The sequence below is a fragment of the Diabrotica undecimpunctata genome, chromosome 9 (assembly GCF_040954645.1).
Source record: "Diabrotica undecimpunctata isolate CICGRU chromosome 9, icDiaUnde3, whole genome shotgun sequence".
Classification (NCBI taxonomy): Eukaryota; Metazoa; Arthropoda; class Insecta; order Coleoptera; family Chrysomelidae; genus Diabrotica; species Diabrotica undecimpunctata.
The window spans coordinates 8,715,322-8,859,500 of NC_092811.1; the positions used below are offsets into that span (position 1 = coordinate 8,715,322).

General features: G+C 32.8%; 8 protein-coding genes across 8 annotated transcripts in view; 4 read left to right on the forward strand and 4 right to left on the reverse strand.

The window, feature by feature from the left end:
- Window positions 1–10,010: 10,010 nt before the first annotated feature.
- LOC140450019 (uncharacterized) lies at window positions 10,011–33,558 on the forward strand. Its single transcript, XM_072543442.1, has 2 exons — window positions 10,011–10,352; window positions 29,269–33,558. The coding sequence occupies exons 1-2, from the start codon at window positions 10,202–10,204 to the stop codon at window positions 32,178–32,180; spliced, it is 3,063 nt and encodes a 1,020-aa protein (XP_072399543.1). The 5' UTR covers window positions 10,011–10,201; the 3' UTR covers window positions 32,181–33,558.
- A 1,166-nt stretch (window positions 33,559–34,724) lies between these two features.
- LOC140449483 (endoplasmic reticulum-Golgi intermediate compartment protein 2) lies at window positions 34,725–46,970 on the forward strand. The gene is made up of 6 exons (XM_072542665.1): window positions 34,725–35,000; window positions 35,455–35,610; window positions 35,962–36,125; window positions 36,364–36,667; window positions 41,342–41,602; window positions 46,746–46,970. The coding sequence occupies exons 1-6, from the start codon at window positions 34,877–34,879 to the stop codon at window positions 46,877–46,879; spliced, it is 1,143 nt and encodes a 380-aa protein (XP_072398766.1). The 5' UTR covers window positions 34,725–34,876; the 3' UTR covers window positions 46,880–46,970.
- A 2,855-nt stretch (window positions 46,971–49,825) lies between these two features.
- Window positions 49,826–51,153, forward strand: LOC140450125 (thioredoxin domain-containing protein 9). The gene is made up of 2 exons (XM_072543563.1): window positions 49,826–50,373; window positions 50,560–51,153. The coding sequence occupies exons 1-2, from the start codon at window positions 49,950–49,952 to the stop codon at window positions 50,871–50,873; spliced, it is 738 nt and encodes a 245-aa protein (XP_072399664.1). The 5' UTR covers window positions 49,826–49,949; the 3' UTR covers window positions 50,874–51,153.
- A 3,338-nt stretch (window positions 51,154–54,491) lies between these two features.
- On the reverse strand, window positions 54,492–74,299 carry LOC140449484 (limbic system-associated membrane protein-like). Its single transcript, XM_072542666.1, has 7 exons — window positions 73,918–74,299; window positions 65,004–65,225; window positions 64,815–64,936; window positions 61,564–61,705; window positions 57,624–57,896; window positions 54,729–55,061; window positions 54,492–54,642 (listed from the first exon to the last, which is right to left on the reverse strand). Exons 1-7 carry the CDS (start codon window positions 74,102–74,104, stop codon window positions 54,494–54,496), a joined length of 1,428 nt encoding a protein of 475 aa, XP_072398767.1. The 5' UTR covers window positions 74,105–74,299; the 3' UTR covers window positions 54,492–54,493.
- A 19,664-nt stretch (window positions 74,300–93,963) lies between these two features.
- Window positions 93,964–94,555, reverse strand: LOC140450021 (uncharacterized). Its single transcript, XM_072543444.1, has 2 exons — window positions 94,342–94,555; window positions 93,964–94,289 (listed from the first exon to the last, which is right to left on the reverse strand). Exons 1-2 carry the CDS (start codon window positions 94,553–94,555, stop codon window positions 93,964–93,966), a joined length of 540 nt encoding a protein of 179 aa, XP_072399545.1.
- Window positions 94,556–106,413: 11,858 nt separating this feature from the next.
- Window positions 106,414–115,311, forward strand: LOC140450126 (uncharacterized). Its single transcript, XM_072543564.1, has 2 exons — window positions 106,414–106,502; window positions 114,954–115,311. Exons 1-2 carry the CDS (start codon window positions 106,476–106,478, stop codon window positions 115,269–115,271), a joined length of 345 nt encoding a protein of 114 aa, XP_072399665.1. The 5' UTR covers window positions 106,414–106,475; the 3' UTR covers window positions 115,272–115,311.
- A 6,096-nt stretch (window positions 115,312–121,407) lies between these two features.
- LOC140450128 (uncharacterized) lies at window positions 121,408–128,810 on the reverse strand. The gene is made up of 2 exons (XM_072543565.1): window positions 128,698–128,810; window positions 121,408–121,796 (listed from the first exon to the last, which is right to left on the reverse strand). Exons 1-2 carry the CDS (start codon window positions 128,722–128,724, stop codon window positions 121,461–121,463), a joined length of 363 nt encoding a protein of 120 aa, XP_072399666.1. The 5' UTR covers window positions 128,725–128,810; the 3' UTR covers window positions 121,408–121,460.
- A 6,370-nt stretch (window positions 128,811–135,180) lies between these two features.
- Window positions 135,181–144,179, reverse strand: part of LOC140450129 (ionotropic receptor 75a-like) — a 20,399-nt gene continuing 11,400 nt past the window's right edge. Inside the window, exons 6-8 of the mRNA XM_072543566.1 lie at window positions 139,942–140,111; window positions 137,338–137,651; window positions 135,181–135,412 (exon numbers count right to left, since the gene is read on the reverse strand). Of these exons, the coding sequence (XP_072399667.1) occupies window positions 135,190–135,412; window positions 137,338–137,651; window positions 139,942–140,111 (707 nt within the window). The 3' untranslated portion in view covers window positions 135,181–135,189. The remainder of the gene's footprint in view (window positions 135,413–137,337; window positions 137,652–139,941; window positions 140,112–144,179) is intronic.

A 144,179-nucleotide genomic window follows, 5' to 3' on the forward strand; every position in this document is an offset into this window, starting at 1 on the left:
TCGAATGCCTTTTCATAGTCGACAAATATTAAAGCTAGTGGTTTATTATATTCAGTGCATTTTTCTATAAGATTTTTTATTACCAGTAGGTGATCGTTTGTTCCATAGCCTTTTCTAAAACCCGCCTGTTCTATGGGCTGATAAAATTCCAATTTATTTTCTAGTCGTTTCGTAATTATTTTTGTAAATAGTTTATAAATATGTGAAAGTAGACTTATGGGCCTGTAATTCCTGAGGTCGGTAGCATCCCCTTTTTTATGAAGTATGATAATTTCTGCGTTATACCACTGGGTTGGTGTTATTGCTTCCTGCAAACATCTAGTGAATAGTTTGGCAAGGACCTGCCATAATCTTTTTCCAGCCACCTTCAAGGCATCTGCCACTATTTCATCGCCTCCGGGGGACTTATTGTTTTTCATTTCTTGCACTGACCTTCGAACTTCATTGGGTGTTACGTCCGGTAAAATTTCAGATCCCTGATTGATTATCTTTGGTAATGATCCACTCCGGTTACATTGCTGTTCTTTGTATAGTTGTCTATAAAAACTCTCTATCGTATTCATAATTTGAATTCTATCCTCAATGATTTGCCCCTGTTCATTTCTTAATTTGTGGACGTTTTTTCTTCCAATGGACATGCTCTGTCTGAGTACTTTCAAGCTTTTGTTTTCTTCTATTACTCTAGTTATTTCCATCGTATTGTATCGTCTCAGATCTTTTCTAACTTCCTTTTTAATTGTCTTATTCAAAATTCTTAGTTCATTTTGGTTATGATCCTGATTTTCCCTAAGTTTTCTTCTTTCCTCCTGGTATTACACATTATCTGATAAACATGTTGAAAAATGAATACTTACTTGCTACATGTAAGTGTATTTTTAACATACGTCTTAAATCGTGGGTCCAATTATGTAGCCAAACCCAATAAACTGCACTGCTCAATTTGATCAAATCTGGCAAATTCTTTAAGGCATTTGACTTTTAATTTATGGGTCAAGTCCTTGTCCATTGTTACGGCCAATCTTTTTCTGTCTATTACTAGCTATACGGATGCACAAACTGCCTGTTAGATAGGTTTCTTCACTTATTTCTTTGGTTGCCATATTGAGGATGTGACACACTTCCGATAAGATTTGGACCTCAGGCTCGAGAAGTTCTGGACAATTTTACATAGAATTCTGGCAGACTAAACTGAATGTGTGTATAGCAAAGAATATGTCTTATGAAGTCTAGGAAAATATTGGTAGTCTTCACTGTATTAGCCCTATTATGTATTACCCCCATTACAAATAAAATATATGTTAACATACAGTATAAAAATAAATCTCTGTAATTGCTTACAAACAAAGTGGAATTAAAATCTTAATTATAAATAGAACAAAATATTAATTATATATGAAACAAGATTAATTAAAATAAACAAAACAGTGACTCCAACTTGTCAAGCTCTTTTTATCCGATTTTTCAATGAAACCATAAAGACACCAAATAGGATATCTAAATTATTCCTATTTATAATTTTCAGTGTTCGCTCAATGGGTGAGTGCATACCATAATTTGTACGATGAAAAGGTAGATAAAACAGACCAACATATCTGAAACTTCTGGAGGGAAATATAAACTAATGGATAGGAGAAGTTCAGTACAACAAACTAAACCATTTATTAATTTAACCACAAATACTAAATCAGAGTTATCTCGTCGGATCTTTAGTAAATCCATGTTGAGTGTTTTTAAAATATCTATAGTATCGTGATTAAGAATGCATATGTTTAATTTAGAAGCCCAATATCAACATTTGTTCTGCGATCTCTCCAATGTAGTAGAATGAACTTCCACTTTAGATAAGACCGAAGCAAAATCAACAGATCTTAAAGCCGCAACAGATTGGTACTAACAGTAAACCTTGCTCACAATCATCACAGAAATATTTTAGTTTCCTAGTATCTGCTGCTAATTGAAGACATCTTACTTGTGTAGCTGTTACACTGGCGCAATTAATATGTAAAGCCCTCTTACATCCATCACATTTGATAGAAGTCTTATTTTCTGCCGTATATTTCTTTTGCATATTAAGCATTTGCCCGTATTTTAATATTCAACAGAATATCAACCATAGACCCTTTAATAAAGATATCATACTTCATGCTGCACTGGCAAATGGTAATTACTTATCTATCACTATCAACTTCTTCCAATTGCTTCAAGTTTTTGTTTGAAAAAGAAAAACCAAGATATAAACCTCTCATTGCAATTTACAAAAAAACAAGTTTTTTCAAAAAATAAAGATGATCTTTATATACCAACCTTGTACTAATTTTGCATATTTACTTTTACTATTATTGTTAATATTTACCTGTACAACAACAGTTTTTTGCGAGCAATTGCTAATGACAACCTTAGAGGTTGATTGATAAATATGTGCCTTCTCATTTTTAAATAAAAGAATATTTGTACCCCTTAGCACGGGTACTAATGATATGTTATCATGATTTTTTTACAAAAATGCTGAGTTGACTTTAGAATATATTTAGTAGTAATAAAAACTGAAATTTACTTAATTTACATGATATTTAATAGTAAAATTACATTAGATGGGCCTTGCGTGTTTCCTCAAGAATTTCCCTCCAATCGTCCCTATCCGTCGCCTTCCTCCGCCGAGCACGTATTCCTACATTTTTCATGGATGTAGTCTACATTTGTTCCTTATAGACTTATTTATTTTTATTCCTGTTGTTGAAGTTATGCATTTATTTAATTGCAGTAAAAAAAACAAATTTTTATAATAGTCTCATTTATATTTTAGGCTTTTCCCTAATCAACAATAAAATGGAAACTACAAACACACCACCTAAACATCCATATCACAAACAACTACAAATAAGTCAACCTGATGAAGAAACCATATTAAACAAAAGTGTGAAAGTTCACATTACAGAAAAACATTACAAGTGTGAAATTTGCTTTAAGACATTTACTATAGCAGGTAATTTAAAAAAGCATTTGCAATCACATACTGGTGAAAAACCTTACAGTTGTGAAATTTGCTTTAGGACATTTACTAGAGCAGATAATTTGAAAAAGCATTTGCGGATACATACTGGGGAGAAACCTTACAAATGTGAAATTTGCTTAAAGACATTTACTGCAGCAGATACTTTGAAAAATCATTTGTGGACACATACTGAGGAAAAACCTTACAAGTGTAAAATTTGCTTTAAGGCATTTACTACAGCAAATAATTTGAAAATGCATTTGCGGATACATACTGGGGAGAAACCTTACAAATGTGAAATTTGCTTTAAGACATTTACTGCAGCAGATACTTTGAAAAATCATTTGCGTACACATACTGGGGAAAAACCTTACAAGTGTAAAATTTGCTTTAAAACTTTTACTGTAGCAAACGGTTTAACAATACATTTGCGAACACATACTGGGGAAAAACCTTACAAGTGTGAAATTTGTTTTAAAACACATACTGCCGCAAATAGTTTGAAAATACATTTGCGAACACATACTGGGGAGAAACCATACAAGTGTGAAATTTGCTTGAAGACATTTACTACAGCAGATAATTTGAAAAAGCATTTGCGATCACATACTGGGGAAAAACCTTACAAGTGTGAAATTTGCTTGAAGACATTTACTACAGCAGGTGATTTGAAAAAGCATTTACGAACACATACTGGGGAAAAACCTTACAAGTGTGAAATTTGTTTTAAAACATTTACTGCCGCAAATAGTGTGAAAATACATTTGCGAACACATACAGGGGAAAAAGCTTACAAGTGTGAAATTTGCTTTAAAACATTTGCTACAGGAAATAATTTGAAAATGCATTTACGAATACATACTGGAGAAAATCCTTAAGCATGTAAAGTTCGTTTTAAGCAATATTCCCAGCGAGGTGATCTGAAAAAACATTTGAAAATAAATATTGAAAAAATAGTGTAAATATTGTTTTAAACAATTATCGAATGCATATTCGGTATGTCCATTGAAATAAAAACATATTTTCGGGATATGGTCAAACAGCCATTTTTGGGCTTTTTGACCATGACCTTTCTGTCGGTGTTACGTCTGTCACTTGTCACTAGAGAACAGACATTGTAAAAGATATGTAGAAGTCTAAATAATAAAGATTAAACTAGTTGTCTCAATAAAACATTACAATGCCTATCCACTGTTAAATATCGAGGAAATGGTGTCCAATGTATCACAATTTACTGTCTAGTGCAATAGATTTCCAAAGTGTATACCATCCGGTTCCAATACTTCCACATGAAAAAAAGTACATAGCTTTTGAAGCCGCTGGGAAACTGTACCAATTTTGTCGCATTCCGTTTGGTGTCACCAATGGTGTATCCAGTTTCCAAAGAACAATCGACTGGCTCATACGCACAAAAAAACCTTGAAGGGATTATGCCTACCTTGATGACATAACTGTTTGTGGTAAGGCGAAGGTAGAACATGACAAAAATCTTGAGAACTTTCTGAAGGCCACAGATAAATATGGCTTGACACTAAACAAAAGCAAGAGCAAATTCAATCAAACAGTAATAAATTTACTTGGTTATACTATAGGACCAAACCATGTCATAAAGCCCGATGGTAGCAGACTACAACCCTTATTAAAATTGCCTTCACCGAATGACACTGCATCTCTCAAAAGAGTATTATGTACAGGACTTATCGCCTCCTTCAGCAGTATCTTGAAGATCTGAAAGAAGTCGTCATTTACCACGGTATTTGGAAGATTATAGTGTGGAAGAATGATGTGATATTAACCTAGTTAGTATGGCTGTGGCTATAGACTTTGAATATTGTAGGCAACTTTATACCATGGTACAATGAACACATTGTACTACGACTTTATACTGTCAGTGTTTGACAGAAGTCACTGTTTCTACCATATTAATTTCTATTGTTTTTGTTAACATTATCTGTACAATTTATGTTGATTAAAACCTTATATCATAAATTTTGCTTTAACTTTTCAATAAGTTTCTCAACTTATTTCTTTGGTTGCCATATGTAATCGCTTGAGGATTTTACACACTTCCGATAAGATTTCGACCTCAGCTGCGGTTACCAGTAGTGTGGAAGGATATGCAATCATTTATGATTGGTCGCAGTACCAGAGAACAACCCAACACAGAGAAGCGACAGTCCTTTGAAGTTACGTGGCCAAGCCGCCAATGACAGCTAACAACCAGAAAATTAATAGTCAGTGGGCATATCACACAATATAAATTCTTAAGAGCGTAGGCGCAAAATTTCGGGCCAATGTTTTTTAAATGATATCTTCCGAATCCTGAAAAAACTAATAAGTATTTTTGAAAAATTTAAACGCAGAGTGAAAGACTACGTTATTACTGAGGGCCAAAAGTCCCTGAAAACTTCTATAATGTTTATTTTAATAAGTTACAGGGGTGAAAAAAAAAGAGAAAATTTAGTGTGATTTTTAATTTGAAATATCTCATTCAAAAAAACTTTTTGTTTATTCTAAGGGACTTTCGGCCCTCGGTAATAATGTAATCTTTCATTCTGTATTTAAATTTTTCAAAAATATTTGTTAGTTTTCTCAGGATTCGAAAAAAAATGATTGCATTTAAAAAGAATTGGCCCGAAATTTTGCGCCTACGCTCTTAAATCAAATTGAGCATTTATGTTGACTTTCAATAAATATGAAATATTGCACTAAATAGTTACCTGCAGGGCCGACTTTTGTTGACATTCTTAATGGTGTAATTATTTTTTATTTACAAAAGGTAATTTACTGATGCCACCCGGCTGTCGCGGAAGTTACGCTAAAACGTCTTTTGACGTGTCCCGTCCTTAAAGAGTTACACAATGAAATTTTTTTATTATTTAAATTATTTTATGTATTTCGATCCATATATTTGATCTTTTTTTATTTATATTTAACGAATTAAAAATTGGCAGACAACTTTTGTATATAGCAAAAAGTAGATGAGTACCTATTTAGTTTTTTCATAATTTAATGTAAGTTTGTTTATTTGCAACCATGTTTTTGCAATTTTGAAGTCTTGTTCTGTTGGAATTTTAAGATTTTCCCAATTATCGGTCTAATTATGTTTCCAACAATTTTTAGTTTGAGCATTTTAGTAATTTCTTTGTTTCGTTTAAGAGCGTAGACGCAAAATTTCGGGCCAATGCTTTTTAACATTTTTTTGGAATCCTGAGAAAACTAACAAATATTTTTGTAAAATTTAAACACAGAATGAAAGATTACATTATTACCGAGGGCCGAAAGTCCCTTAGAATAAACAAAAAGTTTTTTTGAATGAGATATCTGAAATTAAAAATCACACTAAATTTTCTCTTTTTATTCACCCCTGTAACTTATTAAAATAAACATTATAAAAGTTTTCGGGGACTTTTGGCCCTCAGTAATAATGTGGTCTTTCATTCTGCGTTTAAATTTTTCAAAAATACTTATTAGTTTTTTCAGGATTCGAAAAAAATGAATACATTTAAAAAACATTTGCCCCAAATTTTGCGCCTACGCTCTTAAATCAAATATTCTCGTGTATAAAACCCTCTATATATTTTTATTTCTTAAAAATACTATATTCGTATTGTTGTCTTCGAGCGCGCCGACATTTGGCCACCATCTGTTGATTTTTTGACCTGAGCCTTCGGAGACTTGCGTCTTTCAATAAAAGAAATAGCACTGACACCAAATTTAATGTTTTCATTTTGAACTAGGTATCCCTTGGCAGGCCAAAGTTTATTTTTTTATAGCTCGGACAGACACGTCGGCGTCGGCTTACTGTTCGAAAGTCAAACCAATACTATTATGTAATTAGTAATAACTAATAATAATTACAAAGCAATAGTAATTACCTGTTATTATTCTTAGGAAATCTAAATAAACTTATTCCTTTTCCTGTCACAGATGAACATCCGCGAATCGCACAAATATATCCAGACATTTTAAATATAAATTAAACTTTAAACTATAACTATAAACTTATATATTTAACTATAAACTATAACTATAACCTTTTAACTATAAATAAATTATATAAATGGTCAAATGCACTTGTTGTGTCGAGTATTTACCATAGACGCCTACGGACTATCGAAAACAACCAGAATTAAAGAATAAGCACGTGTTTTTGACAGTAATACAACCAGAATCGGGCATGCGTATACAAAAATGGTACACGCTTTTGGACCGCTATGTCGCTTCTATGTGTCTCTGTTATTCTAGGGCAGTACTAAAAATCTTTCGATCGTGTTAAATGTTGAGCTCCACCTAGTCGGAACTGATTGAATTACCTTTTTATTTGGTGAAGCAATTCTTAGTTCATGGTGCTTGTTAAGGTTGATTACGAAACTAAACTGATGCAACTAAATATTATTGGTGCATAACTTGTAAACATGATGGAAAACAATTTCAATGCGCTACCGTTCCTTTCCAAGACATTAGACGTTTCCATCAAAACTTCTACTCTCAAAAGATAAGGTTTACCAAGATAATTTTATTCTGAAGTTTTCCTCCTCAGTAGAAGTTAAAAGAAGAAGACCAACTTCTGGATGGTACAAAAGTCAACCTATGAGGACCAAATATTTTATAGGCTTGAAAGATAAATCCATGATCCCTGTATGCCTTAACACGTTCATAGGTTTCACGATTTCGGGTAAATGATATTTTGAAGCGTTTAAGAGAAACCGGTCAGCTTAGTAAAGAAAACAGAGGAGGTGTCAGAGTATCTACTAAAACTTTTCGTAAGAAAACGCATGTAATGAATTTTATAAATAGATTCAAATGTTCAGAGCTTCATTACTGTGCCAGTGTGCCAAACACAAGGGCAGAAAATATCTTTCCGCTGAGTTGAATATTAGAAAAATGTGGAAAATTTATATTAGTTCACTCACAGAAGATCCGAGTGATTTGAAAGTAACACACTGGTACTTTAGGTCAATTTTCAACGCGAAGTACAATCATGGCTTCGGATCCGCTAGGGCAGACGTTTGCTCTACTTATCTACAGTTGGATGAACGATAAAAACAAGCAGAGTAAGGTAACAAAAAACAAGAGTGCATGAGTGAAAATGTGTTTATAAGTTACGTGCTAAGGCTTTTTTTGAATCACTAAAAATGCACTGACCCGAAATTTTTATTTTCAGTTTTGATTCTCAAAAAAAACCTGCCCTTGTCCAAATTACCAGATAAAGCCACTTACTATAGCAGGCAAATTTACCTTTACAACTTCACTGTGGTCAAAGGGAATTATAAAAGGAAACTGACTCCAGATAATGTGGCATCCTACATTTGGACAGAAAACGAGTTTAAAAAAGGATCTAATGAAATTGCCCTATTAATACTGTGCGATTAGTGAGTGATGGATGTGGGGGCCAGAACAAAAATTCTTGTTTCTGGCTTTCTAAACATGCACCAAAAAATGTAAAAACGGTGTTCTCTCTTCCGAAATGTGTATGAGAAAAAAAGAGGTGATTTACAAACCATCAGAGTACATTCCGAACGTGATACATAGCCGAACATTCCAAAGTAGTAAAGGTTGGCCAATACTGTGACGTCTTTGAATGGAAGAAATAAAAGGATGTATTCATGAAAAAAACATCACAATTTCATTTTCAACTGGGGATCTGTAAAAGAATTATTCTGACAAGAACTAAATATGAAAATGTTCTTGTTAGAAATGAGTACACATACAAGTCAGACATGGGTGTGGCAAAGTCTTTAACCAAGCCAGGAACACTGCTTTTGAACATGAAACCAATTTAATGTTTATTTCTAACCCACAACCCACAAAAATCATAATATAAATCCCCTCATTTTTCTTGGTTCTAGTTTTTAATTTAACGTTAAAATATAAATAGAGCAAAGTTCAAAAATTTGCATTATAACTAACATTAGGTATCCATGAGATTTTGCTACAAAACTCACAGTTAACCACATTTTGGTACAAAACTCACATTGTCTGAATTTTAAATTAAATTTACAAAACAATCTTCATTGAATACACCCATAAAGTTTAGGCAAACAGTGTCTATGATAACGAAGTTGTTACACAAAAAAAATTGAAGCATTATACCAAAGAATATAGTTAAGCGTCTATATTCTTTGATGATACTATGACCATCAATAAATAATCTTTAATAAATAGTTTGGAGATATCCTTTTGGGTACGATTATTGTAATTATTAAACCTTTATTTAATATTATTATTTTGCTAATTGAATAATTTCATCACAGAATGCATACAAATCCCATTTAACTTTAACAAGAATTCAAATTCTACTCTCCAATGACGGCATCCGCGAACACGACCGATTTTATGCTACGGGAAGATCCTATCTTGTTAGTCATAGCCATAGTATATACCCCCCCAGTATACTTTATGTACTATGGTCATAGCAGAGAACCATGATACTATAGTGTCATGGCAGAGAACTACGAATACAACTAACCTTGCTACGAACACTCTTTTCTCTATACTTTTTCAGAAAGTACCGATGAAGTTAGCTACAAATGATCCATCAAATTTGTGTTTGCGGTATTGCCATGTCCTTATTATGTATATGTTTTATGCCTCAAATATGCTTTCAAACAGTACATTGTTTGTATTTTGAGAACGATTTCCGGAGTGGAAATTGAAACGTCAATAAACGTATTTTAGCCTTTAATTGTGGCTTATTCCCATTTAAATATTAATTACTTTAAATGCCACAAGAAAACTTAGTTTAGTAAAAAACGTATTTAGTTATTAGAAAAACGTTAATTTAAATTATAATAAATTAAATTTAAATTATTTAAAATTCTTTTAAAAACTTAAAAATAATGTTTAGTAACATTAGTTATAGTTATAGTAACATTAATTATTATTAAATCGCATGCTCTTTCGTGATTTATTTGTGATATGGCAACACTGCCAAATACAAAAATCTGTCTCTCCCTCTCATTTGTAGCTAACTTCATTGGCACTTTCTCTATACTTTTTTTGCCCAGTTCATAGATAAAGAATATATATTACTGAAGGGCCCAGGGTAAAATGTAAACTGGCCCAGTTTACATTTTACAAGTTTACAGTTTACACCATAGATAAATAATATAGTATTATATAGTGTTTACACATTACTTACAACTTACACTACACATACCTCATGTGATTTAAGACAACAAAAAGTTGGCACATGAATATAATATAATGGATATTAAGGAAGAAATTAAGAAAGAACTTGGGGAATCTGATAATGGATTCAGTAGTGCAGACATACGATATATGCAGAGTGAGTTATCCACAGAAGTAGATATAATAGATGTTGAAGATGTTAAAAAGGAAACACAAGATGATACAGGTGAGATACTAAAAACATGAGAAATATGAGGTCAAATATAGATAAAATAGTTGCAGTTTTGCAGAAGTTCTAATATTTCCTTGAACAACATTAAAGTAAACAAAATACATCTTTCATATCCATTTGTAGTAATATATCTGTAATATTAAACATCATTTAATTGGAAGACCAACTGGATGATTACTATGACAAGGGTAATAGGTAATACTATTGAGTATTGCTCTAATTAGTGTCACTAAAGAGTGTTGCGTACATGACTAGGAGGCAAAGAAATAATTATTAGTAGCTTTTACTCATCTCATATTGAAAAGCAAGTTTTATCATTGTTTTGGTTGCCTTAATATTGGGCTTAAGGTTGAAAAAAATTTTAGCAAAGCCATTGATACAGCTTTCAAGTTATTATAAGTGACAGGGCTTCAAAATGTCTTATTTGTAGTTGTACTCATGTTCATCATTCAAATAATCTCGTTCATATTTTCAATTGAAGGTATCATTGAAAGATAGTTATTAAGACCTACATAGTCTGCGTTTACAAAATTATGATAAAAGTCAGTATATTCTAATGACTTACCTTGACATTCACGTAAAACTAATATTGTAAGTAGAACTGATGTGTATGTGATGATAACTATTTTTAAAAATTGGATCTGAAGCTTTTGCTACTTGTAAATCACAATTATTTGTAAATACTAAGTCTAAAAACACATTTCTTTCATTTGGAATATTAATCATTTGGAAAAAATTATACCTTGGAGATATATCTTCGACTGATAAACAGTATTGTTGATATATTCATCCTACGGATTTTAGGGAAATGTATACCTCTCCAATTATAAAATTTTCTTTACCAAATGAACATAAAAAAAAGTTGAATAGATTTGTACAAAGGTTTCAGGACAGAGATAATGTTATCTTTAACAACAATCAAAATACCCATTCCTCTTGACTTACACTAATAACTAGTATCACAATCACATCTTAAAGTTCTATATGAAGGTATTTTAATTTCACAATCTAAAATATCCTCGTGTAACCAAGTTTCACCAAATGGATGGCGTTATGCAGAAAATTACCAACCCTCAATAGTGACAAACTGAGATAATCAAGTTTAAAGTTTTTATTTATTTATTTTATTCATTTGTTTATTTATTTAACCTCCTTTTAAACACAAAATGATTGTTATTACATTAAAAGTGTGCTAACTACTGCTAAAAACTAATAACTATATTAAAAACTAAACCTAGACAGAATAAAACAAGTAAAAAACAATATACATCTAAATTAAATTTTAAGACAACTTTTGCAGACTAGAAATTTGTTTCAAAAGCAACTTTTATTTGTTTCACACAAGAATTTAAAAAGCGTATATCACAGTTAATTATCACATTCTTCTAACAACATCTTATTTATGGATGAACAATCAGTCTTATTAGTTGAGAACAGTCGTTTGTTATTAATTCTTAGATGTATTTTTGGGATAATAAATTTAATATTATTTATAAAAAGGCAATCTTTATATTTAATGTGATTTACAACATAGTAAATAAAAAGGGCTGAATGAAAATTTCTTCTATTATCCAGTCGCTGAACTTTAAAACAAGTTAATCCATCGTAAAACAAGTTAGTCATTCGTAAAAATGACATCCAACTGAGTTTTATTATTTATGGTCACTGCTGCAAAACTTGTAAAAACACACAAATTTGACACAGTGAACTTCCTTGGTAAAAAAACATGTTGTTCTGGACAGAACCTGTCTCCAAAGTAATTCTAAATATTGTTATAAAGCACATTCTCGAATACCTTAGCAATTGAATTGAGTTACCAGCATTACCAGATTTAAGTATAGGTGTTATAACTGCATGCTTTAAGCTATCTGGAAATTTACTTTGTTTAAGGGACAAATTAAAAATTAGTGTGAGAGGTACAGAAAAAGTCTCTGCACAAACTTTAAAAATGTATGCGGGTATATTGTCATTACCTGCGGTTTTTTTTTGGTTTTAGTCTTTTAATGTTTTGGAGAACATTCTCAACTGTTATTTTTGAAAAGTAAAAACCCCCTGATTCAGTGTACTATTGAGACTATTTGATCTTGGAAATACAGAGCCAAAGTATTCTGCAAAAACATTGAGACAGCCACTTATGTTCACATCCCTATAAGAGACCTCTGTTGGAATTGTATTATTTACACCACAGGATTTTATACAGGACCAAAAACTACTATCAGTTTGTACATTATTCTCAATATTTTCATTGTGACACCTATATGCTTTCCTACTAAGCTGTTTCACCTCTCGTTTCAGTGATTTATATTTAGCCAAAACCAAAGCATTTGCAGATTTATTTACCTGCCTATGAAGCTAATTCTTTTGTTTAATCTTCGATATAAGTTCCGAAGTAAAGAAAGTAGGATACCTGTTTGTTGTTCTTAATACATTCCTCGACTGATTTTTGGGTACTGACTGATCAGTGCATGCATACAGCTTTTCATAAAACAACTGCACATCCACATACATCCACATCCAAGCACCCCTCCAGCTCTGTCCAGTCCATATGTTTAATGAGGCCATATAAAAGATGAAAATCACCCTTTGCATAGTCATAGAAAAATAAATTTTTAATACAATTCTCGATTGAATCTAAACAATTAAATGTGACCATAAAATCAAGACAAGGATGATAGTATGTCCTCATTAACAAATGAAAATACTAAATCCAACCTTCTTTGCATGTGATTAGACACTGAGTTGTGTTAAGTAAGATTATGAATATCAATAAAATCACATTTTGCACAGCCCCTATTACAATAAAAAGGCAAATTAAAATCACCTAACAACAAAAAATTTACATTAGTACCCAAAATATCATTAAAACTAGATAAAAACTTCACATAATCATCATCACATGTATTAAGAGGCAAATATAGTTCATCCCAAACCCTTCTTTCAGTGCGTCATAGTTGATCGAATTCTCTCTAACACATTAAGCTAGAAGTGACAGAAAAAAACGTGTGTCTATGATTATTATACATAGAACTCAGAAAATTATTTGTCGTAAAGCTAATTCTACTTACGGATGTATAATTGGTTGGAGTTTAGAATACGCTAAATAAATATCCAATCAATGATGCGCATAAATATAATTTGACGCAGATTGTCTCGATCGTGACAGTACTGTCACAATGTCAACTGATAACATGATAACTGTCATTCCAGGTTAGTATTATCAGACATTTTACAGTGAAAATTTAATTTTGTATTTATTTTCATAAAAATATTTTAAATATGCCTAGATATATCAAGAAAGAACAAAGACTAATATTAAAATTAATAAATTATTTTCAATCAGAAAAAGAGAGATTACTATCCTGCAACTGTCAAATTTAACTAGAATGTCATGCAATAATTCTCGACATTCTTAAAATCCTATATGACGTCAAAATTAGTGACGCACTGAAAGAAGGGTTTGGGACAGACTGTATGTAAGACATAAATAGAAAAATAAATTCTTGACTTTTTGTAGTAAGCACTCAATATGACAACTTACATTGATTTGAACTGATTCTATCCTAAATTTCTTCTTTACTGCCAGCAGGATACCACTACTCCTGGTTTTTTCATTACTCCTGTCTTTCCTATATACAGTATATCAGTGATCTACCAGTTCAGTATCCTTTATCCCTTCTGTCAGCCCAATTTCAGTTATTGCAATAAAATGATGACACTTTTGTGATTTGGGGCCACGGAGTAGAAAAACTTACCCTTTTCCTGTCTTATATAAACACACTACATCCAAATATTCAATTTACGATGGAAACAGAAAAAGATCAACAACTAGCTTTCCTAGATGTATTAGTAAATCGAAAGAAAGGTTACTTAGGACATAAAGTGTATAGAAAACCTACACACACGGACATATACCTAAACAGGAACTCAAATCATCATCCAGGCCAAAAACAAGGTACCATCAAAACTCTGGCGGAGAAGGCGAAGAGAATTTGTGAACCACAGCATCTGCAAAGTGAACTTCTTCATATTGCAAAAGCGCTCACATCTAATGGTTATACCAGAAGAGAAATACATAAAGCGATTAACAAAGTTTCTAGAAGAAAGAACGAAGAAACAGCATGTATAGGCAAAGCGTTCTTGCCCTATATATCGGGGGTAACAGACAGAATTGGGCGAATACTTAAAAAAGCCAATGTAAAGACAGACAAACACAAGGTTAAACGAACATAAAAGCCATTGTCGTTTAGGACATATCGACAAATCTGCCGTTGCCGAACACGCTTTGGGAAGCGGAGAACATCGGATACTTTTTGAAGAAACGCAGATGCTGGATAAAAAATCACAATACTACCCACAGTTATATTGGGAAGCAGTGGAAATATATAAGTATCCAAATAATTTTAATCGGATAGAAGAAGGACTAAAAATTAACAAAACATGGATACCAATATTAAAATCCACAAATACCCTTCCCGCAAAACACGCAAAAAGAAAAGCTACGAACGACGACACGCCCCTTCACGCTGAAACCAGTGGAGGGGAGGCGAGTAGAGTAATCTCAGAAGACAAAGGCCTAACAGCCTGAACAGCTTAACAAGTTAAACAAATTGTTTTTTAAAAACGAAAGATGTCTTTATATACCTTGTACCAATTATGCATATCTTGATATAACTTTATACATTAATTATTAATATTTACTTTTTTACAAACACAAAAACAACAGTTTTTTGGAGGTAACTGCTAATGACATCCTTTGAGTTTGATTAATAAATATCTGCCTTCTCATTTTTCACCGAAAGTATACTTGTACCCCTCTGCATGTGTACTAATGATAAGTTATCATGAATTTTTTTAGAAGAATGCTGAGATGACTTTAACAGAAATTTACTTAAGTTACATGATGTAGGAATATTTCTTACTATAAGTATTTAGCATAGTTTTATTCATTAGTTACGCCACTGCAAGGAACCACTTAAACAATATGCTTAAGTCGCTATAAGGGAGACGGGATTCAGAGGCGAAGGGGACAGAAGATAGGTAGACGAGAACACACATGCCTTCTGAACGCTGATCGACAAAAGATTCGATTCTTAATGCCCGAACTGAATAGACTTAAAATTATCGTGCACGCCGCAAAGACGAAAAGACGAAACCCATTAACGACGGGGGTGTTCGATATTTTAATTCGCAGGTCGCAGACAATTATCCGTATTTTTGTGTATTGTAAATGTAAATAACATCATTACAGTGTATTCTATATAATAAAGACGTCTAGCATAGATCGCGGACTTTTAATATAACATTAACTCTTTTCAAATAATAAAAGAACTTTAAATTAAGACCTACATGATATATTTATTATTAAAAACACATTGAATGTGGTAGACTCATTGTACGTATTACCATTTGGACAGTGACGTTAGTACAACCCTTCGTGGGTTCTAGCCTCCTCGAGAATTTCTCTCCAATCATCTCTATCTATCGCTTTCTTCTGCCAAGCACGTACTCCCATATTTCTCATGTCTTCTTTAATGTTGTCTATCAAAGGGTCTAAAATAATAAGTTGAGAAAGGTAAATTTGTTGATTTTAGATTTTTTACTGCTACATGTGTTTCTTATAATAGTCTTATTTATATTTTAGGGTTTTCTCTAATCACCAATAAAATGGAAACTAAAAACCCACCACCTAAACATCCATATCACAAACAACAACAAATAAGTCAACATGATGAAGAAAGCGTATTAAACAAAAGTGTAAAAGTTAAGCTTACAGAAAAACATTACAAGTGTGAAATTTGTCTTAGGCAGTTTTATCGGCAAAGCCATTTGATAACGCATAAGAAAGTACACACTAAAGAAAAACCTTACAAGTGTGAAGTTTGCTTTAAGACATTCACTATAGCAGGTGATTTGGAAAAGCATTTGCGAATACATACTGGGGAGAAACCGTATACGTGTGAAATTTGTCTTAGTAGTCAGCAAAGCTATTTGATAATTCATAAGAACGTACACACTGGAGAAAAACATTATAAGTGTGAAATTTGTTTTAAAACGTTTACTTTGGCAAATAGTTTGAAAATATATTTGCGAACACATACTGGGGAGAAACCTTACAAGTGTGAAATTTGCTTGAAGACATTTACTACAGCAGGTAATTTGAAAAAGCATTTGCTAACACATACAGGGGAAAAACCTTACAAGTGTGAAATATGTTTTAAAACGTTTACTGAGGCAAATAGTTTGAAAATACATTTGCGAACACATACTGGGGAGAAACCTTACAAGTGTGAAATTTGCTTTAAGACATTTACTATAGCAGATACTTTAAAAAAGCATTTGCGAACACATACTGGGGAAAAACCTTACAAGTGTGAAATTTGCTTTAAGAGATTTACTATAGCAGATACTTTGAAAAAGCATTTGTGTACACATACTGGGAAAAAACCGTACAAGTGTGAAATTTGCTTTAAAATGTTTACTACAGCAAATCATTTGAAAATTCATTTACGAACACATACTGGGGAAACACCTTACAAGTGTGAAATTTGCTTTAAGACATTTACTATAGCAGATACTTTAAAAAACCATTTGCGAACACATACTGGGGAAAAACCTTACAAGTGTGAAATTTGCTTGAAGACATTTACTACAGCAAGTAATTTGAAAAAGCATTTGCGAACACATACAGGGGAAAAACCTTACAAGTGTGAAATATGTTTTAAAACGTTTACTGAGGCAAATAGTTTGAAAATACATTTGCGAACACATACTGGGGAAAAACCGTACAAGTGTGAAATTTGCTTTAAAATGTTTACTACAGCAAATCAATTGAAAATGCATTTACGAACACATACTGGGGAAAAACCTTACAAGTGTGAAATTTGCTTGAAGACATTTACTACAGCAGGTGATTTGAAAATGCATTTACGAACACATACTGGGGAAAAACCTTACAAGTGTGAAATTTGTTTTAAAACATATACTGCCGCAAATAGTTTGAAAATACATTTGCGAACACATACTGGGGAAAAACCTTATAAGTGTGAAATTTGCTTTAAGGCATTTACTTCATCAAACAATTTGAAAGTTCATTTGCGAATACATACTGGGGAAAAACCTTATAAGTGTGAAATTTGCTTTAAGGCATTTACTTCATCAAAAAATTTGAAAGTTCATTTGCGAATACATACTGGGGAAAAACTTTACAAGTGTGAAATTTGCTTTAAGGCATTTACTGCAGCAGATAAGTTCAAATTGCATTTCAGAACACATACTGGGGAAAAGCCTTAAGCATGTAAAGTTCGTGTTAACCAATATTCCCAGCGAGGTGATCTGAAAAAACATTTAAAAATAAATATTGGAAAAACAGTGTAAATATTGTTTTAAACAATTAACGAATGCATATTCGGTGTGATCATTGAAAAAAATATTTTCGGGATATGGTCAAACAGCCATTTTTTATTTAAAAATGAAAAAGAAATTTTGATCTTGGAAAAATTAGTATGGTTAAGAAATTTTACTGTATTAAGAGGAATAAGAAGTGAAGTGCGGGAGTGTATATTTAAGATAGAATAGAACTTAGTTTAGTAAAAAACGTATTTAATTAATAGAAAAACATTAATTACTGTAAGGAACAATATTTTAAATGATTGTATGACAAATATTTAAATTCATTGAAATGCTGTATACAAAGAAATAAAGAAAGATTTTAAAAACTTTTGAATAGTACACATTATCTGATAAAAATGTTGAAAAATGAATACTTACTTGCTACATGTAATTGTATTTTTGAAGTTATACTTCTATACGCGCGCTCCACGTTGGAAATTTGTATGGGAGTGAATCTGTGAAATCATTATATATGTAAGATAATGAGTAAGAGAGGAACAGAAGATATATTTTCTCTCTCTTCCTCTCTCGAATATAAAAATGTTCCTATTGTATATATATTTAATATTATTATTTATGTGATATGTTTTGTATTATTTATTAAATGTTCAGAATTATATTAGTTTTTTGTATTTCAAAATAATAATCTCAATAAATCACTGTATGACCAAGAACTGTCAATTTTGAAATACATTTGTGTCATGTCCTCGGTAGTATAGTAGTCAGTATCCCCGCCTATCACGCGGAAGACCGGGGTTCGATTCCCAGTCGGGGAGAACTTTTTATTAATATTATTACATGATAAATTAAACATATTATGCCTAAGTAGAAAAGTTATGTTTATTATTGTCATTTTTTTAAATACTTATGAATATTGCATTTTAATTTGTATTGTATTATTATATTGAATTATGTTGCAGTGTATTTTATTGTATTTTTATATTAATAACAAAATAAACAATGAATTTTACTGCAGAGTATGTGTAAAAATTTTGTTTTGCATTCAACTCCTTTCATACATATATGAAAATAAAAATATACATTTTCATCAAAATATTGATTCAATCCTTCGTTTACTATACTCCTATTACAGGTCAAATGTTGTTTATTAATTGTTAGTAAGTTGTTATTAATTCTGTTTCTCTTTCTGCTGTCTTACCTATAGCATTACATATGTAATGATTGAGCAGATTGACTCCCAAATCAATTTGTAACGGCGAATGCGTGTATAGAAGTGTAACTTCTACTGGCAGTCCCACTGGAATGCCACACCTGTTTTTTTTTTAACATACGTCTTAAATCGTGGGTCCAATTATGTAGCCAAACCCAATAAACTGCAGTGCTCAATTTGATCAAATCTGGTAAATTATTTTAGCTCTTTGACTTTTAATTTATGGATCTAGTCCTTGTCTATAGTTACGTCCAGTCTTTTTGTTGTATTACTAGCTACGGGGATGCACAAACTGCCTGTTAGATAGGTTTCTTCACTTATTTCTTTGGTTGCCATATGTAATCTCTTGAGGATGTTACACACTTCCGATAAGATTTCGACCTGAGGCTCCAGAAATTTTGGACAATTTTGCATAGAATTTTGGCAGATTCAACTGAGTGTGTGTCTGTATAGCAAAGAATATGTCTTTTGGATTCCAGGAAAATATTGGTGGTCTTCACTATATTAGCCCCATTATCTATGTATTACCCCCATTACAAATATAATATATGTTAACATACAGTATAAAAATCTTCTTCTTCTTCCTACTTTATAAATAGGCAAAATGCCTGTTTTACTTCGGTTTTTAGCCTCAATTGACGTTGTCTGACCATCTTTTTCTCGGTCGTCCCAATAATCTTCTTCCATTTGGCGATTTGTCTCTTGCTATTCGTACTATTCTATTTTCTGTCATGCTTTCGATCTGTTGATTCCATTACACTTTTCTTCTTTTGGTCCACGCGTTTATTTCCTCTATACCACATCTCGCTCGTATTTCCTCACTTCTTACTCTGTCTCTTAGAGTTTGCTTTGTTATTTTTCGTAAGACTTTCTTTTCTGTTGTTTCCAGTAGTCTTTGTGTTTTCGCCGTATCTGCTCTTGTTTCCGCTGTGTACGTCATTATCGGTCTTATTGTTGATTTATATATCCTGGTTTTCGTTTCCATTGCGAGATATTTGTTTCTCCAGATTGTGTTGTTGAGACATCCTGCTGCTCTGTTTGCCATGTTCACTTGTTTTTGTACTTCTTCTTCCACTTTTCCGTAGCTTGACAGTTTTATTCCCAAGTATTCAGTTTCTATCACTTGTTCTATTATTTTGTTATTTACGACTAGTTTACATCTTCTCGGTTCCGCTGATATCACTATCGCTTTAGTTTTCTCTGTTGAGATCTCCATGTTGTATATGAGCGCCGTATCTTCGAATTCTTTAATTAATCTTTGTAGGTCATCTTCATTTTCGGCTGTTATTATGGCGTCGTCGGCGTAGCATATTATCCTTATTTCCTTTTCTGCCATTCTATATCCTCTTCTTTTTTAACTTTATTTATGATTTCATCCATTATGAGATTAAATATTAATGGGTTCAGCGAATCTCCTTGTCTAACGCCAGTTTCATAGTTAATAGGTTGTGATAGTTTTCCTTTACATCTTACCATAGCTATGTTATTATTATATATATTCTTAATGGTTTTTACTAAATCCAGTTATATTGCCTTTTCATATAATAAATGTATCGCGTCCCGAATTCTCACTCTATCAAACGCTTTCTTCAAATCTATCAGACACATATATACTGGTTTGTTGTATTCCAGCGACTTTTCTTTTATTTGTCTTATTACAAAAACTGCAACCGTGCATGATCTTCCTGTCCGAAATCCTTGCTGTTCCTCTTGCAGAGATATTCGTTCGTTTATTTTTGTCGCTATTATTCTTGTTGTCAATTTGAGTGTTGTATTTAATAGATTTATTGCTCGATAATTATTGGGGTCTTTCTTATCTCCTTTTTTTGAAGAACATCACCATGATCGCTCTCCTCCATTCTCTGGTATTCTGTTCGTGGTGATTATTTTATTAATAAGAAGTTGCAGTTGTTGTACAAGATGATCACCTCCATATTTTAAGAGTTCATTTGGTGTTTGATCTTCTCCTGGTGACTTTCTGGTTTTTAATTTGTTTATTCCTTCTTTCACATCGTTTTGGGAGATTTCGGTCTTTTCCTAAGTTATTATATTTGGCGTTTCTGGTAAAGGTTCTTCGTTTTGTTTTTTAAACATTTCTGTCAGGAAGGCCACCCATGTATCCTCTTGTATGTGTTCTATTTCAACTAGTTCTTTCATTTCGCTTCTTTGTTGTCTTATGAAGCGCCATAATTGTTTCTGTTGTCCATAGAAATCCATCTCTAGTCCTTTTGTGAATCTTTCCCAGTAGTCTGTTTTTATTTTTCTTGCCATTTGATGAGTTTCAGTTCTTATTCTTAAACAGTATAAAAATCAATCTCTGTAATTGCTTACAAACAAAATGGTATTAAAATCTTAATTATAAATAAAACAAAATATTAATTATATATGAATCAAGATGAATTAAAATAAACAAAAAAGTACCTATAACTTATCAAATATTTCTCAATTGTTCCTATTTATAATTTTCAGTGTTCGCTCAATGGGTGAGTGCATACTATAATTTGTACGGTGAAAAGGTATATAAAACAGATTAACATATCTGAGACTTCTGGAGGGAAATACAAACTAATAGATAGGAGAAGTTCAGTACAACAAACTAAACCATTTATTAATTTAACCACAAATACTAAATCAGAGTTATCTCGTCGGATCTTTAGTAAATCCATGTTGAGTGTTTTTAAAATATCTATAGTATCGTGATTTATAATGCATATGTTTAATTTATATGCCCAATATCTTAAACATTTGTTCTGCGATCTCTCCAATATAGTAGAATGAACTTCCACTTTAGATAAGACCAAAGCAAAATAAACCGATCTTAAAGCCCAAACAGATTGGTACTTTCAATAAACCTTGCTCACGATCAAACCTTCATGATCTTCATATACTTTGTACTAATTATGCATATCTTAATATAACTTTACAAATTAGTTATTAATATTTACTTGTAAAACAACAGTTTTTTGGAGGCAATTGCTAATGACATCCTTTGAGGTTGACTGATAAATAACTGTCTTCTCATTTTTCACAGAAAGTATACTTGTACCCGTCTGCACTTGTACTGATGATAAGTTATCATGAAGTTTTTTGTTAGTAGAATGCTGAGTTGACTTTAGTAGTAATAAAAACCGAAATTTACTTAAGTTACATGCTATATTTATTATTAAAATGACATTGGATGTGGTAGACTCCTTGTAGGTATTACCATTTGGACAGTGACGTTAGTACAACCCTTCGTGGGTCCTAGCCTCCACAAGAATTTCTCTCCAGTCGTCCCTATCCATCCCCTTCTTCTGCCAAGCACGTATTCCCATATTTCTCGTGTCTTCTTGGATGTTGTCTATCAAAGGGTCTAAAATAATAAATTGTGAAAGGTAAATTTGTTGGGTTTAGATTTTTTATTACTACATGTGTTTCTTATAGACTTATTTATCTTTATTCCTGTTGTTGAATTTATGCATTTATTTAATTGCTTAAAAAAACAAATTTTTATAATAGTCTTATTTATATTTTAGAGTTTTCCCTAATCAACAATAAAATGGAAACTACAAACACACCACCTAAACATCCTTACCACAAACAACAACAAATAAGTCAACATGATGAAGAAAGCGTATTAAACAAAAGTGTAAATGCCCAGTTTACAGAAAAACATTACAAGTGTGAAATTTGTCTTAGGCAGTTTTATCGGCAAAGCCATTTGATAACGCATAAGAAAGTACACACTAGAGAAAAACTTTACGAGTGTGAAGTTTGCTTTAAGACATTCACTATAGCAGGTAATTTGAAAAAGCATTTGCGAATACATACTGGGGAGAAACCTTACAAGTGTGAAATTTGCTTTAAGACATTTACTGTAGCAGATAGTTTAAAAATACATGTGCGAATACATACTGGGGAAAAACATTATAAGTGTGAAATTTGTTTTAAAGCATTTACTCTGGCAAATAGTTTGAAAATACATTTGCGAACACATACTGGGGAGAAACCTTACAAGTGTGAAATTTGTTTTAAAACATTTACTGCGGCAAATAGTTTGAAAATGCATTGGCGAACACATACTGGTGAAAAACCATATAAGTGTGAAATTTGTTTTAAAACGTTTACTGCGGCAAATAATTTGAAAATACATTTGCGAACACATACTGGGGAAAAACCTTACAAGTGTGAAACTTGCTTTAACACATTTACTACAGCAGATAATTTGAAAATGCATTTGCGTACACATACTGGGGAAAAACCGTACAAGTGTGAAATTTGCTTGAAGACATTTACTACAGCAAGTGATTTGAAAAAGCATTTACGAACACATACTGGGGAAAAACCGTACAAGTGTGAAATTTGTCTTAGGCAGTTTTATCGGCAAAGCCATTTGATAACGCATAAGAAAGTACACACTGGAGAAAAATATTATAAGTGTGAAATTTGCTTTAAAATATTTACTACAGCAAATTATTTAAAAAGGCATTTACGAACACATACTGGGGAAAAACCTTACAAGTGTGAAATTTGTTTTTAAACATTTACTGCCGCAAATAGTGTGAAAATACATTTGAGAACACATACTGGGGGAAAACCTTACAAGTGTGAAATTTGCTTTAAAACATTTACTACAGGAAATAGTTTGAAAATGCATTTGCGAATACATACTGGAGAAAATCCTTAAGCATGTAAAGTTCGTTTTAAGCAATATTTCCAGCGAGGTGATCTGAAAAAACATTTGAAAATATTGAAAAAATAGTGTAAATATTGTTTTAAACAATTCTGTGGCTGGAAGGCAAAAGGGGATAAGTCAATTTTTTGCAAAATAGTGTTATGTATACCATTCGACAGCATTTTTGATTCTGCACAATCTTGGTAAAGAGAGTTAAGTGAAAGTTTACTAATTAAAATATTATTATTGATCAAAAAGGGGCAACTTGGCTACAATTTAATCGTTACGACTGTTTTAAGGATATAACTCAAGATATCTTCTGGAGAGCAAAATAGTAATTACTAGTAAAATGGTATATGTGCACATATTTTCTAACATTATGAAATTAACTGAGAAGCAAAACGATTTAAGTCATGTTAACTTGAGAATTATTCGAAATGTGTGCTAGTAAAAGGCAATAAATCAAGATAACCCCTTTTGCCGGAATGTGATAGAAGAAATATATATGAAAGTATTGCTAGGATATACAAAGTTATCCCTTTTTGCAAGAATGCGGTGTCCACGCAAATCATATTCGTAACAGTTTCTTGTCAGTACTTGTCTAAATTGTGAAGAGAGCACACGCAAATTTTATCAAGGAACGTTCACTACGATGGCAACTCGAAATAACAATTATTATTCCTCCACGTGTGGTATAATTGTTGATTATTGATCACTACATTCCATACTTTTTTTTAGTAAAAGAAAATATACAGCAAGATTTTGACTCAGACGACAGCGTAAAAGACCCGGCCTATGATCACATTCAAAAAGACCACCGTAGTGATTCTGACACCGAACAGGAGAAAAATGGCTCAGATGAACCAAATTTTAAAAACAATGAAGAACATGGCCAACCAATGCACAAAATATTGAAACGAAAAGTAGGAAAAAGAAAAAATAGACAGGTTTTACGAAATACGGGTAAAGGATATGAAACAAACAAAGGAAACGCAATAAAGCTAGGTAGTCACGGTCACTGCGAGATTGTAGAAGAAAGCGTAAAAAAAATATTTGGTGAACATAGATTATCTCTGTTTCAAAATTACTGAGGAATGGGCAACTACGATAGAAGGGTAAGTTGTATTGCCTCATTAATTCAAATTTCTGACAAGAAGATTACTACTAACAGAAGTGATACTGATAAACCTTCAAAAAATATAGGGAAAAGTGTTTTACATATTTTATAGAAATCCAAGGAGGAAGAATCCAATGCTGCAAGGTATGTTTTTGTGCTATTTTTGACGAAAGTAATAAATTTAAAGAAACTGTTACAAAAAAGAAAATGTCATCCAACTGTGGTATTCCTATGGCTGATAGCAGAGGCAGGCATGAACCAAAAAACAAAATTTCCGAATCTAGAATGGAACTCGTCTATAGCCACATATCAAAATTTCCTGCCTATGAGTCTCACTACTCACGAAAACATACTAGTAAAAAGTATCTAGTAGCAGAATTAACAAAAGCTAAGATGTATCAAATGTATACCCAGGACATAACATCTGAACCGGTTTCTTATAAAGTTTACTCTCAAACAATCGATAAATTAGGCTTAAAGTTTAAAAAACCAAGCAACGATACCTGTAACAATTGTGATATTTTTCAGAATCATATTAATATCAGTAAGACAGCTGATGAAAGGAAAAAACATGAGAATTTAGTAGCAGATCATCATATAGAATCTGAAACTGCTTACGAGTCAAAGAGATTAGACAAATTAAAATGTATAAACAGTAAAAGTCAAAAAATATTTGTATTTGACTTACAACAGGTTTTTCCTACTCCTTACTTACAAACTAATACCGTGTTTTACGTGCCAACGAAATTGCTTCTTGTTTATTTAAGAGTTTTGCTAATTTACCTTCTGAAATGCTTTCTGCTAAAAGGAATGTTAATAAAGAGAAAGAAGAGAGACAATAAGACTGAAATTTGCTGGAGAAATATGAAATGGCTAAGATACACCAAGGAATTTGGCATTATTAATTTTAAAACATCGCTTCAGGAATATCAGCCATTTCAAGAAATAAATTTTAGAAGACAAAAAAAAAAGATACACTCATCGATATCAAGAACATTACTTTAGATAATTTGTATGATAAGCCAAGACAAATAAGTGAAAAAAAAGTAAGCGATCTTTCAGACCTTATTAAGTTAGTTGATGAGAGTGCAAAAGAATGTTATCGTGGACTTGCCCAAATCCCACGAAATTCACAAGATCTGGATAATACTGCTGACACAGATCCAGACATAGATAATTATTTTAGTGATGACGATTTTTAATAAAATATTCTAAAACAAATATTTGTGTAATTTATTATTTTAAAGAAACAGCTTCCGAAAAATATTTGTGTTCATCAAAATTTTTTTTTCTTCCTGCGAAAGCTATTCTGTTCGTATTATATAGAATATATGTTTTTATTTTCTGTTTAGGATGCGCCTTTAATTATCTTTCAAAGTATCATCTTGATCAATTGTTAATTTGTAAACGTATCATCAGATTGCTGTAGAAACCGCCATGTTTAATAAACTTTTTGAAAAAATTTACGTTTTATTTCTTGTTCTGTTAATGCTATATCCAGAACAAAATATTTTCTTTGCTTTATTGTGGTTGCCCTTTGTAAGTAGAAATAACTGCAGTTAACACTACACTGCACATATAATGTTAACCAAGTTACTACCGAGCATAAGGGTATAAATCTACATAACCCCCTTTACCAAGATGATTTTATGTGCATTTCAACTATAACTTGACTTATCTCCTTATGCTTTCTTGAAATAATTAAAAATAATAAATATCCTAAAATATTTTTTTTTAATTTATCAAAATATTGGACACATAGATATTAATTTAAGAAAAAGCACTTAAATATATCTAACAGAATGTAAGTCGGATCTAGAAATATACAAACGTTACTAATATTACGTCTATAAGGTAACAAAAAGACCATCTTCTTCTTCTTCAAGTGCCCTGTCCGTTGCGAACGTTGGCTATTAACATGGCAATTCTGATCTTATTTGCGGCGCTTCTGAATAGTTCGACCGATGTGAGCCCGAACCACTTCCTCAGATTTTGGAGCCACGAGTGTCTTCTCCTGCCTGGCCCTCGCTTACTGTCTATTTTTCCCTGGACAATCAATTGCAGTAGACGGTACTTATCGTGTCTCAATATGTGGCCTAGATATTCAAGCTTTCTTTGTTTAATTGTATTCACGATTTCTTTCTCCTTTCCGATTCTTTGGATTACCTCTATGTTGGTGACATGTTCGGTCCAGGATATACGAAGAATGCGTCGGTACACCCACATTTCGAATGCTTCTAGTTTTCTCGTGAGCGTCTCCGTCAGCGTCCAGGCCTCCACGTCCAAAAAGACCATATGAACTAAAAATGTCTGTACTGAAAAACTTCCAAATGAGAGTTATCCCCTTTTGCCTTCTAGCCACAGAATTATCGAATGCATATTCGGTATGTCCATTGAAATAAAAACATATTTTCGGGATGTGGTCAAACAGCCATTTTTTATTTAAAAATGAAAAAGAAATTTTGATCTTGGAAAAATTAGTATGGTTAAGAAATTGTACTGTATTAAGAGGAGTAGGAAGTGAAGTGCGGGAGTGTATATTTATGATAGAATAAAAGTTAGTTTAGTAAAAAACGTATTTAATTATTAGAAAAACATTAATTACTGTAAGGAACAATATTTTAAATGATTGTATGACAAATATTTAAATTCATTGAAATGCTGTATACAAAGAAATAAAGATTTTAAAAACTTTTGAGTATTACACATTATCTGATAAACATGTTGAAAAATGAATACTTACTTGCTACATGTAAGTGTATTTTTAACATACGTCTTAAATCGTGGGTCCAATAATGTAGCCAAACCCAATAAATTGCACTGCTCAATTTGATCAAATCTGGTAAATTATTTTAGCCCTTACGACTTTTAATTTATGGATCTAGACCTTGTCTATAGTTACGTCCAGTCTTTTTCTTGTATTACTAGCTACGGGGATGCACAAACTGCCTGTTAGATAGGTTTCTTCACTTATTTCTTTGGTTGCCATATTTAATAGCTTGAGGATATGACACACTTCCGATAAGATTTGGAGCTCAGGCTCGAGAAGTTCTGGACAATTTTGCATAGAATTCTAACAGACTAAACTGAGTGTGTGTGTGTGTGTATAGCAAGGAATATGGCTTTTGGGTCCTAGGAAAATATTGGTAGTCTTCACTATATTAGCCCCATTATCTATGTATTATCCCCATTACAAATAAAATATATGTTAACATACAGTATAAAAATCAATCTCTGTAATTGCTTATAAACAAAGTGGAATTAAGATCTTAATTATAAATATAACAAAACATTAATTATATTTGAAACAAGATGAATTAAAATAAGCAAAAAGTTCTTTTTATTCATTTTTAAATGAAGCCAAGGAGGCACCAAATATATCTAAATTATTCCTATTTGTAATTTTCAGTGTTCGCTCAATGAGTGAATGCATACCATAATTAATAAGGAGAGGTTCATTTATTAATTTAAACACAAATACCATGTAATATCAATTTACAGTTGAATGTTTTTAGAATATCTATAGTATCATGATTAATAATGCATATGTTTAATTTATATGCCCAATATCTTAAATATTTGTTCTGCGATCTCTCAAATGTAGTAGAATGAACTTCCACTTTAGATAAGACCAAAGCAAAATAAACCGATCTTAAAGCCCAAACAGATTGGTACTTTCAATAAACCTTGCTCATAATCCTCACAGAAATATTTTAGTTTCTTAGTATCTGCTGCTAATTGAAGACATCTTGCTTGTGTAACTGTTAATACGTGTCACTGGTAGATGGTAATTACTTATCTATCACTATCAACTTATCCCAATTGCTTTAAGTTTTTATTTAAAAAAGAAAAACTAAAGATATAAAACTCTCATTGCATTTATTGCAATTTACAAACAAACAAATTGTTTTTTCAAAAAAGAAAGATAATCTGCATATACTTTATCCTATTATAATTATGCATATCTTGATAGAACTTTATAAATTAATTATTAATATTTACTTGTAAAACAACAGTTTTTTTTGGGAGCAATTGCTAATGAAATATTTGGAGGTTGATTGATAAATTTTCTTCTCATTTTTCACCGAAAGTATACTTGTACCTCTCCGCATGTGTACTAATGATAAGTTATCATGAAATTTTTGTAGAAGAATGCTGAGTTGACTTTATAATATATTTAGTAGTAATAAAAACCGAAATTTACTTAATTTACATGATATATTTATTTAAAATGACATTGGATGTGGTAGACTCCTTGTAGGTATTACCATTTGGATAGTGACGTTAGTACAACCCTTCGTGGGTCCTAGCCTCCTCAAGAATTTCTCTCCAGTCGTTCCTATCCATCCCCTTCTTCTGCCAAGCACGTATTCCCATATTTCTCATGTATTCATGGATGTTGTCTATCAAAGGGTCTAAAATAATAAATTGTGAAAGGTAAATTTGTTTGATTTAGATTGTTTATTACTACATTTGTTTCTTATACACTTATTTATTTTTATTCCTGTTGTTAAATGTATGCATTTATTTAATTGTAGTAAAAAAACAAATTTTTATAATAGTTTTATTTATATTTTAGGTTTTTCCCCAATCAACAATAAAATGGAAACTACAAACACACCACCTAAACATCCTTACCACAAACAACAACAAATAAGTCAACATGATGAAGAAAGCGTATTAAACAAAAGTGTAAATTTTCAGATTACAGAAAAACATTACCAGTGTGAAATTTGTCTTAGGCAGTTTTATCGGCAAAGCCATTTGATAATGCATAAGAAAGTACACACTAGAGAAAAACCTTACGACTGTGAAGTTTGCTTTAAGACATTTACAACAGCAGGTAATTTGAAAATGCATTTGCGAATACATACTGGGGAGAAACCTTACAAGTGTGAAATTTGCTTTAAGACATTTACTGCAGCAGGTAATTTGAAAAAGCATTTGCGAACACATACTGGAGAAAAACCTTACAAGTGTGAAATTTGCTTTAAGACATTTACTACAGCAGATAATTTGAAAATGCATTTGCGAATACATTCTGGGGAGAAACCTTACAAGTGTGAAATTTGCTTTAAGAAATTTACTACAGCAGATAATTTGAAAATGCATTTGCGAATACATACTGGGGAGAAACCTTACAAGTGTGAAATTTGCTTTAAGACATTTACTACAGCAGATAATTTGAAAATGCATTTGCGAATGCATACTGGGGAGAAACCTTACAAGTGTGAAATTTGCTTTAAGACATTTACTACAGCAGATAATTTGAAAATGCATTTGCGAATACATTCTGGGGAGAAACCTTACAAGTGTGAAATTTGCTTTAAGAAATTTACTACAGCAGATAATTTGAAAATGCATTTGCGAATACATACTGGGGAGAAACCTTACAAGTGTGAAATTTGCTTTAAGACATTTACTGCAGCAGGTAATTTGAAAAAGCATTTGCGAATGCATACTGGGGAGAAACCTTACAAGTGTGAAATTTGCTTTAAGACATTTACTACAGCAGATAATTTGAAAATGCATTTGCGAATACATTCTGGGGAGAAACCTTACAAGTGTGAAATTTGCTTTAAGAAATTTACTACAGCAGATAATTTGAAAATGCATTTGCGAATACATACTGGGGAGAAACCTTACAAGTGTGAAATTTGCTTTAAGACATTTACTACAGCAGATAATTTGAAAATGCATTTGCGAATGCATACTGGGGAGAAACCTTACAAGTGTGAAATTTGCTTTAAGACATTTACTACAGCAGATAATTTGAAAATGCATTTGCGAATACATTCTGGGGAGAAACCTTACAAGTGTGAAATTTGCTTTAAGAAATTTACTACAGCAGATAATTTGAAAATGCATTTGCGAATACATACTGGGGAGAAACCTTACGACTGTGAAATTTGCTTTAAGACATTTACTGCAGCAGGTAATTTGAAAAAGCATTTGCGAACACATACTGGAGAAAAACCTTACAAGTGTGAAATTTGCTTTAAGACATTTACTACAGCAGATAATTTGAAAATGCATTTGCGAATACATTCTGGGGAGAAACCTTACAAGTGTGAAATTTGCTTTAAGAAATTTACTACAGCAGATAATTTGAAAATGCATTTGCGAATACATACTGGGGAGAAACCTTACAAGTGTGAAATTTGCTTTAAGACATTTACTACAGCAGATAATTTGAAAATGCATTTGCGAATGCATACTGGGGAGAAACCTTACAAGTGTGAAATTTGCTTTAAGACATTTACTACAGCAGATAATTTAAAAATGCATTTGCGAATACATACTGGGGAGAAACCTTATAAGTGTGAAATTTGCTTGAAGACATTTACTACAGCAGGTAATTTGAAAAGGCATTTGCGAACACATACTGGGGAAAAACTTTTCAAGTGTGAAATTTGCTTTAAGACATTTACTACAGCAGATACTTTGAAAAAGCATTTGCGAACACATACTGGGGAAAAACCGTACAAGTGTGAAATTTGTCTTGGACAGTTTAGTCAGCAACGCTATTTGATAACGCATAAGAAAATACACACTGGGGAAAAACATTATAAGTGTGAAATTTGCTTTAAAATGTTTACTATAGCACATAATTTGAAAATGCATTTACGAACACATACTGGTGAAAAACCTTACAAGTGTGAAATTTGTTTTAAAACATTTACGGCAGCAAATAGTTTAAAAATACATTTGCGAATACATACTGGGGAAAAACCCTACAAGTGTGAAATTTGCTTTAAGTCATTTACTGCAGCAGATAAGTTCAAATTACATTTGAGAATACATACTGGGAAAAAACCTTACAAGTGTGAAATTTGCTTTAAGACATTTACTACAGCAGATAATTTGAAAATACATTTGCGAATGCATACTGGGGAGAAACCTTACAAGTGTGAAATTTGCTTTAAGACATTTACTACAGCAGATAATTTAAAAATGCATTTGCGAATACATACTGGGGAGAAACCTTATAAGTGTGAAATTTGCTTGAAGACATTTACTACAGCAGGTAATTTGAAAAAGCATTTGCGAACACATACTGGGGAAAAACCTTTCAAGTGTGAAATTTGCTTTAAGACATTTACTACAGCAGATACTTTGAAAAAGCATTTGCGAACACATACTGGGGAAAAACCGTACAAGTGTGAAATTTGTCTTGGACAGTTTAGTCAGCAAAGCTCTTTGATAACGCATAAGAAAATACACACTGGGGAAAAACATAAGTGTGAAATTTGCTTTAAAATGTTTACTATAGCAAATAATTTGAAAATGCATTTACGAACACATACTGGAGAAAAACCCTACAAGTGTGAAATTTGCTTTAAGGCATTTACTGCATCAGATAAGTTTAAATTACATTTGAGAACACATACTGGGGAAAAACCTTACAAGTGTGAAATTTGCTTTAAAACATTCACTACAGGAAATAATTTAAAAATGCATTTGCTAATACATACTAGAGAAAATCCTTAAGCATGTAAAGTTCGTGTTAACCAATTTTCCCAGCGAGTTGATCTGAAAAAACATTTGAAAATAATATTGGAAAAATAGTGTAAATATTGTTTTAAACAATTAACGAATGCATATTGGTATGATCATTGAAATAAAAAAATATTTTCAAATATTTGGAAATGGTCAAACAGCCATTTTTTATTTAATCCTTTAAGTGATAACGATCAAAAGCGATTTTGATTTTAGTAGCTTCCATTGACTGTAGCGAGTGTCACTGGTTCTCATATTAACCAACAAAATAATATTGGCCCGCATAGCAGGCCGGTTTATGTTTGGCAGGTAAATAGTGCGACCAGTGGTACTACCGCCTACATACTTTTTCGTGTGAAGTGAGTAAATATACTTGTTAGCTGATTCTTGGTTGGATTTGAGTTGTTTACAATAAAGGTACGTAATAAATTAATTGATAAGTTATATTATACTTAATTCACAAGCATTTGAAGTAGTTTTTATATATATTTGTTTCTTGGTAATCATTTTATCATAATATTCATGCCTCTAAATTGTCATCATAACCTGTACATAATTTAGTAATAAATTTATATTTCTTTATGTTAACGAAAATTATGTAAGTAATAATATTTATTATTTATGGAGAGGATACTCATATCTTTTGATTATTGTTTAAATTTTGTGTTAAACGTTTGCGAAAACTTATACGTATTTATCCTAATGTCCATGTGCCTATATTGCGACGGTAACCTAAGATCGTTTAGTAATACATTCATTTTCCTTTATTCTAAAGCAAAACTAAATAATATAATTAATTATTTAGATTATTTGTGTAAACAATACTCCTAACTTTTAATTAAATATATTTTTTTAATATACACATTTGCAAAAACTTATTGACATCATAGTTTGGTGCAGGTAATCATGTCTTCGAACGACAAGAGGCCACTAAACCGGAATGATCTACAAGCTCTTGTAAACTAGGTAGCAATGGGACTGGAATCAGATGATGCAGAAAATTACTGTCTGTCTGAATTTGAAGGAGACTCAGATGCTGAGGATTTTCTTCCACTAATTAATAGTTTAGAAACTACATTTATGAATGCTTTTTAATATGAATTCAAAAATTGTGGCTTCTCATAACAAAAGATTATAATTTCGTCAAAGTATCTTTATATTTTAAAAACTCCTCTCCTATACTTTATACAAAAAAAATATGGCAACACTGTGATGCACAAACATATAAGCGAGATGCCAAGGTTATGTTTATTGCCCTAAAAACCAATTTAGCCCTGTTTTTTTAAAGTAAATCACATAACTTCCCATTTCACAATTTTCACATTGCCCTGTGGCCTGTGGTTGTCACTGACAGAAGGCCAACACACCGAACACATTGTATACTCAGTTCGCTATCTCCAGCACTCTCCAGTCCCAACTGTCTAGTGAATTTAGTAATTATTTTTGACGTGACAACGTCTTAAATTAGGTTGTGGCTCGGAGTCATTCATGAAAAAAATGTAACGCCCGCTCACGTCTGTTACAGTGAGTCACCGAACGAGAGAGAGGCCCGCCGGACCGGCGAATGCCTTGCGTCTCTCTCCCACTCAAACATGATCGGTCCGCTGGGCGCGCAGCACTAGAGAATTAGGCGCGTTGAATCGGTGCGTGCTTCCGTGCTTGTGTCTCTGTCTTTCTCGAGCGTTCTTGACGTTCAAGACACATTACAGCAGAAACACTTCCTTTCATTTCATATTTCTCCTATCATCGTCCTATCCCCAACAAAATCACTCAAATAGAAATTAGTTAAGTTTAAGTTTACATGTACAATGTTTTAGTAAACAAAATATATTTCTATAGTTAAAATTTGTGCAATTCTTATTTTCATTCAATTCCTTGTTCCTATTGTGCAATTTAATAATATTCATATCAATAAATATTCTACCAAGAAAAAGACGTTGTCACGTAAAATCTTCGCCCGTAAAACCGACTTTACAGGCAACCGATTTTTTTTTGCTAAGTTAGTTACTTTTTGACAGACTCGAAGTGACTGGAAATTACTATGCAACCAAGCACACAAAATAAACAAACTAAATAGTATATAAACTAGAACTTTACAAATTACCGACAATCCAGTAGTATACCATAGGAGCGGCTAAATGTAGCATACGAATCCAACGTTGCCAAGTTGGCTAGAAAAAGAATAGCGCGAATTTCAAAATTTAGGATTGAAGTTTCTGATATCAGTGGTAAACCAATAAACTTACTCGCATATTTAGCGAATAAGTTGCTTATAATTAAGATATTTTTAATCGTCTGATGCTAATTATTTGTTAATATAGGAGACAACATTCACACAGTTATATTTTTTAAGAAATAAATGTGAAGTTAAAACTGATTATTTTAATTAATTGTTGAAATTTTGAATGTTGTTTGTAAAGATTCTATGCTTGTAAATTCTAAAAAATAATAAGTGTATGCAATTAACTTCATATACATACCGAACACCACCATTTGGCAACGTCGGCATCACTTGGGACTTGTGGGCTTCTCGTTGTCGTTGATTTTCTGTGTAAACAGTGTAAACGTCAGAACAATAACCCTACTTTTGAGGGTTTGTTAAATTATAGAAATGACCGCTTTTGATAAACTAAAATAAATTATGAAATGATATTTTAAAGATCTCATAAAATTATCTCGTGTAAAAAATGGAATCAGAGAAGGTAACGCTCTTGCGTTATAGAGGTTCCAAACTGGACAAAGTGAAAAAGTTGGATATGTTTCCAAAAGTTGAAGAAACGTTTAAAGAAACGTCGTCTGTAGGTGGAACATGTAAGTATACTTGTAAAAACAATACTTTCTTTCATAATATCGTAAGGAACTTTAGAGAACCTTAAACTGTGTTTGTATATTTGTCTAATTTACAGTATAGGAAAAAACTTCAATTCTAATCAGAGGTACTTAAAGTATGCTTGGAAACTATTTTGTCCAAAAATGGTTGAATCTAATTACTATTTAAATGGGAATAAGCCACAATTAAAGGTTAAAGTATGTTTATTGACATTTCAATTTCCACTTCGGAAATCGTTCTCTAAATATAAACCTTACTAATGTTTGTATTTTGAGAACGATTTCCGAAGTGGAAATTGAAACGTCAATAAATGTACTTTAACCTTTAATTGTGGCTTATTCCCATTTAAATAGTAATTACTTTAACATGCCACAAGAAAATAGCTTCAGAACAATGGTTGAATCTATTATGTTAATCTTCTTTTTTGTTTTTTAGTCTCAATTATTAGTTTTTTACTAATAATATGGCTAGTATATTCTGAAATAAGTTATTACTTGGATAGCAAATTCATTTTCAAGTTTTCGCCAGATGTGGAATTAGATGAACAATTGAAAATTAACATTGATCTGACAGTTGCTATGCCATGTCACTGTAAGTATTGTAATTGTATGTAGTTAGATAAGATTCTTTAATTTTTTAAATGCTGTGGAATCTGTACCATATTTTGATATATTTTAATAATCAATATAATATTTTTTTTGTAACATCTGTAATGCTAATGATAGTGTCTGGAGGAGAAAGTGCAACTATGAAATATATGAAAACGTAATTGCATGGTATACTTTCCTGTAAAAAAAAAATTGGACAATTCATCTTGAATTATACTTGCATATTTGTTTGCATTTATTTATTATTAAAAAATGCATTTTGAAAATAGTCCAGTCTCTACTTATAACACATTGCTGTGAACACATTGAATTCATAAAACATTTCTGAATACAGTTATAGGTGCTGATATCCTAGATTCCACAAATCAGAATACTTTTAAATTTGGTACCCTAGAAGAAGAGGATACTTGGTTTGAATTGGCTCCAAATCAACAGATTCATTTCGATAATAAGAAGCATTTTAATTCATATTTAAGAGAAGAGTACCATGCTGTGAAGGTAATTACATATACTTATTTTTCATACAATATCTTGTCTTCTCAAACTAATATTACAAGTTTAACTGACTAGGTAGTTTACAACTACTTTTTCTAAAATTTTAGTCTCAACAATGATTTACAGATTAGAAAATCTTGATAGTTGAAAATATATTTTAGAATGTTACTGTAATAAGTCAACTGTTTTTACTGTTTGCTTTAGAAATATTACGTGTATTATGTGATAATTATTTTCATAGGATTTACTATGGAAGAGTCGGTTTTCAACTCACTTCGGCGACTTACCACCCAGAAGTCACATTCCAAACGTTCCTCACGACGCTTGCCGAATACATGGTGATCTGATATTAAATAAAGTAGCCGGTAATTTCCACATTACCGCCGGCAAGAGCCTACATCTTCCAAGAGGACACGTACATATCAATGCCTTTATGTCAGAAAGGGATTATAATTTCTCGCACAGGATAAATAAGTTCAGTTTTGGGGATCCCAGCCCTGGAATTGTACATCCTTTGGAGGGCGATGAATTAGTAGGAGACTATGGTAAGTTTATATACATACATATATATATATATATATATATATATATATATATATATATATATATATATATATATACATTCTCTTGGAAAGGGCTTTAGTGACTAGGTGAGTATTAATATATATGGATATTTTGGGTTTTGTAGTCAAATACTGGCCTTTAAGTAAAACTGTTTAAGGTTTGTTAAACTTTTGAGATTATTTAACTCTTTCTTAAAACATACTAAAAATATCACTCTGCACACAGCCAGATTTGGATGTGGATTAGTACAAATATAATCCAATATGCTGTTATCTCTGATTGGATCGGTAACCAGCATTCTCATATTAAAAATATTAAGTAAATTGGCAATAGTAATAACATGGCTGTGTGATGTATCCAGGTAATCAATATTAAAGTCACCTGCCAAGATAATAAAAGCACTTTGTGGAATTTTTTCAAGCAAGAATTCCAATCTTTGAAAGAATAACTGAATAATAGACTTAGGGGATCTGTACACAACAATGGGAAAACTATTAAGTTTCTTACTGAAAGTAATAGATAATTCAGATTCAATGCAGAGGTGGTTAAATTTATTGTAGTCAACAAAATTGAATTTAAACTGAAACGTTGCATTAATTAAAATAATGTGTCTACATAGATGGTTTCAGATCTGCAATATTTGGATATTATGGAGTATAGTACATCCACTAATAATTTTCCAACATAAACATGTCTCATTCTGGTATCAAAGAGACCGCCTTTCAAATCAAGGTTGTCAGACATATTTCCTAAAATTCCTAAGGTTATATTTAAAAAATATTCTCTATTCCCTATTCGTTATTATTCAATTGCTAGTCAACGAACGACACTCTTAAAAAATAATATAAACATATTCTCAAAAAATATATATATAAATTAATTAACTAGGTACTAATATTTCCATGGACTCTTCACTAATGAATTAAAGCAACCGTGAACTTTATATATATTACTTATATTCTAAGTAATTTTCGAATATTGGCAACATTGTAGTCTGGAGAGAATTTGAACGTTCGACGTTGCCCTGTTGGTGAATTTAGCGGTAATACTTTTATAGATATAATGATCGACTTTTAAGAAATCAGACAACTTAGAATCCAAGTTCTCAAAAACGGTTTCAAGAATTATATTATTTTTTCCCAAATTTCATTGATTTTATACCTTACCCGGAAACATGAAAAATTGCAGATATATTAATAATGGTATTAAGGTTATATTCACTAATTTTAAACTCATGCATTATGGCAACAGCGCGAAGCGCAAAGCCGTAAATTCTAATGAACACCTGTTGTCTGGCTATGTGACACCTTAAAATATTTCCTTTTGCAGAGGCGGAGGCTTATTATAAGGTATAGGTAATATAAGTTATAAGTAATATTATATTTTTCTAGGATGGCATTTTTTAAGATGCATCAACTTCTGTGTTATCAATAAATAATGACAATTATGTTAATGACAGCTCTGAATTAAAAAATAAAGATTTGCACGTATAATCCCAAAGAATAGTTTTAAATATGTATGAGTGTTTGAAAAAAGAAAATATTGGGATGGCTGATAATGCAATTGTTTCGAGAATTCATGTATTAAAAAAATCGGGTATAAGACGATATATACAATTATTAAATTAGGCACAGTTACAGATCATTCCTTAAAACGAAAGCGACCAAATAAAAAATTGGGTAGGATTGACACTGCTGCAAAAGACGTTATTCAGCGAACAGTTTACAATTGATAATGCAATTGTTTCGAGAATTCATGTATTAAAAAAATCGGGTATAAGACGATATATACAATTATTAAATTAGGCACAGTTACAGATCATTCCTTAAAACGAAAGCGACCAAATAAAAAATTGGGTAGGATTGACACTGCTGCAAAAGACGTTATTCAGCGAACAGTTTACAATTTTTACAAAGAAAATAGAGTGCCTACTTTAGAACTGATTCGTGAAAAATTAAGAGATTTCCCTGAATATAATTATATATTCCGCCGAATTCAGTGATTGTTATGGATAATGCGTCGGATCATTCCCGCATATTAAATAAAATACCTAATAATAACACGAAAAAGGACGAAATTTTAAAATTTATGCAACTTAAAAACATCACTGTTCCTAAAAAGATTCCAGTAAAGAAAGAATAAATTAGAATGATCAAAAGTCGGAATTTTAAAAACGAATACGTTATTGACACCATTTGCAGCAGGCACGGCCATACTCTTTTGCGATTACCCTCATACTATTGCATTTTTAATCCAATTGAAATGGTTTGGGGTACCGTAAAAAAACGATTGCGAAAATATAATCAGTCACCAACATTAAGCGCAATGGCCATTGAGAATATTCGAGAAATAATTAGTGGCATTAATAGCGATGTGTGGAAAAATTGCGAAGCTCATGTTGTAAAAATAGAAAACGAATATCCTGTTTTACCGGCAATAGCACCAATAGTTATCCAACCTGGGAACGATTCGACTTCAGAAGACTCTGACGATTCTTTTCAGTCCTTCTAATTAATTTCTTTACAGCTATCGCGATGCATCTTGAACACTAGTATTCATTATTATACAGTGTGTCGCATTTAAGATGAAGACACCTCTATATATCAGCTACTAAAATACATACAGATTTGACATTTTGCACAGTCATACATGTTGATAGTGCACATTTTTTTAAGATAGTCATCTGAAATTTAAATTTTAAACGCGGCTTACTGCGAATCCACAAACAGGGTAAATTTTCGATATTTTGCTTCGCGTTAGAGAAATCGGAAAAACTTATTTGGAAAAGTTGTTCCACTTATTGTAACCGCACATACCAAATTTCATGACAAAATTCGCAATTTTAGTTTTTCAGTATTATTTGTAATCTCGATCCTAAATCTACAATTGGCTGTCTAAAGATGCATCTCGGGACAGCCAACTGTCCGTTTTAGAATCCTGACTACAATTGAAGAGCTTATTTTCCAAAGTGTCTTACATCCATATAATGAAATCCATGAAATTACAGATTTTCATACAAATTTAACATACAAATTATACAATTTTACAATTTTCATATGCACTTTTAAATGGTAAATAAGAAGTTGTTTTGGTACATATAACTTTATTCTAGACTTGAAGAAATCTATAAAGTTTAAAAAAAGAAAATTTAAAAAATCGAAATTTTGGATTTAAGACACTTTGGAAATAAGCTCTTCAATTAATGAAAAAAGTAAAAGTGCGAATTTTGACATAAAACTTTGTTATGTGGGGTTATAATAATATTTGGAACATCTTTTCCAAATAACTTTTTCAGATATCTCTAACTCGAAGCAAAATATTGAAGATTCACCCTGTTTGTGCATTAACAGTAGGCCGTGTTTAAAAATTAAATTTCAGTTGACTATCTTAATTGCTGGATAGACAATCTTTTAAAATTTTCTGACAGAATGAGCCATTATTTACAGATAATTGTAAAAAAATATGGTTTATGTAAAAACTAAATAATAAGTCCAATATTCTTATAAATCACTAAAATTAACAAGCTTTAATTTGAAAGAATTAATTTGTTATTTATTCGATGTTGTGAGCCCGCTCCCATTTGAAAAAAAAAAACTGATTCTGTCCTTTGAAGAGTCCTATTCAAAAATGCCCCGTTTAAACAAATTGAAGGTTGAAGGGTGCCGGAAACAATTCAAATTCAAAAGATCACCTTTTTCTGCTACGGAAAATATTGCTCCGATTTCTCACCAAAATCAATGTTGATACTTTAGTTTAGATACTCTTGAATCTCAAAAATACTCATTTACATATTTTTTAAGCCTCGAAAATGCATATTAGGTATCGCATTTTTCGGATTTTAAATCGCCTATATCTCCAAAACTATTAACTTTTGAGAAAAATGACATAGATCTTATTTAGAGTCACCCAAAAACCTAAAAAATATTTTTTGGAGCACAAAAGGTGATATTTTGAATTTGTTTAAAAAATTGTTTAAACAATTTCTGCCCAAAAATTGAGAAATTTTCCTGAATATAATTATGTAAAAATTAATAAAAATTATATGATTTTTCTTGAAATATGCGTTTGATAACTGATCCCTTTTCTTAATTTCCACGCGAATGGTCGGCATTGACATCAAAGAATCTCAAAAGCCGACACTTGGCAAATTGACGATGGAAAAAGTATAATTGTTAATACAACGTGTTTCCAGAGGATCCAACCAGTGCTCAGTTAAAAGCACAAGATCTGGCCAATCATTTTCTTTTAGAGTACTGCAGACTAATGCAATCAACTTTTTTTCTTTTAGTGAACATTGTACTCTTGTATCGCATGTGCCGAAGAAGGGAAAAAACGTAATTAACGTAAACTTAAACGAATGTATCTCTGAGATACACCGCGACCTATACACTACACTTTATGACCGCGACCTCCGAAGGGTTAAAAATATTTTTTAATATAACTTGTTATTTTTAAACATATTATTTAGTTTATATAACTTGTTATTTTTAAACATATTATTTAGTTTATATAATAATTAAATTAACTATCAAATGATATTTCTTTTTATTTTCACAATTTTTTTCCTTCAGTGGCATTTTCTCAATAAGGTAGTCAGGTTAAAAATAATTCTCACTGATGTGTTTGAAAAACATAATTTCTGTATCTTTTTTTAGGCAGAACTCTTTTCAACTATTTCATAGAAGTTGTACCGACCAAAGTAAACACATTCCTTACATCAGTCAATACATACCAATATAGCGTTAAAGCAATAAGTAGACCTATAAACCACGATAAAGGCAGTCACGGCATCCCAGGACTGTTCTTCAAGTACGATGTATCTGCATTGAGGGTTGCCGTCAAACAGGAGAGAGACAGTCTAGGTACTTTTCTGGCCAGGTTGTGTTCCATCGTGGGAGGAGTTTTTGTTTGCTCAGGTATGTCTATTTCATCAAAAATTATATCAACGTATTACCAAAAGAGATTTTTTGGTAATTAAAACTTATTATGTACTTCCTTATGAATCTGAGGTACGTCATCTGAATTTGACGTTGACATTTCCGTACAGGATTGCTGAAACAGTAGATAGGGTAAACTACCCAATGATTGGCACTCTAAGGAGATCGTATTAATAAAATACGAATTTACAAGAAGTGCGAGTTCCAGATGAGTGACACTCAATTCGGATTTCGAAACGGATTAGGAACACGAGAGGCTCTTTTTGCTTTAAATGTGTTAACGCAACGATGCAGAGACATGAATGTATATGTATATGCATGTTTTATTGACTATCGAAAAGCATTTGACTGCGTTAACCATGATAAGATAATCGAAATTCTGATAACAGCTGGAGTTGACGAACAAGACTTGCGAATTATCTCAGAACTATACTGGCGGCAAACGGCAACAATTGAAATAGAGCACACAACATCCGAATATATACAAATCCGACGAGGAGTGAGACAGGGTTTGCGTCTTATCACCGCTACTGTTTAATTTGTATTCGGAGTCTATATTCAGAGAAGCATTAGACAGTAATCGAGGGGTCAGGCCAGAGAACAACCGAACACAGAGAAGCGACAGTCCTTTGAAGTTACGTGGCCAAGCCGCCAATGACAGCTAACAACCAGAAAATTATTAGTCAGTGGGCATATCACACAATATAAATTCTTAAGAGCGTAGGCGCAAAATTTCGGGCAAATGTTTTTTAAATGTATTCATTTTTTTCGAATCCTGAAAAAACTAATAAGTATTTTTGAAAAATTTAAACGCAGAATGAAAGACCACATTATTACTGACGTCCAAAAGTCCCCGAAAACTTCTATAATGTTTATTTTAATAAGTTACAGGGGTGAAAAAAAAGAGAAAATTTAGTGTGATTTTTAATTTCAAATATCTCATTCAAAAAAACTTTTTGTTTATTCTAAGGGACTTTCGGCCCTCGGTAATAATGTAATCTTTCACTCTGTGTTTAATTTTTTTAAAAATATTTGTTAGTTTTCTCAGGATTCGAAAAAAATGATTGTATTTAAAAAGCATTGGCCCGAAATTTTGCGCCTACGCTCTTAAGCGAAACAAAGAAATTACTAAAAATCTTAAAATTACAACAGAACAAGACTTCAAAATTGCAAAAACATGGTTGCAAATAAACAAACTTACATTAAATTATGGAAAAACTAAATAGGTAGTCATCTACTTTTTGCTATATACAAAAGTTGTCTGCCAATTTCTAATTCGTTAAATATAAATAACAAAGATCATTGAAGGTACTGCGTCATGCGCCAATGTTTTTCTTCTATTTCCTTTTACAATAACATTATCTTCAAAATGCAGTTCACAAATCCTATAATTATTATAAAGTGAATCCATTTTGAATAACAAATCTTCTCATCTGCAAGCTTCTATACTTTGGCACTACAAATTTTTAACAGAACATATTTTAAACAAAGAACTTTTTCTGTATTTATAAATAATACTTTATTACTTACAACTATAAGAGTATTAGTATATTCTAAGTATATTGTATGTAATGAAATATTTAACTTTTGTCAATATCTAATCTTAATAAATTTACAGTTTTCTCCTAAGTCACAAAAATGTCACTAAATATTGAGATATGCAACAAATAAAGTTTTAATATTTTTTATTTGTAATTCCCATTTAAAACTCCTAAATATTTTATGTACTTCGATCCATATATTTGATCTTTTTTATTTATATTTAACGAATTAAAAATTGGCAGACAACTTTTGTATATAGCAAAAAGTAGATGAGTACCTATTTAGTTTTTTCATAATTTAAGTTTGTTTATTTGCAACCATGTTTTTGCAATTTTGAAGTCTTGTTCTGTTGTAATTTTAAGATTTTCCTAATTATCGGTTTAATTATGATTCCAACAATTTTTAGTTTGAGCATTTTAGTAATTTCTTTGTTTCGTTTAAGAGCGTAGGCGCAAAATTTCGGGCCAATGCTTTTTAACATTTTTTTGGAATCCTGAGAAAACTAACAAATATTTTTGAAAAATTTAAACACAGAATGAAAGATTACATTATTACCGAGGGCCGAAAGTCCCTTAGAATAAACAAAAAGTTTTTTTGAATGAGATATTTGAAATTAAAAATCACACTAAATTTTCTCTTTTTTTTCACCCCTGTAACTTATTAAAATAAACATTATAGAAGTTTTCGGGGACTTTTGGCCGTCAGTAATAATGTGGTCTTTCATTCTGCGTTTAAATTTTTCAAAAATACTTATTAGTTTTTTCAGGATTCGAAAAAAATGAATACATTTAAAAAACATTTGCCCGAAATTTTGCGCCTACGCTCTTAAATCAAAAATATTCTCGTGTATAAAACCCTCTATATATTTTTATTTCCTAAAAATACTATATTCGTATTGTTGTCTTCGAGCGCGCTGACACCCGGCAACCATCTGTTGATTTTTTGACCTGAGCCTTCGGAGACTTGCGTCTTTCAATAAAAGAAATAGCACTGACACCAAATTTAATGTTTTCATTTTGAACTATCCCTTGGCAGACCAAAGTTTATTTTTTATAGCTCGGACAGACACGTCGGCGTCGGCTTACTGTTCGAAAGTCAAACCAATACTATTATGTAATAACTAATAATAATTAGAAAGCAATAGTAATTACCTGTTATTATTCTTAGGAAATCTAAATAAACTTATTCCTTTTCCTGTCACAGATGAACATCTGCGAATCGCACAAATATATCCAGACATTTTAAATATAAATTAAACTTTTAACTATAAACTATAAATATAAACTTATATATTTAACTATAACTATAAACTATAACTAAAACCTTTTAACTATAAATAATTATATAAATGGTCAAATGCAATTGTTGTGTCGAGTATTTACCATAGACGCCTAGGGACTATCGAAAACAACCAGAATTCAAGAATAAGCACGGGTTTTTGACAGTTACACAACCAGAATCGGGCATGCGTATACAAAAATGGTACACGCTTTTGGACCGTTGCGTCGCTTCTATGTGTGTTCGATTATTCTATGGTCAGGCAGGAGAAGACACTCGTGGCTCCAAAATCTGCGGAAGTGGTTCGGGCTCACATCGATCGAACTATTCAGAAGCGCCGCAAACAAGATCAGAATTGCCATGTTAATAGCCAACGTTCGCAACGGACAGGGCACTTGAAGAAGAAGAAGAATTAGACGAAGTCAAATGCGGAATTAAGATTACCGGAATCAGCATAGACAACATCAGATATGCTGATGATACTCTCTTAATAGCAAGCAACGCACATGAACTACAATATATAATAAATGCGGTAGTTCACCACAGCGAAATGTTCGGTTTGCATGTAAACGTTTCCAAAACTAAAACTTTAGTATTTTCAAAGACACCAATAAACGTACATGTGTATGCGGGTCAAATAATAGAACAGGTAAATTCCATAAAATATTTGGGAGTAAATATCAATAGTCAGTGTATTCCAAAAAAATAAATCCTATCAAGAATCGAACAAGCAAGGAAAACATTCATGAGCATGAAAACATTTTTTACAATATCAGACCTTAGTCTGCAGCTTAGAATCCGAATGATCAGATATGTATTACGTTTTTTCTGTCTTACTGTATGGCTGTGAAAGTTGGACACTGGACTCTGAAATAGAAAAAAAAATAGATGCCTTTGAGATGTATATATACAGACGAAAGTTGAGAATTCCATGGGTACAAAGAGTTACTAATGTTGAGGTACTTCGTCGCATGTGTAAACAAAAAGAATTACTAAGAATAATCAAAGAGAGGAAAATGCAATACTTGGGTCATGGGTTGAGAGGCGAAAGACACGAATTACTTCAAGTTATACTGGAAGGAAAAGTACAGGGCAAAAGATCAGTAGGAAGACGCCAGAACTCGTGGCTGAAAGACCTGAGGAGATGGTTCGACCGCTCATCCGCAGAAATCTTTCGCGCAGCAGCTTCCAAAACTACAATTGCCATTTGAATCGCCAACCTTTGAAAGGAGACGGCGCCATGAGAAGAAGTTATTATAGATTCAACTGTTCAGAGGTATATCATTGTTATTAAGTTTTTTTCACATTTTGTTGATAGAAATATACTAAATAGTTGCTTATTCACATACTATCTTACTAATAAAATACTCTTATTCTAAGGTTATTCCGTATTTATACCTAGAATAGTTACCCTAAGTATAAGGTAAATATAATACTAAAATAATTTGTTACAAATAAACTCGGTATAAGTTAGTTATAAGTATTCCCACTTTATTCCGAAATAATAGTTTGTCAATGTCGCAATCTTTTGTACAAACACATAGAACAACGACATATTGAATCATGTCAATTTTGATTTTTCTTTGAAACTGACAATAACAACTGACACCATATATATCTATTTGTTACTTATATGTTGAGTTTGAGTATTTTAAAATTGCAAAAAACCTTACACCATCTTTAGAAAACCGATATTTTATTCTAAATTCTCTATCAGTGTATTTTGAAAAGGGATTTGTTCTTTCTTTAAAAGTTTTTCTTTTTCGTGTATTTTCCATCATGTTAATTAAATTATCAACTTCCTCGACAGCCGCAACACCTCTTAAACACATTTTTTTATTATATAGCTACTCACAAAACAATACAAAAAATAATATATTCTTGTCACTGATGACATTGACATTCATAAAATAGGTTATACTGTTATACCAGACTTAAACTAGGGTGTGGGTCGGTATAATCATGGAATAAATACTTAAATCAAATATAACCTATATCTAAGTTATTCCGGGTTTATTGGTAGTGATTTTGCCTATACCTGATTTATTCTGAGTATAAGTTTTATACTTGGTTTATTATTTAAGCTGTTAATGTTAAGTTTTTTTGTTATACAAAACATTCTAAGTGGTTGGTTACACTGTAAAGAGGTAAAAATGTCAATTTTCGAGTTAAAAGTAACATGATCTTCGAGTCAGAATGCAAATTTATACTATTTACACCAAAAAATGCATCCTGTATAATCTGCGTTTACAGTGCTACCAACTTTCTACTATTTACTGTGTGTTTTTACTTTTTGTTTTAGGAATTATCAATGCGGTAGTACAGTTTGTATTGAATCAATTAAAAAAGAATTTCAAGAAAGAAGTAATCCAAATAGACAGCAATGTATCACTGGTAACTGAGGAGGCTCCCCTCCCAGGAGTGCGAACATTATAATTTTTTATACATCACGTCTTTTCCTTCATTGTTTTGTTTTGTATTTTATAAATGTACTGGTTTTAAAATAAATTATTTTTACACATAAAAATTTTTAATTCATTATCCCTTGGTTATTGTACCATTGTCTAGATGGCAATACTATGTAGTTTGGGCTTAAGAACTTTACTTCCTATGAAAACAATCACTATACAACCTGTTGTTAATAAAAATCTATAAGCAAGTAGAATCTTAGGTGGCAGTGGCGCACCCAGAATTTGTCTGAGGGGGGAGTGTTTGAAATTTTTTTATGCTACATCCATTTTGAGTCCGTAAAATTTGGGTTTTAGTTTAAAGTACTAAAGATAGCAGTGCCAAAGATTCAGGTATGTATTATCCTACCTACCAACTAAAACCACCCTCTCTTATTTGTGTGCAGTTGACTGTCGCACGTACCGTACTCCGAAAGTGGAGTGGCCGCTGTAAGGTGACGACATTTTTGGAACTCTCCCTTCTCTTATCTGGATCTTATCTATTGTTCTGAAGCTATTTTCTTGTTGCATTTTAATGGGAATAAGCCACAATTGAAGGTTGCTATAAGTTTATTGGCGTTTGACATTAATCCAACTTGTAAATGTAATACATTTTGGAGACGGCTATCGCCGTATTCCCGTTCTTTAATTCCTGTTGTAAAGCTTGCCACAATTTAAGTCTTGGAACTGCATCATACGCCTTTTCTAGGTCGATGAAGGCTAAATGTACTTCGGTACCAACCGCTATTTTTTTCTATGAATTGTTGGAGTATAAACAAGTTATCAGTGCAAGATAAAAGATTCAAACGTCAATAAACTTATTTTAACCTTCAATTGCGGCTTATTTCCATTAAAATAGTAAATAGATCTTATCTCTGTCGTTGGTCCGGTTGGTGTTTCTCTTCTTCTTCTTTTTTTTAATGACTGCTCGGATGTAATTATGAACACTTTTCCATCCCGCCGTACTTCCCGTCATCTTCACGATCATCTCTCTTAGAGTCACAGGGTTCATACCTATTTCTTTATACATTCTGTTTCTCTCCACTGTACATCTATTACACTCCAGCATTGTGTGAGTAACAATGTCGGAATATTCGCAGTATAGGCATTTATCTGCATCTGTCTTTCTGAACCTATGAAGATACGCCCTAAAACAGACAATCTACCCAGTCCTTTAGGCTCGGGATCAGCATCTTGGTCCACTGGGCAACATCTTCCTTTTTATTGTTCTGAAGCTATTTTCTTGTGGCATTTTAAATTAATTACTATTTAATAAGCCACAATTAAAGGTTACAGTACGTTTATTGGCGTTTCAATTTCCACTTCGGCAATCGTTCTCCTTTTAGATTTCCTAAAGTGGAAATTGAAACGTCAATAAACGTACTTTAACCTTTAATTGTGGCTTATTCCCATTTAAATAGTAATTAATTTAAAATGCCACAAGAAAATAGCTTCAGAACAATATTAAGAAACCGTTATGGGCCCAGCGTTATTCAAAATTTTCGGAGATTGGAAATTCTATGCAAGAAACTGGCACATTGTCAAAATTCAATTAAATTTTTACGAAGATGTAGAGACAACAACCTAATACCAAAGGGCTTGAAGTTACGTCCAGCATATTCAAGCAGAAGGTTGGAAAACATTTTACATAGAGCCAGTTTGTCCATGATCTACGAAAGGTTACAATATTATAGATCTAATTCATTTTTTGTTGAACAAGATATTGTAAGTATTGAAGATTTGCTTTTCAATGTGATATAAAATTCTGATTTTGATCAAATTAGTTTTAGGAGTACGATTTCAAAAGTGGAAATTGAAATGTCAATAAACGTATTTTAACCTTTAATTGTGGCTTATTCCCATTTAAATAGTAATTAATCTTCCTTTTTGTTCCACTGTTCTTGCCATCTTTTCATTGATCTTTCCCTTTCTTCTTTTTTTTATAGCTGTTGTAAAATGTTCTCTTTTCTCCTCCTAGAAGTGTCTCTTTTCTACTGCTAACACATGCAGAGGAACACAATCCGTGATACTCCACAAGACCGTCGCATATACAGTCCTTTAGGAGCATACTACTCGCAACAGACTCGTTCTGTCTACTCTTGTCTTAAGCCTAATATTAGGTATCTATATCTAAATATAATGAAAAATATTATTCATTATTGTGTATTTATACAATAATTATTGTGTTCTTCATATTTAAAGTGGTAGTTTAATTATTCAATTAGCGTTTTGGATTTTTTGTATTGTGTGTGAAAGACAAGTTTCATTTTCCTACTATTCTTTATATATTTTTTACTTTATATGCTTTGGGGGGGGGGGGGGGAGGTTTAACCACCAAAACTCCACCCTGGGTGCGCCACACTAGGTGGTAAAATGCAAAAAAACACATACTCTTTAAGCATTGTAGTTCATGATAGATTACAAAATATTTTGTTAAATACCATAGTACATAAAAAAATATACAGGGGGGTATATACTATGGTTAAATACATGATACTATGAATAACAAGATAGGATCTTCCCGTAGCACAAAATCGGTCGTGTTCGCGCATGCCGTCATTGGAGAGCAGAATTTGAATTCTTGTTAAAGTTAAATGGGATTTTTATGCATTCTGTGATGAAATTATTCGATTAGCAAAATAATAATATTAAAAAAAGGTTTAATAATTACAATAATCGTACACAAAAGGATATTTCCAAACTATTTATTAAAGATTATTTATTGACACATACAAAAAACTGACATTACGAACGTGCAGGTCTCCAATTACGTCACGACTTATGCGCAATATCTTATCTTCTTAATCATAGTATCATGGTTAAATACTATTTCTGATCATAAGTTGATATATGCAGTCAACTTAACAATAGCAAATGTTCTGTGGTTCTTGGCCTTGACAGTAAATGTAAATATTATAGGTGACAAATGACACTGACATTTTTTAACCTCTTTGTATCCATGCATCAATAAAGTAAATAATAACCAGATACATCTGCTCTAAATTTACCTTTTAAAATAAGTAAATTTAAAGTAAATCGGTATTAAATCACCAAACAAAATGGATGCCGTTGAAAATAATCTATTGAGAGTAACACAAGCTATCGAAAAGCAAGTTGATGCTGTAATCGACCAAATAGACAATTTGGATACCAATGACCTGGAACAGTTAAAATTAAATAGAATAAAAGAACTGAAGAAATTTGAAGAACAGAAAAAGATATGGTTAAGTCGTGATCATGGAAAATACGAAGAATTGGCAGAGGAGAAAATGTTTTTTGACATCATCAAGAAGTCGGAAAATGTTATCATACATTTTTATAGAGACTCAACCCTTAGATGCCAAATTGTAGATAAACATCTAAAGATTCTTGCTCCCAAACATATTGAAACCAGGTTTACTAAATTAAATGCGGAAAAATGTCCGTTTTTAGTAGAAAAACTAAAAGTAAAAACATTACCTACCATTGTCCTTATTCAAAATGGTAAGTATATCTGTTGTATTTTTATGTTTTATTAAATATTTTATTGTTTTATTGTCCAGTTTGTTGATATATTTTTTAATCCCTAAGTAGGAAGAGTTAATGGATTGTTGTATTTGAAAAATAATAATAATCTTTCCATATTATTGGATATTATGTGTGTTAATATTAATTAGAACTTCTTTACAGGGGTTATGGTAGATAAAATTGTAGGTTTCAGCCAGTTGGGCAATACAGACGAATTTACAACAGATGTACTTGAATGGAGAATAGCACAAAATGGTGTTATAAAGTATGAAGGAGATCTATCAATACCACCAGATCATACTGAAGACAAAAAGAAAATTTTCAAAACAATTAGGAGCAGTAATTATGACGACGACGATGATTTAGATATAGAAGAGTATGGCATATTGAGGGAATCTGCCAAATCTGAAACCAGACTCAAAAATGATATTCCAGAATTAACACCAGAAGAAGCAGCCGAGTTGGGTATAGATTAAAGTTGAATGAATATGTTAATGGATAAGATGCCTATAGTATATTTATAAAATATTTTATATTATTGAAAGTATACTTAGAGATCTGTGAGTATCACAAAAATAATGTTGATATTTTGTTATAATGTTTATTCCTTCATCTTTGCTAGATCTCCACTCTATTGATTCCACCCAGTGTTTGTTTAACTTTTAGTTTTGGATGCCTAATATTAACAAACACAAGTAACACTTGCTTTTTAATTTTTTTTTTGTACTGATTTAAATAAAGAAACTTTGAAACTTATTTTCATTTATTCCTTATAATAAATAATATTGTTAAAACCATAAAGGAAGTGTGGTAGTGTCCAAAGGTATAGGACAAAATTAATACAGTTGACACCTCTTGTAATAGAGTATTGTGTTATTTCCGAACAACAAAATCAGTAACACCATATTTTTACATTGGCAGAATTGCTGTATTTACGTTTCAGCCTCTAAGATCTTCAATGAACTACATATGGACCAATAACTGAATAATTATTGAGTGTGATGCTAGGACAATTGAGAAGCAGACTTTCATATTGCACTTTGTCCATTTTTAACATTTTTCAGGAAAACTGCTACTTAATTATTAATAAAGTTAAAATAAAAACACAAAATACAAATAAATGTACTTTTTTATTATCAATTTATACTATTTATAAGTTTCATTAAGTTTTATTAGTTTTCAAAAAAAAAAAATTATTGATGGACAAAATGCCATTTGGTTGTCTTTAACTGAGAAAATGTAGTTTGATTGTCCCTAAATGATTTAAATAAAAATATGAACTGAAAATGCATTTCTGCATACAAATGGTCTCCAGAAGACAGCAAAATTCTTCTCCATTTTCACATTGATCGCAGGTCTGGTCTTTTTCAATTTGTATTTTCATGATACTGCTCTTTCAAAATTTGATCTAACCAAGTTAACTCTGGATCTAATACCCATTCTTTGCCTGATAAATATGCCAAATACTAAATATTTTTTCAAGAAATATGTCAGAAAGAGAGGCAGCAAGATTGTTTAATTTAAAAAGACAAGCTTTGCAATCTGGCATGAAAAAAATATTAAGAACAATGATGGTTGAAGAGTTTTTACAAAAGTGTGACGATGATGGATAAGAGAGCGAAAATGCAATAGTAGGTTAGTTGATTGTTCTTAAATGTGTTTGTTTTGTGTTTTAAATATTTTTTTGATGTACTTGTTTGTCATAGATGAATAAATATATGTTTTTTGGGCAAGTATGCTTCAAGAAGTGTATTTTCTTCCTCACAAGAAGACATGCTAGTGGGTTACATAAAGCAACTTCCTAATATGAATTATGGCTTAACCTATGAACAAATAAGATCAATGGTTTTTGACTACGCGAAGATTTTACCAAATTGCAAATATCCAGGGAGCTGGAATATAAATAAAAAGACAGGAAGAGAATGGCTACTTTGCTTTATGAAAAGGCACTCTGATTTATCATTAAGAAAACCGGAAAGCACGAGTTTGGCAAGAAGTCTCGGATTTAATAAAACAAGAAGGAGCAATTTTTCCAAAATTACAAGACAGTGTTACAAAAATATAATTTTAGCTCTGATCGAATCTTTAACTTGGACGAAACAAGTGAAACAACATTCCTACCCCCTCCCAAAATTGTAGCATCAAAGGGTAAGAAGCAAATAAGTCTAGTATCGTCGGCTGAAAGAGGTGAACTTGTAACAGTTGTCGGGGTTATAAGCGCCATAGGAAACGCATTACCACCGATTTACATATTTCCCAGGGTAAGAAATATCGAAGACTATTTATATGAGGGCACCGTCTTTAAGTGTAGCATTTGGAACTAAGTTTGGGTGGATGACTAAAGACCTTTTTATTAAAACTCTGGGGTACATTGTCAACCACACAAAATGCGATAAGGAAAATAAAATATTATTGCTGCTGGACAACCATGAGTCGCACACTAGTCTAGGCGCAATACTTTATGCGCGAGATCATGGAATAGTATAGTTCCCATAAACTCCAACCACTTGATGTGGGAGTTTATGGGCCTTTTAAGAGTAAATGTTCTGTTTCCTTAAATGAGTGGATGATAAATAATCCGGGAAAAACTGTTGCTGTTAAAAATAACCCAAAATTTACAAAACAACTATTTTTGGAGGCATTTTCCCTTAAAAATATTACAAGCTCCTTTAAAAAACCAGGAATATGGCCCCTTAATTCACAAGCATTTAGTGACGCAGATTTTGATGCCACTAAGGTCTATAAAAATGAATCAAGACGTGAAAATATCTCAAATCAAGATGCAGATTTTGAAATAAATAATCAGCCATCTACTTCAAAAAGTGTCAGCGTAGTCCTTGATGACTCTGTACAAGATAATATTGAAAAGTCGGGGATTGAAGGCGACAAAACAGTTCCGAGCAAAATTCTAAGTCCTGAATATTTAAGACCTTTCCCAATAGTTGAAAAACGTCAAGATAAAAAAAGAAAAATTAAAGCAAACCAAGGAAAATCTAGAATTTATACAGAAACCCCTGAAAAACAGCGATTGAAAGAAATAGAAAAAAAAATAAATAAAAGAAAAAGTGAAATCAGAAAAAGAGGATAGTAATCTAAGAAAGAAGCAAAAATTCTTAACCAATAGGGATGAACAAGCAAAGAAAGCAAAAATCCAAAAAATAAAAAAAAAGTTTTTGATGACAGCTCTAGCAGTGAATCGGAAGTGACGACTCGGATGACAATAAAAGTCTTGCATCTTTTGAATCCGGCGAGGAACTCATAAAAGACACTTTCATATTAGTAAAATTTGAACTGAAAACAACAGTGGTTTATTATGTTGGAAATGTGGTTGAAAAAATATTTGATTCTGAATATTTTGTCAAATATTTGTGGTGCAAGGGAAATTCTAATAAATTTTATTTTCCTCCAATAGAGAATACAGAGACCTTCGAAAAATTAAGTATTCATGCCAGACTTACCAAATTCTCTAAATCTCGAAGAGATTCGACGGTGACATTTCACTACAACTTTGAAGGAATTACGGTTAAGTAAATATCTTTGTTAGTAATTAGTTAATAATGTCTTTTAGTTTATTACTTCTTTTTTGATGTGCTAATTTTCTTCTTACTTTTCCATATTTTGTACGTTCAGAACAATGTTTGATAACGTTTCTTTTAATAAACTGTTTAACTTGTAACAATGCCGTTTCTATATACCTTAAAACATTGCGGCCCAAAGTGCCCCTTGGTTTGCTGGCTGATTGTACCTCCACTGGGGGCACAATCAGCCAGAGTGTAATATATATTTTATTTATTTATTAACGAAAAACTAAAATATATTTAACAACATTGTTTTACTTTTTAAATAGACAAAAGTATAAATTTTACTTTTTTGTTTGCAAATTAAATATAATGAAACATTTTTTGTATTTTTTTACCTAAAAACAATTATGGGGCCGAATGTGCCCCACTCTCCCTACCTATTGTTATAGTTGGATATATATTATACTTATAATATATATGTTTAATATTAAATTTTCAACAGTTTTTACTAAGTAAAAATTATATTAATTTAGTTGTTGGCGATAAATGCAATTTACAGAAAAAACACAAAACAATCATACAAATAATTTTATTAGAATTATGAACAAAAGTATATACATCCACGTTAAACCAGATTGATGGTAGATGGAACTGCTGGATTGAAGCGTAAACATATTTTCTTGTATGCTTACTTGAACTGTTGTTATCATGTCTTCATTTAATTCTAAAACAAAATAAAATCAGTTAAAGTCTGTAAATATTTTAAATGCAAAACAATTGCAAACGCAATAAGAACAATTTTGTACTTACCAGCTCCTGCTGTGGCAAACCTCAATATTGGCGAAGGCTTAGACCATCCATACCTATTCCTCGATACCAGTAAAGCTTCATATACACTCCGTTCTTTAAGTCCTTTAATTGTGTACGATTTGGAATAAACTGGTCCTGAACTATGTTCTGTAGGTATGGTCAGTTTCGTCCAGTTTGGAAGGTGAGTGCCACTTCGCGGTTTATAAGGCCTGAACCACAGATTGTATTCAATGATCGGTGTGTAGCTGTCAACTTCCCAGATGAGGGTGTAAGAAGTTTTGGAATTGGCATTTTTTTCTTCGGTTCTTTTGAACACACCCGGGTTAGGGACACCTACAACAAAAAACAATGGACTTCAGCTCACATAGTGATTTCAAAAATAATATTTTTTAACTGTGTTTTTGAGCTCTAAAAATCGTAATTTTTCAGTTTTAAATTATTAATAACTCGAAAACTATCAACTTTGGAAAAAAAATGCTCAATACCTTTTTTGTTCATAATAAAAAAAAAATTGTTCGAGCCGAAAAAGTTGAGTTTTACATCTTTACACTTTGAGCATGGACGACTTCTTGTGCATTGTGCAAAGTGATTATGCAAAATATTTTTTTTAGACAAACCCAAGCTTTTCGACTTATCTACAGTGTGACCCATTTTAGATTGGAAACACCTCTATAAAATTTGAAGTTGTTAACCGATTTTAATAAAATTTTTTTTTAATGTCATGTAATAAAATGTCTATTGCGGGACAAAATATGAAATATTTAGTTAAATTTTCAGGACATTCTACGATACTTTTTCTTCGTCGAAAATGGAGAATTTGTATTAGCGATTTTTTTAGAAAATTTCTACGCCACTGGATTTAGAGTGACTTCAAATAGCTATGACAAAAATTTCATTAAAATATATTTATTAATAACGAAGTTATGACAACTTAAAATTTTAAAACTCACTAAGCTACGAGTCAAAAAAGAACACCCTGTATCAACAGATAACCATAAAACTAATTATTTTTCAAATAATTTTAACAATAAACCACTAATAGCTAAAAAATGTTTAAAGTAGCATAAAAATTTAATGCAAGTAACGCACTTACATTATTATTAACCTTATATGCTACAACTTAAATCTCAGTTGCCATGACAACGATATTACTGTTTGACATTATTTGTGTCATATAAATTTTAGTGCTAGCATAAATTTATGCATAATATCTGCAACAATATTTAATTCAAATTCTTTTAATAATATTTTGTGTCATGGCTGCAAGATTAAGTTTGAGAGAAAAAATTTAAATTATACGTCTTTTGGGAGATAGCGATAGAAGTACCAGGGAAGTTTGTACAATATTTAATGAGAGACATGTGGATCGTCCTAATATTAGCTGCGGTACGGTAAACAAAATAAATAGAATATTTAATGAATATGGTGCAGTATCAAAACTAATTTTAAAAAATAACCCGTTACAAAGAAGAAGAGGAAATGATCAAATCATTTTAGATCATTTCAGAAATAACCCTAATGCCAGTTTAAGGAATGCCAGTTTATATTTGAATGTGCCTCGAGAGAGCATTCGGCGATGTCTTAAGGTAAATAATATTAAACCTTTCAAACCAAAATTCTTACACACATTACAAGAAGGCGACGAAGCAAAACGTTTAGAATATTGTTTATGGGCTCAAGGGGAATATTTAAACAATATAAATTTTCTAAAAAACGTGTTCTTTACCGACGAAGCCACTTTCACTACAAATGGAGTAGTATCATCACAGAATTGTCGCTATTGGACAGCAGATAATCCCCAGTGGGTAATAAACTGTAAAAGCCAGTATTCTCAAAAAATCAATGTCTGGTGTGGTATACTGAACGAGCGAGTTATTGGTTCTTTCTTTTTTGAAGAAAACTTGAACTCGCAGAACTTTTTAGAATTTTTAAACACCGACTTGTGGGATGCTATTCATGAGCTCCCAATTAATGAACGATTAAATTTGTATATTCAGTTAGATGGGTGTTCTGTTCATTACGCCAGAACCGTGAAGCAATGGCTAAATAAAATTTTTCAGAACCGTTGGATAGGCCGGGGTAGTCCGTTGATAGATTGGCCACCCAGATCTCCAGATCTCACAACTTTAGACTTCTTTCTCTGGGGAGTTATCAAACAAAAAGTTTACCAAACTGCAAGAGACGTAAACGAACTTCGTGCAAGAATTCGACAGGCATGTGCAGAAATTACTCCCCAACAACTAAGAAATGTAATTAGAAATATTCATAAACGCTACGACAAATGTATCCAATTAGATGGTGGATTGGTAGAGGCAACTAGGATTTAAACTAAAATTATGTTTCCATGTTGCTGTTCATACAGAGTGTTTTTTTAACGTTAATACAGAGTGTTTTTTTCTTAGTGAGTTTTAAAATTTTAAGTTATCATAAGTTTGTTATTAATAAATATATTTTAATGAAATTTTTTTCATAGCTATTTGAAGCCACTCTAAATCCAGTAGCGTAGAAATTTTTTTAATAAAAAAATCGCTAATACAAATTCTCTATTTTCGACGAAGAAAAAGTATCGTAGAATGCCCTGAACATTTAACTAAATATTTCATATTTTGTCCCGCAATAGACATTTTATTACATGACATAAAAAAAAATTGGTTAAAATCAGTTAACAACTTCAAATTTTATAGAGGTGTTTCTAATCTAAATGGGTCACACTGTATATAGTACTTTGGCCAATAAGAGGATCGTGGCTAAGGAATTTACAGGTATTTGCACTACAAAGTTATACATTTCAACTTATCTTGGTTTATTACATGAATCCCATACTACTAAGCCGCTTAAGAACTCGCGGGTATAATGATTATAGCTGACTTTTGCTTTACAAAAAATGGAACATACCTGAAAGTTGTATAGCCAATTCTCCTTGACCAAGTTCATTAATCGCCCTGCAAGTGTAAATACCAAAGTCGCTCCTCTGCACATTTCTTATTAATAACGTATGTTTATCTCCGTCGATCATAGGAACTACTCTGTTGTCTAAGTGCACAGGAACTTCTCCCTTAAGCCAAGTGACCGTAGCTTGGGGATCGGACGAAACTTTGCAGTCGATCTGAACCCTGTGTCCAGGAGCTGTGTGTATCCAAGACCTCGACGTCAACATTTCAGGTGGATCTACAAATAATAGGTCTAGGAATTCTAGTACGATAAAACTAAATTTTAACTAGCTCGATAAACGATTTCGCTTAAACTGAATTAAAACTCGACTGAGTCATATTTTAAACAGTCTGACAATACACCTGAAATTGCACACCATGAAAGTAAATGCATCGCTAACTGCAGAAAGGCATCATGTCCAATATGTACGAATTTTGTGTATTTTATTAAAATTGTTTCCAGTAGCAAAACGCAGCGTTTACTACAAAAAAGAAACACGTCCGCATGTTAGTATTGGCATGGCAACGCTTTCATTATTCTATTTACTGCAGAAAGGAAACTAGTCCAGGACAAGTTCTCTTTCTGCGGTAAACAGTTGCGACGCTAGAACTGGGTAGCAAATATTTGAACTATCCTCACAGCTAAGTTTAGTCAGACAATATTGTGCTTTGTTTATTGAAATGAAATATCCGCCAAATTACATAACATGACAACCAAAACGCAACAGGATATTTACATCCAATCTGTTATGGAAATTAGTCAGATTGAAAGGGAAAGACCCAGGTCTAGTTCGTCAATCGCGAAACCCAAGGCTCTCAGTGTGATTTATTATGTAGTACACAATGGAAAACGTACAAAAATATGTAAAAATGGATTTATGAAAACCTATGGATACACTGCAAAGCAGTGTTACCGTTTGTCCCATCTATTGCAACTCAATGAAACACCAACTGACAACAGAGGAAAAAACGTTTAAGGAAATGCAATACCTGTGTCCGTACTGTCTAAATTAAGGGTCCATGTAGAATCATTCCCACCAAAGTACATCACTATACAGGAAAAGAAAGAAAGTATTTTTCAGCTAAGTTTAAGAATCATGTGCGACATGTTCATTAAAAAAGAACATAGTTTCCTTATTTAAACATTAGGAACTGAGAAAAGGCTCTCCTACAAGTTTTTTTGGACATATTTCAAGGAAAACTACCCTTCTATTGGCTTTGCCCAACCAGTTAAAGATGCATGTGTTACATGTGAGGAACTAAATTTAAAAATAAAAAGTCCTGTTTTTAATGAGAATGCAAAGCCAACAGCTGTCTCTGAGCTAACAGTACACAAGCGTAAATCTAAAAAGTTCTATGCATCACTGAAAGAAGTGACCACGCAGTGTGTCAGTAAGCCTGAAAATGTTGGCATCTGCATAGATTTTATGGCCAACATATCTCTACCTTGTATTCCTGTCCAAGATACCTATTACCTTAGACAGCTCACTGTAAACGTCTTTGGTGTGCATAATCTCGCCACACGGGAATGTATAATTTTTATTTATCATGAAGGTGAAGGGTGTAAAGGCTCAAACGAAGTTTGTACTATGTTAGATTGGTACATAAAAAACAAAATTGGCAGTGGTGTAAAAAATCTTTATCTGTTTGGGGACAACTGCGCAGGGCAAAATTAAAATAATAATGTGATTCGCATGATGATGTACTTGTGTGAGATAAAAAAGTTTAATGAAGTCAAACTAACGTTTCCTGTTAGGAGCCACTTTTTTATGCCAAATGACAGAGATTTTAGTATCATGAGATGAAAATTAAAGCAAGAAGCAAGAGCTTATAATGAAATCGTCAAAAATTGACGGCAAATTTTCTGTTATTAAAATGACTGCTGATGATTTTATTGACTTCAGTTCATGGTGGCCCCAGTTTTATAAAAAAAACCTGCCTAAGTGATGATTCGTATGTCAAAAATGTCCCAAGCAACGAAAATAGTGCTTTTGCCCTATCACAATACAGAGAAATGACTTTTTCATCAAAGAATCCTAACACGGTTCAATGTAAGATGAACATCGGCGTTTTCATAATGGATGAATTCAAACTACGGAATGCAGTACAGCCAATTCAGGCTCCTACTAGAAGAGCATATTCAACTGTACTTCCAATTAACAACAAGAAAATGGAAGACATGAAGAAAACATTGGTATACATCCCGAAAAAACAAGGATTTTTGGAATCCGATTTTGTCATGACCAATTACTCCGGCATTTACAGAAGAAAACTAAAAACTTGAACTGAAATTTCAAAGTTTTAATTTATGATTTAATTGTTTTATTTCATGTATAGGACATTGTTTTATTTTATTAAAATTAATTCTCCTAAAATATTCTGTTTATATATTGATTGTTTTCCTTAGAACTTCTTAAAGTCTCTTGTTTACGGCAGAAAGAGAATATGTTCTTAACACAAAAAATTCTCTACCCTCTCCCCTTAAAATATTTAAATCTTTTATAAGTATGTAGTAGTCCAGAATACCCAATCACATAAACCTTAAATGCAAAAAAATGAATACCAGTAGTGTGTTTGAGTTTACCAAGTTTTTTGTCTCTCCTGAAAAATTGGCAAAATTGGACTTGTTGCCTTTCTGCAGATAGCGATTCAAATATTGTTCATATTGTTCTGAAGCTATTTTCTTGTGGCATTTTAAATTAATTACTATTTAAATGGGAATAAGCCACAATTAAAGGTTAAAATACGTTTATTGACGTTTCAATTTCCACTTCGGATTTTAACCTTTAATTGTGGCTTATTCCCATTTAAATAGTAATTAAATATTGTTCATGTTGTTGTTTATTTTTATGTTACAGGTTTTTATTCGTTTTTAGAAGTAATAATCAACCGGTTGTTGAGATATGTTGTCATTTGGTGGTCCTTTTAAAAACAAATCACATGCTATGATTTTTCTGGCGGGTATTTTTAAGTTAAAATTGATATTATGTAACCGAATGGAACTATATTCCAATAAAGTCGTTCAGGTCAAAAAAATTTACAAGATCATTTTAACGCCATCATCGTCAGTTGGCGCTACAGCCCTGGCCTGCCATAAAACATTCCTTCATCTTTTCCTATCAAGTGTTTGTCTTTACCATCCCCTTACTCCAATCTCCCTTAAATTGACCTGCACATCGTTCAGATACCTGAGTCTGGGTCGCCTCCTTCTTCTTCCGACCGGCCTATTTAGCATGGTTATTTTAAAAGGAACTTTATTCCCAATAAAAATATTTAACTTGTATTGAGATGCCACATGAAAATAGCTTCAGAACAATGTGAAGAAAACCGTGTTAAAAACTAATAAAAATCCATATTCATTATTATCATCATCATTATTCTAGCTTTACAACCCTCCTAGCCTCCTCAAGAATTTCTCTCAAAACTTTGTTATGTTGGTGTTTATTATTAAACCCATTTTTGTAGCTGATTATTTTAATGCTAGGATTTTAATGCTAATGCAGGATTTGCACTGATTTATTATATATTGAACCAGGGGTTGTGATTTGTGACATACGTATTACCTTTTCCAGAGCCAGATCGAACAGTATACAGGAGAGAGGGTCTCCCTGGCGCAGCCCGTTATTTGTTTTAAAAGGTTCAGACAATTCCCCCTGAATTCGAACTTTACATTCAACTTTTTCAAGAGTTCATTTTGTTAAATTTACCAAATGATATGGTATTCCTAGCTCTTTCATTGCTTTAAACATCTTCTATTCACAGAGTCGTAGGCTGCTCTGTAGTCTATAAATATGTGATGAGTATCAATGCCACATTTCAGTGTTTTTTTCAAAATTTGTTTAAGGTTTACAATCTGATGAATTGTCGATTTGCCACTTTTGAAACCAAAATCTATATTCACTTACATATAATATTTAATTCTATGGATGCTTTGGCTGGTTCTCCAACTCCATTTGCCGCTGTACACTCATAAATACCAGCCATTTGTCTATCCGAAGCCGTAAATTTCAGTATTTCTCTATGATCTATTAATTTTAGTTCTTCACCCTAAAAATTAACAATAACAATTTGTTATAGGCAATTGACTATTTAAAAAACATAGCTAAAAGGGAACTAAGGAGTTTAAGGAAAATCAAAGTCAAATAAACTTAGGGGAGAGTGGCACAAAATGATTCTTGCAGGCAAAACGATCCTGCACATTATTTATAGGACTTCATATGCCATCTATATTTGTAGTGGCGTACTTATCGCTCAACGCACTTCTACAGTTAGGCAGTCAGTCATAGAAAAAACGGTTAGGTTAGGTTAGGTTAGGTTTTTTTTTTTTTTTTATATGGCTTCGGCAGTTTGCCATACAGCCAGTTACATGATCTTTTAATCTCATTAGGTACAGTAAGAAGTTTTTGAGTTTTGATATAACATACACAGGAGAACTAGGCCACGGTAAATAGGATTAAACGTATAAAGGAGAGAAAACAAAGGGAAAAAGTAAAAACAAATTTTTTTTTTAACTAAAGAAAAATATTACATTTGGTCAAAAAATCGATTATGCAATCGTAAATTAATCTATTTTGAGTCGCTAGGGCAGATAAAACGTTTTAGGTTAGGTTGGTGGAGTCAGTTGAATATAAGCATCTAGCATAAAAAAAAACATCGTATTTCCCGAATTTCGTGTAAACAGTGATTTTAAGTAAGTTTGATATAAGGTGAGTCCCTTGCAACTATTGTAGTGTTATTTTTAAACAAGTAGGAATGTTTAATTGTGATATAGTTGCTGCAAGTTCAATATTTTGCCGATAATTAGGGATATTTACGAAATACCAATCCTTGACCGCTACTTAATAAACATGGCTGCCAGAAAAGTGTGCTAGTTCGGGCATGACGATTCCACATGGTGTCGGATTAAATGATCCCTGGATCATTTTGTCCTCTCTATGTATGTAGTTTAAATGACGACATTTTTTCCAACTTTACAAATGTTCAGGTCTGGCTATGAGGTTGCTTCAAGAACTACAGTTAGAGATATGAGATGAATATTTGTTGTGTTAGACACGGCCGTATATTTTATTTATGCACTGTTATTTTTTTTTAAGTGTCAAAGTGTAATTACTGCTCATTTGGTTGGGTTGGTATTCTTTTAGTTCAGGCGAGATGGCACTTGAAATTCATGTGTTTAATTTTACGCTTTTGAATTATGATTTATCCACAATAAACAATTAACTAAATCTGAAATTAATTTGTCCACTTCATGAATGTACATTAATTTTGTTTTTAGATGCTGTTTGGAAAAACTCCAAAACCAGCGCTGCCATGGGGAAGGAGATTGAAACTTGATAATGAAATATCTGAAGAGAGCTAAAGAGAGACTTTTGAGAAACATTTTTATTTAATAAAAATAGGTATCTAAAAAATTATTTACTGCTGAAATAAAACTTCCATATCAAGTATTAATCTTTTTGATACTTACGATTTCAACTGTAAGTAAAACTCAAAAATTGACTTGTCTGCTTTTGATTGACAACCACACAATTGTAAGGGAAATAATTTTGATAACGTAAGTTGCATGAAGTTTAACGATTCTGTTTTTAGTGAGCCGCAGTCAATGTCAACGCTTTTGCCAATTTCTTTAGCAGTATCCACAATCCTTAGTGGAGTCAAATACTCACAGCCATATTCACTCTTTAACTATTCACTCTATACCAATAAAGGTTTTGGTCCAGATATTATATTTTAACTTATTTTTAAGGAATTATGCATTCCCTTTATGGATTATTTTTAAAAATCTCTGACAGAGAGTCACTTTCCATCACAATTTATTGATTGATTTCATCATTAAATCATTAGTTTCTAATTATCGTTCCATTTTATCGTTCCAATTTGGATAATATTTTGATTGAAAGAGTCAATATTGACACAGATCTAGGTGTGGTTTTTCAGAGGAATTTGTCCTTCAATTTGCATAGAGATCTTTTATGCAATAAACAGCTTGATTTCATTAAAAGGCATACCAGAGATTTTCGTAGGATTGCGGCGTAGAAGACGACGAGAAAATTGAGGTCATTGCAGTCAAGTGCAGACTTCTACATAAGCTAGAACATTTTGGAGTTCGAGGTACTTTACTTCGCTGGATCGATGATTTCCTGACATATCGACAGTACAAAGTTAGAGTTGGGGAATCGTTCTCACAAGAAAGATTAGTGGAAAGTGGAGTGCCTTAGGATTCTGTACTTGAACTCTACTTTTTAGGGGTTATACCAGTGATGTTCCCTATTATGTTTTAAGTAAAATATCGTTCTATGTTGATGACATAAAAATATATGCCAATCAAATCACAAACCGGCTAACCCTCCAATTGGACTTGGACTCTATTTTAACTTAGTGTTCCCAGTGGCTATTATCCTTAAAGTACTACCTCTCTAACACCTTACCGGGGGCTGCCAGGCATTTATTGCAACTGAATATAAGAAACGGCAAGACTCGGTAGGAAAGATCCTTCATCAAGAAATAGCCATCCAACTGGGACTTCTCCAAACAAACCATCTCTCACATTATCAATACGTTCCTGAAAGTATACTTGAGAATGATAACTACAAGCTATACTGGGACCGCAGTGTGCTCACAGACCAAACAGTGGCACATAATAGACCAGATCTCATACTAGATAATAAACTAAAAAAACAAACAACACTAATTGATGTGGCGATACCCAACAATAATCTTTGTGTTAAACAGAACGAAAAGATCGTGAAGTACAGGGATCTGGAAATTCAAATACGAAGACAGTGAAGAATGAAAAGTACCCAGACAATACCTATTATTCTTTCTACTACTGGAGTCATTCCGAAGAACCTGTTAGAAAACATAAAAAATCTAGGTCTGAATGAACATTTCTACAAGACCATGCAGAAAGCTGTACTGCTCTCAACGTCCAGATGTGTACGAAAATTTTTGAGAGATACTCCAGCATACCAAGTCACCTAAGGCTCGATAACACGGAAAAAGTCCCACCAGAGCTCAATCGTTTTGATACCGTAGGTATCTGGGATGAGTGAATTTTCCCCTTAGAGGGAGTGTGAGCCGTATGGCTAAATCTGGATAATAATAATGATCAATTTCCTTGACTAAAATCATAAAATTTTAAGGTTAAAATTCTTACCTTGCTGGACCACGTAATAATTGGATATGGAATACCTTCCCCTTTACAAGACATTCTGACTTCTTCTCCTAATCTCACTTGTAGAAATCCTGTTGGAGGAAAAGGTTCAACTGAAGGTGAATCTAAAAGTGAAACGAAAATATTTTTTTATCGTTTGTCGTTTAACAGAATATAAAAAAATTAACTTACGTAATACCTCAATGGCATGTTTTTGTCTTACTGGCCCCCACGGATCTGATCTTAGGATTTCACATGTGTACTCTCCAGTTTCTTCAGGTTGTACGTATAGAATTTCCAGGGAGCCATTTTCCCACAACATGTGCCGGTCAGGAGGAGTCAGTGATTCGTTGGCGCTGTCTGCTATGAGATCTTCATCTTTGTACCATCGCACGGATTTGGCATGTGCTTCATCTACAACCAAAAACGTTAAATACAAAACCAAGGGGTTAATTAATTTAAAATTTTTGATTGAATATGAAAAAAACTATTTTGAGGACTCTTACATAAAATAACAGCAGCTATAACAATAAAATACTGTTGTTGTTGCAATCTAATGGAAATGGTACCGGTTGGTACCAGCTATTTTGTCACATTTTAAGAAAACAGCAAAATATAATAATTCGTCCCAATCAGAATGATCATTTAATAAATATTATTAAATTATATTCATTATCATAAGCATTAAAATCATTCAAAACACAGCACTTCGGATTGCCACAGGTGCATTTAGAAGCACACCAGTTAAGAATCTCCAATGCCTTACAGGAGAACCACCTCTTACTCTACGAAGGAATTAGATAGTTAAAGTACAGGTAACACGTAAACGTTAACACTAACGTAAACGTAAAGAAATTACGTCTACGGCCACTATACGTTTTAACTGTGAAGGGACAGTGGAAGTGATGACGTAGATTTTATTGACATCTGTCAGTTTCACTTTCCAAACAAACCTTGTTTAGTGTGGATAATTTGTATTTTTCGTTATTTTTTCATTTATTTTACAGAATCTTTCCGCTTTTTGCAATATCTAAGTATTCTAATAGTTACTACAACAATTTTACAAGGTTGTGTAAATAATAAAGCATGTTGTTTTATAAAAATAACAATAAAATGCATGTATCAATAAAGTAAGGTTAGAATGTCTTTAATTTAAACTTTTAAACTATATTTCATAGAAATAGAACACTGTATTATGACGGTATTATCGTAAAAAACACTATACTTAAAAGAAAAAGCATCAGAGGAAGCAAAATGTTAACTTTATAGAAATTAAAAAGTCTTGAGATTGGGCATTTCAACTTTTGTTTGGAAAGTAATTGACAGTTGTGACGTCATACTTCCACTGTCCAGTGTAACACGTTAACGTCTAACGTGTGTTTCTAACCTTACTTTTACTCAGATTTGTTGTGGATTGTTTACAAAGAATGATTAGACAGTGTCCTTTTATATTTTTTTCCTGGTGTTTAGGTAGATTTTTTATGAAATATTTTGATTGATTTTACAGCAGAATGGAAGATATCCTTAATATTGAAATGTTTGGGGAATCTTATTTTGAGGATAATGACATGGACGATACTGTACTTCTACATGTATTTGGTAATAATTTATTGGGAAATTGGTTTTCGTTATTTTTTTATTTTTTTCACTATTCTTAGGTTACAATAATACAAACAAAAGATAAATCTTTGGTTAAAATCACAAAACAACAAAAAGTTTTTAATTTTCGGAGATTTGACAGACATTCGGTAATACTCGGAACAATTTGGATAACGTTAAGGGAATTCGTAAAGGCAAGCAAGGTTACGGAGACCCGTTAACGCAAACGTGTGTAATCCTCTACTGCTCACGACTAGCTGTCAAATTCTACGTTAACGTTAACGTTTTGCTCTGCACTTTAACTCCCTAGTATTTAAGGTAAACCGACCGCTAAACCGAAGGCCCAGTTAAGGAATATTTAACTTTAGACGTAAATCTTAAGGAAACGAAATAAGAGAGAAAATGGATTTAAAGTATCTTTGATAGCTTGAAGTTTTGTTCATCAAAATAATTAATAAAAAATAAAAATTGTTTTTTTAATCACCAAAAAAAAATTTAATATAAAAAAATGTGTTGAAAATTAGTGGTAATTCCGGTCTAATGGTGATCTAATTCCGGCCTGCATATCAAACAATGTAAATATTTATTTTAATATAATTTTAATAAAAACATAATTTTTATATAGAAGAGGCATAGAAAAACAAAATAAAATAAATAGATGTACATACGTAATACATTTTGAACCTAACAAAAAAACAACACAAAATGGGGCCGGGGGGGGGGGGGGGGTTAACCCCCAAAACCCCCCCTGAGTGCGCCACTGCCTTTTAGTATTGTACTGAGGCGGTTCAATTAAACAAACAATTTTCTCTGGATTATACCAAATAATATAATCTGTCTCTGGCCATCTCCAATGATATCCTATTTTTTCCATAGTTTTGATTTTGAATTTATCTTCTGTTATTTCTTCTACTACTGCTGGAAAATGTTTCTCCTCGTAAACTACAATAACGTAGTCACCTAATTCGTAGTCGCCCACCTCTAAATCCATAGAATTGTTAGCTTTCGGCTTTCTAGACTTTCATCTGTTTTTCTGCCAGAACCGACATTTTTGTTTAAATTTTCATTTTCTTTTTTATTTGCTCCATCCATCTCTTTTCTTTGTTTTTCTTCATTTTCAATGTTAATTTTTTTGGTTTCGAAAAATTAATTTACGGATTTATTATTAGATGTCGCTATTTGCGTCTATACGAAGCCATGTTAGAGTTGCTTCTCAAGACAGGAAAGATTTATTTTCACGTTCGAGCGTCTGTGAATAGCCGTTCTGAAGAGGCCTATTAGGCTGAAATACGTATAAGCGGATACACAGATGCACTATACGTGAAATCAAATCTTAACTGTCTTTTTACTTTTTATTCCGGTTGTGGTATTATCCCCAAAATATTACAATTCATAAAAAGATTAAGTTTAAAAGGAACGTGTAACACACTTCGCATTTGTTTATATAAAATATGTTTAATAATTCGAATCGAGGACATTCATAAAAAATAGCCTCGATTAGAATGTGTAAATCAGCAGAATTGTGAATCGCGAACGTATTGTTGTCGTAGGTTGATAAAACAAACTTGACCCACTAATGAATGACTGCTGATTAGATTAGATTATGTGAGGTCGTTAAGGCCATGCGGCCTCACCGCACTTCGACCTATAGAGATCTTTTGTGCATACCTTAATCTAGTTAAACTCTAAAATGCCAATACTTCTGATGAAGTTGATTAGCTTCCTAGGTGACTTGTTTCCTATGTCAGAGGACGCCAGACTGACCTCTCCTAGGAATTTTAGTCTTTTGCAGAACAGTGCTACGCAGTTGCATAGTATATGTTCTGCCGTTTCTTTTTCATTGTGACAGAAACGACAGTTCTCACTATCTGATTTGCCCATCTTCTTGAGATGATATCTCAGAGGGCAGTGACCAGTGAGAAGGCCAGTGACCATTTTGATATCTTTTTTACTCGTTTCGAGAAGGCGGTTTGTTGCAGTAGGCGACACTTTTATGAGCCTTTTTGCTTGCCTTTGTCCTGCTGTGTTAGACCAATATGATCTTAGTTGATTGAGTTCCCAGGTACGGAGTTCCTCTCTGATGTGGCTTTTCGATAGTCCACAGAAGGGTTCCTGACTGCTGATATAGCAAGGACTATTATAAAAGAGACAATGATTATTATCTCGAGGATAGTGTACAGTTGTGTTCCAAATAAATGGTCATCAAATTTAATAACCCCATTATTTACTATACTCTATACTACTCTACTACTATACTATACTATACTCTTTATGAGTACTAGAACCAATTCGCTAAGGATTTTTGCTTAGTTGAGGAGATATGTTCTGGAATGCAATTGTAGATTTCCCATGTCTCTAATAACATCTTTATCAATGTCTGTTTTGCCTTGCAATTCTTAGAAGGCACAGATTAAAGCAGAAATCCGAATTTGGTTTCAAAAAATTAGTTTACGGGTTTATTTTTTATTTCTTGCCATCAGATTCTGCATTTTTCTTCGTGATGTTAGGTACCTTTTTTTCTTTTTCTTCAAGCTTTTGTTTTTTCCTTACTTTCTTTAAATTTTTTTTCAACTTCTGTTCTTTTCTTGTATTCCATGAAATCATCAGGAATCGTTACTACAGGTGTTAATTTTTTTGTGGCCTTTCTTTTGGACGTGCTTTTGTTTTTTCCTTTCTTTCTTTTACTTTTTTTCAACTTCTGATCTTCTCTTGTACTCCATGAAATCATCAGTAATCGTTACTATAGGTGTTCATTTTTTTGTAGCCTTTCTTTTGGACGTTTGAGGGACGTTTGATTTTCTGGGGAAATAAAATGCATTTTTAAATGACGTTGAAAATTTTGGGGGAGTGGCAAAATAGGATTCAGCAGAATTTGTGGGAGATTAATTTTCAAAATTTTAGAAATCATGAACTATTTTGCGCCACGTAACTTTGACAGGTCGGAATATAGCAACATCAAGCGGCTGCATGATATGTAGGGAATTTGGAACCAGTGCTACTAAAACAATTCCATTTTCACAACAAAACTTGCTCAATGCATGAGATATATGTCTAACATGTTCATCCAAAAATAACACGACAGGTCGCTTAATGTTTTTCGTTCAACCAATAATTAAAATAGTTTGAAACATATTCATAAAACGTTTCTGTATCCATCCATCCACTTTGATTGTATTTGATACCTCAACCTATTGGCATAGTTGGAACTAAATATTTTGGTAGACTTGTATAAGAAAATATAACCATTGGTGGTGGGATATCTCCACTAGCGGATATTATTGATAATACTGTCAACATTCTTTTTCATCGTTACCTGTTCTGTTATATACAGTTTTAGACACTCTTTTAACTAACACTTGTTTGTTCTGTGGAGTCATGAAAAAGGCTGTCTCGTCACATTTGAATATTCGGCTTGGATCTTCCAACACATCTGTTATGCCATTTTAACTAAAATAATCACATACTTTCTTAAACAAATTTCGTATCCATTCCTCTGTAACGAAGAAACTGCTAGCTGTCAGATTTTGCGATACACGAGGTCTAACTTTCGGATGCCGGGTTAGGAAATGTTGGTACCATCTATTTCCAGAAATTCCATTCTTAAATGGATTGGCGCTCTTAAGATTTTTAATGAACACTGTTACAGTGTTAATAAGCTGATGAAGCGTGTCACGGACTTACCCACGAAGCCAAAAAATATTCATTTTACGATTAGTTTTTCCTTATCAATAGTTAAAACTGGTGGTTTTTCAATATTTTCATGTACATACTTTTGAATTTACATCTTTAAATGTATTTTTGATTAAATTTTGTACTTTTTTGATTGAATTAGATTAGCTACTAAAATTCTACTTTGTTTTGGACCAAAAACTAACAAAGTCTTTGTCAAGAAACAAATTTTGTCAAGAAAGAACTGGTTGACTTACAAGAATCTGGTCCCGAAATCAAATTTATGTTTTCATCTCATATTGGAATACAAGGTAATGCTTTTATTTTGCCCCTTTCCCAAAAATTTTTAACGTCATTTAAAAATACATTTTGTTTGTCCAGAAAATATCTCAAACGTCCAAAAGAAAGGCTACAAAAAAGTTAACATCTGTAGTAACGATTACTGATGATTTCATGGAGTACAAGAGAAGAGCAGAAACGAAAAAAAAAATGAAAAGAAAGAAACCTTAGCAGCAACCTTAAATGGTTCCTTCGTATCGATTTGTTAAGTAAGAAACTATCCTTAGTCTGCTATGCAATAAGATCTGTTTCGAAGGAAATCAATTAAGCATCTTCCAAAATAATATATTTTTCTTTGCTCGAGTCTTATCTTCGATATGGTCTTCCTTTTTGGGGTTCTAGTACATCTGCCCAATCTGATGTTGTTCTTAAATACAAAAAGAAATATATATTATATTCGGCAAAAAAATTATAAAACCATCTCTCTTTGCAACTCAACTTCTTTCCTTAAATTCCGTAAAATGACAAAAACCTATCTATCTGAAAGACCATATTATTCAGCGGAAGAGTTTCTTAACGAATAACTAAGAAATTACAGTACTTTTATGTACAAGTAACTAAAGTATTTTTATATATACAGTGTGTAAAAGCCAAATGGAATAAATTCATTATTTAGGTTACTGTACATATTTATAAAAAATCCTGAAACACGTCAAATTTAAATTATAACTTGACATTCTTTAACGTGAAAATGCAACCCCTACCTTCAACCCCCTTAGAATGACAGGTACAACCCCCAATTTTTAAAATAGGAAGTATAGGCTTGTGATATATCGTTTGAAAGGTCTTTTCATTCTCCATTCAAAAATGTTGTCGCTTTCAAGTTTATTAAGATTAATTAAGATAAAATAAATTAAAATCATGTGGTCACCGAAACTCGCTAAAATATACTCAAAACTTATTTCCCGTTTAGGTCTTGATAATGAGAAAGTGAACAAAAACCATAGCAATGTGGTTTTTCGATGGTAACCATTAAAAAACTTTCGTGGCAACGTTATTTTAACACGCATTAGTAAATTGTTTTATTTAAGTTGTCAGTATTTTAATTTAAGTAAAAAGTTCGTTCAATTCAATTCTAAAAAATGGTTAGATTAACGGAAATGCATAAAATAACAGTTTTACAAATGATTGGTTACGGAGATAACACCCGAACACAACAGGAAGTAACTCGCCTATTTCATGAGAAATTTCCTAATTTACCGCCTATATCCCAAGGAACAATAATAAAATAGAGAAGCAGTTTCGCGAGTTTGGTCATGTAAGGCAGATAAAAAAAGCAGCTGTCAATGCACTGAGTGATGAACTCAAATTAGATGTGTTGCTTGAGTTTCAGGAAAATCCACATACATCGAGTAGACAGGCATCCACTACATTCAATGCTAGCCATACATCGATAGTAAACATATTAAAAGAAAATAAATTGCATCCCTATAAGATGATATCTACTCAGGAGCTCATGGAAGACGATTTTGATAGGAGAACTTTTTTTTGTGAGCAAATGATGGACATGTTGGATAACAATTTTATCCAATTAGAAGATGTTATGTTTTCTGATAAGTGTACTTTTTCACTTAACGGTCATGCTAATCGGAAAAATTACCGCTACTGGGCCACGGAAAATCCTCACTGGATAAGAGAAGAACACACTCAATACCCTCAAAAGGTTAATGTTTGGGCAGGGATTGTAGGAAACAATATCATTGGTCCCTTTTTCATTGAGGGCAACTTGAATAGCAACAATTATTTGGCACTACTTCAAAATGATGTCATTCCAACGTTGGCAAATTTATATCCTGATCCAGGAAACCCTCAAGTTCCAGCGAATACGATATGGTTTCAGCAGGATGGAGCACCACCACATTACATACTTAATGTCCGGCAGTACCTCGATACAATATTTCCCAATCGGTGGATAGGGAGGCGAGGATCGATTGAATGACCAGCGCGATCACCTGATCTTACATTATTAGATTTCTTTTTATGGGGATATGTGAAGAGCCATGTGTACCAAACTAAACCTTCTGATTTAAATGACTTAAAAGAACGAATAACGCTTGCGATTAGGTCGATTATGCCTGTTATGTTAAATAATGTTAGAAGACAGTTTTATTTGAGATTAGGATGTTGCCAAGACGTTCGCGGTGAACATTTTGAACATCTACTTTATTAACATTCATAGTTCTTTTTCGTGTTCTATATTTTATTACGTTTTGCATTACATTTTAGTTTTTGATTGTATTGTAGCGAATTTCGGTAACCACATGATTTTAATTTATTTTATCTTAATTTATCTTAAAAATCTTGAAAGCGACAACATTTTTGAATGGAGAATGAAAAGATTTTTCAAACGATATATCACAAGCCTATACTTCCTATTTTAAAATTTAGGTGTTGTATCTGTCATTCTAAGGGGGTTGAAGGTAGGGGTTGCATTTTCACGTTAAAGAATGTCAAGTTATAATTTAAATTTGACGTGTTTAGGGATTTTTTATAAATATGTACAGTAACCTAAATAATGAATTTATTCCATTTGGCTTTTACACACTGTATTTGGGTATCACATGCAGCAACTTTAACTTATTAGTTAATAAGGTTTTCTTAGGCAATTTGCAATTTATTTTATTTTAATTTTGCAATGGATTGTGTATTTGATTATCTTTTATTTTGTGATATTAACGATTTATGTAATTTTAGTAAATTTTAAATTGTTATTGTTTTTTTTTCTGACTTTTTGTAAGCTTTGGTCATACAATTGTACAATTTTCAGTAACAATAAAGCATATTTCTATTCTATTCTACCTCTATTTGTCAGAACTCTTTTAAGCCGTAATTACTACAGTTAGCCAAAAGGAATTAGCCAAAAATATTTATAGTAGACGAGATTATACATAGTCTTATACAAAATGTGTTAAGATTGCCACCTTACCATTGTGAATTCAATCCCATTGAACACATTAGGGAAATATGCAGAACTTAGTACGATAACTACATTGGACGTAACGGTTACAGTGACGCAGCAGTTTTGGAAACATGGCAAGAAGCATTGAATACTGCTACTCCTGCAAGTTGGAAAAAAGTGTGCGGAATTGTGAAAAGTTAATACAAGAATGTTGGATGCGTGAAAATCACATCGAAACAATTAACTCAGTCATTATTTACAATCTAAATGAAGGTACCGACGACAGTGATTATGAGTATGGATCAAAATTGTGATTACACTGTAAGGTAATACGTTTTCATTTTCTTATTAAGAAAAATTTTAATTGTTATTGTTATTATTTTATCAATAAATATTTACAACTCAAATTTAGACACAATAGAATTGGTACTTCTCTTCCATTTTTGCACTTAATAAGTTTTTCAGTTAAAACCGTATTTTTGCTTGTCTTCGACAGTGCTTCAAATATTGCAAAAATTTTCTATTAACAAAGCAAAGCTTTTATCCCTAATCCAAAATAGTCTAAAATTCGTGTAATGTACTATATTATGATAGACTTACCATTAGATAAAGTATTTAAATGACAAGGTAACAAAACGGTGTTGTTCTCTTTCGCTTTAACAGTCGTAGGGTGGCTGCTGAAGTCCGTAAGATCCTCACAAATACAAGTAATCACCACCTGCCAGAACACGACTAATCCAACGCACGTTTTTATATTAAAATTAACCACGAATTCATTTAAAACCATTTTTAAATTTTCATACTCTTAAAACACATCACAAGTTAAGACTTTAAAAAGAACAGTTCCAGAAAAGAAATACAATAAACTATTTTCTTTTTAACCGTCGTGAATAGCCGTGAGAGTTAGTGAGAAGACCGGTGGTCAATTACTGGGGGCACTGAGGGCCATGTATTCAGTTTAAAATAGTTGTCTTGTCAATTAGGCTTTTCTCAATGGATTAACTCAATGTTGTAGACCGTTGAATCTTTGTTAATGCTGGTAATTACTTGATTGAATTATACGCTGTGCGCTTTATGAGGGATTTGGAAGGTGTTTCTGTTATTATTTTTATCAGGTTATGTGCTGAGTTTAAGGGATAATTGTTTGAGTTGTTTAACTTTTGGCTCATATAATTGTTCCTCAATATTTGTTCTAAAATATTTGGATTAGGGTAATGCACCCAGTTATCGGGACCAGGAAATGTCCCGAGAAAAATGTTTAAGAGTTCCACAAGAAAAGAATCACAATTTCGGAAGCGTTTATTCTGGGCTGTGTGATGTCCTACCTTTCTTATCACACAACTGTTTTTAATAATAACCTTAGTATATTTAAACGAAATTGATTTGAATTAAAAAATAGAGAAAGTACTAGTCATTGGCACCTACCTGCAGTAATTGTCACACGTCTTGCTGCAGTCAATGGCATCATTTTCATAATAATGGAATGAAACAATAAAAACTCAAATCATTTTAAATCAATATTTACATTTATTAAATAAAAAAAAACTGTAACTTAAGTTGAAATGTTTTGAAATAAAAACCTTAACTGAATTTTTTTTATTAAATTTGCAAATTTACAACCTGCTATTACAAGCTATTATTCTCTGTTCACAAATTGTTGAGAGCACGAAATATGCCTCAAACTCATAAAACGGTCGTAAATCATAGGCGTTCCTAAGGAGTTTATTCATTAAATAATAATATAATGTTTTAATACTGTTATATATAATATTGATAATATTTTAATACTAATATATTTAGCAAAAAAACAATTAAAACTTTCACGACTAATGTTGGTTATTATATTATATTAATAAAAATAAGAATTTAACCTTTAATAATTTTGTAAATAAGAATACCTTATCTCTTTGGATATTTCAATACTAATCTTCGCGTTTAATCACTTTACTAGAAAACCTGGAATTCATATCCGAATGTACTATTCGTTGCAAGATAATTAAGATGGAATTCCCCAGATTTTTAATAATATAATTATATTCGAAACTTAACTTGAAAGGGTGAAGTTATTACGAACGAAAACAATTTTTTTGTTTAGTACGTTTTTGATCGCATGTAATTTACGGCTCGTCGGTGTTTCCGCGTCTACGGCAGTAATTAGCGTCTCGAATATTTCTTTTGCGAATTATATGCAGTGCGTGCGTGATTTTTTATTCCATATACCTACGAACATATACGTACTTTTTGCTCGTGCTTGTTTTGTTGGATTGTTTGTGATGGCTTTATCATCAAGTTTTACACCGGTACTGTTGCGTACAGTCAGTAAGTCTGTCTATTCACCAAGAGAGAAGACTATTGTCCCTAATGTTCACGATGCTCTGGTTTCTCAGAATCCCACAAACACTGTTCGCAACATAGTCGAAAGTTGTGCCAACATGACTGGCGTAGGAGAGTCAACTTTATATAGGTTCCTATCAGAAAGAAAAAAACACGGTATAGCTAACCCAAACACAAACGAAAACTTAAAGAGAGGGAAAAAGCCTATTGAAATTGATGAATTTGCCAAAAATGGTATTCGAAGGAAAATTCATGGATTTTTTTTCAAAAAAGAAATACCAAACCTAAACAAAATTTTACAAGAAGTTAGAGACGACCCGGATTTGCCTCATATCGGACGAACTAAATTGTGGCAAGTTTTAAAAGAATTAAATTTCCGGTGGGAGAAATCAGACCGAAAATCACTTTTGATTGACCGGGAGGAGAATATGATGGAGAAGAAATTATCTAAGATTCATACGAAAATTCCGGGCTGAAGAAAGGCCCATCTTCTACCAGGATGAAACGTGGGTAAACTCAGGTCATACTCTAAAAAAAATTTGGTCTGATAAAAATATATTAAGCTCCAGGCAAGACTTTATGGAAGGTTGGTTTACTGGTATCTCCCCACCTTCTGGTAAAGGCAGTAGATTAATAATTTCTCACATTGGCAGTGAAAAAGGATTTGTTAAGCATGGTTTGTTGGAATTTCATTCCAAAAGACTATCACGAGGAGATGACGGCTGATGTTTTCGAAGAGTATTTTGACCAAATGATTGAACACATACCACCAAATTCAATTATAGTATTAGATAATGCACCTTATCATTCACGACTAGTAGAAAGGCTTCTAACGAATGCGTGGAAGAAACAGGATATTCTTGACTGGCTGCGGCATAAGTATTTGCCTTACGAAGATGGAATGGTAAAAGCAGAACTTTTAAAAATTGCCCGGCAACACAAATCTAAGTTCAAGAAATACGTAGTTGAAAAAATTGCGGAAAGGCGAAACATCACAGTCTTTAGACTTCCACCCTACCACTGCGAAATAAATTAAATTGAACTCATTTGGGCACAAATGAAAAGTTATGTGGCTAGAAAAAATACGTCATATAAAATACAAGCTGTACGTGAATTGCTATACGAGTCTTTATAACATATTACAAAACAAAACTGGAAAGATGCAGTAAGACATGTAATAGAAGAAGAACAAAAAATGTGGGATCTTGATAACATAATTGATGCGACCGTAGAGATTATTAACCTAATTATTAACCCTCAAGACGACTCGGATTCCGAAGTTGATCCTATTTATTTTGAATTTGAATAGTTTTCTAATCGTAATTATATAAGGTAAGTAATAGTAGTTGTAATCGTAAGGTATTAAAGGGGAAAGGCGCAAAATGTCGCCTGTCAAAATCTTCAATGTGTTTTAAATGTATCCATTTTTTTTTCAAATCCTGAGAAAACTAAAAAGCATTTTTGAAAAATTTAAAGGTAGAATGAAATATTTTTTAGAATAAATAAAAAGTTTCTTTTGCATGCAATATTTTCAATTAAAAATTATACTATATTTTCTCTTTTATTTTCACCCCTGTTACATAACATATTAAAATAAACATTGTAGAAGTTTTCAGGGATTTTCTGCCCTGAGTGATAATGTAATCTTTCATTCTGCGTTTAAATTTTTCAAAAATATTTATTAGTTTTCTCCGGATTCGAAAATAATGGATACATTTAAAACACATTGGAAATTTTGCCAGGCGACATTTGGCGCCTTTTTCCTTAATTAAATAAATGTATCTTTTAACTTTTTATTTTTGAATAAAATAAATAAGTTTTATTAAAAAATACAATTTACATAAGTACAATTTAAAAAATATATTTATTTAGTTCAAATAAATGTTTCAATCATATACTCTACGACACTGGTCGGTTATATCTAACCATTCAAAATACCCCCGTAATAGGATTATAAGGTATTGTATTCCTTCAGATATAAGGTGGGTTAGTCGAAAACGTCTTAAACCGTCAGTTTTAGGTTGGTTTTTACTATTATATCGTATTACCTATCCTCTCTGTATTTCAGTTTTCTAATTAGGGTTAAACTTGTAGTGAGCTATCAACAAATTGTGAACCGTGTTATAGTAAATGTGAATATTGCAAATACATGAGAGGAAAAATTATCCACTGATAACACTCCCAATACAAACACTAACAAATTAAATTAATGTAGAATTATAATTTGAAACTAAAATTGAAATGAAAATTAAAATTAAAATCGAAATTGGTGAATAAAGTCTGTTGGCCACTGTCTATTCAATCTTCGTCTGACTTGTGGTTGGAGGTGTAGTTGTCTTGCTTCCTCGTTGGGGTGGGCTGGCAGATGTTCTAAATAATCGCTTTCGCTTTCCTCTTCTTTCGGGGTACATTAATTATTATTGGTGCTATTGCGCCAATGTTTATGCCCTTTGAGATATTAAAAGTAAACTCTACATCAGCAGAATCAACATTTTCATGATCCTGTTATTTTTTCTGTAAGCTGTTCACTATTATTGTTTGGCTGAGTTTAGGACTGCTTTGTTGTAGTGCCATATTTAGCAGCCTTTGACCTCTCGATGTTGTGAAAAAATACAAACCAAATTTAGTACAATTGAGTTTTGGGAACCTCAACTGTACCTCCGAAATAAACTGTAGACATATGACTTTACGTAGGCTCCTTCGTATCTACAAATTTATTTATCCACAATATTTCACTTAATTGAAATTATTTTACAAAATTTTGTGCAGTACGCTTACCTAGAATTAATGCAAAATTCTTAACTTCAGTTACCTAACGAGCTGACATAACCTATAAAATTTTAGCAAATGTCGTATCTCCATGCTTTTAATAAATCATTATTATAAACTCACTACTTTTGCATGGTACAGGTTGGGCTAAAAATTTAATTGTTTTGTACTTATTTTTCCATATTTAAAGTTCAAAAGAGCACTTAAATAACATCAAAATACAACAACAATAAAAGGACGATCAGCCTAGATGCTTTTCATAGAATAACAACATGACAACTGGGAATTAGAAGTTGTGCCAACATGAAAACGACAGACTGGAGTTAAGAGCTACGTTAATTCTTTAATATAAGACAGAATAATTTTTTCTGGAGTTCGGAGATTTGTCAGTCTGTAGAGAATTTATTTCTTTTGTATATATATCAATTGGTTTTAAAACGTCTTGCGACGTTATCCGATACCTAATTTCCATGACACTCTATCATTCCATTGGCCCTCTCTAAGATCTCTTGCGCTCATCGCCTTCGTTACTCCCTCTCTCCAAGATTTCTTGGGTCTTCCTCTCTTTCTGCGGTTTGGTGGTATCCATTGCATAATTATTTTTGGGAGTCTTGAGTTATCCATCCTCTGGACGTGTCCGTACCATATCAGCTGTTTTCTTTCTATGTCTGTTGTTAGAGAGCCGTCAACCCGCATTCGCTGTCTTATCTCATCATTACGTATTCTTTCTGAATGCGTGACACTCCTACTGATCTTCTAAAAGCGTCCATTTCTACTACCTCCAGTTTTCTTCTGTTGTTTTCGGTTATTCGCCAAGTTTCCGTTCCGTACAATAGACTGCTTTTAATAAGAGATTCGTAGATATTCTGTTTTCTTCTTTTTCCTATTTCATGACTTCACAGCTGGACACATTGCTAGGATGTCAGATCACGAATACACGAAGAGATTAACATTTTCACAACCAGAGGGCACAAGAAGCAGAGGACGACCACGAATGAGATGGATTGATGATGTGGAAGAAGACCTACGGATTCTAGGGGTTAGAAGATGGAGGGAAGTTGCCAGGAATCGACAGGAGTGGCGACTTCTTTGTGAGCAGGCCAAGATCCACAACGGATTGTCGAGCCACTTATGATGATGATGACTTTCCCCGTTGTGTCAAAAACGATTCCTAGGTATGTGTAATGGTCGCAGGGCATGATGATTTCGTTATTTTCTAATGTGATGTTCGATAGTTCGGTACCTATTGGTAGGTATTTTGTTTTTTCTGTATTAATTTCTAGTCCCCACTTTCTATATTCTTCTTGTAATTTCCTTGCCATGTACTCCAGATCATCTTTATCGTTTGCTATAACAACCTGGTCATCAGTAAACTGCAATGTATACAAGCAAATCTCTCCAAGGTCTACGAGCATGCATCTGCATTCGTTTCCACTCTTTCAATGCTTTTGCAATATATATTTTAAACAAGGTCGGTGATACACAACATCCCTGACGTTGACCTTTATTAACCAGGAAGCTTTGCGATAGTCTGTTTCCATTTTTTATTTGTGATGTTGACCAGAAAGCTTTGCGATAGTCTGTTTCCATTTTTATTTGTGATGTTGACCCTTCATACAAATTTCTTAAGGCTGTTATTAAGGTGACACTAATATTCGTCTGTCATAACACGTTCCAGAGTTTGTTTACAGGAACTGTATCGTACGCCTTCTGCAAGTCAATAAACATGAGGTGGATTTCTTGATTTATGCTTAATTTTTTTTCTATTAGTTGTTTGAGGCAGAAGATATTATCAGTACAGCTTCTTCCTGTTCGAAAACCGGATTGTTCTTCTTCCTCTTGGTCTTTGTATTCCTTCTCAATGCGGTCTCTAATTATTCGTCCATACAAAAGGCTGAATGTACTAGTGACTGATATCCCTCTATAGTTTTCACATTTAAGCTTATCTCCTTTCTTATGGATCGACGAAATATAAGCAATTTTCCACTCGTCGGGTACGGGAGAACCATTTATAAATTGATTTATGCACCAAGTGACGGTTTCAAACAATTTTTGTGATCCACATTTTATTAGTTCGGCTGAGATATCCCCTGGTCCTGGATACCTACCGTTTTTCAGCTTTTCTAATTTCTGTCACTTGTATTGTTATGTCTTCTCCTTCAATATTAACCTCTGTTGGTGATTGAGTTAAGTATTCGTCCCTATTTTCTGTCAGTAGTTCTCCATAGTACTTTTCCCATTTTTGTGTGGATATTAATTGCATGTTTGTGCTCTTCCTTTCGTTAGTTCTTATTTTACTGAGAAACTTCCTTGTTTCTGTACATTTTCTACCTCCCAGGTAGGTATTAATTTCCTGGCACTTCTTATCCCACATTTCTCTTTTTGCTTTTACTGTTGTTCTTCTTGTTATTCTTTTGAGTTCCAGGTATTCATCTTTATCTTTTTGTTGTTTACTGCATATATATATATATATATATATATATATATATATACATATTAATTGGTGTAATAGCCATCTCATTTCTTTCAGTGCCCTATATTGTCCTATAGTATTAAACGCTACCCATATACATATTATGGTTGTTTTTTCGTACACTCTGTAGCTAGAAAAGCCCTCTATGTATGTTTTAATATTGGATACAATGTATCTATTTATTTAATAACTTTTTATATCCGTTTTCAAAATGCTATATATACCCCATACCAGTAATTAAATAATTTTGTCGGCATACAGCTTTACTCTATTTTTAATTGCTAACAATAAAAATCCTTAATTAGCACAATAAATTGCCACAAAAGTCAATAATTTCCTGTGTGAGTCAGTACTCCGCCAATTATATTAATTCTAGTTTTAAATTGGCTGCAGAAGTGGAATGAAGGGAGTGTGGGTGTTGCAGCAGATTGTAGAATCTTTTGTGAGGGTCAATTAAGATTTATTTCTATAATTTTTTAATTGAGAAGACTAAATTAACACATATTTATATTTAAACTATTGGTTTTACCAAAAATCATATTCTAATTATGGTTTAGTACTTTTAATAAATATGAAAATGATACGAATCAATTACAGTCAAGGAAATAAAGTGGTGTACAAGAATAATCGAAAACAAAAGCTTAAAAGTTCTAAGACGAAGGCTACACAACGGCAAGAAAGAACTTATTTCAATGGCTAGTCTTGTCCTCCGGAGGCGTGTCAGCCGGGAGCTGACAGCCGTGCCGGACGTATCAAGGAATTTGGATATTGGTCAAAATACTTGGGAATTCCAAGTTTGGCCAAATCCAAATTTCTAATTGACTCGATGCAGGGAAATTCCACTTTTGCTACGTAAAACAAAGGATTTGTTTTACATAAAAGCAGGTGGATTTTCTCTCATCGGTCAGTCGAGCTTGCCTCTTCTACTGTAGACCTAGTCGGTGCTATTATTGTTCCTACTAAGTTGTTGTTTTATTTTCTGATTTCCTATATACCATTTTTTTATTTTAGCATTATTGTATATTCAGACCTTTTCAGGTTAGAATATTACATTGATCAATATTTGTTCATGTACTGATTGTTTGATATTTTATTTGATTATTTTGATTGTTTATTTTTCTTGTATTTTGTGTCTAAGTTGTTCTTCCGTAAGTTAAGAACTCTTAGAAATATTTCTCTGAATATTTGACTTGTTATTTTAATTGTGCGTCTAAGCCGTTCTTTTCCGGTAAGTCAAAAGAACACTTAGAAATATTTTCATTATCATTGTTGCATTATTATTTCCGATATTTTATCTAAGATATTTTCTTTCTTAAGTTAAGAAAATACTTAATATATTTTTGTTTCTTTCATTTTCTATTTTATGCTAAGTTGTTTCTTCCGTAAGTCAAGAAACACTTAGCAATATTTCCACATCTTTTCTGTATTTGATTTTTCGTATTTGTAAGTCGTTCTTCCGTAAGTCAAGAAACACTTAGCAATATTTTCACATCTTTTCTATATTTGATTTTTCTTATTTTCTATTATAAGTCGTTTCTTCCGTAAGTCAAGAAACACTTATAAATATTTGTGCATTTATTTTACTATATTTGATTCTCTTGTTTATTATCTGTTATAAGTTGTTTTTTCCGTAAGTCAAGAAACACTTAGACATATTTCTATAATCTGTTTCATTTTTGCATTTCTCGTTTTATATTTTGAGTATTTTATTTTTCCACTCTAAGTCGTTTCTTGAGTAAGTCAAGAAACACTTAGAAATATTTCCATATTTTACTCTGACATTTACATATTTTATTTATCTATATTTCTGTCCTAAGTTGTTTCTTCCGTAAGTCAAGAAACACTTAGAAACATTTTTCTTTGCATTATATTTTTATACCATTTAATTTACTTGTTTACTAAGTTATTCCTTCCGTAAGTCAAGGAATACTTAGATCATTTTTACCTATCTGTTTTCCATTTTTTCTCTGTTACTTTGTAACTGTTCCTTGGAACAGTTGCCTATAACAGATATTTGTCACTGGAACTGTTATTTATAACAGCGGTGGTATTTAACCTTACTACCAGCTACAAACCAAAGATGGTGAACACCCGATCCAATTCCGGGGATAGGAAGAAGCCCGAAGAGCCGGCGATGGGTCCTACAGGCCCAAATGCCCCCTCTCGGCAACAGTCTCTCTCCTTTATTTGGTCTTAGAACCAGCAATATTATGATCCTTGACCTATTTAATCCGCATATAGGCAGAGTTGAGGAAACTTTCTTCGCTTCTTTATCTTCTTCAGTTCTTTACAATATCGTTATTAGTTTTATCACCAGATAGCGACAAGTCGCTAATAAAAGAGATATTGAATGCTGCAAAGGACAGATACAGAATAAGTTTTAAGTATGAAACACCTCAACTACATCAGAAATGGCTTGCAATATTTTTATAGAATTTGGTGTTAAGGGTTCTCTGATGGCTGATATTATGGTGGTATTAACATTGTTGTCAGATTTTCTGTTTTTCTGGAAATCCAATGAACTGTCTCATTTTTAACAAAAATTTATAAAGATCTTTTCTATTTTTTGTCTTTTGAAGTCCCTAACCAATAGTGATTATTTTTCATGTAATGTTGTCTAAACCTAAATGCCATAATTTCGAAGTTATTGCTATATTTACATTATCTTCACCGAAGTTAAAATAAAACATTTAGATGGTTATGACTGTTAAAATAACAACTTTGACGTTTCAATAATAGATACACCATAATATCGGCCGCATTACAAGACCCTTACGCACCAATGGCTTAATAATGAATTAAGGTCTTATAGATCTAATTTTTCTCTTATTAAACACATTGCAGATGCCACTAAGGATCCCGATTTGTTCAAAATATATAAAAAACAAAAATTTGAATAAAATCGCCAATTACAAAATGCTAAAAAGTCAGCTTGCTGCGATTTTATTACTAAGTACAATAATAAACCTAGAACCTAGCTGGAAAATAGTAAATTTCGAAAAAAACAACACAAGATCCAGTTCGGTACAACCTGATCTACCTCCAGACGAAATAAAATCAATTTCTTCCTACAATTGCAGAGAATATAATTACATATCTTCCCACTATTAATGTCAATATCCTCTTAAATTATAGAAATTATCCTTCTCCGAGCAAGTCCTTTCTTTTCGTCCCGTTGAGGAAAAAGAGGTCTCTCAAATAATAAAGTCTCTGAGTAATTCTCATTGTAGGGACGTTCACGAAATTAATAGCAAAATTTTAAAAGAAACTTGCCAAATAGTTTTAACACCTTTCATTCATCTTATTAATTTTATCAACTGGAGTATTTCCAGAAGCATTAAAATACTCAAAAGTAATAGCTATCTACAAAAAGGTAATTCATCAAAAACTGACAATTACAGACCCATAACCATTGTTTCTACTTTTGGGAAAGTGATTGAAAAGGTTATCAAACAACAATTTTATTCCTATTTTAAGTCAAATTACTTTAGCAACTCACAATACGGATTCAGAAGTGCTCGTTCTACTACGAACGCGGTATTTAATATTGTGAGTGAGGTGATTGAGAGGATTGGACGCAAAAATAGCATAGCAATTTCTCTTTGCGACTTATCAAAGGCTTTTGACTGCGCTTCTAACGACATTTTGCTCCACAAATTAAATTACTATAGAATCAGAGGTATCACTCTTAAGCTTATAACTTTTTATCTATGTGGCAGACGCCAGGCGGTAGTGTCTAAAGGTCATCTCTCCGATTTTTTATCCGTAAAACATGGAGTCACACAAGGTTCGGTCTTAGGACCTCTTTTGTTTATATGTCAACGATTTGTCTAAATTCATATCGTTGTACAAATCCATACAATTCGCAGATGATACGACATAAGTCATATTAGGAAAAAATGATGATTTAAAAATGTCACATGAGGAAGTTTCTACTATATCTAGAACATGGTTTGCTGCAAACAAACTAAAACTTCAAACCTCTTGATTCTATCGCTCTTCTAATTCCTTCATTCCATAAGCGTCGAGGTCTACTCCTTTTTCTTATTCCAGGGGGCATCCATCTGTGAAGTTTTTGGGGCCAACGTTCGTCAGGTATTCTCAATCCCAAACCATTTTAAACCTCTTCTTTCTATTCTGTCAATGACCGTTTCTGTAGCATTCATGTTATTTCTTATAGATTCGTTGGTCTTTCTTTCCAGCCTTGATGTTCTAGTACTTCTCAAATAATCCATTTCAACTGCCAACAAAAAGAAATATGGAGAATAATCAGAGGACAAAAAAAAAAACCAACTAATAAAAACGAAACATGTTCAGAAGGAAACATGGGTAAACTACTTTCGATCCCTATTTGCTAAAAGTGAAGATAATGAACCACCAACATCAGAGGTGTTGTTGTAAAGCAAGCATTAAGGAAATTAAAAAAATAGAAAATCACCAGAAGAAGACAGAATACCGAACGAACTTCTAAAGTACGGAGGACCAGATCTGACCAAACAATTATTAAAACTAATCCAAAAAATAATAGAATAAAACAGATTTCCTCAAGAATGGAGATCATCCTAATACCTCTCTTCAAAAAGAGAGACAAATCAGACCCGGAAAATTACAGAGGAATTAATTTATTAAACACAACACTAAAATTAACAACAAAAGTGATGACAAATAAATTGAATGAAATTATAACACTAGCAGAAGAACAACAAGGTTTTAGGTCGGGAAGATCATGCACCGACGTTATATTTATAATGAGGCAAGTGCAAGAGAAGGCATTAGAATACAACAAACCGGCATATATGTTTCGTGAACCTTAAGAAGGCATTTGACCGGGTCAAATTAAAAGACGTTATCCACTTACTATGCGCAAGAGAGATACCTCTAGGAATAATCAAAACGATCGAAAATATCCAACAAAACAACACAATAAAAGTAAAAGTAGAAGCGGAACTAACCGATCCTATTAAAGGTGGCAATGGAATAAGACAAGGAGGTTCCCTGAGTCGTCTATTGTTCATCCTGATTATGGACGGAAAAAAGGTAAGAACTAAAAAATGATATAAAATGGAAGAAAAACAATTTAAAATAATCTGCTATGCAGACGACGCAATACTACTCTTTCAAAGTGAAGATGATTTACAACGTATGCTGCACCAATTTAATATAACCGCCAGACAATTTAACATGTTAATTTCCTCAAAAAAGACAAAATGCATGATTACAACAGCAAATTTACTAATATGTAAATTGAAACTGGAAGGTCAGGTAATCGAACAAGTGATGGCGTTTAAATATTTAGGCATCACATCATCTAGCTACGGAAATCTCGAAACCGAAGTGGAAGATCAAGTGAATAGAGCAAACGGAGCCGCAGACTGCATGAATGAAACAATATGGAGAAATAAAAATATCGGGAAAAAAACCAAAGGCAGAATTTACAAAACAGTCATCAGACCAATAATGGCATACGCGGCAGAAACAAGACCTTACACAAAGAGGACAAAAAGGATGTTAGAAACAACAAAGATGAAAACACTTAGAAAAATTGATGGTAAGACACTATGGGACAGAGCTAGAAGTACAGATGTACGACGTAGATGCAAGGTGGAGAACATCAAGAATTAGATAAGAAATAGAAGAATAGAATGAAACGATCATATAAGCCGAATTACAACAAATAGACGGCCAGAGACCAGAGAAGACCACGAAAACGATGGAACGACAACTTACTGGAGGCACATTGAACATCAGACAGTCATGTCTGTATAAAAAGAAGAAGAAGCTGAAAAAGACAATATTTTACCAAAAAGTATTCAAGAGCTTAGCTGTAATAGTTTCGATAAAGTTATAAAAAAATATCTTCTGAAACATTGTTTTTACTGCTCAGAAGAATATATGACTCATTGCAGAACACCCACTGAACTGCTTACCGTAACTTTGCCATAAATGTTTTTCTGTTTAATATGTGTTCTTGTTTGTATATATTTAAGTTACGTTTTATATTCCTTTTTAATTTATTATGTACTTTTTTGACTTGCTACAAACAATATTTGTATTTGTTATGTAGTTAAATAAATAACTCTCTCTGTCTTTTTCTCGCTCTCTCTCTCTCTCTCTCTTTCTCTGTGTCTCTCTAACCAAAATCTATAAAAATCGTGCAAGCAACTTTCGAGATAATTGAGACGTTCCATACATAAAACTCACTCTGTATACTGATTCTGTTATAAAAAATACGTTGCTGTAAACAACAAAAAATCGTCTCATTTTCTTAATTAAAAACATAACTGTTAGTTTTCATAATACAAGATTAAAGTAATTAAGTTTAATAAGGTAATCTCCCAAAGAACGGACAATTGATTCTCATAATGCATTGTATATTTTAAGCGATAAAATTGATAATTGAAAAATAAAAAAAAGTGTGATTAAAATTGCATATGTCTTTTTTAATAACTTTTTCTTTTATACTACTATAGTAATTAAATATATACAATAAAATTTTATTTCTTATAATAAAAACCACTAATAATTTATTATAAATTAAAAATAATATTGTTATTTGTAGTATTTATATATGAATACGACAATAATGAAGATTTGCTAAACAAAAAATAAGAATATTATAGCCCTTTTCCATCATATTGATAGCACATTATGTATGCAAATCCTCAACAGGTCAAAAAACCATATGCGTCATCCTATACTTGTTTTGAAATAAATAAAAAAAATTATTATTTTAAGATGCCGTCAACAATTCATTATCTTTTAAAAAATCTTCTGTAAAATAAGTGTCCACTAATCTCACTATACCTTTTTTGTGCATAAAAAACGTCGGTATATATGCCACACGATTTTTGTTAATTATACACGGGTGATTAACGAGAGAATTCAATGTTTCACGAAATAAATTAATGTAAAAAGTAATTTAAAGATGATTATTGTTTTCTATACAAGTTATCGCGACACAAAAAGAATACCTTCTTTGAACGATTACCTGGAATTTGTGATAAGGCTTCACTAATGATAGTTTAAGTAGTTTTTATGCCACATTACAGCTTATGCCAATAATATAAATTAGAAATTGTTTGCATCTTCCATTTAGTTTGTAGATGTACATTGTTCATGTCTTACCTACCTACATTTTTGGTGTCAATATTTTGTTATTTGCATTTAAAAATGACGTCGATAACAGGTTTTATCCCGGTTAAGTGTAGTTTTAAAGGTGCCTTCAGTCTAAGAGAGAAAAATATAATATTAAATGTACACGATGCACTTGTACATCAACGCCCTTTAAGTAATGTTCGTGAAATCGTTAACATGTGTTCAAATATGACAGGGGTTGAAGAAGCAACAATTTATAGATTCCTAAAAGAAAGAAAAGGAGGAACTGTTTCATCTCCCAAAAAGAGTGGAGGGAGTAAACCCTTGGAAATTGAAAAAATACATAAAAACATGATAAGACGCAGCGTCCACTCATTTTTTTTTTAACAAAGAATTTCCAACATTGGACAAAATCCAAACATTAATTAGAGAAAACGAAGAGTTACTAATCATAAGCAACAAGAAATTATGGGGACTATTGAGAGAGATGGGATTTCGTTGGCAAAAGAATAGAAGAAAATCCGTTTTAGTTGAAAAAGATTACATTGTATGTTGGAGACGAGATTAGCTAAGAACTATTAAAAAGTACCGAGAAGAAGAGAAAACAATTTTTTATTTGGACGAGACTTGGCTAAATGAAGGTCATACTGTACCATATCTATGGGTTAATACAAATGTGAAAAATTCCCGTCAGGCATTCATCGAAGGTGTATCTACTGGAATAAACAATATTCCCGTTGGAAAAGTACGCAGACTCATAATAATCCATATTGGAAACGAATACGGTTTTGTCAATGGTGGATTATTAAGTTTTGCCTCAAAATCAACCAAAGATTACCACGAGGAAATGACTGCTGACGTTTTTCAAGAATATTTTGAGCAAATGTTGGATTTAATTCCAAAAAATTCTGTCATAGTCATGGATAATGCTAGTTACCATTCAAGACTAGCAGAAAAATTGCCAACAACGGCATGGAAAAAAGGAGAGATAATCGAATGGTTGGATAAACACGCAATTGAGTACAAGGAGAATTCGACAAAAAAGGAATTGTTACCTATTGTAAGGCAACATAAAGCAGCTTATAAAAAATATATAATTGATGAAATGGCATTAAACCGTGATGTAATTATTTTACGTTTACCCCCATACCACTGTGATCTGAATCCGATAGAAAATATATGGTCTCAAGTAAAGGGTGAAGTCGGACGCAACAACAAAACTTTTAAATTAGAACACTTACAACAATTATTAGAACATTCCTTATCAAAAGTAACTTCAGAAAATTGGAAAAATGCTGTTAGTCATGCTCACAAGGAAGAAACTAAAATATGGAATTTGGATAATATGACTGATGCAATGCTGGAACCGGTAATAATTAACATTGGAGTTGAAGATTCCTTAGATTCTGAAGAAAGCAGTGAATCTGAAATGGAATTTGATTAAAATAATATTCATTTTTTTACAAATCGGCCCCTGTTACGGCCACAAATTATTTTATATATAATCAATAAAATAAACATCTTACATTTCTTGTAAATTCATTAATACCTGTTAATCTCCATCACTCCGACACTGGCAACTTTATTTAGGGATTAGTAACCCTCAAAACTATTGTATTCTATTCTGCTTCAACCTTTATACCTGGTGGTCATACTCAATTTAAAATTGTTTTCCTATATACTTCTGTAAACTTGTTGACAAATATCTATTTTTCATTGAGTCACCCGTATCAACAGTTTAGGGATTTGCATACATAATGTGCTATCAATATGATGGAAATGGACTATACTAAAAACATACTATGAATAGCTACATTGTATAAATAATAATACGATTCAAAGGACTTGAAATTGATAAACAATTAAATAACAGAATTGAAAGGGATGTAAGGTAGAGGCACCAGTACCTGACACTCTAAGGCCAGAAAGATACATTTTCTGATAAACGTTAATTTTACTCAGATTTTTTGTTCTCTTAAACAAAATGTATGGTTAAGTTTATTTTTAATTGTACATGTGAAAGGAGATTTCATTTAAATAAAATTTATTTTTAAATACATGTTTTGTTCCCAATACCTGGCATTGCAAATTTTGCAGAATCCAAAAAAAATACCCAATACCTGACATATTATTATCAAAAAAGGTATTTAAATATATGGTATAATCATATCATATTGCACCCTCTTTATTTGGCCATTTCCACGAATTAAAGTTTCCCATTACACCAACAAATGCCTTATTTTCTTCTACTTTTTTTATTTTTCCCGGGTAGTGTTGATCTTCGTAAACAACAATAACATGGTCACCTTCTTTTAAATGAGATTTGTTGAATGTTGGAACAATAACTGGAATGTCATCACCACTATCAGATTCCAAATTTAATTTCTGATCAGATAGAGATGTTTCAGAATCTGAATTTTCCTTGAAATTCCGCTTTGTTTTTTTTTTCTTTCAGAATCTTCTTTTCATCAGAATCTGAATTTTCCTTGTAATTCCGCTTTGTTTTTTTTTCTTGCAGAATCTTCTTTTCGCCTCGTTCTCGTTTTCGCCCTTGCTTTTCCTGTTTTTTAAATTCTTTTTCCATTTTTTTCTTTTAATGGTATTGTTTCCACTGAGTGGAAGTTGCAAGAAAAGGCAACTTTTCACCGACTCTTTTTTTCGTTAACATTAAAATCGAGTTCAACAACTGCAACGTTGCCACCTGGTGGATTATTATCCATATCAAAATGTGGTTGTGGACCTTTATCTGTATTGCATTTATCCATGCTGTTCTCCTTATTATCTGAACGGACTTCTTCTGATGTTGAGATTTCAGGATCATTTAATTTGGGAACGATCAATGTGTTGAGTTGTTTTCCATTTTTGATCTTCAGCCAAACTTGAAAAAGACTTAAATGTTGTATATTTCCGTTCCACGTATCCAAGTCTGCTGCATTAAATTCTTGTAACAAGCCAGGGTCAATGTAGGTCTCTAACATTCGTTGAAATGATTTTTCTTGTGGAGTTTTTTCTACGGGGAATGGATTATTCTGAATTTCTGTATTATTTGACATGAAATATTTTTGGTAGTTGATTGCATCGGCGATGAATGGGCACAAACCGGCAGCACGAAAACTATTCAGTATAATTTTCGGAGTAATGGAATTCTCTATGGCTTTTGCTAGAATTGGTAAAAAGTTCTCCTTCATTTTTGAATCATTGTTTTGTATTCTCCAATTGTTTACTTCATTTCTCCAGCAATTTTTTAGGGATCTAAAAACTGCTACATCCATCAGCTGCGTAATATGGGTCGAATTAGAATGCAATGCAATAAGAATAATTTTTCTTTCAGTATAGAAATCACTAAGAGGCAAAGTCAAGTGTCAAAAAACGTTTGTTATATCATCATAGTTTCCGCGGTCATCGATCCACTTTCACTTTTACCAATTGCAAAACATTTTGGCATAGAAGCAGATATACCCGGTGGAATCCTTTCATGAGCAAACATCACCATGCCTGGGGCAATGTTTCCTGGTGCGTTTGCTGTCATAAAAACAGTAAGGCACTCTTTCCCGTCATTTGGTAGATGGCTGTAGACAGTGGAATCTCCCTTGCGTGTAAGAAATCGGCTTCCTTTAGGATTCATATAAAAAGCCCTAAAAGTAATATTTATTCTCCTCAAGGTACGATTTAATATACCTAAATCAGCGGCATAAATTTCCTTCATTGACAGATGATCTCCCGGTGATTAGGTTTTGCGCAACTCTAAGTACAACTGGATGTCTTTGTAGAAAGCAAGAATACCACTTTTTGCCAGGTCTTCCATTTTTGAAATTATTGTCACGTATGTTTGACCAACAGATTTTCTTCAACAGGGGTTAAATTTGCAGGTCTCTTTCTGCATTCTCAAGGGTATTTACCACTTTTTTTATATATTAATGTAGTTCTTGGGATCCCATATTTTTTGCTTGTTGTGGCAACATGTCAATATCTGCCAGGGCTTGACGTAATGTCTCATTAGCATATTCCTTCGGCATTGTCAACTGAAATACAAAGAAAATCTAAATTATTAAACAAATATTATTTGGACCCAGTAGCTGACATATGTTAGTAACCAATATCAAACATGGGCGTCAGCTATTGGTACAACATAAAATTATAAAATTTTGGTTGCATTTACAGAGTTATTTACGTGATTCCTAGTTAAATATTCATTGAAAGTATAAAAACATCTGAACGTGGATAACCAAAACTTATATTAAAATCTGTGCAGAATATACTCCGGTATGTTTTATAAGATACTGTCACGTCTTTGTTGTCCTCTAGAAACATCCTGTACATTTTTTTACGTTTAATTCTTCTGGTAGATACAGTTTGGTTGAGTCGTGAAGACTATACTGGCTGGTCCGTCCCTTGAATGAATTGATGTGTTCGCGTACTTTACTTTTAATTTCGTCGTCAAGTCTGTGGTGGTTTCCATGTTTTCCCCTTTTATCACTTGGGGCGATCACTGGTTTTTTTAGACTACTGACTAAATATTCAATTTTCTTCTTAGCTATGCCATGAATCGACATAAAAATTTTCTTACGTACGGTAGCCTCTGTCGCCCGAGACTCATAGCGAGCACCCTATACTTGTAGACAGCTTCATAATGGCGTGCATCTTCATTCTTCGACGGTCTTTAAACTGGCAAAACTGAGATCAAACCACTCAAAAAGCTAGGTATTTTGTACATCACGAGATTCAAGAATATTGAAGTTTTGCAGTATAGTGTGTCGAGCTTGTTCTGGTATTTGCTGGAAACACTTCCTTTTACAGTCACATGATAGTCCCGGTTCATGACTCGCGAGTTTTATTTTTTTGACAACGTCTGCCATCCGTCCGTGTGAGTTTCTTTTCTTAGTTTTTGGCTCTACACACACTTCCATACTATCAATACTAGTTTCATTACTCATTTTAATTCTTACGAACACTATTTTAGCTAAACAACACAGATATCAAAAACGTATAATCTCTCTTCAAAGTTCGCGTAAGAGTAAAGTACCTATGACGCAACAATGAACAGTTGTTACTGAACTCTCTTGGTATAAAAGTAAGAATGCTGCGATGCTACGTCTTCTCTGTTCTTTTTTATGGTGTTGAGGACCTTGAACGAAGATATGTGCAGAAAATTGGAAGCATTTGAGATGTAGCTATATCGGAGAATACTTAAAATCCCGTGGACTGACCGATTCACCAATGAGGAGGTCCTCAGAAGAATGAAGAAGAACCGAGAGGTACTGACCATCATCAAATCTCGAAAGTTACAGTACTTTGGACACAATATGCGAAATGAATACAGATATGCCCTTCTACAAGCCATCCTGCTAGGAAAAATATTGGGAAAACGGGGTCCAGGAAGAAGAACATCCTGGTTGAAGAACCTCAGAACCTGGTTGAACACAATATATATGCAGCTTTTCCGCGCTGTGGGAGATAAGGTGAAGATTGCCATGATGATCGCCAACATTCGTCACGGATAGGCAGATCAAGAAGAAGAGAACTCATTTTTACACCACCATAGAGGTAGAGTGATAATGGTGCGTTTTTTTATGTGGTTTTCCCGGTAGGCCTAATCCACAAACACTTAAACTTAGTGCAAAATATTATTCTGAGGAACTAGATGTACTATCATCGTCAGGGTTTATTATAATTTTATCTACTCTGGCTTCTACTAAATTATCGAACTCCCACATTTTTAGTTCTACGTTTTGGGTAACATGCTGTACACAATTTTTCCATTTTTGCGGAGTCATGGTGGATAGGGTTTGACCAAATAAATTTGTCATGTAGGCAAACTTAAAAGTTGTATTTTTAGTTGCTACATAATTTTTTATATCTGCCCATATCAGTTCTATGGGATTCAACTCACAGTGATATGGTGGCAATCTTAAAACAATTTTATTTTGACGTTTCGCCATTTCGTCGATGATGTATTTATCATACTGTTCTTTATGTTAATTAACAAGTGCTAAAAGTTGCACTTTGAGAAGTGAGTTGTCAAAGGGGATGCTTTGTAGATGTAGCCCTTCTTGGATATCCGCTTTTCTAGATGTGGTGGGAATCTTTTCAGATTTTCTGGAATCATAAGACGCATTGTTCATTACAATCACAGAATTTGCTTCCAATTTGGGTAACGTTTTTTCAAACCAACTCTCAAAACCTTTTCCATCCATTTCCTCATGGTAATCTCCACTTTTCTTTGATTCAAAACTCCATAGAGCGTCAGGAACAAATCTGTCTTCATTGCCTATGTGACAAATAATCAGCCACTTTCCTTTACCTAAAAATTCAAATATTATTTATCCATTTCAATGTTCAACAAAAAATATTACGTGATGGATGTTTCAGACCTGTCGAAGGTTCATCCAAAAATGCTTGTCTTGATGAGGTGACTGACTTATCAATCCATGTTTTTGATTTAGTATGTCCGGCGTTAATCCAAGTCTCATCTAAATAATATATTTTACGATTGTCATCCCTATGATCTTTTATCTGCCTTAAAAATTCTCTTCTCCAGATTACAAGGTCATCTCTGTCCGTAAGCATACTGTTCCTGCCACGTTTTTCAAATTTGAATTGAAGTTTTTTAAAATATTGTAAAAAGTAGTACGTTCGAAATCAAGTAAATTTAGGTCATCGTTGTAGAACTCTATCTTTCGTGGGAATTTCATTTCTAATAAAGTATATTTCAACTAATGTGTGTGTAGTTTTATATTCTCTAATAACTTTAAACACAGAACTATCCGATACTCCAGCTTTATCAGCTACTCTTTTCTCAACAGCGGACAATATTAACGCCGAATTTTCTTGTAACTCGTGCTAATACACGTTTACAATTATTTCTTTAACGTCTACGTCTCTTTTCGATCTCTTTTTGGGGGGAGTTAAAGGTATGTTTACGAGTTCACCTGCCGAATCCGTAACCGACATATTAATTTGTTTTAGTGACTGTATATACAAACCTGCAAAGTATTATTTACAGGCTAATATTCTAATAAAATAATAGATAATAGATAGATAATAGATAATTGAACAGATATATTAAAAAGGTCAATACTCACAATCTAATATTTATTTTCAAGGTGTTACAGAAGCGACCGATTTCGAGGCTTACAATATTTGCCTTATCCTCAGGCATAACAAAGAGTTTGAAGATGGAAAATCACATATTATGCACTATGATGTTCTTTTTTTTTTGTTGTTTTTGTCACAGGTTCTTACAAGGTAAAGATCTAAAGGTCTTTACCTTGTAAGACCTTTCATTTACATACATAATTGTTTTTTAACAAAACAAACTCTTTGCTGGGCCTGAGGATGAGGCAAATATTGTAAGTCTCGAAACCGATCGCTTCTATAACACTTTGAAAGTAAATATTAGATTGTGAATATTGACCTTTTTAATATATCTGTTCAATTATGGACTCACACTTGCAACCTTTTTATCATCATAATAGATAATTATTATTATAGAGTCAAAATAATATTAAATTTACTTACTTAAGTTGATAGAAAACAGCAAACGCCTTAAAAATTTTCAAGTTTATTTAAATAACACTATAATTATAAACCAACACTATAATTATACCAACACACACATACATAGAGCTATTAAAAGTAAAAATTATATTTATATAATTACATCCAACAGACATAAATGTGGTTCGTAAGGATTACTGAATCCATATCTGTTAAAACTGCAAATTATGCGTCTTTGTTTAGAGATTGTCGTTACTTAAAGTCGGTTCGCTATATTTTCGCGGGTTTCGGATTAAAAATTTTATTGTAAGTACCCAGTTTTAATTACCTGCTCTTTGGGGAAATATCAACTGGTCAAATGAAATGAAAAATAATCCATAACTTTTTTTAATTAAATAATAATGGAAAATCTTTTATATAATTGACAGTATAATAAGGAGAATTACTTCATTAATGGAGTCTAATGTGGCTAATATAAATCTAAATAATAATTTTATATTACACTTCACACAGAAAATATGGTCTATGTATATTTGTTCCATAGAGAGAATTTCTAATGAAAAATAAAAAAATTTAACTTGCCAACAAAAATGAAAATCAGTCATTATCATCAAAAATATCATAATCGTCATCATCATCACTGTCATCACCATTAATTGTTATTATAATTGGACTTATTTCGTTTATTTTATTTTCACGAGTCCACCAATCTTCTATTAGTTTCTCGCACTTGAATATACAGTTGCACCACACTTCTGGAGTTACAATTGAAAGTGCCTTTCGCCAAGTTTCCCGAACTGCGTCGTCGCTATAACCGTTAGGCCCAATATGGTTGTCATAATATTGTTTTGCTATTCCCCATATATATACGATGGGATTAAACTGGCAATGATACGGTGGCAGACGTAAAACTTGATGACCGTAACTTTCAATAATCTGATCCACAACAAAGGTTTTTGGTTTTGCGTGGATATTTGCCAAGCGTAATAATTCTGATTTTAAAATATGTTGTGTAAATGGTATATGTTCTTTTGTCAACCATTCTTTAATTTTATTAACAGTCCAAGAATTCGTTGGACTTTTGTTTAATAAACTTTGATCAGATAAAAGGCATATATCGAGCACAGTTTAATTAAATCTTGCCCAAGTACTTTCGATCCCTAGATCATCTTCAGGGGCATCTGAAATAAGCCAAGAAACGTTTTTTAAAACCAAAGAAATTGATTAACTTCGATAAAAACTCGAAGTTTATGGTTGAAAAAAGGTTTTTATGTGATTAATATTATTAGATTTACTTCGTCAATTGTGGCCTATCCGGCAAGAACAAGATGTCATAAACATATAAATGTACATTACACTACAATACAAATGGACAAACAAACACTTTAAAATAATTTAAGGAAGCCTACATTACTTGAAGAAGCCGGAGACAGAATGGCTCCTGATCTAACGGAAATGTTGGGGTGACATGTGACAAATGACAACTTGGATGAGCAGTCACAATCATAGATATGTGATCTGCACCTTTTACAATTCTATGAAACTAAGTATTGACCAAAAGTCCAACTGACACTACTATAGGAGGTCACTGATGAAATATAAAATTATATAGAATATTTATTAAGTAGATTGAATAATCCAGATCTCACATTCAAACATGTCTGTAATAATTAAGGTGTTAGTTTGGGAGCAACTGAAATAGACGAAAAGTAAGAATGCAAGAAGCGGACTAAACAATATGTTAGACAGTGGGTGGTTGACTACAATAAAATGGTCTACCAACCACTATCTGTAATGTAGAAAGGAAGAGATCTGACTATGTAATTAAAATACTAATAATTGAAAATCAAAATGGAAAGCAAAGTATATAAATGGGGTGTAATCCAAGTAGTTCAGTTGAACCCACAGTCAATGGTATAACTATAAAATTACTATGGATGTGCTCAGTGCAGGAAGTCTAAACAGTCGAGCTGGGTCCCCCACGAGGTGAAGCTGTAATAAAGTTTTTAAAAATAGGTTTAAATTTAGTACAATTTAAATTAATTTGAGTATTAAGACAGTGAGAGTTTTCATTTGTTTCCCTTGTAATTTCCAAATCTTCCAATAAATCCAACTCCATATAGTTTTTCTTTCTACTAATGTCATGTAAGATAGATGAACCAGTGTTGATGTTAAAATTGTGTATGTATGTGTGTGTTAAAATTGTGAATGGTAAGGTGCATTGTCTAAAATAATTACGCTGGGCTCACTTAAACCTAGGAGAAGTTTTTCATGTAACCATTTTACAAAAATTTCTGTGTTCATATTATCGTGATAGTCAGTTGATTTTGATTTAGATGAAAATATTAAATCAGCACCTTCTATAAAACTCGATTTCCCTCCTGCATGTAAAATTATGTGTAGCTTCCCTTCTCCATCAGTATGTTTGATAGACTTTACGTTATCATCTTGCCATATTCTCTTGGTTGCACCCCTAGAGAATATCCATGTTTCGTCTAAATATATAAAATTTGCCCTTTCTTCTTTTAATTTAGAATATTTTCTTAGAAAGTTAATTCTTTTATGCACAACAGAACTTCTTTCATAAAGGGCTTTTCTGTTATCCTCCTTTTGAAATTTGAAACCCAAATTATGTATCACTTGCCATAGACTTGTTCTGCCAATTTCGTCAAATTTTCTATTTTTTAATTCCGAGAGAATTGTATTTAAGGTCACATGTTCCTTGTTGGCTCGCATTCGATAAATGGTATCACGAATTTCAAATTTTTTTCCATCTGGAATATCTTTCGTTTTCAATAATTGGCGAGTTTTTCGGTGATCTTCTTTCGGCCGTTCATTATTGCGATTTTGTAATACTCCTCTTAGTTTGGTTTCACTAATTCCTAGAGCATCACATACGCGTTGTTGAACAGACATTACCGATTTTAAAGGACCGCCATTTTCTTTTTCATCCGTAAAATACTTATGTACACTACAAATTAGACTATCTACATCTAACACACGTCTAGGCATTTTTAAATATTTCCACCAAACATACAATGTCAACACTGGCAAAGAATCAATTCAACTGCAATATTGTAACAAATTTATACCTACCCTAATGTTATTTTAATGTATTTTAAAATATGACCATTAATGCAGTTTTTACCTAATTTTCTGGGAAGTCGTTTACTGCAACTGGTTATCAATGAGTCATTAGCATAATTTTGTTAATCCTAAACCCGCGTAAATATAGCGAACCGACTATATGAGTTTCTACTTGTTACTTTTGATAAGCATTTGTATATAATCAGTAACAGTATAAGTGATTTTGTAACAAGTAGATACCTCTTCAGCATCTCTAGAAATTGCGAAAGAATTGATCACGCATTTCTAGTATTTATATTCTACTTTTCTGTTAGGTGAACGAATCTTAGTTACTAGTTTGTATCGCAGTCAGTACCTTTTGTTCCTGTACGGGATTATAATTTTATGAAATATAAGCGGAATGAGCCCCGTTTATTAACTTTTAAAAGCACTGGATGATTCGCTATAAAATTTGAAACAACTTAGCATAATAAGGTGTAAAACTCAATAATATCGATCAGCCCCTTTTATTTTTGTACCCTTCAATTGCATCGTCAAATAATACATTTGATAATTTGTAATTTATTCTCAAGGTAAAAACTAATACTCCGCAAGAAAATTACTACTAGTTACTACGAACTGTACACAGTAAATCTAACAATAAATCCTAATAGCCATAGTGTCTGTTTACTTTTCTTTTAAACAATTTATTATTATTAAATAATAATCCAGAGAGTAAAGGTCTTCAAGTCACGCTCTCTTGCTCTTCCCTCTTAGTTACCCATAAAAGAACTAATTTAGGTATTGTGTGTCAATTGAGACATAATTGAAGGAAATTACCACGTATGCACCGACTTCTGGTGGGTACTTTGTGTGATATATTGATCCCCTTTGTGCTTTAGCATCACAGCGACCGGCGCGTACAGTAAATCAAGAGAAACTTATCTTAAATTGTCAATTTTGAAGACTACTTATAAACACATAATATCAAATAACAAAAACATACACATACTGAGAGAAGACGTTTTTTTTCGAACTTTATTAGACCAGAGAAAATTAGATTAGCAAATATAAAGCATTTTTCGTGACACTCTTTGATACAGGTATCTAATAACTGCTTTCGATAAATCTGTTAATAACAATATCTAAGAAACAAAAAAATGCAAAAGATTAAACGGTATTTTTACTTATAAACAATCTAAAATCGCTCTTTGATTTTAAATACTTAAGGTGAGGACCGGTAAATTATATGGAAAAGTGACACAATTTTACTGAAAAAGCACCAAAAATCCTTTGAAATGAGTGTTTGTTAATTTGTTGCCTAATTACTCCAAAAAAAGCTTCCAAAGTCGATTTTTTAACAATAATTAATAACTTCTAAAAATGTACAAAACACACTTCTAATTTCTTGAGAATTTATACTAAAGTCCTTTTACCCTATGACGGCCGATATGCAATTAAGATATGATCAGTGGGCCTCAAACAGTGGGGCATTAATATTTAATTCCGATTGCTTGAAAAGTAAAAATATTTGATTTTCTGTATTTGCTGAGGTCCTTTACACGAACAGAAGTGTAATTAACCGTATGTGGTTAAGGTGTCAAGAAACTGGTGATGTTGCTGAACGACACAAACGCCGTACAAGGATCTTCTTCTTCTTTGTAGCGTTCTGTCATTCATGTTTGGACATAGGCCTCTCCCAACTCCTTCCATCGGTCTTTATCCTGAGCATCATATTTAGAATTTGTTCCGGCTATTCTTTTAATGTCATCAACCCATCTCATCTGTGGTCTTCCTCTTGGTCGTTTACTTTCGTAAGGTCTCCAATGTTGTATTGTAGTATTCCAACGCTGGTCCTTTTTTTTTCTAGCAGTGTGGCCCGCGAAGCTCCATTTAAGTTTGGCAATTTTTGTTGCTATGTCCTCGACTTTTGTTTTGGATCTTACCCAGGCGTTCCTCTTTATCTGACAGTTGTATACCGAACATTGCTCTTTCTGTTGTGGCTAGTTTATTCATGTTTGCCTTGGTTAGGGTCCAGGTTTGACATCCATATGTCATGATAGGAAGGATGCATTGGTTGAACACTTTTGTAATGTATCAGCCACATACCCAAGGGAAACAACCCCACCCCCCAAATGCAATCGTTAATCAGTTAGCCCTGTATGTAACAAGTCAACATAGAAAGAAAATAAAAGAAACAAAATAAGGGGTAGTTAGCCTAGAAAAGAATAATTAGAATTAATTAAAAAAAATCATTATATACTCCAAATTAAATAAAGAATAAATTCGACACAGTTTAACGTATACATTTCAAATTTAACAAAGAATAACAATTCGACCTAGTTTCGACACAAGCCCGAATGTTTAAAAATTACGAAATGTGAAGACCTTCGTTGGAAAATAATACAAAATACGAAGCGACACACCAGCGATAAGAATTGAGCTGAGTTAGGAGGTTGCACATGGCATGATCCATTTTAACACGTGGAGCAGACGGCGCAATCAGCAGAAACTCTAGGGGAAAACGATAAGAAGCAACGCTCCACTTCGGACTGTGACGAAGGAATTGAGGGTACGCGTTGGCGGTACATAAAAACAAGAAAGTCGGTGGGGAGCCAGTCAGTGCGGGGCGACCTAAGGTGTGTTAATCGGTCAGCCGTCCCGGTGTGTTCAGCTCAATTAGCGGGATATCGTGTCCGATGGAAAGTAGAGAGATAGCAGCGAATTTTCGTCTCTCTTACTAGTACCGCCATAACGTACAGTGCTTCCCGTGTTCATTCAGACTGTTCCTGAGTTCCAGTTCGGACTACAAGGCGTATTCTTTAGCTTTGGCCTAAGGTAACGAAAGGTAACGAAAACCTAAGAACCTAAGGTAAGGTTTTATACGCTAAGGTAACGAAACAATAAATACTAACCATTGGAGAAACCAAATAATAGTAGGTTGTCCGCCTTTTAACTCCCTTGGTAAAATCTCTTCTCGTCTCCCTTCGCAAAATTTGATAAACAATACTAGCTATCTTGTATATCTTGTTGTATTAGTTGTAGATTTACGATTTGTTAAATACATAGTAAGTTGAAAAGTGGCTTGTTTTTTTTTGACCGTTCAGGTAGAGACTAGAAGAGAACACATTTTCGCTTTGTACATCTCCCCGGCTTCTAACGCAAGCCAATAACCTAGACCTACGTCTGAGTGTCCTTCAGCCCCTATCCTATTTTTCCTACCCTCTTGTAAATCTGCGAGGGCGGAATTACGACCAATTTGAATTAGTGGACCAGTACGCCTCAAATCCGCTCGCAGAGCTAAGTCTCCCTTAACTATATAGGACTAGGATATTACAGGGTTCTTCCAGGCCATAGTTCAGTCCTTTAAACACAGGGGATATCACAGTGGTGACAGCGTATTACGTTAATATTCCAGGCAGTATTACAGTAGGTAGATTTACCTACCCTCCAGTATTACAGTGGTGACAGAGCTAAGCATCCCTTAGCTCTGCTCCTTCTTATTACACTTTGCTCCTCAAGCATTGGGGTATTTTGTGGTTCTTAAGTATCCAACTAAGTTTTCCAAATCCTGCCCATGCTAGTCTTGCTCTTCTAGTAATTTCCGCACTTTGGTTCTCTTTGTCAAGTCTCAGGATTTGGCCTAGGTAGATATATTCCTGGATTTGTTCTATCTCACTGCCATTTATAGTTATACGTCTTGTCATTATTTTTGTTTTTTTCATATTCATTTTTAGGCCGACGTATTGGGAGCTGGCTGCTAGTTCCCCCATCATAATTTGCAGTTCCTCGAATGTGCTCGCTATAATCACTATGCCGTCAGCGAATCTGAGGTGGTTTAGGTTAGGTTAGGTTAGGTTAGGATAGCCAGCCAGATTGAAGACAATTTTATTAGGTTGCAGGCTTTGCGAAAATACATCACAATTACAAATGAGGCCGCAAAAGATCCATCAGGTATTTGTAAGTGGCCAAACTATTAGAAATAGACTGCATAAAGTAGGGTTAAATGCTCGAAGACCTGTGAGCGTGTCTGTGTTATCCAGAGAAAATCGCTCTCATCGACTTTAGTGGACACAAGAACACGCAAATTGGGTTAGACGTGAGTGGACCTATACTTTGTTCACAGATGAGCCCCAATTGGATTTGTACCAGATACAAGACGGCTAAGAATTTGGAGATGATCTGGCAATGCTAAATGATTGGCCACCGTGCAGGAGGCTCATAGACAGTAAGACGGCAGTATAATGGTATGGGGTGACATCACTCTTGGTGGAAGAACCAATTTCGTTTGTCTGAAAAGGTTTCTAAATGTAACAGACTACGCAATATTATTCTTGAACCTACTGTTGTACCCTTTGCACAACAAGCTGGTCCCCAATTTCAATAAATGCATGACAATGCGCGAGCGCATACTGCCAGGGTCGTGCAAACATTTTTCAAATATAATGAAATTGAGGTTTTACCATGTCCTGCACAATCGCCAGATTTACACCCAATTGAGCGACATATTGAGCAGACCCATTTTACAACAAAATATTTTGTTCAATAGAAGACAGCAACTGTTTGATGGCCTTTCAATGAAGTGGAACAGAATACCGTAGCAAGACATTGACCATCTGATCATGGGTTTGCCTTACAGATATACGACAGTAATCAACAACCGTGGAGGTCATACACTATACTAACTTAACCTAAAGACTACTTTTTGTGAGTTGAGGGGCAACAAATTAGTTTTTTATTTTTTTTTGTTACCATTTTTTGACTTATGGAGTTCACTTTTAATTTTCGATATCCTATTGCGATATCCTTCTGCAATACCGCAGTTTTTGTCCCCTAGATGATTTTGATGTATGTAAATACGTTATTAATTAAACAAATAAAGTAAATAAAGTAAAAGCTTACAGTGTATTTAATTACTATCCTAACATGTAATCCTAAAAGTTACTCAAACCTTTTACCGTGATTTATATTCCTCAAACAAGAATTCAGATAACACTGCAAAGGAAGATCTTAAGAGAAAGATAACGAATGTCAACTCAGAAATACTCCCTAACATAGAATCCTTCGAAATAAAACAAGCAGTAGCACAATTAAAGAACAATAAGGCTCCGGGCCCAGATGGAATACTTGTAGAAATGTTGAAGGATATATATATACAAGGATTTCCACAGTTTTCACTGTATTCCTTCACTCAACCGTTTTCTCCAATTTTTCCTGTTTAGCCAGTCCCCTTCCTGTAGGTTTCTTCTACTCATTGCTTCGTCCACTTCATATCTGAAAGATCTTCGGGGTCTGCCTCTCTTTCTTCTTACTATCGGGCTCCACTCTATTATTCTATTTATCCACCGATTTTGGTCTGCTCTTCTGACATGTCCGTACCATGTTAATCTCTTCTGTTCGATGTAGTCTATTATGTCGGAGTTCATTCCCATTCTCCTCTTAATCTCCATGTTATTTATTCTGTCTCTTCTTGTTTCTTGTTTCTTATTCTGTCTCTCCTGAAGGAGGAAAGTGAAATTATTCTCGAAGAATTGAAAATTGTTTTCAACGAATGTCTTCACAGAGGATAAGTCCCACATGATTGGAATGAAAGTTTGACAATACTTCTCTTCAAAAAAGGAGGCAGGGGAGATCTGAAGAACTATCCTGGGCCAATCTCCCTGCTGTCTCAAATGTACAAACTGTTTATTAGAGTAATAACTAACAGGTTAACGTCGAAGCTCGATAGCATTCAACCGGTAGAGCAGGCAGGATTCCGAAAGGGTTACATTACAGCTGATCACATTCTTACAGTCAGAACGCTAATAGAAAAAACCAATAAATATCACTTGAACTTATACATTGGCTTCGTTGATTATGAAAATGCATTCGACTCCATAGAACTTTGGGCAATAGAGAAAGCTATGAACAACTGTAGTATATACTCCCGATACAGAACGCTGATACATAATATTTACAAGAAAGCTGCAATGAAAATACAAATAGATGCGAAAACCAAAGTTATACCAATCAACAGATGAGTTCGCCGGGAGATGTTATCCCACCAAAGTTATTCACACTTGGGCTGAGAGACGTGTTCAAAAACAGTAACTGGGCAGATAAAGGAATAAATGTTAATGGAAAAAACCTGAGTCATTTGAGATACGCTGATGACACTGTAATATTCGCTACAAGTTTCGAAGAACTACAGACCATGATGACGCAACTATTTCAAGCTTCGTAAAAAGAAGGTCTTAAGATGAACTTGGAAAAAACAAAAATAATTACAAATACACCGAACATTAGAGAAATAACGTTGAACGACATAAACTTAGAAATAGTAAGCGAATACATCTACTTGGATATCAATTTGTGTATCTGGGCTCATTAATAACCAACAATGGAGGCTGTACTAAAGAAATAAAGCGACGGTCAGCAATCGCAAAAAGCGCTATGGCAAAATTAACAAAAATTTGGAAAAGCCATGAAATAACTACCGATACAAAAATGAGACTAGTAAGAAGTCTAGTTTTTCCAGTTTTTACTTATGCATCGGAATGCTGGACCCTTACTGAGAAAGACAAAAAGAACATAGATGTATTTGAGATGTACTGCTGGAGACGAATGCTGAGAATACCATGGGTGGCCCGAAGAACAAATGAATCCATACTGGACCAGCTAAACATAAAGAAAAGACTAAGAACACAAATATCAGATCAAATAATAAGCTATTTTGGACATGTGCTTCGAAGAAATGGTCTTGAAAAACTTACCATACAGGGAAAAGTAGAAGGCAAAAGAAATAGAGGTAGATCTTCCACACGATACACGGACCATATTGTTGCTACCATTGGCATTCCATTGTCAGAATGTGCTAGAATGGCAGAAGATAGAAAAACGTGGAGGAACATTGGGAAATTTAGCCAATAGCTTCATGATATCACGATACCTGCATCAGGTTAACGCCTAAGAAGAAGAAGAAGATACATCTACTTGGAACAGATAATGAAAGTTAACAAAGAAAATCAAACTGCCGAAATTACCAGAAGAATAAGATTAGCGTGGACAGGATTTGGAAAACTGAGTTGGATCTTGAAATAGAACAATATTTGAAAACCAGAATTTACGATCAGTGCATACTCCCTATACTCACGTATGGTTCACAGACGTGAACACTCGCCAAGTCTAATATGGATAAAATAGTAAAGGCACAAAGAGCGATGGAAAGATTATTGCTCGGGGTGAGATTTATGACACAAAAACAAACAAATAGATTAGAAGCAAAATCAAAGTAAAAGACGCAGAAGAACATACTGCCAAATTAAAATGGAGCTTCGCAGGACACAATGCCCGACTGAAGGATAAAAGATGGAACAACGAAATACAACAATGGAGACCATGGATAGGAAAGAGAAGGAGAGGAAGATCACAAATGAGATGGGCTGATGACATTAAGAAGATCGGAGGACACAACTGGAAGCAAGTGGCGCAAAATAGAAGACACTGGATTGATTTGGGGGAGGCCTATGTCCAAAGTTGGATTACTTAAAGCTGAAGAAGAAGAAGTATGTAATTACAGATACTTGCTAAAAGTGCTGAACCGAAAAATTTACTTTAATTAAGTTAAATACGTACCGTTGAGGCAACACTAAGAGGGATGCACAAGGATCGTTAACTCTTTACATCAATTAAAACACGATAAACTCTGGGTCATCCCAGAAGTTAAAATAGTAGAAAAAATAAAGGGGAAGGGGTCAGAAAAAAGATATATTCGACGTAGGCGCAACGTTAATTAAATATCTTCTTATCATAAATTGATTATTAATATCTTCTTATCATAAATTGGTAATTAAATTGTCTATTATCTGTTTATTTAATAATATATTCACTAAAAATATAACAATAAAATTATTTGGTGAAGACATTGTCTCAAAGACGATTCAAAATGAATTTACGATTTGTTGCCTTATTGGTAAGTAGATTATTTTTTATGACCACATTTTTAATAAAATTGACGACTGAAGACATCATTTTTTGAAAGGAATATTTCACATCAAACAGCTTTTAATACAAATGAAGATAAAGTTTTAATCCAGAACTTTTTTATTAAGAAGCTTATAAATTTCAAATTGACACAAATTTCTTCTTCTTCTTACATTACTTATATATATATATGTATATATATATATATATATATATATATATATATATATATATATATATATATATATATATATATATATATATATATATATATATAAATACGTTCGAATTATCGGGTAAAGTGGTCTGTAATGAAAATCTTTCTTTTTCTGAGATACTCAATATTACGCTATTTATTTAATAGCTTCCTCAGGAGTAAACTAAAACAATTTGAACAATACAAAAAATGGCGTACAAATACGTTTTAAAATTAAATTAGTTAATTAAATTATATTAAATCCAACCAATTATTTTTAAACAATGACAAATGGTTCCAGCGTTGACTTTACAAAAGAAGTGTCTGATTTTCTCTCTCTTGGTCCAAAATTTAGTGTTGAGTGTACACCCCCAGATTTTAAGTTAGATATTTTTTTAGCTGATGTAGAAAATATCATCGATGAGGTAACAGTTGAATCTAAAGATATTCTTAGGGCACAAGTAACAAATGTAGTAACTAATTACTTACAGAATTCAAAATCTAAACCCCCCACAACAATGAACAAAATGTTTAAGTATGTAAAACAATATTTAAAGTTACATTCAGACATATACATTTTACAATCTGACAAAGGTGGATGTACGGTAGTTATGAACAAACAGGAGTATATCGACAAAACCTTAACGTTGTTAAACGACAAATCGACATATAAGGGTTTGGACAAAGATCCTACGTCAGTGATACAAAAAAAACTATAATGACCTAATAAAAACCTTAAAAAACCAAGATCAAATTACTGAACAAGTTGCAAAAAAGTTGATAATTTATGACTCATGTTTCCCTAAACTTTAATGTTTGCCTAAAATTTATAAATTTGACATTCCTCTCAGGCCTATTGTAAGTTCTGTAAAATCTACTACCTACAACATTTCTAAATTCCTTGCTGATACATTAACTGATGCCTTTGAATACCACAATAGTGACATTCCCCTAACAGCATTGTCAATGCTGTTAGGGGAATGCAGTTACCAAATGATTATGTTTTAATTTCTTTAGATGTGGTGTCGCTATTTACAAACATTCCACTAAATATGGTCACGGACATTATAGAATCAAATTGGAACCTTATAAAAGACTACACGACATTATCAAAAGACAATTTTCTACAAATTCTTAGCTTCATTTTTAACAACACTTACTTTAGTTTCAATGGTAAATTTTATTCTCAAATTTTTGGAACACCGATGGGTTCCCCAATTAGTCCAATCCTTGCAACTATTGTAACTGATCATCTCTTAGATAATGTGATTACGCTATTACCTTTTGAATTACCGTTTATATATAAATATGTCGATGACATCATATGTGCAGTTCCATCTTATCACATCAATACCACACTAAACATTTTTAATTTATTTAATAAACATCTTCAGTTTACAATTGAAACTGAGACAGATTTTAGTATACCATTTTTAGACACAAGAGTAATAAGAACAAATGACAATATTTTGACATTGGATTTGTACCAAAAGCCGACAGCATCAGGCAGGTATATAAATTACTATTCAAACCATACCACCCGTCAAAAATATAATACCGTACTAGGTATGAAAAACAGGATAATGTCCATTGTTGATGACAACTTTTTACAAAAAAATCTGGACATAATATACAAAATTTTTCGTAACAACGGATATCTTAAACAAATTTAAAAAAAACTGATTTACAGCACTAATTTCTATGACGGTCCCGTCCATGATTTTAACAACAAATCAATCAAGTATAAAAAACTCCCCTTTATTAATGGTCTAACTCATTCTGTCATATCCATATTCCAAAATGTTCCTAATATTAGTATAGCTAAATATAATACCATGAACAGCAAACAACTATTTTCAAAAATCAAAGACCCAGTACCAACCTTATATAAAAGTAATGTCGTTTATGAAATACTGTGTTTAGGATGTCAAAATAGCTACATTGGTCAAACTTGGTTCAATGGCTAAAACAACGCATCACACAACATAAAAGTGATTGCCGCTTGGAAAAAATACTTGCGCAGTGGTTGAGCACTATGAAAACACTGGTCATATGCTAGACTATAACAAAGCTCACATTTTGGCACAGACTGATAACTACAAAAGTAGATTATTTCTTGAGATGTATTACATTAACAAAAATAAAAATACTTTAAATTATAAAACGGACACTGGACAGTTAAGTAACATATATTTTAACATATTAAACAAAATTTATAAATATTAAAAATAGCCAACATTCATCTTAATAACAACTAACCTTAATAATTCATCAAAGAAATATCATTCTTCTAACGTTTTTTTTGTTATTTTTATTTTTACATTTGAAATAATTTTAATTTTTTACCGTATAGCTGTAACGAACGTGCTTAAGACAATTTAATCTTGACATTCAATATTTCGAATACTTCAATGTCAATTTTTATTTGCGAAATCTTTTAATTTCTGTGAGTGTTTTAAAATGTATTTGTACGCCATTTTTTGTAATGTGTAAATTGTTTTAGTTTACTCCTGAGGAAGCTATTAAATAAATAGCGAAATATTGAGTATCTCAGAAAAAAGAAAGATTTTCATTACAGACCACTTTACCCGATAATCCGAACTTATTTATAAATTATTTTTTGGTCGAAATAATCACTTCTAATATATAGGGGAGAGTCCTACAGTACCGTCACCTTAAGGTTTATCAACAAAAAAATCAAAATGCTAAAAGGTACATGTTTAATACTTCCTGTCATGTATAAAAGGACTATTATGCTGTCAATGAAAGTAATAAACAATCATAATGTTTCAAAATAATCACTTTATTAATGAAAATTAAAGATAAGGAAAACTCAAACTTTATAAAATTGGCCTCCAGTACCGGCCAGTAAATATATTTCCAATTAAACAATACAGAAATCACAAATATATTGTTTGGATAGCTCTGATATGTTCGCACAAGCCTCATGAACCCAAATATTACAGTTTCCACACTGTATCCAATCCTCTTCATGAGATTCAGTGCACAAAGGACAAACTGTCTCTTCTTCAACCGGTCTGCTAGGAGGAGGTAGGTTTTCATCTTTATTTTTCCTACTTTTCTTACTAACATATCTTCCTGACAACAAGCTTTTACCTTTTTGAACATATTTTTCTGAGACCTTATTTTTTTTGTTAACGTCATTTTCCACAAGTAAATTCTTCCCTCGTTTAAGTGATTCGACGCTTGTTTTGCCTGCTTTTTGCTCTTCCAGCATTTTTTTGTATGAAGAACCAGTTATAATTTCGCTTTTTTCAGCTTTACGACTCCGGGCAGTTGCTCTTCTTTTAGAAGCATCAGGAACCGGTGAGAGTTCTGTAAGTGCAGCTTTAAAATTGTCTGTGGATAGGTCAATTGTAGCTTCTTCTTGAGATTCTAATTGCCGCAAAAAAGCAATTTGTGATTTTCCATTAGCAAGAGTAGTTTGGTTGTCGGAATGCACAGAATTTGTAATATGGGCTACGAGATCAGGAGCAGGAGTAGTAGATGTTGGTTCTAGCAGTTGGGAAGATGAAGGCAACGGTTCTGATGTTGAAGGTGTTGCTTCTAGCAGTTGGGAAGATGAAGGCAATGATTCTGACGTTGATTGTTGTTCTGTAATGTTGGTTATGTTAGAACAAATAAAGTCCAAATCATTAAAGACATTTTTATCAAAGGGGTGTATGTCTGTGCAACGAAAGCCACTAACTGCGATTTCCATTCGAGAAACTCGATTAAAAGCTGAAGCAACTAAGCCAGCAATCTCGTATTCACTGATTCTAATACCGGGATTTAATCTCATCCACAAGTCACATGCATTATTATAAGCAGATTTAAATGGCTTCATGAACGTACGATCTAGTGGCTGTAGCTTATGGGTCGTATGTGGTGGGGTGCTAAGCATATGGATGTTATTTTTCCGGGCAAATTCAATAACATCTAAGTCCTTATGACTCGCATGTCCATCTAAAATCAGGAGAACTGGATTCTCGGCTGTAGGATTAGAATACTGCACAAAATGATGCATCCATTTTAAAAATAATTCGGCATTCATCCAGCCGTTTGGCTGAGCTTCGCCTACGCTCTCATTTGGGGCGTTAACCATTAGTCTTTCATTCATTCGGACTCGTGGAAATATAAAATATGGTGGAACAAATTGACCTCCAGCGCTCATTGCAAAAAGCACCGTCACGTTCTTTCCACGTTCTGCTGAAGTCAGTTTTCCTTGTTTTTGGTTTTTAGTAGCTAAAACTTTGGCATGTTTTTGGACAATGCTGACACCAGTCTCGTCGCAATTCCATATTTTATAAGGAGTGAATTTAAACCTCTGTATCAAAGTCTCTAAACCATCAAAGAAACGCTCAACCTGAGGTCTGTTAAATCCTACTGCTCTCATTAAGCTCGTTGATTCAGCACTCCGCAATGATAAATCACTATGTCTTTTCATAAAAGAATAATAATAGTTTTTCCCTGCCATTTCTTTTTCTTTATTAAACTGGTGAGACTGCTCTCATTAAGCTCGTTGATTCAGCACTCCGCAATGATAAATCACTATGTCTTTTCATAAAAGAATAATAATAGTTTTTCCCTGCCATTTCTTTTTCTTTATTAAACTGGTGAGGTAACTTCAACTTCTCTGCCAGTTGAAAAGCAAGACGTAAAAATTCTTGCCTGTTTAAAGGCATTAGTCTATTGGCCAAGTCTTTAACATGTGTCGCCAATGTTTCTTCATGTTCAGGTGAAAAAGTATTGTGAAAACGACCCATAACTGGCTCAATGGATATCTCTTTATTATTTTTAATAGCACTTACTCTGTCATTCAATGTAGTTCGTGGTATCTGATAGCGTTCGGCAGCTTGGCGTGCACTCATCTCATTATTCAGTACCTTTTCCACGGCTTTTCGCATGTTCGCAGGATCCCAGCTGCCCTTTTTTGCCTCACATGAACATTATTTTTATCACTTGGCATTTTTGCGTACCTGTGAAATCTTTTAAAAACGAACTTTATTATTGGCCGGTACTGCAGGACAATGCAGTGGCCGGTACTGGCGGAAACGAAAAAAAAAAAAAATAAGTTTGTTTACAGGTAAAAACAAACGCACAAATATTGATTTAAAGTATACTTTTTTATAGTTATATAAGTACACTATACATACCAGGAGTTATTTGTTTTAAACTGGATCTTTAAATGTTGAAAATCACCAACAGAATTTTAAATATGCAGTGTACGTCTATGATGCCCAACACAAATCTTTGCACTGACAAGAATCCTGTCGCGACAAGTTGACACCGCGCTGGGCTTGTACTTATAGGAGTGTCTAGCACTAATACCGATAATCATCACCGTACCATCTATTATAGGTTTGTAGAACTTTCAACTGGCCGGTACTGTATGCCGGCCGGTACTGTGGGACTCTCCCCTATATATATATAAATATAGCATCTTGATTCTCTCTCCTATTGACACCTACAATGTACTTTCTTAAAAAAAATTAAACTGTTTGTCCTTTGTTTAGTGTTGTGTAAATCTATTATTTAATGTTTATAATATTCATAGAAGTGCTGGATAGCCTACAATTTTGACGAAATGCCCCTGAAGGTGTTCTGAGAGTGAAAGTACCTGGGCAAGATTTAATAAAAAACGGTGCTCGATATCTGCCTTTTATTTGATTAAAGTTCATTTATTCGAGCATTCAACCATATATCACTTTATCCATGTTTTACCCATTTTTTTCACGCCTTCCGATCTCCTTTCATTTCCTTCAGCTTTTGAAATGTTTTTTGACTAAGAACTCCATGCGTTCCCTTTTAGTTAAAAATAGTTAATTATATCGACTTGATGTCTTCAATTTTCAGATTAAAAAAAATTAAAATCTGAATCAAAAGTTTTTATACCTAGTTTAAGTGGCTTTTTGCATGTGTGCAAGTAAGGCATATTACTATGTTTTTTAGTAAACCTATAGATTTGACTCTTAAAGTGGAAGTACTTATTTATAATAAAACAGAAAATATCTGATGTTAGCCAATCCTGTTAGATAATTTTTTTATTAATTTAATATACTGTTGTGTTACATGCACCTAATTGCTTTCCTGTGCATTTAAGAATACTCTTTTCACCCGAATCTTCCACGCACCGTTTGTACCGATGTTCTAGTCTCGGTAACTTTCTGAGATTTTGTGTTATCGCTCGAAATTCGGCCTCCGTCTCCCGTTTATTATTTCTATAGTAGAAGCCACAGTTAGAATGCAGTGCAGGTAAGATACGCAATGTATTTCTTACGGGAGAACGATCAACCACGTTGCCTGTTTGACCCGAACGGCGTATCAGGACCGGATTTAAGAATCATAGCACTAAAATATACGCGCACACAACAAATGCCTACGGTTGTATAAAAGATTATCTTTATTGTTTCAACTAAAGACTTATTTATACATCATCGATGTATGGTATAAACGTGTGGTGTGAGTGTTCCCAAAATTTATGACATCGGCGAAGAGGCCCAGCAAGGCGACCTGAAACTGGTACAGTCCAATTCACATGATAATACTTACGATAAGGGAGTGATATCTCGAATAAGGAAAATTGTACATGATTTTTTGTTTGGAAAACATAACACCAACCTTCGATAGCATAATGAACAGAGTAAAGGATGATGAGGACCTATCAGCTTTTTCAAAAACCAGATTTCGTAGGCTACTAAATGACATGAGTTTTAAATATGGTAAAAGAGCTCAAGATTCGATAATGATGGAAAAAAAAGATATCATATCTTGAAGAAACAAGTACCTCAGACCAATAAAAACATTGAGGAAGAAGGATAATGTAAACCTTGTTTATACTAATGAGTCTTGAACTAGCGTCGGTGCTTCAGTCAAAATGAAGTGAAGGGGCACAAAGGTGATAAAAGGGCTCTCTATTGAACTAAAAGCTTCAAAACAAAGAGCTCCTCGGTTTGTTCTTCTTCATGCTGAAAGCAAAACTAGCTTTGTGGCATGGACCGAATTAACTTTCTTGGACAAGAAGGGAACCGCCGACTAACACGACGAAATGGACGGGGATCTATATTAAGAATGGTTTGAGAAGACATTAATTCCAAACTTGCCGAAAGACAAAGAAAACGTTGCCGTTTTGAATAACGCGTCATAACACTCCCGCAAATTTGATTTCCCGAAAAAATTTTGAACCAAAAGGCAAATCAAGGATTGGCTAATCGAAAAGAACATTTTCTTCAAAGAAAATTACCTAAAAAATGGATTACTGGATACTGTGGCCACATTTAGAGACGAGTACGATAAGTACAAAATTGACAGAATTGCGGAAAAATATGCCGTTAAGATTTTGAGACTGTCGCCTTACTATTGCGAGCTCAGTGCGATTTACGAGGTATTAGAGGTTTTATATATACAGGCTTTTTTTATAGAATCAATTTGTTTTTTCTCTTATTTAACTCAGCTAAATTATTGAGTAAAGATTTTTAAAACAAAGCGCGTACGGTCCTGATTTCTCAATCGATCGCCAAACTACCACACACCTACCACTGTGCCGACATGAGCGGCATCGCTGCACACCGTAAGACCAACGCTGCATTCTAACTGTAGCTTCTACTATAGAACAGATGTTGTGTTTATACAGAGTGGAACAAAAGTCTGGAAATGCCTGATTATCTATTAAATGGTAGGTGCGAATTGTGCAATACCCGAGATAAGCCTAATCTGCAATATGGAGATTTCAAACTTCATAATAGCCATTCCGAGTGCATTTTGGGATAAATGGGACTTTGGCCAGAGTCCGTGAGAGGTATTATTAGAACAATTGTCGGCAAGATATGGAAGAATGGGGAAAACGATATGACATGTGTGCAACCATGAAGGGAATGAAAACGAGAGAGAGGAAAACTCCAATAATACATCACCGGGACTGTATTGCTCTCGACATTCTGGGACCATTTCCAGTAACAACATCAGGGAATAATTATTTGATGGTTGCTATAGACTATTTTCCCAAAAGGCCTTAAAGTAGTTGCACAACCCAACCAAGAAGCAATCAAAGTTGGTGAGGTCCTGCTTGAAAATGTCTTTTCCCGACATGGGGTTCCACTTCTGTTTTATTCCTACCAGGTGCGCATTTTAGTGCGAAGATTTTATACTCCCTTTTTTTTGGTTTTTGTATAGTCATTTTTAACCCAAAATGGCTATTGAGTTGTGTAATAATAGTCGTTTAATACATAATTACTCTTGTTTTAGTTGTTGGTGATAGTACTAGCGTCATTAACTACATCCTCACCGCTAGAGATAGCACCTACTGAATCAACAGAATTGGCAAAAGATCCAGAAAACACATCAGATGGGAAATGTAACCCCGATATTTCGAACTGCAGCAAAACAAGAGGATTTAGTGGAATGATTGGTGTTGCACATGGGTTTGGTGAGGCTGCTAAGGCTGCCATAAAATCATTTGTTGGAATTATAAAGAATATAATTGGTATCAAAGACAAAGAAACTCCTATAGATATACATGTCTCCCCTGAAGTTGTTCCCGTACAGGAAATTGTTGTTAAATAACTCAAAAAGTCTGCGTTATTGTCATAAATATATCTTTACTAACGGGTACATGTTTTTGTTTCTATACATATATGTTTTTTTTATAATTTAATTTTATAAAATCGAAAAGACAGGTAAAAGATCACGTGTATAATACATAAAGTTATAAGTGAGATTCTGGTGTCTTCTAAGGGCTAGATATTAAAAACTACATCCTACCTACCTACTGATACTACTAATGATACTAACTTATATATAGTAGATAATTAAATATATATACATAATATATACCGGGTGGTCCAATAAGCCGATCTCTCGGCTATATATCAGAAACTATTTATGTTATAACTTTAGAAGAAAAAATTCCTTAGTAAAAGTCACCAATAGAAATCGCTGGAAATAATTTTCAAGTTTCTGGGTTAACCGCTAGGGGGCGTAACCTGTAAAGAAAACTTTGAAAACCAGTTTTTTGGGAAATATGCCCAATTATACCAAGTGTTAAATATGTAAATTAGAAAAAGGCCTAAATTCTGCACAAAGTTGTTTAAGTACTTTTTTTAAATTTTTTCAAATAAAGGGTGGGGAGAGTGGGAAAGTATTTGTGGATAAATGCCTATAACTTTGGTTTGGATTAACCGATTTTAACGAAATTAGTGTCATTAGAAAGAGTGATGATGAATTAATTTACATCTACTATAAAATAATTGCATTTAGTTTTAATTGTCATAGGTAGAGGGTACTTTCGAATAGAAAAAATTAAAATTTGTTTTTCTTTAAAATGTTTAATAGAAACACCTATTTATTGTAAATTATAATGGAACTGGATTAAATTCGTAACAAAATGGCGCAAATCGCATTTTAATAGCTTTTGTCGAACTCGAGATATGAATAAAAACGCCTAAACCTAATTATAGTATTGACTCAGCCTGTATTATAAATTAAATTAAAAAATAAGTCAGTAGGTACTTTCAAATTTTTTATAGCAGATGAATCTGAATGTTGATACATATTTTGACCATTGTTACTTCATATGATTAAAAATAGTTTTTTCGAAACTAAGTAGGCTACGACAATGAATTTGACGGGGAGTTCATATTGTTTATTTATTGACAGCAGTCAAAACATTCGTAAGAAGTGTTATATTATAATTCGAATTGAAGATTGCACTTTTTTGAATAGATAATAATATTGGTAATATTAGTAATTAATTATCAGTACTAATAATTCGTGATGAGTATATCAAATGCAGAATTGTATGATATGATTGGAGTTTATTTCGAATGTCAGCAAAATGCCGCTATTGCCTCACGTACATATTCGGTAAGATATCCTGACAGGAGACATTATGGCAAAGAAGTATTTGAAAGAAAGGCAAGAAGATTAAGAGAAACTGGTAGTTTTCATCGTTCTTGTTTTAAACGACGTAGTAGAGGTATGACCGGAGATAATTAAATCAATGTTCTTGCTTTAATTCAACAAAATCCACATATAAGTAGTCGGCAAATCTCTAGAATTAAACATACCCAAAACTACTGTTCTAAGGATTTTAAAACATCACAGGTTGGTTTTTCATATTATAAATTGAACGTTTAGATCAGAAACTTGGCATTCCCTTTAAACTTTAGATTCAACTGTTATTTTAATATTCCGATAAAAACGGCAACACGGCGCGTTTATCCTTTTATCCGTTTCTTAAAAATACTTATGCACGATTTATCTTGTGAAACAATTTTGGATTTTTTAAGATTTTTTGAGTCTAAGTAAATATAGTGGTTTCTTTTTCACCAATATTTGTTGTTCTGTTTTTTAGACTGCATCCTTATCATGTAGTTCTCCACCAAGCTTTACATGAGAGAGATTTTGATGCAAGGCTGGATTACTGCAATTGGATGTTAGGTCTGCTAGAAGAACAACCGCATATCATGTCAAAGATTTTGTGGACAGACTGGACAGACGAGGCTCCGTTGAATAGTGCGGGTGGTGTTAATCTGCATGATATGCATTATTGGGCTGAAGAAAATCCGCATTGGATACATGTGGTGCAGGTTCAAGGTAGATGGAGTCTTAATGTTTGGTGTGGTATAGTTGATTAAAAGATCGTAAGTCCATATTTCTTTGAAAGAACTTTAAATTGCGAAACACATTTGGATTTTCTGGAAAATTGCCCTAAAACAGTTGCCTGTTTTATTGGAAGATATTTAATTACAAACAAGAAGAGATATTATATTACAATATGACGGGTGTCCTGCGCACTTTTCCAGACGAGTTCGAGATTATTTGTATGCAAGTTATCCAAATAAATGCATTGGAAGGGGAAGTCTATTTTCATGGACAGCTAGATCTTCAGACTTAACATGTCTTAACTTATATCTGTGGGGAAGATTAAAGGTCTTAGTGTACCAAACTCGACCAACCACGCGAGACGACATGAAACAGCGCATTATAAATGCAATAAATAGTATATCAACAGCTGAGATTGAAGCAACTATTATGTCTACGCGCGAAAGATTACATCTTTTTGTGGACAACGATGGCAAACAATTTAACATTTAATTGGACATTAAGTTTTAATGATCGAGATATTTGTATCATTTTTTAGACCCCTTAATGTTGTAGCCTTCTTTGCACCCGTAGGGTATTTGGGTTTTAATAACTTCTCATTGGTTTAATATATCGCTTAAAATAATTATTGAGAAAATGATTCCCTCCTTACATGGCATAAATCATATCAATCGTAAAGGTGCAAAAATCTAAATCCTATATCAAAATCACCTTCAAGACCTATGACCCCCACCCCCGACAAAAAATTTCTGGGGAGGAGCCACTGAAAGGTGCAACAATCAAAATCCTGTATCAAAATCACCCTCAAGACCCATGACCCCCCTGACAAAAATTTCTAGATCTGCCACTGTACAGGGTCTTGAATATTTATGATCTCATGGTATTTTGCATACAACAATTTATTTTAATCTTGATCTATTTTAATTATAACAAAGAATTAGAGATTTATCATTATTTATTTTCACTTAGATAACTAATGACCATCTAAAAGGATAAAAACCCAAATAGAGGAAGAAGTGGAATACAATAAACCTCTAGTGCAAATATTTGTCGATTTTCACAAAGCCTTTGACACAGTTAAGCTAAGTAAAATACTTCAGTCGCTTAATGAATGCATGCTAGACTATAGGTATCTTCTTCTTCTGGTTCCTATCCGTTTCGGACGTTGGAAATCATATTGGCAATCATGACCTTGCTCGCTGCGGCTCGAAACAGCTTTGTTGAGGTTTTCTTAAACCATGTTCTTAAATTCCGCAGCCATGATATTCTCCTTCTACCGGGTCCTCGCTTACCTTTGACTTTACCTTGCAATATAGACTGCAGCAGGGAGTAACGGTGCTGATTTCTTATAACGTGTCCCAGATATTGCAATTTTATGCGTTTGATCGTAAACACAATCTCTGGTTCCTTCTTCATTTTTTCTAGAACTTCCTTGTTCGTGATCCTTGCTGTCCATGATATTCTCAGCATTCTTCTATAAAGCCACATCTCAAATGCTTTAAGTTTTTTAATAGTGGTGTCTGTAAGCGTCCATGCCTCCGCCCCATACAACAACACAGAGAAAACATAGCATCTCAAATGTCTCATTTTTGTATCTAGGGATATGTTGTGACTTTTGAAGATGGCGCTCATTTTGTTAAAGACCGTTCTTGCCTTTCCTATGCGGCACTTTATTTCCTGTACATTGCTCCACTGTTCGTTTATAATGGTTCCAAGGTAGCAATACTGTTTTACTCGCTCTATCTACGTCCCATTAATGTATAGATGAGCCCCATTTATATTCTCCTTGCTGATAATCATTTGTTTCGTTTTGTGGGTATTAATGTTTATTAGTCCGTACTGTTGACTGTACTCGTTTATTCTGTCCATTAGCCTCTGAAGTCCCTCTAAACTATCTGCTATCACCATGGTGTCGTCGGCATATCTAATATTGTTTACTCTTTCACCATTTAGAAGGATGCCTTCGTCTATTCCGTAAAGAGCCTCGTTAAAGATTTTCTCTGAGTACATATTAAATCGGCGTATAATACAAAATTTATACTGGAACCAATCAGCCACAATAAGAACGAATTTTGGAGGTGAACCAACGGAAATGATCCAGATTCTACGAGGCGTTAGACAAGGTTGTATACTTTCACCTATATTATTTAATCTATATTCAGAGGAAATATTTAGTGAAGCCTTGGAAAAATGCGAACATGGAATACTTCTAAATGGAGAACGCCTAAACAACATCCGTTATGCAGACGACACCGTTATTTTTGCAGACAGTTTGAACAGTTTACAGCAACTGATAAACAAAGTAAATGAAGTAAGTGAAAGATTTGGACTTCAAGTAAATAGAACAAAAACTAAATTTATGATCATCAGCAAAAATAAAGTTAGAGACGCTCAACTACTTATCAATAATACACCAGTGGACCGAGTAAAACAGTATAACTATCTTGGAACAACAGTAAATGAACAATGGGATCACTCACAGGAAATAAAATGTAGAATGGAGAAGGCTAGGAGTGCATTCAATAACATGGCCAAACTCTTTAAAAGCCACAATCTTAATCTGGAGATAAAAGTAAGGCTCCTACGATGTTATATCTTCTCAATATTGTATTACGGAGTTGAATCCTGGACACTAACTGAAGCAATGGAGAAAAAACTTGAAGCCTTCGAGATGTGGCTATACAGGCGAATTCTAAGGATATCATGGACAGACAAGATAACCAACGAGACCGTATTACGAAGAGTGGGCAAAGAAAGAGAGGTGATGTATACCATTAAAAGGAGAAAGTTGGAATATCTCGGACATATAATGAGAAACAGCACTAAATACAGATTACTGAAGGTAATCCTACAGGGTAAAGTATTCGGAAAGCGAGGAATTGGGAGAAGGAGAATATCATGGTTGAAGAACCTGAGGAAATGGTTCTCCACAACAACAACGAATCTATTTAAAGCATCAGTCAATAAAATAATTATAGCCAGAATGATTGCCAATATTCGGAACGAATAGGCACTGAAAGAAGAAGAACATATTAAATATCAACGGCGATAGGATACATCCCTGTCTAACTCCACGTAGTATTTTTATGTGATCTGTTTCTTCTCCGTTAATTTTCATGTGTGCGGTCTGATTCCAGTAGAGTTCTGAAATTATTCTGAGGTCTTTGTCATCCAGGTCTGCTTCTTTTAAAATGTTTAAAGACTATAGGTATACAAAATTATTATACAATTTGGTAATCGTTATATTTGGTAATAATATAAAGCGGGGGTTAGATAAGGATAAGGTTTAGGTGACCTAATGTCACCTAAACTTTTTAATACTGTGCCGAAACACGCTTTTAAGAATTTTGATTAGCTGAGAAAGGGAATGATAATAGATAGAGAATATGGAGATGGACTTCTTATGTTTCGCCGATGATATCATAATAGCTGAGGATCTAGGAATGACAAGAGAGATGGTAGAGGAACTGGCTATATAGTGGCTATAGAAAATGTAGGTTTAAATATAAACATCTCGAAAATAAAAATAATGACAGCAGTAGCACTCTTCTGAGTGGGCAGCATATGGAAAACTGAGAGAAACTTTTAAGAGTGAACTGGCAACACGCCTGAAGAGAAAAGTATTTGATCAGTGCGTCCTCCCAGTATTAGCATACGGAGCAGAAACACTTACTTTGAGAAAAGCCTCGGCTAACAAACTGAGGGTCACACAAGGAGACAAAATAAAAAATGGAGAGTTCAGGAAAAAATTCCAAGATGACTGACGTCATCGAAGAAATAGCCAGACTAGAATGGAGATGGGCACGGCACATAGCTAGAATGATGGATCGGTGATGGACAAAGAGGTTGTGAAACACGATGAAGAGGCCTATGTTCAGCAGTGGACTTTTGATGCTGGATAATGATATGAAATTGTTGAAGCTACATTTGTAAAATTGTCTGTTATGTTGTATTCAATCTGTTTTGCCAAATCACCATAGATGGATGAATACAATGTACATCAAAACATGATTTTGTTGTAAGATGGTTGTAATCGAAGATAAGACTCTCAAATTAGAGCCCGGTATTTTAAAAGAAAATGAAAAAAAAAAAAATATTCTGTGTTTATTACATATTTATTTGTGACAAAAATAATCTTTTGTGCAATTACTAACCAATAATAACCCCCGGTGGCGGAACCAAAATTTGTGGATTCTGTGGAGGCACATAAACATTGACAATTTCTGGATCATCTGGAATACCTACGATATTTTTAACAATTCCAACACCTGATTTTACAGCAGCTTTAACTATATCTCCAAATCCGAGTGCAGCACCAACAATTCCACTTATCCCTCTTGTTTTGGGGCAAAGCGAAGGGTCGTCTTCACATGACAAAGGTGCATCTGCTTCGACAGTCACGTCGTCATCCTGTGGTGACTCAACAGGTTCAGAATCCAATAGTATTGAAGACTGAGTTAGAGATGCAAACGCTGTCACCAAGATCTAAAAATATTTTTGAATGATACGACTAATATTCAGTGCCTTATCGATAAAGTGACGAGAAGAGGAAAATAAGTTGCAGAAAATTATTGAAAAATAAAAACTGTATGTACATATCGAAGAAAAGAAAAAAATCAATACAATAATGTCATGATGGGTGTAAAAAAATCTGGGTTAATAATACAGAATAGAAGTTGAACCACAAAGATGGTCTTCTTCTTCTTCTTCCTTCTTTTATGTAGGCTTTAAAGCTTGTTTCTTCTTTAATATTAGCCTCTTAAATTGTTGCAATTATAAATATAAATATTCAAAGTATGTTTAATAAAAATTTGATGAAGAATCTGGCAAGTAACATTAAAGAGATAAGAAAAACCCAAAACAGAAGTAATAAAGCAATAGAAAGACTTATTGCTGATAACCAGACTTAAAGAGAAGAAAATAAAGAACTGAAGAAAGAAAATATGGAAATTAAAATGGAGTTAAATGAAGTAAAGAAAATTATTGAATTCATGGAAAAACAAAGAAGAAAAAACCGAGTAGTAACTGGACTACCAATTGTTACATACGATCAAAGCGTTTTAAAAGAGAGAATGAGAAACTTCATTAACCATAATTTGGAGAAAGATGTTTAAATTAAAAACGCATACAAACTGGGAGAGAAAACTTGCCTGATGGAATTAGTGGAACATGAAGACAAGGTAAAGATTATGAAAAATAAATCCAAACTAATAAATGTTAAAGAAGGGAAAATATACATCATTGACGATACAACGAATAAATACAGGAAAATTTAAAAAAGAATTAGAAACCTTGCACGAGAAGAAAAAGAGAAATGAAATAATATAAGAATTGGTGTAAATAAAATATAGATTAATAAGGTAGGATGGAAATGGGACAATAAAGAGGCAAAAACTAGTAAACCATTGCTCCAAAAATTCTATGACGAACCAGGCAATGAATGGACATGAGCAATTATAGAAGAAGCAGCAAAGGTACAGAGATATATATATATATATATATATATATATATATATATATATATATATATATATATATATTATTGTGATATTTAAAGTCTTGGTGCGCCAAGCAATAATTAGCTAATTAATTTTTGATTAATTAAAATTATTTAAATGATATGATTATGACTCTATCACAATTTTTAATTCTTTTATCTCAGGGTTAAATTCGTGCTTCAATATCTATGCTATTACATGTGAAAGGTAAGGTCCAGAGAATACCGGAATAATAAAAAACACATATGATCTAACACTATATATTGAAATAAAAATAATGAAATAATTCACACTCAAAAGTTTTCAATAAACAAATCTCATATAAGGATTCTCAAAATTTTGTTCTCCGTACGTGAACAATCAAAATTAATGGTACAAACAATATTAATTGGAAAACTCAAAATTCCAAACTATTCTAACTCTCCTAATCAAAATATTTATATCCTTTCTAAATTACGTGTAAAAATTGTGTTATCAATAAAAGAAAAAAAACTGCAGAAAACAAAAATATCTCTCTCTGATGATGAGTGGTCCAAATCCTTGTTCCTTGTAGACTGTATTATCTCCTCTCAACCGCTCCCTATGTAATCAGCAATCTTACAACAGATTGTTGCAAGTATATCGTACTTAATGATCTCCTTCAAAAGCAACAATCATTCAAATTATGATAGCCTTTCTCCTCTCGATAAACTGAATCTCTCGTTGGCCCGAGTGAAAAATGACTCTTGGAATATCTTCTCTTTACGATAAACTGAATCTCTCGTTGGCCTGAACAGTGACTCTTGGAATATAAGTAGGAAAATATGACTTACAATATTTTGCTGCTTCAGCTTCTGTCAGATACACTAACTCCACAAAAACTCACTAACATTCAACACTACTGCTTGCTACATTTCGGAAACCGCCAGAGAACAATCACCGTTCGTCCTACAGACTTCGAAAACCAACTCCTCTTCCGTTCTCTCTCCTCAATCTCGCTAAACTTTTTCCTACATACTTATCCCACCTTTTTCAATCTCCGCCAATCAAAACTCGTCACAATTCCCCCATTTTTTCATTTCGATAACAAACAAATTTTTACCTATAATTATAAAATTTCCTAAAACTTATTTACAGATAATATTTTCTATAATTCTTAAAAACTAACAAAAACCTCTTTCTAAAATCTCTTCTATTTGTCTCTAATCACTGCATTAATGTATTTTGGAAAACCCGTTTCAATTGTCTTTGGATTTCACTTAAAATTATGCGGGTCACTCAAGTATAACAAAGAAATAATTTATGTATAGCTTACATTTTGTTTAGTACAGGTAATCCAAGAATTTAATAACTTTCCTTCTTTGAAATGTTTGTTGTTTATTATCTTACTTATCTGAATTATTTTAATGTTTTTGAACTTTGAAATATTTTAATCAATCCAATATTTTTCTCGATTTTACATATCATAACAAAATATATATATATATATATATATATATATATATATATATATATATATATATATATATATATAAATAATGACCAAGACTGTGAGTAATGAGTAACAAGAAAAGAAAAACCCCTAAAAATGCAGCGAGCAACGAGCGAGAACGTAAACAGTAGATACTGTTTATGTTTAAAACTCACATGCAAAAAGAAAGTGTCCAATGACATGGCACACAATAACAGATTAGTTCCCTATCTCAAAGGATGGACTTGCTGAAGCATTTAAAAAATAGACGTACTAAGTATAACAGAGATTGATAATGAGAACTTCCTTATTACCAATGGAATGTCACAAAGCAAAAGGGCAAAAGAAGGTGTAGGCTGCCTAATAAACAGTGACCTAATTAAGAATATTAAAGACCCTAAAGATAAGACTGGTAACTGCTGAACATAAATTAGTTGACATAAATGATGACGAAAAAGTAGCTAGCAAAGACTTATTCTGGGGTAAGGCCTCAGAGATAATAGACAGTTTAGAAGACATTAACAATATCGTATTAGGGGATCTAAATGGTCGGGTATAAGAGATAAACATATCTCAGATATTTTAGGACCATATGGAGAAGAAATAAAAAACGACAATGGGGAAAGTTTTATTGTTCTATGCAGAGAAAACAATTTAATAATAATAAATACATTTTTCCAACACACAGATTCACACAAATATACAAGGGAAGTCAAAAGCAGAGCAGAAAGATCCATCATAGCGTATGTGTTAGTAGACATACCATCAATGCAATGTAATAAAGACGTAAGAGTAAAATGAGGAGCTGAGATAAATAGTGACTATTATCTAGTTGTAGTTAGGACCAGTTTGGGAGTACGACGAGAACCAATAACCAAAGATAGAAGGGAAAGAAGTAAAACTTTTGATATCCGTACTATAGAAGTAATCAACTCATATAAGTTAGCGGACAAGAAGATAGCAAATAAGTTCGAGAATGACATGGATAACTACGTAATATAGCATACTGAGCAGGACGGTGATTTAGATCAAGATTGGCAGAAACTGAAATTAGGGCAACTAAATGGTAGTAAACAAATATGTGGAATAACAAAAAATAGCAGATGTAAGAAGTATACAAACTGGTGGAATAATGAAATAAAAGCAGAAGTGAAGACCAAGAAGATAGATTGGAATAGAGAAAAGGAAATTCTGAAGAGTTAGGATTCGAAAAGTCTCCACAAACACCAAATCAGACAAGAGACCACGAAAGACACCTACTGCATGACAATAATCACATCTTAGATAGTTAAAAGTAATATTTCGAGAATCTACTGAACACCCAAAATGATGTAGATAGCAACCAAGAAGAACAAGAAGAGGTAAAGAAAGAAGACCAAAATCCAGGCGAAATAAAAGATTGTTAAATGGCAGTTATTCTACTTATCTTTGAAAAGGGAGATAGGCAGAACTGTAGTAATTACAGAGGTATACCATTAATGAGCATTCCATCCAAAGTGTACGGGGAGATAGGCAGAACTGTAGTAACTACAGAGGTATACCATTACTGAGCATTCCATCCAAAGTGTACGGGAGAATATTAGAGAAACGTCTTTTACAAGAAGTTGATTCTTGAATGGAATAATCACAGAGTGGATTCAAAAAAAGCACTTTTTACTATTAAGAAATTAATATAAAACGCACGGAACTCAAGCGCTGAGTTATATCAAGCCTCTATTGACGTAGAAAAAGCATTTGATAGTACTTCAAGTAGGTGATAGACATATGCTTAAAAAAGAAAGGTGTAAATACCAAACTTAGGGAAGCGATTATGAGTATATACAGATATACAAAGAACGGGGTCAGAAATGATAATATGGAATCTGAAGAGTTTACAGTAAATGAGGGTTTACGTCAAGGGGCAATCACAGGCCCCTAGGCTCAGTACTACTTAACATCGTTTTGTATGACATAATTAAAGAAAGCAGAACAGAAACCCTGAAACTGAACACCAATGAAACAAAATTTGAGGATTAATGAAGAGAAAACGATGTTGGCAAAAACAAAAACCATATACAACGAGCTAGTGGATCTTCAAGATGTAATAATAAACAACTCTGCACTTGAAATATAGACGAGTATGTATACCTGGGACAATTAATACATAAATATGGATTCTTACTTCTAGAAATCAACAGAATAATGAAACTGGATTACGCATCTTTTGGTAGAAATGCAGTTATATTAAAATCGAAGACGCCATTCAAGCTGAAGGAGGCAGATACCAACAGTGACCATACACTTATAATAGCAAAACTAAAACAAGAACTACCAATAATTTTAAAATCTGTTAGAGATAGATTAAATTACCAATTAGAGCGCCTCCAAGAGAAGCAGGTTATAAACAGACTAGAGGAAGAAATAAATATAAAACTAAAGAATCCAGTCAAACAGAATATAGAAGAAGAGTGGCAGATCATACAGACAGCCATGTCGGATACAGCGAAAAAGTGTATAAGAAGAGAGCATATAAAAAGATGGTAAGACTGGTTCGATGAAGAATGTGGGAATGCTTTGGCAAAAAGAAACAGGGCAAAACTACAAAGAAATAAAGAAAATACCCAAAATGCCATCGAAAACTATGTGGCAAAAAGAAGGAAAGTGAAAAGAATTTGCAGAAATAAGAAAAGAGAACAGCTAGAAAAGCAATTGAAAAACATATAAAAAGCTCACATAAACAAAGAGATAAAGAATTTCTACCAAGCAATTAAGAAATCCAGAGAAACTACAAAGAACACAGTATTGTATATAATACACAGTATTGTAGAAACAAATAAGGCTTACTTCTAGGTGAAACAACAGAAAAATTAAACAGATGGGCGGAATATTTCGATCTTTTAAATACAGACCAACAAGAGGAACTTGAGCGAAATGAGAATTGGCAAGAAGATGAAGAAGGGACGTGCGAGGAACCAACTTTGAATGAAGTCAAGGAAATAATAAGAGATCTAAAAAATAACAAAAGCGCGGAAGAAAGTTGTATCCTAGATAAGATTTTTAAGGAACGTGGCAAAAGATTCAAGGAAAGGATATTTCACTTGATACTAATAATTTGGCAAAACGAAGAAATGCCGAAACAATAGAATACCGCTCTTATTTGTAATATCTATAAAAAAAGAAGACAAAACGGAGTGCGAAAACTATACAGGTTTAGCACTATTAGAAGTAGTCTATAAAATACTGAGAACAAAGTGTTTGGAGTATACCAGGGAGGTTTTAGACCAGAAAGAACAAGTACTGATTAAATAAGTATGTTAAAATTTATCGATTTTAAAAGCATATGACTCCCTAAATCGAACGATGCTATATGAGGCTATGATAACATTAGAAATACCAGAAAAGCTTATAAGGCTAGTGAGAATGACGCTTAGGAACACGATAAATAGGGTAACAATGGAAGGAAGCTTTTCGAGACAGTTCACAGCGAATAGAGGTTTAAAACAAGAGTATCTGCTTTTAACCAATTTATTCTACGTGGTATTAGAACAAATCATAAGAAGATTAAATATGAGCACAAACAGGACTATTTTCAATAGCAGGGAACAGTGCATAGAGTACGCGGATGATGTGGTGTTACTAGCGAGAACACAAAAACATTTAGAAAAAGTTTTCCAGAAATTTTAAGAAACAGCAAAAAGATATGAATTAATAATAAACCAAACAAAAACGCAATATATGGAAATGAGAGGAGACATAACAAATAATAAGAAAAATATCAAAATGAAAGGAGCAGAGACTGTCTATGGTTTTGAAAAAGTGTCAGAATTTGAATACTTAGGAGTAACTATAACGAACACGGGAAAAGAAGAAAAAGAGACAGACTAAATTCATTACTGAAAGCAAAAAATGTGTCAAGAATAGCTAAACTGCGAGTCTACGAGACAGTAATCAGACTCAAAGTGATGTGCGCCAGTGAAACGTTGATTATGAACCAACAGGAAAAAAGAAAGTAGAGATCTGGAAAAAAAAGGTGCTCAGAAAAATCTTCGGAGAAATAACGTCGGCAGAAAATATTTGGAGAAGAAGAACGAATAAATAAATAATGAGGATGTATGGAAAACCAGCAATTACGGCAAAAATACGAGCCCAAAGAGCTAGATGGCTTGGTCATACGAATTCCAGAGAATCGAAATGTTAAAACAATACTGAAGGAGGGAACAAAAAAGGGGAAAAAAAGAAGAGGACGTCTAAAGAAGAAATGGTTGGAAGCAGTAAAGCAAGACTTGTCAGAAATTGGAGAGAGAAAGCAAGGGACCAAAAAAAATGGAGGGAAATAACCAAGTTTTATATATATATATATATATATATATATATATATATATATATATATATATGCAGATAATTAATTTTATATTATTTGGAGGGTTTATTTAAAATAAAAAAAAAACTAGATACTTACCAATAAGGCAACAATCCGTAAGTTCATTTTAGATCTTTTGCGAGGCAATAACTTAAATGATTTAATTTCTCTACCTTTAACTTATATATTATTATTAACGACGACATAATTAGTTGGTGGGCCAGTTTATTATGAGATTACAATTTAATTCATAGGTAGGTAGCTACTACCTACTTTTAAATTCATTTCACTTATAATCGTAAGCGATATAAGAATAATAATAGACTATAAAATCAGATCAGATTTTTGTATTAAGAAAAGGCAGCAAATTCGGACCCCCAATTGGTTTTTACTTAATAACATTTATACTAAAGTAGTTTAAATTTCAATTTACGAAAAAAAAAACTAACATTATCGATGAATAACTTTTCTTAGTTTAAAATTTTTTTCTAAAAGTATATGTATGACTCTGCTAATTTTTCCAAAATAGGCACTTAAAAAAGTGCTGTAAAATTGGCCCCCCTTTTTCCCCGTAATTCGTATCCCCTAGAAATCTAATAGATTATGACTGATATAGAAATATTTCACAGTTAAATAAATATATAAATTTATTTCAGTTTTAAAATAGATTAATTAACAAAATGTGTACAAACTTGACTTTTAAGTGACTTAAATACAAAAATATTAAAATTAATTAACTTTTTTATAAAAGGCGTAGTATTATTATTTGGTTTAGGCATTGGTTTAGGCAACCATCAAAATAGTTGAACAAACGGAGCCCATTAAGCTACGGCGAGAAGTCAGACAGGGTGACACTATATCACACAAACTATTCAATCAAGCTTTGGAAGATGTTGTGAGGAAATTACAATGGGAAAAACGGGGTATTAACATAAATGGCCAATACTTGAATCACTTAAGATATGCAGACGACATTGTATTAATAACAGATAAAAGGGAAGAATTGCAAAATATGATGGATGAATTAAATAGCGAATCAACAAAAATAGGTCTAAAAATGAATTATAATAAAACGAAAATTATGACCAACCAACCAGAAGAATTATAGAACAAGTAAAAGAATATGTATATTTGGGACAACTAGTTAAATTAAATAAAAAAAATCAGACCGGTGATATAAAGAGAAGGATACGGTTGGGTTGGGTATCCTATATACTAAAAAATAGAAAATACCCCCAATATTTTAAAACCATAGTCTTCAACCAATGTATATTACCTGTTCTCACCTACGGTTCTCAAACTTGGACGTTTACAAAGGAAAACATGGAAAAAATAGCAAAGACCCAAAGAGCCATGGAAAGGCAAATGCTGAACATCAGGCTATCAAACAAGAAAAGAAATACTTGGATCCGCAACAAAACAAAAGTGACCGATGTATTAACGCAGATAGCAAAACTTAAGTGGAAGTTCGCTGTACATACCATAAGACAGAAAGACGACAGATGGAATAAGATGATTATACACTGGAGACCATATAGTTACAAACGAAAAAGAGGAAGGCCACAAATGCGATGGTCAGATAACTTGAAGAAACACTCAGGCCCTAAGTGGATACAAACTGCCTACAATAGAGAGACGTGGAAGAAGGAAGAGGAGGCCTATGCCCAAGATTGGACAGCAAGGGCTGTATAGATAGATAGATAGATTAGGCATTTGATCCACTGTTCACCCGTCACTAACTTGGACCATTGTTCGTTACAGAACATGCACGCCACATCCGATTCATCCGGTGTTTGTCCAGGTCCTACAATGAATCCGATTGAAGAGACTGATTTCAGAGATAAATGATCTACTTCCCCAGAAAAACATCCCTTCTGTATGTCAAAATCTAATTTTCTCTTGATCTGAGAGCTAGGTTTATGATTTTTACACTCCTTCTGTAAGTTTTCTTCATTTCCAGCTTCTATCATTTTCTTTTTTGTTCCAGTCTTCTTTCATTTTCCTTTGGCGTCTTTATGTGTTTGATCTTTTCCTGACATTTTTAGCAATTTCTGCCTCTAAGTCCACTTTATAAGGAGACGAAGTGATTATTGCCGACTTACGGCCTCTTCCACATGATTTTTTATCAGTTTGGACACAGACAAGATTTGAAAGTGGCTTGTGGAAACTCGAGAAGGATTTAGGCTGAAAAGAATTTGAAATGAAACTTAATGAGGAGAATGGCCGAGGTAGGAGAGGAGGTTCTACCAACTGAATGAGGTGGACGCTTGTTCGTGAAGCTGTTTTTGCCGGTTTTCTATATTTTTCCATTGACAAACGCATCAGCGTGGTATTGGGTACTTTAAAATTCTTGGAAGCCTTCTTTATCCCATTCATTTCACCCTAGTGGCTTCTATAGCATTTGTCATATTTTCCTCCGACCACAACCTCTTCTTTTTTCTTTGTTAATCTTCGGCATGGTTTTTTATTCTGCAAATGTAATATGAATTAGGTTTTAATAATAGAACGTTTTTACTGGGGTTCCGAATTAAAAACTCCAAGGGGACCGAATTAGAAAAAAAAACACATTCAAATCAAAACTAACCTCCACCTCCACCGTTCCTCCATTTGTTGCTCTTTGAACTGCATCTCTGTACTAACTTCTTGTACAAATCTTCTTCTTACCTCTTTCTCTTTCAATTTATCTACGTCTTTTTTTCTCTGTGCTTTTTGCCTTTCATTCTTCGTTGTTTTTATTTTACATTTTGTAATCACTAGCATATGGTCCGAATCGATGTTGGCCACTCTGTGAGATCTAACGTCATTTATGGATCGTTTGTTGTCAAGTCATCACTGTTTCCTGTCGGTGCATAGACATTTATTATGGACAACTTGTTCGGTTTGCTGTTTACTCTTATGTACGATATTCTTTCTCTTATGGATTTAAATTTCATTTACCTGTACGATTCCTGTACAATTTCCTATATAATTACTGTCTAATTTTCCTTTTCAATTTTTTCATGTCCTCACCATCTGGTTTCTTCAATTTCTGCAATATCTATCATATATATCATATCAATATATATAATATTCATATTTTGTTCTATCTTACGTTTCACGTTCCAAAGTTTTTTGTCATTTTCTTAATTCTCTTTCTCTTTTTTGTGCTTATATATATATATATATATATATATATATATATATATATATATATATATATATATATATACATATTTATTTTTCACATTAAATCAAATAAAATTACTCACAAAAACTGATATTTTAATTAAGTATCTAAAACATTCTAATATGAATTTATAATTTAACTTTTGCCTTGTTTTAAATATATTTTCTAATTTAGTTCTAATTTTATTCTCTCTATTTACGGGAATTTAAAGCAATGAGCAACAAAAAGTGTTAACAAGATTAACCGAATCACTTAATTGTAAATTCCTCTGTTCTAATGATTTTATTCTACTTCTTCTAGTGCCGTTTCTACCAATCAAGGTTGGATATAACCATTGCAAATTCGTCTTTATCTTCTGCTTTTCTGTGCGTCTGTGCGTTTAACCCGGTCCAGTCGCGAATGTTTTTCATCCAGGATATTTGTCGTCTACCAAGTCCCTTCGATTTTACCTTCATAATCAGCTGCAACAACTCGTACGTATCATATAATGACTTTATTAGATGCAGTAAAAAAGCTAAAATTAACTTTTATTAACATAAGCTTAAGAGCGTAGGCGCAAAATTTCGGTCCAATTTTTTTAAATGCATTCATTTTTTTCGAATCCTAAAAAAACTAATAAGTATTTTTGAAAAATTTAAACGCAGAATGAAAGAATACATTATTACTGAGGGCCGAAAGTCCCTGAAAACTTCTATAATGTTTATTTTAATAAGTTACAGGGTTGAAAAAAAAAGAGAAATTTAGTGTGATTTTTAATTTCAAATATCTCATTCAAAAAATCTTTTTGTTTATTCTAAGGGACTTTCGGCCCTTGGTAATAATGTAACCTTTCATTCTGCGTTTAAATTTTTCAAAATATTTGTCAGTTTTCTCAGAATTCGAAAAAAATGATTGCATTTAAAAAGCATTTGCCCGAAATTTTGCGCCGAAGCTCTTAAAGCAAATAGCGTTTTAGGACTAGAGGCCCATTAGTTCTATTTTCTTCACCATTTTTTCCATTCATCTGTTTCGTCTTTTCCTCCAAGTCCTGTATTCTTATTTTTCTTATATCAGTTTTAACCTCTTCTAACCACTACTTTTTTTGCATGTCTGTTTGTGGACGTCCTGTAAACATGGCTCATCCAACGTGCTCCTTGTGCTTTTACTTTTCGTATGATGCTTGGTTGATTGTGGATTCCATTACTGTCTTATTTGTTGTTCTTCTCCATACGCCGTCATTCATATATCTTGCGTAATATCTATCTTGCATCGTTCCAATTTCTGTATATTTTTCTAGCAAAATCTGTTTCTTATAAGGTCATTTCCACCAACTTTAGTTTTTTAAGTAACATATCGATGTGCAAACTTAGATTTTGTTAGTAGCTGTTATGCAATATTTGTTTCATCGTAAAGATCTGATCAATTGTATTTCCCTTTTTGTAGATCGGACATATGGATGCATTTTTTCAGCCTTGTGGTAATTTATCATTTTTTTAAATTTGTTTTATTTGTTTTATTAGGTTTGAACAATAGCTGTCCACCTTCCTTGGATATTTCCGCTGTTATACTCCTGGACTCTGGGTATTTTTCAGTTGCTTTATTATTTCCTTTATCTTCTGACCTGATGTTTTGTTTATTTTGGCATCATTAGTGCTTTGCTCCGGTCCGATTTGTGATTGTATTTTATTGGTATTTTCCTCTGGGTTTAGCAGTTCCTCAAAGTATTTTGCCAACCTCTCTAGTTTTCTTGGTAAGTCAACTACTAGCGTGTCTTCCTTACTTCTTCAGCAGCATGCGATTCCGAAACTCATAGCTTTATTGATTTTGACTTCTTGGTAAAAATTCTTAGTCTCTTTTTTTGCTGCTTTTTCTCGTTTCTGTTGCCTTTGTTTGCATATTTAGTCAAATCTAGAAAAAAACAGCAGCATATTTTTAGTCAAAGTAATGCATATATATGCGTATATTTTGGTAATGTTGTGTCGCATTTATTCCGCTCTCTAATCCTCAGTCTTACAAAATTCTAGCAAATGTTAAAGCCACAGGTTATAGTGGATTAATAGCAGTGGCGCACCGAGGGGGAGTTTTGGGGGTTAAACCCCCCCCCCCCAGGACCCTATTCCGACACTGTTACTTACACATTTTAAGGACTCAAAATAAACATCATAAAAAAAAAATTGGTGACCAACCAAAACCCCCCCCCCCCAGAGGTAAATTCTAGGTGCGCTACTGATTAATAGTAACGTAAAATATGTATCAACCCTTCTTCTTGCAGTGCCTATTCACTATAGGTGTTGGCTAGTATCATGGCTATTGACTGCTGCTCTAAAAAGTTCTGTAGTCGCTAAGTTGCACCAATCTCGGAGATTACATAGCCATGATATCCTACGCCTTCCTGGGTCTCTCTTTCTGTGCAATTTACCCTGCAGAATGATTTAAAGCAGGCTGTACCGACGTTCGTTACGCATTACGTGGCCCATACATTGGCATGAAGGAGTTCGGCATCTTGCTTCAGGATCACTTGCTCTGTTTACTACTCCGATACGTCTTTCCTTAGGATGTTTTCGGTCACGCCTGCTTCTTCCGCTTGTATGTAGATGTTGTTAAGGTTATTCTGATAGGAAGTTGTTATAGTGTTGCATAAATTGTTTTCCTGTTATAAATTGTATGGATATTTGATAATTTCTCTTTTCTTTCTGTTGTTGTTGACTTGATAACTTTCTACGCTTCTGTATTTCTTCGTCCCCCTATGTAGGTATTGGTTTCTTTACATTTTATATTTCACAATTTATTTTCCTCACCATCCGTCTTCTTCTGATTTTGAGCTGGGCCACGTCAAATACAATGTGTTTTTTTCTTCGACTATCTGTCATATATCCTCTATCCACTATTTACTATTTTTTTACCCAGTGTTTCTTCCGCTACCTTATAAATAAATTTATATATTTTCCCGACAATCTTTCCAGAACAGAGATAGAGGTTCCATCAAGGTATAAAGCAGATGGAGAGACGTTACGTTAAAGGAAGATGGGATATTCGAATGATGGCTGATTACTGCTGGACCTCGAAGAGGGACTCGCTCACAAAAATCAACAAAAAGAAAACTATAACACTGAGTTTTCATAGAAAAAGGGAACGATTTTATTAAAACAAAACCAGCGATTGTCTAATGTAGATTATACTGCATTCTTTTTTTTATGAACAACTCTATTTTGCACTGTAATTTTCTAATAAATATACTTTCAATAAATATTTCTCAATATTTTTGACAGTTTCTATAGACAATTCCAAACATACTTTCCGTGATAGCCTAACGTGCTAGAAAAAACTATAATATAACTATATTATTACACTTAAGAATAATGATATGTGACGAACATGAGCTTAATAAAAACTTCTACTCTACATTAAGCATTTATTGCATCCACTAGTCCGAAGCATGAAAACTTTTACTTGCAACAATACTTTAAGTGAAATTTTTTGTGCAATATCAATTCAATGAGAAAGATAATAAGCGCTAAAACTATCCCTCCAGACAGTATTAAATAAACAAGGAACAGTTCGCTTGCTCCAACAGCTTTTACTCTTGAACTCAGCAAACATACAGGCTTCTTGGACAACAAAAAATTTGATATTCTGTTATTTATTCCACCAGACTGCATTTTTATCAATCTAAAAAATAAGTAAATAAGGGTTATTCAAAAACGGAAACTAATGTGATTGTTATCAATACATTAGCGAATTTCTCATTAAGTCTTCAAACAGGGATTGAAATAAAAAAGCTTTTAAGAAGTTTTTAAACTTATCAGATTTTTAAATATCGTAAAAATACTTTTCAAAGCCCTATTCATCCCCATAAGAGTTTTAAGAATCTCGACAGATTCCTCTTATATGAACCAATAGCAGAATTCATAACTGAGATGTTTTTTGAAGCTTCTACATGACTTGTCAATAAATTCTAATTCTAATTTATCTACAACAGAACTAGTCCAAAGCTACTTGATAAATCAGGCAGGTCTCCGACCGAAAAGAAGCTGCGCAGATCAGGTTCTTTTACTTACCACATTTATTGAGGCAGGGTTCCAGAGAAAACTTGAAACTGCAGCCGCATTCATAGACCTAATAGCGGTCTACGATACAGTCTGGAGAAAAGGCATGATATACAAGCTTCTCCACACAATCTCCTGTAAATTCACCGCTCGAATAATCAACAGCATGCTAGCCGACCAAACGATTCAAGTAGTCATGGCAACCGACATCAGTATCGCAAGAAAACTGAAGAATATACTGCCTCATCGATCTGCCCTTGCTCCTCTTCTCTTCAACCTGTACATCGCTGATATACCAGAAACCAGATAGAGGAAGTTTGGTTACGCCGATGAGTGGATTCCTGGCAACAAGCTGTAGCTCATTTGAAGAAACAGAAGAAACCCCCACGGCTGACTTACACACATTGGGAAAGTATTTCCGTGAATGGTGGCTCCAACCAAACGTTACCAAAACAGAGGTTTCCAGTTCCACCTAAATAATAAGCTTGCAGGAAAAACATTTAACATCCAATTCAAAAACACCACACTTGCCTACAATAAAATACCAAAGTACCTTGGGGTGACTCTTCACAGAACCCTGTCTTTTAAGGAACATCTGTCAAAAACAGCGGAAAAACTTAAATACAGAAACAACATCATCCAGACGCTGTGCGGCATAACATGGAGAGCATCGACTTCCACCTTGCGATCATCTGCCCTGGGCTTTGTCTTCTCAACCGCGGAATACTGTTCTTCAGCCTTGCTTAGCAGCCCATATATACATAAAGTAGATGCCCAATTAAACAATACAATGAGAATGATTGCTGGAGTTATCAAATGAACCCCTACGCAATGGCTTCCAGTACTGAGCTACATTTCACCACCCAAAATACGGCGCATACACTCCATCACTAGTGAGTACAAAAAGATACTTATATACTATATAGTTTTATGTATTCAAAAATTCAAGAAAAAAATCTATAAAATTCGCGTTTGTTCAATAGACGTTGCTGCTGAAATATCTTATTGCAAAGCAGTTGCGCGAGCACCTTGAAGAACCAGATGAAGGTTACTCTTGTTCTAAAACCCTTAATAACTAATAAAGGAGTTCATTAACTGACCTGTCAACAGACGAGGCAATAATAAAAATTACTGAAAGTTCTAGTAAAATTAACGAAACTTCTGAAATTTTAAAAGAAATCTACACAAAGATCGATAAGAGATTTCAGAAATAATCTGAAGGATTACCGAAACTTACAGAAAAAATTAATAAAAAACTAGAAGCTTTTAGATAAATTGAGGAGAAATTAAAAGATTATAGAAAAACGCGAAAAAAGTTTTTGGAAAACCCGGAAAATTATTTAGAAAAAACGTTATTGGACAATCTGCTACCGCGTCAGTTATTCCAATTAAGGTAAATAATATTTAAGACTGAAAAACAACTTCTAAAATTCGTGTTTATAAACATCAAAATAAATTTTATAAAAATAAAGATAAAGAAAAGACAGTTAAGATTTGATTTTACATATAAACACCTTATATTATGATAACTTACTTTTTAATACTTACGTAATAAGAAACAACTCCTTATATTGCGAAAACTTTTGTAAAACCAAACCGGTATGGACGTCTTGAATAAAAGTTATATCTGCCAGATCACATATAACTTCTTGATCGGCATTACTGAGATATGCGTAAGCAGTAGCCACCTCCATGTGAAAAGCGAAATTGCCTTTTTTAATTTTCTCCAATCCTTCGGTAGCCGACATGGTATTTGCCACGCCATTTTCATATAACTTCGTTTTGTTTAACAGACTGACGTAAAGGTTACCTCTCTGTTGAATGAGGTAGGCCATAATTGTAGGGGTAAGTTCGAATGATACCTTAAAAAAATCATATATATATATATATATATATATATATATATATATATATATATATATATATATATATATATATATATATATATATATATATATATATATATATATATATTGAGATGATTGGTGTTTAAAGAAAATAATTTATAAATTATATACTAGATAATATTAGATATAAAAAGTATTTGGTTATTTTAATAAGTTATATACTAGAGAATTTTATAAAAATTATTTATGTGAGGGCATTTTTAAGAAATTAGCATGTACCTAATAAGTGTGAAAAGTTTTATTTTAATAATTATAATGTTGTAGATGTATTTAAGTGAGCCATGTGCATAAGCAACCAACTATACGATTAAAGTGACATTTTAAATAATAATTACAAATATAAGTGGGGTTATAATAATATGTTGTTGAAAATGTGTAGTTTAATAAATTAGAGTGTTTTAGTTACTGATTTAAGTGTATATTCTGATCTGAAAAGCCTAAATGTCGATAAAATTCTCGATAGAAAAGTAAGGATTTCTCTAGATCACCGGAGATGGCTTTGTTTGCAAAATGGACTGTTCCAGAAAATTCAAACATGTAGGAGATGGAACAAATCGAACATGATTTATTGCCAGATGATTCTGGAACATGGAAAAAGATATAAATACCCGGTGATTTGGATTCAAGGCATCCGTTATGAGTTATCAGTTACCAGTTCAGTTACAGTTCAGTCAGATGACCAGTCAGTTAGTAAGAAAGTTAGTTAGAAGATAGACACATTTAGTTAGTAAATTGTTCAGTAAGTTCAAGATAGTCAGAAGGTCGAGATGTTCAATATAATAAGTTTCATGAAGATTAATAAACAGTATAAAGATAATATTATTGAAGATTAAAAATTATGTTATGTAAAAATGGTAATTGGATAATGGAAGAAAGTATCAATTGAAAATTAAAATTATATAATATTTGGTGATTGGAGATTGGTGTATTAAAAAGAAGAATAAATATAAATACAGTTAAGCAGAAATATATTTTAAATTGGTGGAAGCTGATAATTGGAAAAAGTAATTTCACAAAAACAAGGATAACCGAGGCTGAGAACGAAGACATTGAGTGGTGATTAAAATCTTTATTTTGGAGAACATTTTCATTTAGGCATTCAGTGAAAGAAAGGTACAAAATTTTGTTAATATAATTTAGTTAGTGTCATAATTATTTCAATTTTAAAGATAGTTTGTTTAAATTTTACATTGTCTATATAATTTAATTAGTTTCATAAGAATTTCAATTTAAAGATAGTTTATTTTAAATTTTGCATTGGTTATGTTAGATCTATATGTGTGTTTCATAATAGATATAATAAAGATAATTTAAAAAAGTGCTTACAAACTAATTCTTTGAGAACCGCGATAAAAACCCTATATATATATCATTAAAAAAACACTCATTGCTCATCATTCACAAATAATACATCATAACAATATATATATATATATATATATATATATATATATATATATATATATATATATATATATTTCTAAGAACAAAAAATACTTTTTAGAAAAATATATTCTGTATTAACAATAACAATATAATCTGAAATATAAAATTTATAAAAGTACCCTCGTTTGACTTGGAGTGTGGACAATGTATTCTGCCAATACAGCATTTTCAAATAAGAAATCTGCAAATGATCATGGCGTGGACTATTCTGAATGTGATACTTCTTACGATATCACTTGTATATGATTTCTAACTTTTCTGTTAGGATTTGACTCTGCGATAAATAACTTTGGTTTTTAGAAAAACTTTAAATAAAGTTTGGAGATTTCTTTTCGAAAAAAAAACTGATATCGAAGCCGCCGTGTGCTTCGCTTAAATACTTTTGTTGCTCTTTTTGTGATTGGTCCTGTGTGCATAAAAGTAAGCCTTATTATCCAGTTTAGCTACGTTTGTTTTGTAGAGTTGGTTTCTATGCAGTTGAAAGCCTTATTTGTCCTGTTTTCAATATTAGCTAGCATCGTTGTTAGATTCAAGCTTATTGTATATCCCATGCTTATGACATATTGTGTTAGTTATAACGACTTTACTTTTCTTCAGATGTTATTTCGATGTACGTTTGGTCTTACCAGAATTTTGCGATTGGTCTGTCCGATAAAAGATGTAATGACCATCAGAGTAGATGTCACCTTTATATGCTTGCCGCTTACGTGAAACCCAATGAAAATTTCCAAGATATATATCATATCTAAATAAAGCCCGTTCAGTACCTTTACAGTATTTTATTCAAGGCAATACCTACTTTTAGGTTACTTTCATATAGCTCCTTAATGGTACTAATAACTTCTGGAACACCACTTAATAGCGAAGAAACCAAACTCGATGTATAATAATTGTAAGCCATCATGGACATAATTAAAAGGGATAAATATATTATTCGACCACTAAATCTGTAGGGTACTATTGCAGAACCTGCAAAATAAAGCAAACTATATCAATTTAAAATTCGTGTAATATGTTCTATTATATATTTTTTTGTTTCCATGTGGTAACTAAATCGTTGTAATATATGGTAATATTATTAATTGAAATAATTCTATAGACCTATCAAAAAAATCGTAACATTACGCCTTGCCCAAATTTATAAATAAATGACAGAATATACAGTTGACATACTAGGTTTTAGTGAGACACAGTGGATTGGAACGGGAGAACACGTCAACATGGAAGGAGACCTGCTGATGTACTCTGATAAAACGGATGAAGTGACATGCAAATGGAGTAGGAATTCTGTTTAGTAATGTAACAAAAATCTTTCTTATGGAATGGAAACCAGTTTTATAGTTTTCAAACCGTTTTTTCGAAAATATTTGTTTTTCAGTGCTACGCATCAACAAAACAAGCAACTTAAGAAGAAAAATAGGCTTTCTAAGAATGGCTTGAAGCCACATTATAACAAATTAAAAGATCCGATATAAATAAAAACGGGTGTGGCAGTCCAGTGGGACTGCCGGTAGAAGTTACACTTCTATACACGCATTCGTCGTTACAAATTTATTTGGAAGTCAATCTGCACAATCATTACATATGTAATGCTATAGGTAAGACATAGCAGAAAGAGAAACAGAATTAATAACAACTTCATCATTCAATTTTCGCTTATCCACTGCTGGACATAGATCTCCCTCATAATTTTCCATCTATTTCGATCTTGTGCCTCTTGCATCCAATTCCTATGACAACGTTTTAGATCGTCAGTCCAACGTGTTGGTGGACGACCTCTGCTTCGGTAGGCATCATCTCTTGGTCTCCATTCCAATGTGTATAAGAAAAATACACTACAATACAGTGCAACATAATTCAATATAATACAATACAAATTAAAATGCAATATTCATAAGTATTTAAAAATGACAATAATATACATAACTTTTCTACTTACGCATATTAATTTACCATGTAATAATATTAATAAAAGAGTCCTCCTCGACTGTGAATCGAACCCCGGTCTCCTGCGTGACATGTGGGTATACTGACTACTATACTACCGAGGAAATGACACAAACGTATTTCAAAATTGACAGTTCTGGATCATACAGTGATTGATTGAGATTATTATTTTAAAATACAAAAGACTAATATAATTATGAACATTTAATAAATAATACAAAACATATCACATAAATAATAATATTAATAAATATTTTATTATATATATAATATTATATGTATATATATATATATATAATATATAATATTATATATATATATATATATATATATATATATATATATATATATATATATATATAATATATATAATATTAAATATGTATACAAAAGGAACATTTTTTTAATCGAGAGAGGAAAAGAGAGAAAATATATCTTCTGTCTCTCTCTTACTCATTATCTTACATATGTAATGATTTCACAGATTCACTCCCATACAAATTTCCAACGTGGAGCGCGAGTATAGAAGTATAACTTCAAAAAAGTGATCGAAGTAAGATGATCAGAAGGATGATTCTTCTTGTTATTGGAGAACGTTGTTTCCACAATCCAGAAAGTGTTAAGGAAATCGCCGTACAACCACACTTAAAGTCAAATCGATCACATTGCAATAAGTAAGCTTCTTCTTCTCGTGCCACTCCTAGCGGAGATGGGAAATCATCATGGCCACTGCGACTTTGTTAGCAGCGCGCCTAAAAAGTTCAATCGAACTACACCCGAACCATTCACGTAGATTACGAAGCCACGATATTTTTCTTCTTCCCACACTTCTTTTGCCCTTAATTTTGCCCTGCATGATATTTCTTAAAAGTTCGTACTTTTCACCTCTCACAATGTGCCCCAAGTATTCAATCTTTCTAGTTTTTATCTCATTTAGAATTTCGCATCTTTTGTCTAAAGTTTGGAGTACTTGCGTGTTAGTGACGCGGTCCATCCATGATATTCTGAGAATGCGCCTATAGCACCACATCTCGAAAGCTTCGATGTTTTTTGTGGTCAACTGTTTTAGTGTCCAAGCCTCTACTCCATACAACAGGGTAGAAAAGACATAACACCGCAGCATTCGTATTCGTAACTTTATATTGATATCACGATTGCAAAAGAGTTTGCGCATTCTATTAAAGACTGATCTAGCGATTTCTATTCTACATCTAATCTCTTTTGTTTGATCAGTATTGTCTGTGATCCAAGCACCTAGATATTTATAACAGGACACACGCTCAATCGTTGTATTGTCTATTACAAGATTAGCTCTGATGTTCTTTGATTTCGTGATTACCATAAATTTAGTTTTTTTCAAATTAATTTTCAAGCCGTAACTGTTACAGTATATATTGAGACTTTGAACGAGATGTTGTAGTTCTACTAGCGTTCCCGTTAGGAGAACCGTATCGTCAGCATACCTTATATTGTTGATCGTCTCACCATTTATTATCAGACCAAGATCTTCTTCCTCGAGTGCTTGTTCACAAATAGCTTCACTATACAGATTAAATAAAAGTGGCGACAAGATGCATCCCTGCCGGACTCCTCGACGGATTTGAATTTCTTCTGTTAGCCTACCCTCAACCTTCACATTTGCTGTTTGATTCCAATATAGGTTGCATATAATTCGAATATCTCGGCTGTCTATATTTTTCTTTATTAGAATTTGTCTTAGTGGTTCATGTTGTACTTTGTCAAAGGCCTTTTCGAAATCAATAAAGCAGGTGTAAATTTCTTGGTTCATGTCTAAGCATCTCTGTGAGAGAACGTTCATTGCAAACAGAGCCTCCCTTGTACCCAGCCCTTTTCTGAATCCCATCTGAGTGTTAGTGATGTCTACGTCTAATTTGCTATAGATCCTATTATGGATTATTTTCAGGAACAGTTTTAGAGCATGACTCATCAAAGCTATCGTACGATATTCGCTGCATTCCCTTGTATTTGCCTTTTTTGGCAGTAGTATAAAGGTCGAACGGAGCCATTCCCTAGGTATTATTCCAGTTCTATATATTGTGTTAAATAGATCTAGGAGTATTTTAATAGATTCATCGTCCATAAGTTTGAGCAGTTCTACGGGAATTTCATCAGGACCGGGGGCCTTACCACTTTTCGCTTGTTTGATTGCATAATCTATTTCTTCTCTGATTATATCAGGCCCTGTATCATCTGTATATTCGTTTGAGATTTCTTGTCTATCTTTGTCATCAAAAAGTTGTGATATGTATTCTGTCCATCGATTCATTTTTTGTTGTAAATCTGTTATAAGTAAACCATCTGTATCTTTGATCTGTCCTGTCTGTGTTGTTCTTCTCCTTCCTGTCATTTCTTTAATCTTTTTGTGTACATTAAAAAAGTCATATTTTCGCTCCAGTTGTTCCAACTCCTGGCATTGCTCACTTAGCCATCTTTCTCTAGCTTCTCTTATTTTCTTTTTTATCAGTTTATCTGTTTCTTTGTATCTTATCGGATTATTTGTTTTGTGTACCCTTCTTTCACACATCAACTGTAGTATTTCCTCATTCATCCATTCTTTATGTTTCCTTTCTTTCGGTGTTAAATTTTCTCTCCCTGCCAGCATTACGGCATGTTTAATATTCTCCCATTTTTGGTCTATGTTATCAGTATTTCTATTCAGTTTCTCTATATTTTGTAAATTTTCTTTGATGTTCACTATTGTTTTCTCTTTTATAAGCATAATAAGTAAGCAGTACTATCTAAATATCTTTCAGATGTGAGATCATGGAGGCAGATTAATACCGTACAGAAATCCAAGATTTATCCAACTAAAAATCTTCCACACAAGTGTATTACTATATGACTGTGAAACATGGAAGATATCAGCACCCTTAGATGTCAGCTTAGTATACCAAAGATGAGTTTTTATGAATAGAGCGTTACGGAAAAACCTTCGTATTTTGAACTAATCGACACTCAAATGAAATTTTATGGAACCAAATCAACCAATAAAATCTCATAAAGCAAATGTGGAGATGACGGGTCACACACTCCGTAGACCCCAAGATGACATTGAAAGAACAACGATAT

Excerpts from the sequence above, each read along its gene's own strand:
- LOC140450019 (XM_072543442.1), top strand. The coding sequence starts at position 10,202 with ATGGATATTAAGGAAGAAATTAAGAAAGAACTTGGGGAATCTGATAAT. Across the intron at positions 10,353-29,268 it reads GGAAACACAAGATGATACAG|GTTTTTCCCCAATCAACAAT; the intron begins GTGAGATACTAA and ends TTTATATTTTAG.
- LOC140449483 (XM_072542665.1), top strand. The coding sequence starts at position 34,877 with ATGGAATCAGAGAAGGTAACGCTCTTGCGTTATAGAGGTTCCAAACTG. Across the intron at positions 35,001-35,454 it reads GTCGTCTGTAGGTGGAACAT|TCTCAATTATTAGTTTTTTA; the intron begins GTAAGTATACTT and ends TTTGTTTTTTAG. Across the intron at positions 35,611-35,961 it reads AGTTGCTATGCCATGTCACT|TTATAGGTGCTGATATCCTA; the intron begins GTAAGTATTGTA and ends TTCTGAATACAG.
- LOC140450125 (XM_072543563.1), top strand. The coding sequence starts at position 49,950 with ATGGATGCCGTTGAAAATAATCTATTGAGAGTAACACAAGCTATCGAA. Across the intron at positions 50,374-50,559 it reads CATTGTCCTTATTCAAAATG|GGGTTATGGTAGATAAAATT; the intron begins GTAAGTATATCT and ends ACTTCTTTACAG.
- LOC140449484 (XM_072542666.1), bottom strand. The coding sequence starts at position 74,104 with ATGGTTTTAAATGAATTCGTGGTTAATTTTAATATAAAAACGTGCGTT. Across the intron at positions 65,226-73,917 it reads TTTAAATACTTTATCTAATG|ATGAAGCACATGCCAAATCC; the intron begins GTAAGTCTATCA and ends TTTTGGTTGTAG. Across the intron at positions 57,897-61,563 it reads CATAGAATTAAATATTATAT|ATCCACCTGAAATGTTGACG; the intron begins GTAAGTGAATAT and ends TATTATTTGTAG.
- LOC140450021 (XM_072543444.1), bottom strand. The coding sequence starts at position 94,555 with ATGCTTACGGACAGAGATGACCTTGTAATCTGGAGAAGAGAATTTTTA. Across the intron at positions 94,290-94,341 it reads AGGTCTGAAACATCCATCAC|GTAAAGGAAAGTGGCTGATT; the intron begins GTAATATTTTTT and ends TTGAATTTTTAG.
- LOC140450126 (XM_072543564.1), top strand. The coding sequence starts at position 106,476 with ATGAATTTACGATTTGTTGCCTTATTG. Across the intron at positions 106,503-114,953 it reads TACGATTTGTTGCCTTATTG|TTGTTGGTGATAGTACTAGC; the intron begins GTAAGTAGATTA and ends CTCTTGTTTTAG.
- LOC140450128 (XM_072543565.1), bottom strand. The coding sequence starts at position 128,724 with ATGAACTTACGGATTGTTGCCTTATTG. Across the intron at positions 121,797-128,697 it reads TACGGATTGTTGCCTTATTG|ATCTTGGTGACAGCGTTTGC; the intron begins GTAAGTATCTAG and ends AAATATTTTTAG.